Raw genomic sequence first — 125445 nt, forward strand, 5'->3', positions numbered from 1 at the left:
GTACATCGTTGTTTCTGATTGGGAGTCATACTTAGGTAGCCTGTTTTCACCTGTCCCTTTGTGGGAAGCTGTTGTTTGCATAGCTGTGTGTGTGTGTGTGTGTGTGTGTGTGTGTGTGTGTGTGTGTGTGTGTGTGTGTGTGTGTGTGGGTGTGGGTGTGGGTGTGGGTGTGGGTGTGGGTGTGGGTGTGGGCGTGGGCGTGGGCGTGGGCGCGGGCGCGGGCGCGGGCGCGGGCGCGGGCGCGGGCGCGGGCGCGGGCGTGCGCGTGCGCGTGTGTGGCCTGCAATCCTGTTTGTGCGATCGTTTTCGTGTTTTGTTTGTGTTCAATCAAAGTCACTATGAGCACTCAACCCGCTGCGCCTTGGTCCACTACGTACGATGACCGTTACACACAGTATATTTTTGTGTCTAATATAACAGAGGAATGCCCAGGCATTGGTGTGGTACTGGAAATGCAATACTTCTAATGCCTACAGACGTAGCTGCCTGCAAGGAGACATGCATTAAATCTATTTAATGGATTAGAATTTCCCTAACTATGCAGGCATGTATCTAGAAGCAGAGTGAATGTTGCACACATGATTAGTGAGTCTGTTTTGGGCTTATTCCTTATCAGTTGTCACCGAACATATGTGTGTTTTGAGTGTGAAATGACATCCATTCCAATCATTCACGTTGATGTGTAGTAGCTAATCTTCTAGGAATATTCTGCAGAAGGAGAAACTCGTATTTCTGTTAGTTTGAATCATGTCTGAAGCAAAAAGGGGAAGCTTTTACGATTAAAGCAACCTTTGCATGCTTAATGTCCTTCGAAGTTACAATGAATCAATTCAGATTCACTAGAGCCGATAAGTGATTCGGAAGATAACCTTTTTTTTCTGCCATAAGAAAACTTGATAAGACTCTTTAAAAAAAATGTGTGCCCATATCTGATATCTAGGAGACTCGAGCCCAGATCAGCATTATCACAAACAACACTGTAGGCCTCATGCAAGTTCTGAATAAATCTGGAATCTATGCCTTCTAGTGCCTTTTCAGCAAGCCCGACTTCCTTTCACCCTCTACATCTCAAAACATATCTCTCCATGGTTGCAGTTGCAAGCATAATTCAAAACACTTTTCTATTTCTAAGGCTTTTGTATGATTGAGCTTGGTGTAGACTTGCTGTGTTACACCGGGAATTGGTACACAATTCAAGTTAGAGAACAACATGTGACAAGAGGGTACAATCCTAAAGTGTTGCACACAGTGCAATGGCAAACTGCAAACTAATTTTGTAATTATTGTCATGTACTGTTGATTTAAAATGTAATGGTTACTTTGGGCACTGTCTTGGTGCTATTAGAAGTAGAAAATGTTGCCCAAGTTCACATCATTAGTTAGTTCCAATATTTTCTTTGTAAACATTCAGAGATGTTATATTGGGGAGCAATAGGCAGTAAGAATTTTTTATTTTTTTATTTCACCTTTATTTACCCAGGTAGGCTAGTTGAGAACAAGTTCTCATTTACAACTGCAACCTGGTCAAGATAAAGCAAAGCAGATTGACACATACAACAACACAGAGATACACATGGAATAAACAAACATACAGCCAATAATACAGTAGAAAAAAAGAAAAAAAAGAAAAAAGTCTATATACAGTGAGTGCAAATGAGGTAAGATAAGGCAATAAATAGGCCATGGTGGCGAAGTAATTACAATATTGCAATTAGACACTGGAATGGTAGATGTGCAGAAGATTAATGTACAAGTAGAGATACTGGGGTGCAAAGAAGCAAGATAAATAAATACAGTATGGGGATGAGGTAGTTGGATGGGCTGTTTACACATGGGCTATGTACAGGTGCAGTGATCTGTGAGCTGCTCTGACAGCTGGTGCTTAAAGCTAGTGAGGGAGATATGAGTCTCCAGCTTCAGTGATTTTTGCAGTTCGTTCCAGTCATTGGCAGCAGAGAACAGAGCAGAGAGCAGAGAATATAGGAAGACGTTCCATTCTGTGGTCTCCTCTTGCCATCGGCACAACTTCACAGACATGGTCCTTAACATCACTCCTCTTGACAAAAAGCTACAACCCTGCCAACCGCTTCTCTCTAGCTTGTCCTAGACTTGTGGAAGTAAAAAGAAGGAAGGGAGGGCTGAGAGGGATGAGTTGATGGCTGGAGCACATTGTTCCTGCTGTCAGAGGACCAAGGACAAGGGCAACAAACAAACCTTGACAGATTGGCAGCCATGCATTTAAAGTGCTCATTTTGGTGTGATACTCTCTCTGCCTGCTTTAAGGTGTCAGCACCTGAGAAAGTGTGTTTTTGATGCGTTTCATTACTGTATGTTTACGGAGTAAAGTTTTAAGGAGTTCCTCATTATAAAAGTTATGTTACCATTATGTGAGTAATTCATCAATGATGGCTGAAGAATATATTTGCTTAGAAATCCAAATACTTCAATACATTTGAACAGTACACATAATACATGAAATAAGATAATGGATGGAGTTCTGGTTGGAATATTTGATGTGGAGCTAACTTCATATTGCTTAGCTTTTGCATATTCGTTTGGAGCATCTATAGTGAATAAAAATATAAATGGAACATGCAACAATTTCAAAGATTTTACTGAGTTACAGTTCATATGAGGAAAACAGTCAATTGAAATAAATGCATTAGGCCCTAATCTATGGATTTCACATGACTGAGAATAGAGGTATGCATCTGTTGGTCACAGATACCCTTAAAAAAATTGCCTCAGGATCTCATCACAGTATTTCTGTGCATTCAAAAAGCCATCGATAAATGCAATTGTGTTTGTTGTCAGTAGCTTATGCCTGCCCATAGCATAACCCCACCGCCACCATGGGGCACTCTGTTCACAATGTTGACATCAGCAAACGGCTCACCCACATGATGCCAAGCACATGGTCTGCGGTTGTGAGGCCAGTTGGACGTAGTGCCAAATTCCCTAAAACAAAATTGGAGGCAGATTAGGAACATTAAATTCTCTGGTAACAGCTCTGGTGGACATTCCTGCAGTCAGCATGCCAACTGCATACTCCCTCAAAACTTGAGACATCTGTGGCATTGTGTTGCATGACAAAACTGCACATTTTAGAGCCTTTTATTGTCCCCAGCACAAGGTGCACCTGTGTAATGAGCATGCTGTTTAATCAGCTTCTTGATATGCCACACCTGTCAGGTGGATGGGTTACCTTGGCAAAGGAGGAATGCTCACTAACAGGGATGTAAACAAATTTGTGCACAAAATTTGAAATAAATAAGCTTTTGAGAGGAATGAACATTTCTGGGATCTTTTATTTCAGCTTATGAAACATGGGACCAACACTTTACATGTTGCATTTATATTTTTGTTCAGTGTAAATACTTTATATTTGGAGCATATCAAAACTACTTAGATGCTCCAAGCGAATATGCAAAAGCTAAGCTGTATGAGGTTAGCTCCACATCAAATATTCCCTCCAGAACTCCATCCAGGCAAGAAACTCAAGTGCCTGCACTGTTTATGCAGCTCATCCATTGTGGGTCCTGTGCCAGATAGCTTCTAGGTGTCACTTTGCAGATTCAGCTCATGGTGGAACTCAGGAGCTGTCAGTTTATGTTACGTCTAGAGTTGATGCTGGGCCCCTCAATAAAGCAGCGCTTTATCGGAACAGAACTAAGCTTCTGGCAACTGAATTTGGGGCTTTGTACCGCTCTGTCTCACGAGAGAGAGAGAGAGAGACAGAGACAGAGAGAGAGAGAGAGAGACAGAGAGACAGAGACAGAGAGAGAGACAGAGAGACAGAGACAGAGAGAGAGAGAGAGAGACAGAGACAGAGACAGAGAGACAGAGACAGAGACAGAGACAGAGACAGAGACAGAGACAGAGACAGAGAGAGGTGGGGGTTCCTTGCTTAATTGCACTGAGTGTTTGGGGTTCACAGCTCTCCAAGAAGTGATGGTTATCTCAATCATTTTTTGCCCCAAAAAGCTGTGGGGAAATTGCAATATTGGATTTTTCGGCATCTTCAACGGTCATAAAATGTTATTCCTTGCGACGCTTTTGGGTCAACTAAACAAACAGATTATTCAAGATAAATGATTCACAGTGTATAGGTTTACAATCCCACTCAACCAGTTCTCCACATATCAATTTTAACAAGTCCTCAAATTCACCATAAGCATAATAAACATATCTCCAAACATTCTGTATTTTTTGTTGTCATTTAAAAATAGTGAGAAACAGTCACTTTTCTCTAACTCTTTCTAAAGGACCCACATTGGAAGTGGAATGGGCTTAAAGCACACGCCTAATTAAGCCAATCATTTGAAAGGTTGTTTAATGTGATTTAGTGCTGCTCATATGTTAGCCTTTAACCATCTCTGCAGGACCCCTCGTTGGCAAGAAAAACACCTGTGGTCTCCTGTCAGAAAACATTGTTTCACACTAATTGGTTCAAGTGATCTGGTAATGTTAGTTGATATTATTGGATAGGTACAATGATCACAACCTATTAGATGGGGTAAGAATTAGCAGGCATGAGAGAGGACAATGAGCCAATCACATGCAGTATATTAGGCTTTGATGGGGCATTTATTAAGACTATATATGCATTAATATTAATTCATTGTTTACATTTAGGAAATATATACAGTAATAGTGATTGAGATTTTGGGAGGACTTGAAATTACAGACAATTCATCAAAAACTGAATGTGAGCAATAATGGATGCTCCTACAACTGGCAACTACAAAATGCATTTTTATATGTGCAATCAACTCAGTTACTTCATGGCCTTTCAAATGTGAGGTACTGCATACAAGGGAATTTCTTCCCCAGAACTTCCCCTTTCGAATTCCCTTTCATCTTTCTCCAAGGGAAAGGGTACATACTGTATTCTTTGTTTATTTTTAAGGTCTCCCAGGGCTTTGTAATTCTCCACTAATAAGACATGTCATTTTTGCCGTAATCATGTGAGTTAAGTGTGCTCAAGTTGTGTAACAGTAACTCCTAAGTGAACTTCTTTATTTGTGTGTTGTCCATAGCAGTATTAACTCTGCAATTCAAATGTTGATTTTGAACAATCTGCATGATCAGATCCCTCATGAGAGGATAATTAAAGATGATCATGATTTGACAATAAATAAGTATAAACTAAACTGTTTATTGTGCAACAACTGCACTTTTCCCCCAATTTAACAGAGTACTTGGAATAGCTTGTAAAGAAAAGATCATACAGGGCACAACGGAATGTAAGACCCTCACGTTACAAAACCAGCTTCTAAATAACATGACCATCTTCCAGAAGGCTGGTTGGATATTTGCAAATTGGAGTAAATGTCCGAGCATGACTAGGAATGACTATAAGCTTATCACCAAGCCATTACATTATATTCATTTTAACATTGATAAAAATGTTCAAAAATAATTCATGCTGGAAAAGCTAATGGTTTCTGACAATAACTTTAGACACCTTGACATATTCTACAATACTGTTGCATGAACTGAATGTAGATAATATTATTCCAGGCATAATCATTCTTAATCATCTTAAAATCCTTCCTCTTCAGCATATTGCAGAGTTCATTTCACTCAAGAATGGTTTCTCGTCTGGTTGAGTGGGTGTTGCTCCTCTAAGCCCAGCTGTGTATGGTGGTGTTAGCTGCGGAGGACTCCTATGGATTTAGAAAGGTCAGTAGCTTTGGGTCCCTCGTACTCCACACACGCACGCACGCACACACACACACACACACACACACACACACACACACACACACACACACACACACACACACACACACACACACACACACACACACACACACACTCTCTCTCTCTCTCTCTCTCTCTTCAGGCCCCAACTATTGTGATGATAAGAGGAAACCTGCATGTGGTAGAAAAATATGTTTTGTAGAAGAAAAAACAAGCATAGGGCTCTGGTAAGTAGCTACGCTGCTGGCTCAGAAAACCTATGAAAAGCTACCGTGCTACTGTAAGCACCAAGCAACAGTATCGCCGTTACGTAGATTCTGGCAGTTTAAAGTTACTTAGGGTACAAGTTCATAGATACCAGGGCTTAATACACGCCAGAACGGGTTCCAGCACCTCTCAATGTGGGACTGTTCATTTTCTGGAAACTATATGCATGGATCCGGCATATGATATTTACAGTTTTTTACAATCACTTTGGCACTAATTTCAGAACCTTGTGGTCATTTTTCAAAACTCTAGACACAAAACTCAAAACGGTCATCACTTGTAACACAGGCTGTCCAATGTTCAAAACATTGCATTGTGCATTCATATCTTTAAAGAAACCTTGCACTTGAAGAATCATCGGTTCAAATAACTCATTTATCATGAAATACCATAGGAACATTCATTTAGATCACCCACACACAAGATACCGATAGTTTCACTGTGTAGTTGTTCGTACAATCATTAAATATTGTAGTACAAAATATTTTACCTTCATTTAACTAGGCAAGTCAGTTAAGAACACTTTCTTATTTTCAATGACAGCCTAGGAACAGTGGGTTAACTGCCTTGTTCAGGGGCAGAACGACAGATTTGTACCTTGTCAGCTCGGGGATTCAAACTTGCAACTTTTCGGTTACTAGTCCAACGCTCTAACCACTAGGCTACGCTGCCTAGTGGTAAATAAATGTTTCATTATGCTACTACACGTAAATACATCACTGTAAAACGACTAGTAGAGAGAATACTACAGACACAGTGGAATCATTGAACAAAATATGAAATGTATTGATGAAATACAATAAAATCACAACATAGGTTTCTTTGAATCAAAGCAAAAATAATTAGCTACAAAAAAAAGAAAAAACAGTTAAAGGTCAACTGCAGTGTTCCTCACATGGCTTACTGTAAAAAGCAAAACAAAGGATTTATTACTGTACTTCTATATTTCCATCAACCCTGTCTTGTGGATTTGGCCACAGGTTCTCATCCACATCACAATTGATGTTTAATTAGCCAAACATCTTGGGAAGAATCTTCGGACATGGCGAATCCAGGCCTGACACTGGTCTGCCGTGATGTCATTGCATGCATCATCCATAGCCTGGAAAAGGGTGGCTTGTTCGTGAGGGTGCCTATCATATACCTTCCACCTCCATGTAGAGAAAAATTCCTCAATCGGGTTAAGGAAAGAAGAGTATGGGGGTAAGTACAGGGTGGTAAATTGTGGATGGGCCTGAAACCATGCTTGCACCATTTGAGCATAGTGGAACCTGACATTATCCCACACAATGACATAGGTCACGCCATCAGCTCTACAGACCTGATTTAGCTCATCAGGGAAGGTTACAAGGAGAGCTGCATTATATGATCCACTACGAGGTCTGCGTCCCACCACACCATCTTCCGATATAGCTGCACACATGGTGATGTTGGCCCCACGTTGTCCAGGTACTTGGATGGTTGCCCACTGGCCAATGAAATTCCGACCTCTCCTCCTTGTCTTCACCAGGTTGAAGCCTGCCTCATCCAAAAAGAGGAATTTGTGATGGTTTTTGTCAGCATCCAGCTCCATCACCCTCTAAAAATGCATTTTGGAACGAAAATTACTGACTACAATGATGTAGAATTTTGAGGGAATTTTTCACAACAGACATCTTGAAACTGAACATACCTGAACATGCTCAGTCCTCAGTTGCTTCACTCTGTCTACATTTCTTTCAAAAGGTACACGGTATAGCTGTTTTAGAGACACATGGTGCCTTTTCAGCATGCGTGCAATAGTCAGCAAACTTATGGCTTCCACATTGTTGAACATGTCGTCATTGTCCAAGATGTGCTGCCGAATTTCTGTAAGGTGAATATCATTTCGGGCCCGAACCAAATTGACCACAGCCCACTCTTGTTGGTCAGTCAGAATTTTGCCTCTGCCTCCCCTATTTGGCCAAGTCTCAATTCTGCGGGGAAAATTACAGTAAGAACACATTTAGTCACATCACCTACTCTGTGGTACACATTTGCATGCAGTGTACAGTCATTTGACAGTTGAGAGTAGCCTAATGTTTAGTGCATGCTGAAGACTTACCGGTTCTCATTGTGGAAAGTTCTGATGATTGAGGCCACGGTTGATCTTCTGAGGTTTGGTTGAATCATTGTAGCTGCCTCAGTCATTGTCATGCCATGATTTACAACATGGTCTACAACTATTGCTCAGATTTCATTGGACACTCTTTGCTGGTGCTGCCGCTGTCTTGGTCCGTGGCCTTGTCCTCTACCACGTTCCCCCACACCTCTCAAATGAGGCCCACGACTACCTCTCAGAAGGAGTGCTTGTCCCCTGCCATTCCTTTGACCACCACGTCTTCCTCGTCTTCCTCCTCCCACTGCTTGACCTCTATTGTGACCTGGATCACCTGCCGGCTCCATGTTATCGCTATGTTGTTGTAGGTGGATACCACTAATTTCAATATATACTCGTACCATAATGTGATATCAGTCATCAGTAACAAGTTGGCAGTATTGGAAAAGCAATTATAAGGGCCTGCATACATACACCACCATGGCCACTTTATTAGGTACACCTGCATGTTAACGCAAATATCCTGCTTCTTCGAACAGCGGTTCAAGTGGCTGCCTGCAACTCAATATATAGAGTATATAGAGTAGAGAGCTTTAGTTGTTGTTCGACCAAACATTAGAACGGGCAAGATGCGTAATCTAAGCAACTTTGACCGTGGTATGATTGTTGGTGCCACACATGGTGGTTCCAGCATCTCAGAAACAGCTGCCCTCCTGGGATTATACCTCACTACAGTCTCTAGAGTTTACAGAGAATGGTGCGATAAACAAAACACATTCAGTGAGCGGCAGTTCTGTGGGCAAAAACACCTTGTTAATGAGAGAGGTCGGAGGAGAACGCCAAGCTAACAAAAAGGCCACAAATACTCAAATAACAGCCGTTTAAAACAGTGGTGTGCAGAAGGGCATCTCTTAACGTACAACACCGTGACTAATTCAGGCTGCTGTGGAGGCAAAAGGGGGTCCTACCCAGTACTAGATAGGTGTACCTAATAAAGTGTACAGTCATGTCAAATCTGAAAACATGGTCTGGAAAAGTGGTACATGGAACCATAGAAACAGTTTCTGATAAAGAATGATGATGATATATTACATCCATAGATAATGTAGTCCAATTTGTTCCACGGTAATTGGTGTCAATGGATCTCGTTATCCTGAAACTTTCATGATCTAAACATGGAATATTGTTTGTCAGTTTCCATAAAACTATGCATTAAGAATAATGCAACAGTTACTTATCATTTTGAGCAGTTGTATCAGTTGATAGTTAGATCATTGTAATGAAATGAATAGACAGTCATCTCAGATGTAATGTGTGAATTGCATTTTGAAATGGTAATACTTTGATGTTGTGTCCTTTTGAACAGATGATTTTAGTTCAATGAACAAATGATCTTATCTTTATGTGTATTGTATCCAAGCAATTGGAAAAAGTGTTAGAGTTTTGAAAATTGTGCATTTTGATCATCGGTTGTGAGTTTTGTGTCTAGAGTTGTGAAAAATGACATCAAGGTTCTGAAATTAGTGCCAAAGTGATTGTAAAAAACTGTATTAGAACTCCCTTCTGAAATGTAGGTTGTTTTGTCTTGTGAAATACAGCAGGAGCTTCCACTGTCAACACAGAAGATTTAACTTAAATTGATGTAGGAGAACGGAGCTGGAAATTAGATTTAAATTATGCTAAGATATTTTGAGGTATAGGGTTTCATATGCAAACATGTCTAGTTGTCTGATTGTGGACTACAGGAAAGGAGGACCGAGCACGCCCCCATTCTCATCGACGGGGCTGTAGTGGAGCAGGTTGAGAGCTTCAAGTTCCTTGGTGTCCACATCAACAACAAACTAGAAAGGTACAAACACACCAAGACAGTCGTGAAGAGGGCACAACAAAGCCTATTCCCCCTCAGGAAACTAAAAAGATTTGGCATGGGTCCTGAGATCCTCAAAAGGTTCTACATCTGCAACATCGAGAGCATCCTGACTGGTTGCATCGCTTCCTGGTACAGCAATTGCTCGGCCTCTGACCGCAAGGCACTGCAGAGGGTAGTGCGTACGGCCCAGTACATCACTGGGGCTAAGCTGCCTGCCATCCAGGACCTCTACACCAGGCGGTGTCAGAGGAAGGCCCTAAAAATTGTCATAGACCACAGCCACCCCAGTCATAGACTGTTCTCTCTACTACCGCATGGCAAGCGGTACCGGAGTGCCAAGTCTTGGACAAAAAGGCTTCTCAACAGTTTTTACCCCCAAGCCATAAGACTCCTGAACAGGTAATCAAATGGCTACCCGGACTATTTGCATTGTGTGCCCCCCAACCCTCTTTTTACGCTGCTGCTACTCTCTGTTTATCATATTTGCATAGTCACTTTAACTATACATTCATGTACATACTACCTCAATTGGTCCGACCAACCAGTGCTCCCGCACATTGGCTAACCGGGCTATCAGCATTGTGTCCCGCCACCCACCACCCGCCAACCCCTCTTTTACGCTACTGCTACTCTCTGTTCATCATATATGCATAGTCACTTTAACCATATCTACATGTACATACTACTTCAATCAGCCCGACTAACCGGTGTCTGTATGTAGCCTCGCTACTTTTATAGCCTCGCTACTGTATATAGCCTGTCTTTTTACTGTTGTTTTATTTCTTTACTTACCTATTGTTCACCTAATACCTTTTTTGCACTATTGGTTAGAGCCTGTAAGTAAGCATTTCACTGTAAGGTCTACACCTGTTGTATTCAGCGCACGTGACAAATAAACTTTGATTTGATTTGCTAGGCTAACATTGATCCTAGTGTCTTTGAAAAGTGCAACAGATTCCCTGTGAGCAACAAAACAGAACTTGAGGGTGTACTCAGTGAACCATGTAGAGTTTTACAACTTATCAATCAACCATATTGTCTAGCATGTTAATATTTACACTAGACTTCAAAATAACAGCTGCCTCTGCATGGTTTATGAATTATGTATGTACGCATACATGTACAGTGTGTGTAGTAAAATACATTGCTTTTACAATTCGCATCAAGATTTGGCTCCTGAATGCATCCAAAGTAAACTATGTGGACACTTCCCCTATCTTTGTGAATAGTAGCATGCAGAGTTGCACACATATATTTGTCATTACAGCATCTCAGTGCCAACAACTGCATCTTCTTTTTCGGTGAAAAATACTTCTAAAGAATCATGTTACCGGTCCATAATGCACAGTTCCTTAAGTGAACACTTTATGTTTTTGTTGGCTTGTTTTCACCTTCATAAATGTCCTTCCTCAGGCTGGGTGTCTGATTCCCTACCCTCTCCTGACATGCTGACTCAAGTCCATATCCCCCAAGGAAGCCAGCATATGTGCATCTGCCTGACTGAAACACCATTACGGACATGCTCTGGAAATCTGTGAATGCGTTACTCTGAATTTTTTTCAGGAACAAATTGTTCTATTGCAAGAAACTAATGGGGACGCTGCAAAATCCTAAGCGATAAGTAACAGACGTTCTCTCCTGACATACAGAGAACCACTCCTTTTAATTCAAAGAGAAAAGTTGACAGGAAGTTGGTTGAGGTTTAACAAGCCACCAAACTTACAACAGGCTTTCGTGTCCCATTCATCAACTCAACCTCATTTGCTTGTCGACTACTAATGATCCTTTCGTGTCATACCTCATTCTTGCCCTCTTTCTTTGGTCATGAGCGAGTGGGTTATATATTACACGTTGGCTTTAAAAGATGGCGTCTATGCAACGCTATTCAAAACCCATTTTCCTTTGTCACAGGACTCACAGCAGACTGGGCTTCTGCAGTGTTATGATTAGATTTCCCCCCATGCTTGGGCTGCTCTGCACTGTCTACTCAGCGTGTGTGTGTGCGTGAGTGTGTGTGTGTTTTTCTTTTTATTTAACCTTTATTTAACTAGGCAAGTCAGTTAAGAACAAATTCTTATTTACAATGACGGCCTACCCGTGTGTGTGTGTGTGTGTGTGTGTAGTCAGATCAATGCTCATGGATACAGAGGTCCAATCCCCTTGTGCTAAAGACTGATGTTGACTGGCTGATTTGCCTTGCATGCTGAGTGAGTGTCTTGCGGCGCTAATCTGTGCGCTGCAGTCCCAGCTGAACAGGCAGATATTGACCAGAGACCATCTCTGTGAAAACTCGGCCATGCCACATTCTCTCTCTCTCTCTCTCTCAGTCCAACCTTGCTTTAATTTATTGTTAAGGACAAAATAATACCACATTGTTGTCCTTATGCATGGTAAACACAAGGTAGTTAACTGGGTGTTAATTTAATGACATTGGGAGTTAATCATGCATTATTTCTTGGAGCTGAGAACTTTCCCCCTAAAACAGTAGGATGTTTTTGTAGCATGGGAACTGTTTGCAGATGCAACTGTCTTTAAAAACATATATATATATATATATATATATATATATATATATATATATATATATTTGACACCCCTTTTCTCCCCAATCTTGTTTCATTGCTGCAACTGCCCAACGGCCTCGGAAGAGGCTAAGGTCGAGTCATGCGTCCTCCAAAACATGACCCACCAAACCGCGCTCCTTAACACCCGCCCGCTTAACCCGGAAGCCAGCTGCAACAATGTGTTGGAGGAAACACCTTTCAACTGACAACCGAAGTCAGCCTGCAGGCGCCCGGCCCGCCACAAGGACTCGCTAGAGGGCGTGGCGAGCCAAGTAAAGCCCCCCCGGCAAAACCCTCCCCTAACCCAGACGACACTGGGACAATTGTGCGCCACCCTATGGGACTCCCAGTCACGGCCACTTGTGACACAGCCTGGGATCAAACCCAGGTCTGTAGTGACGCCTCAAGCACTGTAGTGCAGTGCCTTAGACCGCTGCGCCACTCAGGAGGCCCCAACAGATGCATCTTTCAAGGAATTACAAGATGTTTTAGGCCTACATAGGAGGTTCATATTAATGGATGACTAGTCACACCAGTTCCGGAAACGTTAATTAAATAACTAGCAAAGACTTACCCCCTACAAAATTCTAAGTACTAGTTGGGAATAATTCATTAAGCTGAGCCATTGTGTTGGCTACAAAGCCATTTACACTTTGTCTCAACTACATGGTGGCATAAAAGAGGGAAGCTGAATGGAAAATGTATCTCTCAAAAGCAAAGGATTCCAGTAAATGAAAACTGAGCAATTATGGAAATCTTATTCTAAAGATGTATACTGTAGGTTTGAAACTGTGGCACTCGGTACTGAACCAAACTCGGTCAGCGACAGGACAAAAGGGTAGACTAATTAGCTTCAAATTCATTGATTTGAACAGTGTAATATTGAATATGATGTGGAAACACTACGGAATGTTTACATCAACTGGTGTGTGACACAACGTCATCCGACATTAGCTCCAACCTTTTGATGAACGGATGCACGGGTGGTCAATACATACCCATCCAGACGGTTGATTGCATCTTTCATAGTAGCCTAATTAAACTTGAAAGCCATGACAGTCTAATGAGATACGTTTTGACAGCAACTAATAAAGAAAAAACCCTAACCACAAAGCTATAAAATTATGAGAAAGTGAAAATACAAAAAGGTGAAAATATAAGATCCTCAATGAAGACCAAGGTGAAATATATCACCTGGCAAGGTATTATGTTTATACTGTATAAAGACAGCAGTAAATTATTCAAGCCCTTACTTCAGTGTTGACATTTGCGCTAATGGCAGCCGAGACTGATCTGGCCTAGTTAAAGTACTCATGGCAGCTGGCAGGCTTCAGGACTGACGGTCATTACCCCCAGTAGCAGTCTGATGACTGGGACCAAATGGAATCCCCCACTATAGCCTCAATACATCAAATGGCTCTATCAGAGGCCCTAATCTAAGGGCCCAAGAGCGCCAATCGAGGAGAAATGATGGGCCTCTGTGTGTCATCGCAAGAATGGGCTTTTAAGGACACACACTCCATTTGCTCATTGTTAGATCACCTCTTTATTTACATAAGAAATGTTGAAATGTTTTTAAAAGCAAGGTGTTCTCCCTGACTTTATTTACACAGTGTGTAGTAAAGCAATGTGTTCCCCCTGACTTCATTTACACGGTGTGTAGTAAAGCAATGTGTTCCCCCTGACTTTATTTACACGGTGTGTAGTAAAGCAATGTGTTCCCCCTGACTTTATTTACACGGTGTGTAGTAAAGCAATGTGTTCTCCCTGACTTTATTTACACAGTGTGTAGTAAAGCAATGTGTTCTCCCTGACTTTATTTACATGGTGTGTAGTAAAGCAATGTGTTCCCCCTGACTTTATTTACACGGTGTGTAGTAAAGCAATGTGTTCTCCCTGACTTTATTTACACGGTGTGTAGTAAAGCAATGTGTTCTCCCTGACTTTATTTACACGGTGTGTAGTAAAGCAAATTGGACTATGATCATCGAAGGGAAGTTAGGGAAATCTTTTCGAACACAGGTGTACATGGAATCTAAACAATATGCTCTTCAGATAGAGAGACGTGTTATTTAACTGTCCTGGAGGAGTTATTCTGGGTGAGTATCTCATATGCATTACAATAGTTTGACATTTGTGACACTTGTACCCTCATGACAGTTGATATCGGCTACAATACCACTCATGCCTCTTACAATCTGGTGAAAGTGTGAGTATACTAGAACTTGACCTGAGACATACTGAAAGCTTACACTAGCATTGGTGTCATTGTTCTCAGAGCCGTCAAAATTGCGACTGTATGAAAGCTGACAACTTGATGAATGCTGTTCAACAAAGACTACACAAACCTATAATTACATGGTCTCCCAATATATATAAAAAATGAAAACAGATTTGCAGATTTGAGTAGAAAACAAAGATGGAGAAGTCAGGATCCCGGCAAGGACACTTCAATGACAGACATGGTGTAGTAGTCCGTCTCGCTGCTTTGAGGATGCCAGGTCGCTGTCTGGTCCAGTAGGTGCGTGGAGCCGTTTGACATTGAGGAATGCGGATGGGATGGGAACCTGGGCCGTCGGTTCTGTGTGGTTTAGGACTGGCAGGAGGGTCCAGATATACTCCCAGTCCCAGCAACAAGAGCCACAGTGACAGTCTGACGACATGGCTACAGAGACACTGCATCGTCTGATCTGACTCTGCCCAGGCAGTAGAAGAAATGGTGGCGAACTACACTATATATACAAAATATGTTGATTTGGCTATTTCATCCACACCCGTTGCTGACAGGTGTATAAAATCAAGCACACAGCCATGCAATCTCCATAGACAAATGTTGGCAGTAGAATTGCCTTACTGAAGAGCTCAGTGACTTTCAACGTAGTACCGTCATAGGATGCCACCTTTTCAACAAGTCAGTTTGTCAAATGTATGCCATGCTAGAGCTGCCCCGGTCAACTGTAAGTGCTGTTATTGTGAAGTGGAAATGTCTAGGAGCAACAACAGCTCAGCCATGAAGTGATATGCCACAAAACAATGAGACCGCCGAGGGCTGAAGCACATAGCACGTAAAAATTGTCTGTCCTCGGTTGCAACACTCACTACCAACTTCCATATTGCCTCTGGAAGCAACGTCAGCACAAGAACTGTTCGTCGGAAGCGTCATGAAATGGGTTTCCATGGCCGAGCTGCCACACACAAGCCTAAGATCACCATGCACAATGCCAAGCGTCGGCTGGAGTGGAGTAAAGCTCCCCGCCATTGGACTCTGGAGCAGTGGAAACAAGTTCTCTGGCATGATGAATCACGTTTCACCATCTGGCCGTCCGACGGACAAATCTGGGTTTGGCGGATGCCAGGAGAACGCTACCTGACCCAATGCATAACACCAACTGTAAAGTTTGGTGGGGGAGGAATAATAGTCTGGGGCTGTTTTTCATGGTTCGGGCTAGGCCCCTTAGTTCCAGTGAAAGAAAATCTTAATGCTACAGCATACAATGACATTGTAGACGATTCTGTGCTTCCAACAACCAAAGATATATAAAATACAGCTTCCCAATAATAGCATAACAGCAATGACTACAATACTGGAAATCTGACCATATCTAATTCATTTGGATACACTTTGAAATGCTCCCTCGTTCTATAAGCTTGTAACTTAATATGTGACTGATAATAAATTAATCTATATTCAATGGCATGCTCAACTAAGGAGATCTATGAAGTGCCCTGGAAGCACAGAGGCCCCCAGTACAGAATCTAGATGTTATTTCAGCAGAGCTTGACAGTAGCTTAGTAGGGACACAAACCTTCCCACACCTCCCTGGCAGTGCAGACACAGTACATGTTATTAGTTAGTCTCTCTAGAGTCTAGAGTCTAGACAGACGGGTTGCCTCCCACAATGTATTAACCTTCGGCTTACAAGTCTCTATGGATACAACGTCAGTTTGGCATAGAGGAAAGGGCGAAGTTGGGACATCCAGCTTCAAGTCACTGCCTTATCTACTTGTTGCCCTAGTGTAAACATCTCCTAGACACAAAATAGTAGCTAGCAAGATGGAGCAACTTCCATCCAAAGCAGTTACAGTGACATTTCGATTTCAATTGATTTAGTTCTATTTTTGAAAGTGGAAACAGGGAAAGTCAAATATACTAAGTACTTGACTATAGTTGTATTAGGGAATAATTCCAGCACACAATGAAATCGTGTTCTTTAATGACCGGTATTTAACATAAGGCTAATAACATAATATTTAAAGAAAATATGTATTTTATTAAAATGAAATAACAAATATTGGAATGACTTGGATAACAGTGTGAATTTAGTTTCTAAAAAGCCTTCAGAACGGAGTATTGAAAAGACATGTTTTAACAGAGTTCCACATCCATAACCTTGTTAATATAGATGCCTTTAATGATGCCGGTCACATCTTCAGCTACACAACTTGGCAGCCATGAACTAGTGGTACCTGTTTTATCAAATCAAAACAAATGTTATTGGTCACATGCAGATGTTAATGCGAGTGTAGCGAAATGCTTCTGTTTCTAGTTTCAACAGCGCAGTAATATCTAACAAGTAATCTCACAAATTCACAACGACTACCTCATACACACAAATGTAAAAGGGATGAATAAGAATATGTAATTCAAAATATATGGATGAGTGATGGCCATGTGGCATAGGCAAGATGCAGTAGATGGTATAGAATGCAGTATGAGATGAGTAATGTAGGATATGTAGAAAAAATTTTAAGGTCCCGTTATTTAAAGTGACTAGTGATACCTTTATCAGATCCATTTATTAAATGTATTAAAGTGGCAAGAGATTTGAGTTTGTATTTTGGCAGCAGTGATGGCTGTTTATTAACAGTCTGATGGCCTTGAGATAGAAGCTGTTTTTCAGTCTCTCGGTCCCAGCTTTGATGCACCTGTACTGACCTCGCCTTCTGGATGATAGTGGGGTGAACAGGCAGTGGCTCGGGTGGTTGTTGTCCTTGATGATCTTTTTGGCCTTCCTGTGACATCGGGTGCTGTAGGTGTCCTGGAGGGCAGGTAGTTTGTCCCCGGTGATGCATTGTGGAGACCTCACTACCCTCTGGAGAGCCTTACGGTTGTGGGCGGAGCAGTTGCCGTACCAGGCGGTGATACAGCCCGACAGGATGCTCTCGATTTTGCATCTGTAAAAGTTTGTGAGTGTTTTAGGTGACAGGCCAAATTGCTTCAGCCTCCTGAGGTTGAAGAGGCGCTGTTGTGCCTTCTTCACCACGCTGTCTGTGTGCGTGGACCATTTCAGTTTGTCCGTGATGTGTACGCCGAGGAACTTAAAACTTTCCACCTTCTCCACTACTGTCCCGTCGATGTGGATGGGGGATGCTCCCTCTGCTGTTTCCTGAAGTCCACGATCATCTCCTTTGTTTTGCTGATGTTGAGTGAGAGGTTATTTCCCTGACACCACACTCCAAGGGCCCTCACCTCCTCCCTGTAGGCCGTCTCGTCATTGTTGGTAATCAAACCTACCACTGTAGTGTCATCTGCAAACTTGATGATTGAGTTGGAGGCATGGCCACACAGTCAGGAGAGGGCTGACAATGCACCCTTGTGGGGCCCCTGTGTTGAGGATCAGTGGGGTGGAGATGTTGTTTCCTACCCTCACCACCTGGGGGGCGGCCCGTCAGGATGTCCAGGACCCAGTTGCACAGGGTCTCCAACTTAATGACGAGTTTGGAGGGTACTATGGTGTTAAATGCTGAGCTGTAGTCAATGAACAGCCTTCTTACATAGGTATTCCTCTTGTCCAGATGGGTTAGGGCAGTGTGCAGTGTGATGGCGATAGCGTCATCTGTGGACCTATTGGGGCGGTAAGCAAATTGGAGTGGGTCAAGGGTATCAGATTGGGTGGAGGTGATATGATCCTTGACTAGTCTTTCAAAGCACTTCATGATGAAAGAAGTGAGTGCTATGGGGCAGTAGTAATTTAGTTCAGTTACCTTAGCTTTCTTGGGAACAGGAACAATGGGGGCCATCTTGAAGCATGTGGGGACAGCAGACTGGGATAGGAATTGATTGAATATGTCCGTAAACACACCAGCCAGCTGTTCAGCGCATGCTCTGAGGACGCGGCTAGGGATGCCGTCTGGGCCGGCAGCCTTGTGAGGGTTAACACGTTTAAATGTTTTACTCACGTTGGCCACTGTGAAGGAGGGCCCACAGGCTTTGGTAGCCGGCCGTGTCAGTGGCACTGTATTGTCCTCAAAGCGAACAAAGAAGTTGTTTAATCTGTCTGGGAGCAAGACATCGATGTCCGCGATGGGGCTGGTTTTCTTCTTTTAATCCATGATTGACTGTAGACCCTGCCACATACGTCTCATGTTTGAGCCGTTGAATTGCGACTACTTTGTCTCTATACTGACGCTTTGCTTGTTTGATTGCCTTGCGGAGGGAAAAGCTACACTGTTTGCATTCGGTCATGTAGATGCCTTTAATGATGCCAGTCACATCTTCAGCTACACAACTTGGCAGCCATGAACTAGTGGTACCTGTTTTACGAAGGTATTCAAAAGATTCTACCTGGTAAAAAGTATTTCTCTCTTAAGAAACCACACGACCACAATCCAAAATTACTTGCTTAAATCGCAAGCAAAATGGGTTGATCAAACGTGAATAAAAGATGACTCAATTGCAAGGCGGCCTTATCTTTTACAATTTTGAAATAAGATGCCAATTTACCAGCAAGCGAGATCTGCATTACCTTCTGAGAGGAACATTTTTTTTTTTTTTATGAACCAGCAGAGAGCAGTCATCCGTAGAGATTCCTGAGGCAACTTGTGATTATGATGTCAACATATATAGTCAAAAGCCATTATTTTATTGTTATACGGTACGGAATTACAAAGAAAAAGAAACTAGAAGATGCTCGTGACTTGTTTTCCTCTGGGATGACTTCACTTTGGGGAGATCAGATGCTTGAAAATACATCAAACTACTTTTGACACTAACAATGCAGACTTGTTTACCTTCTATGTTCCTGAGCCAGCAAAAAGGAGATGGGTATTTTTATGCTCAGTCACACAAAGTAGCTAAGAGCCCTTTTATGTCAGGGTATCGGTAATGATACTGAATGAATCTGCTGTTGCCATCAAGAGGATCTGTGGGGTATACAGTGCCTTCAGAAAGTATTCATACCCCTTAACTTATTCCACATTTGTTGTGTTACAGACTGAATTCAAAATGGATTAAATTTTAAAAAAATAACCACCTATCTACACAAACTACCCCATAATGACAAAGTGAAAACATGTTTATAGAAATGTTTGCAGATGTATTGAAAATAAAATAAAGAAATATCTCATTTACATTAGTATTCACACCCCTGAGTCAATACATTAGAATCACCTTTGGCAGTGATTAAAGCTGTGAGTCTTTCTGGGTAAATCTCTAAGAATTTTGCACACCTGGATTGTACAATATTTGCATGTTATTATTTTTACAATTCTTCAAGCTCTGTCAAGTTGGTTGTTGATCATTGCTAGACAGCCATTTCCAAGTCTTGCCATAGTCTTGCCATAGATTTTCAAGTAACTAGCCACTCGGGAAAATTCAATGTCATCTTGGTAAGCAACTCCAGTGTATATATATATGGCCTTGTGTTTAAGGTTATTGTCCTGCTGAAAGGTGAATTTGTCTCCCAGTGTCTGTTGGATAGCAGACTGAAACAGGTTTTCCTCTAGGATTTTGCCTGCGCTTAGCTCTATTCCATTTATTTTTATCCTAAAATTGCCAATGTCAAGCATACCCATAACATGATGTAGCCACCACCATGCTTGAAAATATGAAGAGTGGTACTCAGTGATGTGTTGTGTTGGATTTTCCCCAAATATAGTGCTTTGTATTCAGGACATAAAGTTAATTTCTTTGCCACATTTTTTGCAGTTTTACTTTAGTTTATTGTTGCAAACAGGATCCATGTTTTGGAATATTTTTTATTTTGTAGGGGCTGACTTCTTTTCACTCTGTAATTTAGGTTAGTATTGTGGAATAACTACAATGTTGTTGATCCATCCTCAATTTTCTCCTATCACAGCCATTAAACTCTGTAACTGTTAAATGTCACGATTGGCATCGTGGTGAAATCCCTGAGCGGATTCCTTCCTCCCCAGCCTTGGGTTAGGAAGGACAACTGTATCTTTGTAGTGATTGGGTGTATTGATATACCATCCAAAGTGTAATTAATAACTTCCCCATGCTCAAAGGGATATTCAATGTCTGCTTTTTTATTTTTACCCATCTACCAATAGGTGCCCTTCTCTGTAAGGCATTGGAAAATCTCCCTGGTCTGTGGTTGAATCTGTGTTTGAAATTCACTGCTCGACTGAGGGACCTTACAGATAATTGTATGTGTTGGGTACAGAGATGAAGTAGTCATTCATCTTAAACACTATTATTGCACACAGAGTTAGTCCATGAAACTTATTGTGAGACTTGTTAAGCAAATTTTGACTTCTGAATTTATTTAGGCTTGCCGTAACAAAGGGGTTCAATACTGACTCAAAACATTTCAGCTATTCCTTTTTAATTCATTTGTACAAATTCCTAAAAACATACTTCCACTTTGACATTATATAGGCCAGTGACACAACATTTGAATTTAATCCATTTTAAATTCAGGCTGTAACACAACAAAATGTGGAAAAAGTCAAGGGGTGTGAATACTTTCTGAAGGCACTGTATGACTGGTTCCTCCAGGGGCAGACTAACCATCTGGGATGGTCCATTTTTAGCCCAGCGGGCCGGTCTAACTAGTTTTTTTTGCACAAAATAATCATTATCTGGCTAATAATGTGGCCTCAAGGGAAGAAATGGGCTGTTGTGTTAGAAATGCCACGGCCAATTTCTTGTCCCAGTCCGTTTTCCACCACAGAACAGGTATAGACTGCAGTGTTGTGCTGCTGGTCATTAACTTTTATTTAACTATAATATGAAAGGCAATTCCTATACCACTGAAAATCTGTATATTTTCTGATGTTTTGGATTGACAAACTGTTGATTCATTTATTTTGGGATCCCATTGCAGTGCAGAACAAACCCTAACAGTTTAAGCGTCGGATAATTCTGTCTCCCATTGAGGGGATTGAGTGGGATTCTATGCTAACACTGATTGCAATCATTAATCTGGGAATCCCCTCACAGCACTCTCAGGGATGAAGCACCGAATTAAACCCATCAAAACACCATATTCCTGAGGGTGGCTATTGATTAAAACGTTATGTGTTGCTCTCTCATAACCTGCCGTCTCATAGGAGACAACTCCCAGTTCAGTAAGGCTTTCTTCATTGCTTCGAGACTGAAAGAAAGACAAGAGGGGAGAGGGAATCGGTGCAAGATTAGATGGCCTTTAATATCCTAGGAACATGTCCTGAAATTCCCCTTGTGTCACTTTAATTCTGTTTGTCATCTTCCTTCAGCCCTGTGGGACCCAGGCAGACTCCTTGAGACAGAGAAGAGAGTTTGATAGTCGATAAAAGAAGTGATTGGATAGTATCTCACCTGATGAAAACTAGAATAGGTCAGAATGTGCCATTATGACTTTTTTATTTGTTTTTGGTGAAAATATAAAAGGTGCAGTCTATATCACAAATCAGTTGTCTACACTTCGAGACTACAGCACAGGGCTGTTTCTAGGCATAAGCAATTTAAGCGGCTGCTTAGAAAGTCAGACAGGCTTTTTTTCAGGAAGTCAGTCGTGGTCTCAATTTACTGCTAGCTAGGATAGTAGAATACACAACAGCCATTTCGAAATTTGGTAGTGCATCAGTAGTTTTCCTCTTGTTATGTCAGTCACTCAATTAGCCATGTCAGTTAACATTTTATAGATAGCTGGCTAGAATCACTTACAGTACCCATCAATCTAAACCTTGTAGTAACGTTGGGGGAATTACTGACCGGTCACACAAGGCACGTGCCCAGGGGCTCTGACCTGCAGGAAATTCCCCCCCCCCCCCCCCCCCCCCGCTCCACCGTCAAGAGGGGGGCCACTAAAATGTTTTGCATGTGAGGTGGGGGAGGAGGAGCAACATTTTGCTTAGGGCCCCCAAACTGCTACGAACTGCCCTGCTACAGTAGCTGGATTATCCACATTACAAAAAGGATTCATACGCTTCCTTGGCTAGATATTCCCCATGTCATATAAATCCCTGGAAATACAACCTTAAAACACAGTGCCGGGCTCTATGTGAGATTAGCTCTTCAGCGTAAATGGCTAAACCACTGTGGGAAAACATATGACATTGCTAAGGCAGCCTGTTAGCATTGCAACCACACTGTAAAGGAGCTTGGGCCAGATGTATGATCCAGACTGGCTCCCAGAAAGTGATTATATCTTAATCTATTTCCTGTGTGATATAGTAAGGTCAGACAGGTGTGGGCCCCTAAGACCTGTAGCTCATTGCCTCCATCCTCATCTGGCGCTAGCGCCAAATCTCATTTTAGCCAATTAATTATTGATAGTGCTTCATCCCTCAAACGCTAAAGAGCAACTGACCTGTAAGAGTCAAATGGGCGATTCCACCCCAGCATGACTCAAAAATATTTTGGGTATCTCAGATTGTTCTGGCAATTCTCACATACAAACTTAATTGGGAGGAATGATATTTGATATGCTTTATACATTTGTATCACAAACCATTTGAGAAAATCATGATGAAAGTGACCATGTTAGGCCCCTTCTTCGACCCACAGATGTAACATCCTAATTTGATCACTTTTGTTGCTGAGAATTTTCCTGCACCGCAGGAAATGCAGATGAGCTTCGTGATTTACATAAATTCACTGAAAACCCACGCTAACACACAGTTATAAAACACTATTGCACTTTTCATGTAGACTACTTTTTAACAGCTAATAGCCTAACTACCGATCAAGCAACACTATGTACTAAACATTCAAATCCTGTTGTTGTAGTATTATTTTACAATATAAGTCAAATTAAGATCCAATATCTGTATACTTGACTCCTGACATGGGGCGGCAGGTAGCCAGGCGGGGAGGAGCATTGGGTCAGTAACCGAAAGGTTGCTGGATCGAATCCTAGAGCTGAGAAGGTAAAAATCTGTCATTCTGCCCCTGAGCAAGGCAGTTAACCCACACATTTCAGTTGAATGCATTCAGTTGTACAACTGACTAGGTATCCCCCCTTTCCCTGTAAGACCCTATGATCTGTGAACCATACTGTCACGTCCTGGCCAGTAAAAGGGTTAATTAGTATTGTAGTTTGGTAAGGATGTGGCAGAGGGTATTTGTTTTATGTGGTTCAGGGGGGTGTGTTTGTTTAAAGGGTGTTTGATTTAGTATTTCCGGGTTTTTGGTTGATGGTCTATGTTTATGTATTTCTATGTGTAGTCTAGTGAGTGTGTTTCTATGTTGTGTTAATTGGGGTGGACTTCCAATTGAAGGCAGCAGTTTGGTGTTGCCTTTGATTGGAAGTCCTATATTAGTTGGGTGGGTTTGTTTGTTTAATTGTGGGAGATTGTTCTGTGTTTAGCCTTGTGCCTTGCCAGACTGTTGGTCGTTCGTTCGTTCGTTCGTTCGTTCGTTCGTTCGTGTTTTGTTATTTTGGTATTCATTTTGGAAGTTAAATAAACGTCAAGATGAGCCTGCACATACCTGCTGCGTTTTGGTCCTCCTTCACCGACGACAACCGTGACACCAACATGGTAGAGACAACATCTTGGTGTAATTTTACTGCTAATGGTGTGCTCTAAAATATGAAGTATGTCAAGATTCTGAAGTACTATTTTTCATATACATTTATTCAACAGAAAATATTATTATTTTGCTTATTAGACATTGCTTGGAACAATATACTACCCTCTTCAAACACATACCATTTCCAGAGTGGACTCTCTGCTACTTTTGAAGAAATTATCAATTTTATACATATAAATTGGCATTATAGGTTACTAACCAATCATAGCCCTCCTGTATGATGGCACATTCAGCAAATCACCAGCAGAGGGAATTCCCTTTGAATCCATTTTCCCATTCACTGTGTTGGTGGCGCTCAAAAAATGTATTATAACTTTAAAAGTAGCAAAGTGTACACTCTGGAAATGTGATGTTCTTGTAGAGTATATTGTTTAAAACAATACGTCTCAAAATGAACAAAATCAAAAATGGTACTTTGGAGATATGAATAGTTTTAAGGTTGAATAAATACAATTGTATTTCAGAATATACAGTACCAGTCAACAGTTTGGACACACCTACTCATCGTGAAGACATCAAAACTATGAAATAACACATTTGGAATCATGTAGTAACCAAGAAAGTCTTAAACAAATCAAAATATATTTTACAATCGAGATTCTTCAAAGTACCCACCTTTTGCCTTCATGACAGCTTTACACACTCTTGGCATTGTCTCAACCAGCTTCATGAGGTAATCACCTGGAATGCATTTCAATTAACAGGTGTGCCTTAAAAGTTCATTGTGGTATTTCTTTCCTTCTTAATGCGTTTGAGCCAATCTGTTGTGTTGTGACAAGGTAGGGATGGTATACAGAAGATAGCCCTATTTGGGTAAAAGGCCAAGTCCATATTATGGCAAGAAAAGCTCAAATAAGCAAAGAGAAACAACAGTCCATCATTACTTTAAGACATGAAGGTGTGTCAATCCGGAATTTTCTTAAAGTGCAGTCACAAAAACCATCAAGAGCTATAGTGAAACTGGCTCTCATGAGGACCACCACAGGAAAGGAAGACCCAGAGTTAACTCTGCTGCAGAGGATAAGTTCATTAGAGTTACCAGCCTCAGAAATTAAAGCCCAAATAAAACGCTTCACAGAGTTCAAGTAACAGACACATCTCAACATCAACATCAACATCAACTGTTCAGAGGAGACTGCGTGAATCAGGCCTTCATGCTGAGAAGAGACTTGCTTGGGCCAAGAAACACGAGCAATGGACATTAGACTGGTTGAAATCGGTCCTTTGGTCTGATGAGTCCAAATTTGAGATTTTTGGTTCCAACCGTCTTGTCTTTGTGAGACACAGAGTAGGTGAACGGATGATCTCTGCATGTGCAGTTCCCACCGTGAAGCATGGAGGAGCAGGTGTGATGGTGTGGGGGTGCTTTGTTGGTGAGACTGTGATTTATTTAGAGTTCAAGGCACACTTAACCAGCATGGCTGCAGCGAAATGCCATTCAATTTGTTTTGCATTTAGAGGGACTATCATTTGTTAGTCAACAGGACAATGGCCCAACACACCTCCAGGCTGTGTAAGGGCTATTTGACCAAAAAGAAGAGTGATGGAGTGCTGCATCAGATGACCTGGCCTCTACAATCACCCGACCTCAACCAATTGAGATGGTTTGGGATGAGTTGGACCGCAGAGTGAAGGAAAAGCAGCCAACAATTACTCAGCATATGTGGGAACTCCTTTAAGACTGTTGGAAAAGCATTCCAGGTGAAGCTGGTTGAGAGAATGCCAAAAGTGTGCAAAGCTGTTATCAAGGCAAAGGGTGGCTACTTTGAAGAATCTCAAATATAAAATATATTTTGATTTGTTTAACACTTTTTTGGTTACTACATGATTCCATATGTGTTATTTCATAGTTTAGATGTCTTCACTATTATTCTACAATGTAGAAAATAGTAAAAAGAAAGAAAAACCCTTGAATGAGTAGGTGTGCCCAAACATTTGACTGGTACTGTTGATATAATTCAAATTTCAGAGCACAATATTAGGAAGCATGTATAGGTCTAAAATGGCCACTTTCATCATGATTTTTAAAAAAATGGTGTGTGTTAAAGCACAAGTGTAAAAAGCATATCAAACATTATTCCTCACAATTAAGTTTCTATGTGAAAATTGCCAGAACAATCTGAGATACCAAAGATATTTTCGGGGCCATACTGGCATGAAAGTCTTCCTAGCAAATGGGAAACGTTCCTCCATGTGCAATGTTGGAAGAATGCAGTGAAGCGATGATATTATTATATCAGTGTAAACAGAACATTTACCGGTATGTCATGTTGTACTTTGATAATTAAAGAAAAGTTTGAAGACATTGTTTGTGTTCCACACACACACCACACTGTTTATCCTTGAGCAGCACGGCCTGTGCTATTTTCCATGTCAGGTGAAATCCGTTCTGAGGAATGGAGATAAATGTTTTTGGCGGTGTCAGGAAGAACACATGTTGCTGCCTTCCCAGGTCTACGACAGCATTTTTATAAGTGCAGCAACCTAATTATCAACACTGTGATTTTCTGAACATACCAATTACAGTATCTCATGGTTTAGCTCAGTCAGTGTTTACCACAGCACGACCAAACTTGTGAAGTATAAACCACACATTGGCCTACTGTGGCTATAATGCACTTGGAAGACTAGCATACGTCAGAGGGAAACAACAGCAGCTACAGAAACATATCTGTATTCAGAAAAACATTTCCGTAAATGTATGTAATAAGGGTTTCAGAAGATTTCCATGACACAACCTCAAGGTATGGTGTTATAATGGTAGTATTTTACATAATATCCAGAGCCATTTTCCCCTGAAAAAGTGTGTGAATAGACACATTAGCAGAGTGAACTGTGGAGCTCCATGCTTGTGGAAGTCGATGGCCACGGCTAAACGATGTGTCCCATTGATTAATGTCAGGTTCCCGCAGGGGGAAGGAAATCACTGTGGCACGCTGGTAGAGTTGTAACAGTGCTGAGCTAGGACCAAGTTACCCTTTCTTTCTGTCTCTCCCTCTCCGTCTCCTGCTACACACACACTTGCTCCCAGTGGTGTAAAGTACTTAAGTAAAAATACTTTAAAGTACTACTTAAGTCATTTTTTAGGGTATCTGTACTTTACTATTTATATTTTTGACAACTTTTACTTCACTACATTCCTAAATAAAATAATGTACTTTTTACTCCATACATTTTCCCTAACACCCAAAAGTACTCGTTACATTTTGAGTGCTAAGCAGAACAGGAAAATGGTCCAATTTATGCACTTATCAAGAGAACATCCCTGGTCATCCCTACTGCCTCTGATCTGGCAGACTCACTAAACCCATGCATCGTTTGTAAATGATGTCTGTGTGTTGGAGCATACCCCTGGCTATCTGTAAATAAAAAAATAAAAATGATGCATCTGGTTTGCTTAATATAAGACATTTGTAATGATTTATACTTTTACTTTTGATACTTAAGTATATTTAAAACCAAATACTTTTAGACTTTTAATCAAGTAGTATTTTACTGGGTGACTTTCACTTTTACTTGAGTTATTTTCTATGAAGGTGTCACGACTTCCACCGAAGGTGGCTCCTCTCCCTGTTCGGGCGGCGCTCGGCGGTCTACTAGCTGCCACCGATCCCTTTTCCTTTTCGTTTGGTTTTGTCTGTCTTGTGTTTCACCTGTGTCTAGTTTAGGTTAATTAGTGTGGTATTTAATCTCGCCCTACCAGTTTGGTGTTGTGAGGGATTGTTTGTGTACATGTTCTGTTCTGTTCTGTTCTGTTCTGTTCTGTTCTGTTCTGTTCTGTTCTGTTCTGTTCTGTTCTGTTCTGTTCTGTTCTGTTCTGTTCTGTTCTGTTCTGTTCTACAGGTGTATTTTCTGGACGGTGTTCTGGATTATTTTAGTGGGCTGCTGTTGTGGTCCTGTGCCTGTTCTATGGATGGACTCTTTAATAAATGCCTTCTCTATATTATTACTCTCCTGCGCCTGACTTCACACCCACCTCTCCTAAGGAGCTGTTGACATAAGGTATCTTTACTTTACTCAAGTATGACAATTGGGTACTTTTTCCACCACTGCTTGCTCTCTCTCTTCCTAATCAATCCATATTATTTAGAATTATTTCTACCGCTTGTCTATCCTACCTCTTCTCTCATCTTGCTCTGTAATGCTTGTCACTGCTTGGCCAAGTGGCAGCTTAGTTCTGTACTGAGGACTTTGTACTGATGAGAAGTCAAGAAATCCCAGGTGATCGTATTGAACACGTGTTGTGCCCTGGGGGACGATCTCTTAAATTGAGACTACATGCAATGTTCAAAGAATGTTTTGAGAGCAACCAAGCTGATTGCAGGTCAGTTGTACGTGTCATGATGAATGATTATAGTCATTATACACTGACATGCTCCTCCTGGATCATAGCTTAAGACTGGGGTGGCACCAGAAACATTGGAGGGTGATATGAGATTACAGATTCATTTCAACCTTATTTGAGGAGAGGCTGGAGAGAATTCTAAGACTGTGTTGTCTACAGTGCAGCCACTTGTATTTTCCCTTTTCCCCTCACGTTGTGCTGATCAAGCAAGCACCAGACAGATGGACACACATCTTCCTCTTCACACCCCAGTCAACACGAGTGCGTGAGAGCAAAAGGAGCATTCAGTCACTGAAAGAGTGGAAAGTTCATTAATCTTTTGAGGGCTGCTTTCTTCCTGCAAATGAAGACATAGTGAATACGCTGTGTGTACCAAACACGAGGAACACTTCCTAATATTGAGTTGCTGCACCCCCCCCACCCTCCACCCCCTTTTGCCTTCAGAACAGCCTCAATTTGTCAGAGCATGGACTCAACAAGTTGATTAAAGCATTCCACAGGGATGCTGGCCCACAGTTGTGCCAAGTTGGCTGGATGTCCTTTGGGTGATGGACCCATTCTTGATACACACGGGAAACTGTTGTGTGAAAAACGTTGCAGTTATTAAAAGCGTTGCAGTTATTGACACAAACCGGTGCACCTGGCACCTCCTACAATACCTCATTCAAAGGCACTTGCATTTTTTGTCTAGCCCATTCACCCTCTGCACGGCACACATACACGATCCAGATCTCAATTGTCTCAAGGCTTAAAAATCATTTTTTAACCTGCCTCCTCCCCTTCATCTACATGGATTGAAGTGGATTTAACAATTGATTTCAATAAAGGATCATAACTTTCACCTGGTCAGTCAATGTCATGGAAAGAGCAGGTGTTCATAATGTTTTGTACACTCGGTGTAGAAATACTGTAGCACAACATATGGCTGATTCAGACGGGAAAGGTGGCCTTCCTTGTAGCTGGAAGATGTGCAAACATAGCTTTTCAACAGCTGCCTGGTAGGAAGTGTGAACTGTAGGTGGCATCTTTAGAGTATATATGACTGATAGGCTAGTTGTTACTGTCAGCCATTGGAACAGTCACACTTGCTTCTTTTGCAAGCAAATCAAATCAAATCAAATCAAATCAAATCAAATCAAATCAAATCAAATCAAATCAAATCAAATCAAATCAAATCAAAATCAAATCAAATCAAATTTATTTATATAGCCCTTCGTACATCAGCTGAAATCTCAAAGTGCTGTACAGAAACCCAGCCTAAAACCCCAAACAGCAAGCAATGCATGTGAAAGAAGCACAGTGGCTGGGAAAAACTCCCTAGGAAAAACTCCTGAGAAAGGCCAAAAACCTAGGAAGAAACCTAGAGAGGAACCAGGCTATGAGGGGTGGCCAGTCCTCTTCTGGCTGTGCCGGGTGGATATTATAACAGAACATGGTCAAGATGTTAAAATGTTCGTAAATGACCAGCATGGTCAAATAATAATAATCATAGTAATTGTCGAGGGTGCAACAAGCACGTCCGGTGAACAGGTCAGGGTTCCGTAGCCGCAGGCAGAACAGTTGAAACTGGAGCAGCAGCATGGCCAGGTGGACTGGGGACAGCAAGGAGTCATCATGCCAGGTAGTCCTAGGGCTCAGGTCCTCCGAGAGAAAGAGAGAAAGAAAGAGAGAATTAGAGAGAGCATATTTACATTCACACAGGACACTGGATAAGACAAGAGAATACTCCAGATGTAACAGACTGACCCTAGCCCCCCGACACATAAACTACTGCAGCATAAATACTGGAGGCTGAGACAGGAGGGATCAGAAGACACTGTGGCCCCATCCGATGATACCCCCGGACAGGGCCAAACAGGCAGGATATAACCCCACCCACTTTGCCAAAGCACAGCCCCCACACCACTAGAGGGATATCTACAACCACCAACTTACCGTCCGAAGACAAGGCCGAGTATAGCCCACAAAGATGTCTGCCACGGCACAACCCAAGGGGGGGGGCGCCAACCCAGACAGGAAGACCACGTCAGTGGCTCAACCTACTCAAGTGACGCACCCCTCCCATGGACGGCATGGAAGAACACCAGTAAGTCAGTGACTCAGCCCCTGTAAAAGGGTTAGAGGCAGAGAATCCCAGTGGGAAGAGGGGAACCGACAAGGCAGAGACAGCAAGGGCGGTTCGTTGCTCCAGCCTTTCCGTTCACCTTCACACTCCTGGGCCAGACTATACTTAATCATAGGACCTACTGAAGAGATAAGTCTTCAGTAAAGACTTAAAGGTTGAGACTGAGTCTGCGTCTCTCACATGGGTAGGCAGACCATTCCATAAAAATGGAGCTCTATAGGAGAAAGCCCTACCTCCAGCCGTTTGCTTAGAAATTCTAGGGACAATTAGGAGGCCTGCGTCTTGTGACCGTAGCGTACGTGTAGGTATGTACGGCAGGACCAAATCGGAAAGATAGGAAGGAGCAAGCCCATGTAATGCTTTGTAGGTTAGCAGTAAAACCTTGAAATCAGCCCTTGCCTTAACAGGAAGCCAGTGTAGGGAAGCTAGCACTGGAGTAATATGATCAAATTTTTTGGTTCTAGTCAGGATTCTAGCAGCCGTATTTAGCACTAACTGAAGTTTGTTTAGTGCTTTATCCGGGTAGCCGGAAAGTAGAGCATTGCAGTAGTCGAGCCTAGAAGTAACAAAAGCATGGATTAATTTTTCTGCGTCATTTTTGGACAGAAAGTTTCTGATTTTTGCAATGTTACGTAGATGGAAAAAAGCTGTCCTTGAAGCAGTCTTGATATGTTCTTCAAAAGAGAGATCAGGGTCCAGAGTAACGCCGAGGTCCTTCACAGTTTTATTTGAGACGACTGTACAACCATCCAGATTAATTGTCAGATTCAACAGAAGATCTCTTTGTTTCTTGGGACCTAGGACAAGCATCTCTGTTTTGTCCGAGTTTAAAAGTAGAAAATTTGCAGCCATCCACTTCCTTATGTCTGAAACACAGGCTTCTAGCGGGGGCAATTTTGGGGCTTCACCATGTTTCATTGAAATGTACAGCTGTGTGTCGTCCGCATAGCAGTGAAATTTAACATTATGTTTTCGAATGACATCCCCAAGAGGTAAAATATATAGCGAAAACAATAGTGGTCCTAGAACGGAACCTTGAGGAACACCGAAATTTACAATTGATTTGTCAGAGGACGAACCATTCACAGAGACAAACTGATATCTTTCCGACAGATAAGATCTAAACCAGGCCAGAACTTGTCCATGTAGACCAATTTGGGTTTCCAATCTCTCCAAAAGAATGTGGTGATCGATGGTATCAAAAGCGGCACTAAGATCTAGGAGCACGAGGACAGATGCAGAGCCTCGGTCTGACGTCATTAAAAGGTCATTTACCACCTTCACAAGTGCAGTCTCAGTGCTATGATGGGGTCTAAAACCAGACTGAAGCGTTTCGTATACATTGTTTGTCTTCAGGAAGGCAGTGAGTTGCTGCGCAACAACTTTTTCTAAAATTTTTGAGAGGAATGGAAGATTCGATATAGGCCGATAGTTTTTTATAATTTCTGGGTCAAGATTCGGCTTTTTCAAGAGAGGCTTTATTACTGCCATTTTTAGTGAGCTTGGTACACATCCGGTGGATAGAGAGCCGTTTATTATGTTCAACATAGGAGGGCCAAGCACAGGAAGCAGCTCTTTCAGTAGTTTAGTTGGAATAGGGTCCAGTATGCAGCTTGAGGGTTTGGAGGCCATGATTATTTTCATCATTGTGTCAAGAGATATAGTACTAAAACACTTTAGTATCTCCCTTGAGCCAGGGTCCTGGCAGAGTTGTGCAGACTCTGGACAATGAAGCCCTGGAGGAATACCCAGATTTAAAGATGAGTCCGTAATTTGCTTTCTAATGATCATGATCTTTTCCTCAAAAAAGTTCATAAATTTATTACTGCTGAAGTGAAAGCCATCCTCCATTTGCGAATGCTGCTTTTTAGTTAGCTTTGCGACAGTGTCAAAAAGAAATTTCGGATTGTTCTTATTTTCCTCAATTAAGTTGGAAAAATAGGATGATCGTGCAGCAGTGAGGGCTCTTCGATACTGCACGGTACTGTCTTTCCAAGCTAGTCGGAAGACTTCCAGTTTAGTGTGGCGCCATTTCCGTTCCAATTTTCTGGAAGCTTGCTTCAGAGCTCGTGTATTTTCTGTATACCAGGGAGCTAGTTTCTTATGACAGATGTTTTTAATTTTTAGGGGTGCAACTGCATCTAGGGTATTGCGCAAGGTTGAATTGAGTTCCTCGGTTAGGTGGTTAACTGATTCTTGTCCTCTGACGTCCTTGGGTAGGCAGAGGGAGTCTGGAAGGGCATCAAGGAATCTTTGGGTTGTCTGAGAATTTATAGCACGACTTTTAATCTTCCTTGGTTGGGGTCTGAGCAGATTATTTGTTGCAATTGTAAACGCAATAAAATGGTGGTCCGATAATCCAGGATTATGAGGAAAAACATTAAGATCCACAACATTTATTCCATGGGACAAAACTAGGTCCAGAGTATGACTGTGGCAGTGAGTAGGTCCAGAGACATGTTGGACAAAACCCACTGAGTCGATGATGGCTCCGAAAGCCTTTTGGAGTGGGTCTGTGGACTTTTCCATGTGAATGTTAAAGTCACCAAAAATTAGAATATTATCTGCTATGACTACAAGATCCGATAGGAATTCAGGGAACTCAGTAAGGAACACTGCATATGGCCCAGGAGGCCTGTAAACAGTAGCTATAAAAAGTGATTGAGTAGGCTGCATAGATTTCATGACTAGAAGCTCAAAAGACGAAAACGTCATTGTTTTTTTTTTTGTAAATTGAAATTTGCTATCGTAAATGTTAGCAACACCTCCGCCTTTGCCGGATGCACGGGGGGTTTGGTCACTAGTGTAACCAGGGGGTGAGGCCTCATTTAACACAGTAAATTCATCAGGCTTAAGCCATGTTTCAGTCAGGCCAATCACATCAAGATTATGATCAGTGATTAGTTCATTGACTATAACTGCCTTGGAAGTGAGGGATCTAACATTAAGTAACCCAATTTTGAGTTGTGAAGTATCACAATCTCTTTCAATAATGGCAGGAATGGAGGAGGTCTTTATACTAGTAAGATTACTGAAGCGAACACCGCCATTTTTAATTTTGCCCAACCAAGATCGAGGCACAGACACGGTCTCAATGGGGAAAGCTGAGCTGACTACGCTAACTGTGCTAGTGGCAGACTCCACTAAGCTGGCAGGCTGGCTAACAGCCTGCTGCCTGGCCTGCACCCTATTTCATTGTGGAGCTAGAGGAGTTAGAGCCCTGTCTATGTTCGTAGATAAGATGAGAGCACCCCTCCAGCTAGGATGGAGTCCGTCACTCCTCAGCAGGCCAGGCTTGGTCCTGTTTGTGGGTGAATCCCAGAAAGAGGGCCAGTTATCTACAAATTCTATCTTTTGGGAGGGGCAGAAAACAGTTTTCATCCAGCGATTGAGTTGTGAGACTCTGCTGTAGAGCTCATCACTCCCCCTAACTGGGAGGGGGCCAGAGACAATTACTCGATGCCGACACATCTTTCTAGCTGATTTACACGCTGAAGCTATATTGCGCTTGGTGACCTCTGACTGTTTCATCCTAACATCGTTGGTGCCGACGTGGATAACAATATCTCTATACTCTCTACACTCGCCAGTTTTAGCTTTAGCCAGCACCGTCTTTAGATTAGCCTTAACGTCGGTAGCCCTGCCCCCTGGTAAACAGTGTATGATCGCTGGATGATTAGTTTTAAGTCTAATACTGCGGGTAATGGAGTCGCCAATGACTAGGGTTTTCAATTTGTCAGAGCTAATGGTGGGAGCCGTCGGCGTCTCAGACCCCACAACGGGAGGAGCAGAGACCAGAGAAGTCTCGGCCTCCGACTCCGACTCGCTTAACGGGGAGAACCGGTTGAAAGTTTCTGTCGGCTGAATAAGCGACACCGGTTGAGCATTCCTACAGCGTTTCCCTCCAGACGCCATGAGAAAGATGTCCGGCTGCGGGGACCGTGCGAGGGGGTTTATACTAACGTTACTATCTGTACTTACTGGTGGCACAGACGCTGTTTCATCCTTTCCTACACTGAAATGACCCTTGCCTAACGATTGCGTCTGAAGCTGGGCTTGCAGCACAGCTATCCTTGCCGTAAGGCGATCGTTCTCCTGTATATTATGAGTACAACGACTGCAATTAGAAGGCATCATGTTAATGTTACTTAGCTTCGGCTGTTTGAAGTCCTGACGAACCATGTCCAGATAAAACCTCCGGGGTAGGAAAGTTGAATGAAAAAAAAGTTGAGTGAGGGAAAAAGTAAAAATATACGGTAATGAAAAAGTAAAAACCGTCAGGTAGCAAAGTAAAAACGGCAACAAAAACGCACAAAACGCACAACAGCGTAAACAAGTCTGCAAGTTGTGACCGGAAACAGCAGTCCACATTCAGATGAGAAATGGAGAGGGAGAATGACTTCTTCCTACATTTTAATATTTAATAACTAATTCTATATGCTAATGATAAATACTTCAAGGAAGTTGTGGCCATAATTAATGTGGAATCTTGAAATGGAACTTCGATATCCTGAGAAAAATGGCATTTAATTCTCATTATAGGGGTTTGACCTTTTCAAACTGGGTTTTGCTGTACTTTCAGTCATTTCCGACAGCCAGGCCAATTCCCATGGCGACAAACGCCACTCTCATTTCAAAAAGTATTATTATACAGAGGAGCACAATGGGTAGGTACAAGGCAGTGACATTTCAGTTTGTTTCCCTCTCAGCAGTCGCCCGAGAGAACCCACGAGCACTGTTGGGCCTGTTCTAATATTTGAAAATGACCCACACCAGTCCTACCTCTCTAGAACCCACTGCAAGGGGAAAGAGTGTTTCTTTTTGATGTTTACCTGACAACGACAGCTCTGTTTCACTTGAATGGAACATATTCATTAAAGCACAGATGAATTTGTCCTGTTACAATATCATCTCAGAATGCAAGTATCCCAAATGAGGTCAAGGCAGTGCATAATTATTTCCCAGCTGTTCACTTTAGCATGTTTTGAATTTGAAATAGCTAAATGGTGCTCATGGTAAGAGAATACATTCTCCATGATGTAACCCTTTTAAAATGTCTGAAAAATGGGTTCGCCTAAGGAGTAAATATCATTTACAGCAGTCCAAACAGAAGACGGGTTTAGTTATTCTCTGGACTCTGCACTGCAATAAGTAGATGCAGAGAACCAATAACTCATGAAGTGTATGTGTATTGTCGAAGCCAGAAACAAAAGGAAGAAAGGCAGTAGAGAGAGACATTCTACTTCCATCACTCTATCCTATCATTAAACAATTGCCTGGTAATTACAGCATTAATTGGGCTACCACAAATTATCTTTATTTTTCTTTTGTTTTATGCCTAACACCCTCACTCAAACTTGTTAAGCCTATCTGTTGTTTCAGTACGAACCAAGTCTGCATGTGTGTATGTAAATACCTTAAGCACAGAAATGACTGAATGCGCAGTATGTTCTGAGCCGTACTGTATGGAGTGTCACTGATGAAAATAAGCAAGGGTGATTTAACAATTACAAAACACTTCAACCACAGCCTCATCACTTCTTTGTGTTTCCAACGACAGATGGCGAGCACCCTGTCAGCAAGTCGACTGTAGTGTAGCGTAGACTGAATCTTTGTCCATTGTCCATTACATGATCTTATCAATTCATATGACTTAGTTTACTGTTACTTTTGTTATGACAAGGAGTATGCAGCATTTCTGGTCGCTTATTAAGTTCATTCAAATAAGCCTCGTAGTAAACTGTGATTCATTCCGTCATTCCCTTTTTCCAATAACAGAACTCTGTTAGAAATTTCAAATCACAGCCAATGCATCCTACCCCACAAAAGCATCCCTTTGATCAGCAATTGAACTGACAAGATACTGTCACATCCTGTAAAGCTTATACAGACCTCTTGTGCATTCTCAACAACAAAGGCCCCCCAAAAGCGGGACTTCTTCATCTTCTTTAAAAAAAAACTTGTACATGTCACACATTTACTTAAATCCGGGCAGCGGCCTTAGCCAAGTAGACAGCCCAGCGTCTGAAAAGACAAGCGCTAACACCATTCAAAACATCTGCTTGTGTCAGCACTTTGCTAGGTTTTTCATGTAAATACAATGTGATACAGCCCGGTAGCTTTTCTACTGAAGAGCGGTTTCTCTGTGGTGAGCTGTATGATACTCCATTTATTGTGTTCCAGGAAGAAGGATACCCCACTGCTGTGCATCTCTCCAAGCCAGGCTGTTCAGGGAGCTCCATGCATCTGTGCCTGTGTGTGCAGACACATTGCCTCGCAGGAACAATCACATTTTTACTGTAGCTTTTTCATCACCTTGATGTGCCATCATTAATTGTATTCTGATGCCAGCTGGTTTTGATATGAAAAAGCCCAATTGTGTTTTGTTTGCACTGTAGACTATGTGAATGTTACAGCCTTTTGAATAGGCTACAACTGTCTGGTTCACTATTCTCACTTATTTTCCTTTTCTCCTTCCTCAGCCTGGGAGACTCCAGGATCAATAACGGCTTATCAATGGAGAACTAGGACCCCAGGGAGAAGCTGCCTAGAAGGAAAATCGATCTAGCCAATTCCCACCCACCCCTGCTTCACCCTCAAGAGCCGACTAATGCGCACACCATTAGTGCACAGAAGTGAATAGCTTCTTGGGACAAATTAATCAGACCCCTATCAACAAGATAAAACAGGTGGTATTTTGTTTGTCTTACAAGGTCATGTATTTGATGTTATTAGGAGAAAGGCTCATCGTGTGTGGGGTCAAACAGCTCAGTGTTCCAACTGTATCATACACAGTGATTTATTTGCTGAACAATCATCCCAAATACTAACATTTAAGACCAAGTCTAATTAAAAATCAGGGAGGAAGCAATTACTCAGCTTTTACCAGAATATGTTCGCGTGTGCAATGCAATACTGTTGCAAACATATAGCTTTTTTTCTCTGCCAAAAGTGATTTAATACCAAGCCTGAGCAGCGTTGAGCCAATGTCCCCACAAACATACATGAAATGAACGACAAGCTGAACTGGTGCAGCACAGCACTGAACATCATAACCTTGAAAGACCTTCACTGGCAGAGAGGACTGATAAGACTATCCTCTCTATAAACGTGGAGCTCCCCCTGTTGAACAAATTTGGGAAAAGCAGAAAATGGCGTGAAAGTGCCATTGGCCATTCAAGGGATGTTGCCAGGGTGGTGTAGAGGGAGGTCTATTGGGAAGTTTAGAACAAGGTTATTTATTCATTCAATGTTTACTTTACCAGGGAATTTGAAGTTAAGGAAATATGATAACGCTCTTTGGATAGGTGTCAAACTCATTCCAAGGAGGGCAGAGTGTCTGCAGGCCTTCGCTCCTCCCTTGTACTTGATTGATGAATTAAGGTCACTGATGAGGAAGTGAGGAACTCTTCACCTGGTTGTCTAGGTCTTAATTGAAAGGAAAAAACAAAAACCAGCAGACACTAGACTATCTACTAACCCTAACCATAACCCTTACCCCTAATTTAACCCTAACCTTAGCAAGCAGTTGCTTATGAACAGATGGTCATACTATCAACAAACTATCTGTAGAGCACCTACAGATGGACTATCTGAACAATCAAAATAAAGTGTGACCGAAAGTATTTTATATACGAAACCTCGCAAGACATCAGCAACAAAAATAATTTTGTTTCCTGATTGACAGGGACACAAGTAGGCCTATGGTGAGCTTTGACATTGTATGAAGAAGTATTCAGAGACAAGACTGCAGAATAGGCCTACAGTCTATGGTGGTTTGATTTGAAGAGGAAGTGGGCTATGTTGATATGACTGCTAGCCTACTCAAATGAAACAGGTCTTCTCAAATGAAACAGGTCTTCTCAAGTGAAACAGGTCTTCTCAAATGAAACATGAATACCAATGACGACGGGCCCTGGAGGAGTGGTGCCAGGAAAACAAAATGAAGGAGCTGATCGTGAACTTCAGGAGACAACAGAGAGAGCACGTCCCCATCAACGGGCCGCAGTGGAGAAGGTGAAAAGCTTAAAGTTTGTCTGCACCACTGACAATCTGAAATAGTCCACCCACACAGACACTGCGGTGAAGTAGGTGCAACAGCGCCTCTTCAACATCAGGAGGCTGAAGTAATTTGGCTTGGCCCCTAAGACCCTCACAAACTTTTACAGATGTACTATTGAAAGCATCCTGTCTGGCTGTATGACCGCCTGGTACGGAAACTGCACCGTCTGCAACCGTGGACACACTGCCTGCCCTCCAGAAGGTGAGGTCAGTACAGGTGCATCAAAGTTGGGACCGAGAGAATTTAAAACAGCTTTTATCTCCAGGCCATCAGACTGTTAAATAGTCCCCACTAGCCAGCCTCTGCCCAGTACCCTGCCCTGAACTTTAGTCACTGTCACTAGCCTGGCTACCACCCGGTTACTATACCATGCACCTCAGAGGCTGCTGCCCTATGTGCATCATCAAGGATAACTGGTCACTTTAATAATGTTTACATACCGTTTACCCAGGTATATACTGTATTCTAGTCAAGGCCTATCCTATTTAATTATTGCTGTACATATACTATTCTTCAGATAAATTACATAAGTATGTATTTATACACACAAAAGTATGTGGACACCCCTTCAAATTAGTGGATTTGGCTCTTTCAGCCACACCCATTACTGACAGGTGTATAAAATCAAGCACACAGCCATGCATACTCCATAGACAAACATTGGCAGTAGAATGGTCTTACTTAAGAGCTCAGTGTCTTTCAATGTGGCAACGTCACAGGATGCCACCTTTCCAACAAGTCAGTTTGTCAACTTTGTGCCCTGCTAGAGCTGCCCAAGTCAACAGTAAGTGTTGTTATTGTGAAGTGGAAACATCTAGGAACAACAACGGCTCAGCCACGAAGTGGTAGGCCATACGGGACCGCCGAGTGCTGGCAGAAACCTCAGAGATCAATTGGTAAACTCTGATTTACCACCCCAAGACATCCCTGCACAATGTGTATTTGTGCCCCTACTGGATGGAAACTACAAATGTAATGGCTGTGCTCAATGCAATGGCACTTATAAATGTAGATCCTTCAAACACCCCCAAACAGGGAAACAGATCCCAATCAAAGGTGTTATCATGTTCTCCACTAAGGCAGTTATTTATCTTATAACTTGTCCTTGTGGTTAAAATGATGTGTGTAAAACAAATCGCAAATTAAAAATATGTATCTCGGAGCATCATAGCACCATTAGGTGCAAAACCTCAACTTACCCAGTTGTGGCCCACTTTTTGGAAGAAAACCACTCGATTTCGTCTCTACGTTATATTGGCATCGAACATGTCACCCTCCCTAGGAGAGGGGATGACCTCGACAATTTATTGTTAAAACGAGAGGCTGCCTAGATCTTTAAATTTAAAGACACTTGCTCGCTTCAGTCTCAACGTAGACTTTGATCTGAAGCCATTCTTGTGATGATTGTGATTTTGCTATTGTAAATGTTTGTAGGCTTATGTAGCCAAATTGTATCTATGATCGTACGCTATCCATTTATGTTTTCTGTATGCTATTTTAATATATGAGAATTAACAAATGATATCAGGCCACACCCGGCCATGATTACAGACACCTGTGTGTCTTTTGACACTATATAAATGAGTCATCCCGCAGTGTTTGTCATTATACCCTGAAGACAGCTTGTCTGTCAAAATGTTGGACATAAATATTTTTGCATCTGAGCTCCTAGAGTGTGCGGCTTTTCTTTATTTTTTTAAGTGTTCCACTCCCCTAGCCAGCACCTCGCCTAAATAGGTGTGTGTTTCTTTCGCCTCTAGAGCTGCCCAAGTCAACAGTAAGTGCTGTTATTGTGAAGTGGAAACATCTAGGAACAACAACGGCTCAGCCACGAAGTGGTAGACATACAAGAACAGGACCGCCCTGCGCTGAAGCGTGTAAAAAAAATTATAATAATAAATAAATAAATAAAAATTTTTTTAATTATAATAATAAAAATCACCTGGCCTCGGTTGCGACACTCACTACCGAGTTCCAAACTGCCTCTGGAAGCAACATCAGCAGTGTTTGTTGGGAGCTTCATGAAATGTAAACAAAAAGTTAAAAAAAAAATTATAATAATAATAATAATTTATGAAATGTATGCATTCACTACTGTAAGTCGCTCTGGATAAGAGCGTCTGCTAAAATGACTAAAATGTAAATGTAAATGTAAATGGGTTTCCATGGCAGAGCAGCCGCACACAAGCCTAAGATCAGCATGTGCAATGCCAAGCATCATCTGGAGTGGTGTAAAGCTCAATGCCATTGGATTCTGGAGCAGTGTAAACACGTTCTCTGGTGTGATGAATCACGTTTCAGCATCTGGCCCTCCGACGGATGAATCTGGGTTTGGCGGATGCCAGGAGAACGCCATCTGACCCAATGCATAGTGCCAACTGTAAAGTTTGGTGGGGGAGGAATAATGGTCTGGGGCTGTTTTTCATGTTTCGGGCTAGGCCCCTTAGTTCCAGTAAAGGGAAATCTTAACGCTACAGCATACAATGACATTCTAGATGATTCTGTGCTTCCAACTTTGTGGCAACAGTTTGGAGAAGGCCCTTTCCTGTTTCAGCATGACAATTCCCCCATGCACAAAGCGAAGTCCATACAGAAATGGTTTGCTGAGATCGGTGTGGAAGAACTTGACTGGCCTGCACAGAGCCCTTACCTCAACCCCATCGAACACATTTGGGATGAATTGGAACGCCGATTGCGAGCCAGGCCTAATCACCCAACATCAGTGCCCGACCTCACTAATGCTCGTGGCTGAATGGAAGCAAGTCCCAGCAGCTACTTTCCAACATCTAGTGGAAAGCCTTCCCAGAAGAGTGTTATTGCAGCAAAGGTGGGACCAACTCCATATTAATGCCAATGATTTTGGAATGAGATATCCGACGAGCAGGTGTCCACATACTTTGTATTTCTCTCTATATTTCTACCCGACTGAGTATTGTTATGCCCAGGAGGCCGTCCATGTTACGAAGAAAATGCAAGCACTGCTTCTTCTTCTTTTTTGAGATTTGGTTGGCGGATCGCATCCAATTGAAGGTGCATACACCGCCACCTACTGTACTGGAGTGTGAGGCCATTCACAGTCTACCTACATTAAATTCTTTGTGATATGATACTATAAAATGGGGGAAAAGGAAAACAAAAAAAGTTACCCTACCATCTATTAGCCCTCTCAACAACAAAACATATATTTTTTGTAAATACACCACCCCATTACACTATTTACCCTATCTAATTATATTCCAGACAAACGGTCTGGGAGGACAGAACACTACCTCTCAACAGCTCCTGCAACTGTTCTGCAGTAAAACCTCACACTCCCAAGTATTTCTCTGCCGCTGCCACCACAACCTCTATTTTCTGTGACTTTTGATCCATTTCTGCAGTACAAATGACAACCATAGCTATGAATGGCAAGAAACCTAACTTTCTAAAGCATATATTCTTTCCATCTCTCTCTATAGCATTGGACCAGTAACCGAAAGGTTGCTGGGTCAAATACCCGAGGTGACAAGGTAAAATTCTGTCGTTCTGCCCCTGAACAACTGTTCACTGTTCCCCGGTAGGCCGTCATTGTAAATAAGAATTTGTTCTTAACTGACTTGCCTAGTTAAATAAAGGTTAAATGAGTCTGTCTACTCAGAAGAATCCTCTCAGGATCCCTCCCCCTGTACCCATCTTCCTCTACCACACTCTTCACTGCTTCAGCGAAAGACACTTCCTGTACTACTCTGACCCTGGCAACGTCAACCTGCCTTTCTCTCACCGGACACCTCCGATCTCCAGCCCCATGGGCACCTCCACAACTAACAAACAACTTTTTCCAGCGAAACTACACATTCCTCATCTCATGCCCTCCTGCAAACTTCTCACATGTAGGACTCTCCCTCCTACATACTGCTGCAACATACCCATAAACCTGACACCTAAAACACAGAAGTATTTTAGGAACAAACGCTCTCACAGGATAACTTACACTTCCTAGTTTAACCTTATCTGGCAAGACAACATCTTCGGTCTCCCCATGCTCCCACTGGAACTGCATCGCACCAAATGGCGAGCGTCACAGACACTGGGAATCTTCAATTTCAATTGATCTTCCTCAACATTTAATGCCACCCACGTAATAACTCCTTTCAACGGTGCCCTGCTCCGGAGAGCAAAGCAAGTCACATTTCTTGTCCCTAATCGCGTGATCCGTAGCGCCAACTCCCTCTGGGCTGCAGAAACACAATAAATCATCACTCCTAGTTACTTTCACCAATTCAACAGTCACCAACCTCTTCTCCACCCAACCTACCACCACATATGGATCAGCCAAAATGCAAGGGTCGATTATCTCCACAAATCTTACTCTCACTGGGCCAGAATCATACTTTACATACTCAGACCGAGACCTGAACTCAGCGGTCCTCACTGCAGGAACTTCATCCACACTCTAGTCAGGTTCCATCTCTGAGCTACTGGAACACGTATCCATCTTTTTGCACCTGACGCAAACTTTCCTCACCACAACGCTTCCCTTTACACTCAACTTCTTCTCAACAGTCATCACTGCATCTGCCAGCACATCGAATTCATCCTCAATCTCGTCGCTCTCAATTCCCTCAAGATATTCCAAAGGTTCTGGGAAATCCCTCATTCCATATTCCCTCTTAAACATTAACTGTCCTTTTTTTCTTGTCCATCACCTTCTCCTTTGCCAAATCTTTCAGAAGGCCTGTGTGCTCCACTTTTTTTCCTTTTCCGACATATTTTTCAATTACTCCTACTCTCCAAACATTTCTCCCTGTGCAACCTCTCTGCAATCACTGCTAACCCATGCACCGGTTAATGAACCAGGGAACAAAACTAACGCACCACAGCACACAACATCATCAATTAGCCAATCACTGGGCACCCAAAACAAGCACAAATAACCTGACTGACCAGAATGAGTTAATTTACCAAAGAAGACACTTCAGTCGAGCCAACTCTCAAATAAATTCATAATACCATAGTAAGCCCTAACTATTCAGTCATCATTTAACTGTCTACATCCAAACTCCAAAAAAAGGAATTGGTTTTGACCATGGCCAGTGCAGGTAAGCCAGCTGTGTTTACACAGGCAGCCCACTCCTGATATTTTTTTCACTAATAGGTCTTTTAACCAATAAGATCAGCTCTGAAAAAGATCTGATGTGAAAAGAGTTGATGTGATTGGTCAAAAGACCAATTCATGGAAAAAAATATTAGAATTGGGCTGCCTGTGTAGATGCAGTAGCCTACCTGGGGTGCGTCCAATTTGATTGAACGTTTGCTATGTTGCATAATGGTTTGTACTGAACGACATGTTTCCTCAAAGCATTCTTCAATGTTCTTGAACAGACTTTGAGGTACATTTGACCCGTTTGGTGGGTGTGGCGGGGTGATCTCTGACGTCACCTACTAAGGAAATTACCTCTATAACAGGATTTTTGGCAGTTAAATGCAACTACAAAACACTATTTACAAAAAGTAATATATTCATGTTTTTTTGTTTACAAGCATGATAGCCATACTTTTAGTTCATGGTTGACGCAGCTTGTTGGCCATTAGCCAGTCTGCGTTTCTCAAGGAGTTCAAAGCACTTCAATGCATCCAACTGGTATTTACGACTTCACAACTGGTAATTACCACCTTCCCACTTGTTTATGAATGCAGCATCAAAGGGCAGCATGCATTTTGAACCCACAACCCAAGCCCCCCTCCCCCATTTAATTGAACGTTCCACTACGTTTTTTTCGTACTGAACACAGCCCTGAATGAACCGCCATAAGGGCCCTCCCTGGGCCTACATACAGGTCATGTTCCCCTGCTCAGATGTTGTGTCAACCAATGGTTGAGTTCCCCTGCTCAGACGTTGCATGCATGAACCAATTGTTGCGTGCAATGTTATCGACTGTGTCAACGACTGACAGGTTGTTATAACATATGATGTGGTTAGCATTGTAAAATGTAGCAGGCGTCATCAACGTTAGGCTAACCACATCAATCTGTCACTTGTGCATTCCTCTGCCCAGGCGTTGCCGCCGCCCTCCAGATCTCACAACACCTGGATAGGTATTTTACGTATCAGCTAACCACGTATGACATAGAAATCTGTCAGTCGATAGACGATGGCGTCACACACAAGCATTGGTTGATGCTTGCAGTCGACTTTAGACGGTATATACGTTAATCTACTTTTATTTTGAAAATATATTTGTAGTCTACTGCTGCTGGAAACTCCGCCCACTTCAACGACTGTTCGTTCCTTGTTTGCGTTTGCGCTGACTTCTCTACTCACAACGATCTACTTTTTGGTGATTTAGAAATGTCTTTGGAGGTGGAATCAGCAGAGTAAGTGTTATAGCTATTCACATTTGCACAACTGTAAATTGCTGAATGTTTTGTTTATGTATTATGGTTCACGTGGCAGCTCTAAACTCAGTTGAGGCCTACCTCAACCTGCAAGCAGCTTGTATCCAGTAAACGTTAGCTACCTAAGCTAACATAACTTGCCTGCTAGCTAGCTATGTTTCATTGTTTTTGTACCCACCAGTGATCTTTTTAATGTAGCTATATAGTCTTAGCTAACTAATACTAACGTTAGCCTGTCAGAACGCCTAAATTAGCTAACGTTAGCTAGCTAACTGGCTTGCAAGCGAACACGATTAGATAGAACTTGTCTTGCGTCAAAATATGACATGCCTTGATGGAGTATACCATGATTTTGCAGCGTGATTCGTCTGATAATGCAGTACCTGAAAGAAAACAATCTGCACCGGACATTGACCACCCTGCAGGAAGAGACCACGGTGTCTTTGAACACTGTGGACAGTATCGAGAGTTTCGTGGCAGACATCAACAGTGGCCATTGGGATACTGTGCTGCAAGCTATCCAGTCCCTCAAGCTCCCTGACAAGACTTTGATAGACTTGTATGAACAGGTAAAAAGTTGTCGTATTGTATTTGGAATTCGTATACACCAGAACGTTCTTTCCTAGCTAGCTCTGCTGCTATGTCATTATTTTTTTTGTAAAATGCGTTTGTGTGTCCCCCTAGGTGGTGTTGGAGCTCATTGAGTTGAGAGAGTTGGGAGCAGCCAGGTCTTTGCTAAGGCAAACAGACCCCATGATCATGCTGAAGCAGACGCAACCAGAGAGATACATTCACCTGGAGAACCTGCTGGCTCGCTCCTACTTTGACCCCAGAGAGGTGAGGTCACTCCATGTATAGGGGCGATATAACTCAGTATGAACTATTTCCAGGTTGTCTGGTTTTGTCTGTGCATCTATTGTATGCCTGAACTTTAATTGGACACCAAAAATAACCTTCACCCGTGTTCTCCTGAAATATAGCATTAATAAATGTCCTATAGAGTTTTGACTTTGGCAGTTGTCTATTTGTTCCATTGCCACTCAGAAATTACTGGTCTGTTTTGTTATGGGTGCTTCAGAGTTCCTGCGGTCTTGTGTTTGTGTCATTGCTCAGTGTCTGTGTGCTCTCCTCCCTCTGTGTCCTCCAGGCCTACCCAGATGGCAGCAGTAAGGAGAAACGACGGGTGGCCATCGCTCAGGCCCTGGCCGGGGAGGTCAGCGTGGTGCCCCCCTCACGTCTCATGGCCTTGCTGGGACAGGTGGGTGACATGTTTTTATACACCTGGAATATATGGTCTTTTCATGTTAATTCAGCACATAGTCTGATCTATGACCAGGCTAATATTATGCAGATTAGTATTTTAACCACCATCTCTGTCTCTCAGTCCCTAAAATGGCAACAGCACCAGGGTCTCCTGCCCCCAGGTATGACCATTGACTTGTTCAGGGGCAAGGCAGCCGTGAAGGATGTGGAGGAGGAGCGCTTCCCCACACAGCTCACTAGACACATCAAGGTACTGTATGTCCAGCTATGGTATTGCTAGTGTTTATTAGTAAGGATGGTTTTGATGCTTCCCCTTGGCCCTGTCTTTCAAGAGATTATTGTATCTCAATGGTACTGGCTTGGTTATGTAACATTTTAATTCAATTATGCATAAAAACACAATGCATGAATACAACAACAAGGAGTTCTGCTTGGGTGTCGTCATAATGCAGTCTTATTCTTACTAGTTTGGGCAGAAGTCCCACGTGGAGTGTTCCCGCTTCTCCCCTGATGGTCAGTACTTGGTCACAGGATCAGTGGATGGTTTTATCGAGGTCTGGAACTTCACCACTGGCAAAATCAGAAAGGTGCGTGTGCGATCTAACACCAATTGATACTCTGATTTGGGAGTTTTCAAAATACCCTTTTACTGCCTTGGTAGCATTTTTAATAAGATGACCTAATCAAATGTGTGTGTGATAGGATCTCAAGTACCAGGCGCAGGATAACTTCATGATGATGGACGATGCAGTGCTGTGTATGTGCTTCAGCAGGGACACAGAGATGCTGGCCACAGGGGCCCAGGACGGCAAAATAAAGGTCTCTACTGGCACTATAGGAATGTCACTTTTCCCTCAACTTTTAATGTTTAAACTCTTTCATTGGGTTGAGTGGATACTCACACTACCTTCCCTACCTCGTCTCCCCTCTGACAGGTGTGGAAGATCCAGAGTGGTCAGTGCTTGCGGCGCTTTGAGCGCGCCCACAGTAAAGGTGTCACCTGCCTCAGTTTCTGCAAGGACAGCAGCCAGCTGCTCAGTGCTTCCTTCGACCAGACCATCAGGTGACCTGCACACATGAAGCTCGCTTTCTCTCATGGTTTCTCCGTCTTTGTTTTTCCTACCTATAGAACAGTGGTCACCAAGGAACCATAACTGTTATGTTTTTGCGTTCCACAGGGTTCACGGATTGAAGTCGGGCAAGTCGCTGAAAGAGTTCCGAGGACACTCCTCATTTGTTAATGAAGCAACATTCACACCTGACGGCCACCATATCATCAGCGCTTCCTCTGACGGCACTGTGAAGGTATGAACCCCCACTCTGCAAAAGGCTGCTAGAAGCCAACAGTCCCATAATAAGTAAAAAGGGTATTTGCATCAGATACTGTATTTTGACTTGTCTCCACCCTTTACCAGATTGTCCAATTCATGGTATGTCCTGTGTACCTGCATTTCCAGCAGAATATATGTTAATGGATTTTGATTAACACTTGTGAATCTCCTGTCAGGTGTGGAACATGAAGACCACAGAATGCACTAACACCTTCAAGTCCCTGGGCACCTCGGCCGGCACCGACATCACAGTCAACAACGTCATCCTTCTGCCCAAGAACCCGGAGCACTTTGTGGTGTGCAACCGCTCCAACACTGTTGTCATCATGAACATGCAGGGCCAGGTCAGGACTTAGCCACTTACGGTCACCTTTCATTAAAAAAAAATGAATATGAAGTATTCATTTTGAATATTACAAATATTATATTGGTATGACCTTATTCCCCTTTTGTCCTCCAGATTGTGAGGAGTTTCAGCTCTGGTAAGAGGGAGGGAGGAGACTTTGTCTGCTGTACACTGTCTCCACGTGGCGAGTGGATCTACTGTGTAGGAGAGGACTTTGTGCTCTACTGCTTCAGCACAGTCACCGGCAAGCTGGAGAGAACCCTAACAGTATGTTTATTCCAAACCATGTGAATTAAAAACAATCGACACCAAGCCTGGTTAAAACTAATTTCTCAATGATAAAAATAGGAATTGTCAATTCACCTGAGAATTAATTGTGTAGACAATTTAGTCAGGATTATGCACCTAAATCAACATTTGTTAGTTTAATGTAAATGTGCCAGGATTGGCTATAGCCTAAAGCAGGAGTCGGCAACAGGCAGACCAGACGGGGTAAGTTTGCAGTGTACAGATTTTATTTCTGTTCCGGGATCCGACCATCTAGTTGTCTACCCCTGGCCTAACGTTTGTATTAGACTTTTGTCTCATTAGCTCTTGTCTCCCCCATCCCAGGTCCATGAGAAGGATGTGATTGGTATCGCCCACCACCCCCATCAGAACCTAATCTCCACGTACAGTGAGGATGGCCTACTCAAGCTCTGGAAACCCTGAGCTTAGACCTTAACCCCACAAGCCCCCTTCATCAGCATGCCAGCTGCTTTTCCCATGGGATGCTGCAGTGTTTCCTCTACTATCACTTTAGGTGGGCCAGGTAGTGACTCCCATCTAGCTCTTTTGTTCAGACTAAATAGTTTTGGGCCCCAATTGATTCAAATTGGCAGTATGTGTTGCTGTTTCAGGGCACCTGTGCCACGCCTAAGAGAAAGTCTAGCTAGGGGAAACACTGGGGTAATGGGAGTGCAGGCGTGGGCTTTAAACATACCTTTTTTAATACAAACTTTTCTTTATGTAAATATTTTTTTATAGGATTTTTTTTTCTTCTAATAACGTCCGGTTGGGTATTTTGCCTCATTTGTCAGTCAGGTCAACAATTGCTTTGTTACTGCACAGCAATAAATAGAAAGGGCTTTCATTTGTCTCTGGTGAATGACTCGTGTTGATTTTTGTATCCCTGATCTGAAATACCTTTTCATGTGTTGCTGTGTGTTCCTAGATGTGAAATGCATGGGTTATTGCTATTACGTATGGATTGTCAAATCCAGTGTCACTGGATTTGCATGTACTACTTCCTGTCTGTCCCATTAAAGATATTTGATCAGGTATTAGTGTTTGCTTGTCAGGAAACAATTATAAAGAGGCATTTGAACTTACTTTTGGTACTTGTTTTGTTCTGTACAGTTATTAAAACCAATACAAATGACCAAAAATCGGTACTTTGGGGTCAGTAGTCCATGTGGCAGTTTCGCAACTGTATCAGTCTCACAACTTGTAATTTACATGCAATCAACCTTTTTTTAATGATTATCAATAGAACTTCATACCATGATTCATGTCCTCAGATGGGATGTTTACTGCATGATTGCAATCTGTGCAGGGCCGGTTCTAGACATAAGCTTTCGCCAGGTGAAATTTGGTTGCGCATCAGCAGTTCTCTTATGTCACTCAATTAGCCATGTCAGCTAACAATGATTAGATTGGTAGTCTAGTAATCATGGCCAAATACCAAATGGGCATGCAGGGTATGTCCCCAGGGGCCCCATTGATTTTGTTATTCATTCTCACTCATATCAAGTCATTACAAAATGTGTAGAAATGCAGGAAATTTGTACAAAACTGCAAAAAGTTCTCTACACCACATGGCAAAACAGGTATAATTACAAATTATTTTGTAAAACTGAATTTTTCTTTGCCCTATGGCAAAGTGAGTAGAATTGCATAGTGTTTAAAAGCATAGGTTTGGTATGAAACTTAGCCATAACGCTGAGGGGCATTGGCATGCACTACTCTTGATGGGCACCGCCTGTTACTACAATCATCCTGGAAATTCTCAACTTTGCAAGGCATGTCACTACTCCCATATCTTCACATAGCCCACCACATGCATTGGAATAAAGTAGGCTACTGCAATTGAAGGCAAATTGTTGCTTACTGAAACTCCCAAAGGCATCCAATTGTTATATGATTGAAGCAATAGTCAACCCACGTGTGATCAACCGTTTCATGCTGCTTTGAGACAAGCGTGGGGTTTTGATAAATCAATGTCCGATTTTTCTTTTCACTGAATCTCTGTTTGCTATTGGTTAGGCTACAATCAGGCTGTAGAAATGTCATCTTGTCTCGTTGGCTCATTTATCAACACTGAACAGAACATTTTGCCAGCATGTTACGTAGTTTAAACAAGTGGATTATTTTGCTCATCACTTGCAGTCGTTCAGTAGCCTAGGCCCACTCCCAACCAAAAGCCTGTGACTTGTCTTAATGTGATATTGTTTGAATCTCCGTCTGTATAGTTGTTTAGATCTCTGGTTGGGCAAATAAGTGGAGGTGGTATAGTTCATCTGTTACTGATCAGAAACATTTAGCATGCAATAATGTAGCCTAAATTAAGTGTAGGCCTATTCTTTTTGCTGATCGCCGGCAACTCCACAAGCCTGTGGAGGTTGTCAAATATGAACACGAGACTAATGCTGTTGACAATATAGATGGCTATTATTTTCTATGGGTATCATGACGAAGATACTCTCAGTGTAAGACCCTACGCCTGCAGAGGCAGAGGGTAGAAAATAGATCAAACGTGGATCAAAAAAGCACGGGCTTTCCCTGGGCTCTGTTTCAAAATATCACGTTTTATATTTCGCATGTTGTGTGGGAAACATATTTGTATTTTATATTTCACATTCTTAGCGCACTATAACATAGGCCAACGTGTGTTGACAGACCAGTAACAAACTCAAAATATGCCATTCTATTCTTTTGAAAATACATTTTACTAGTTTTATAGCCTAAAATTTTTATTAGGACCTGCCTAAAACAAATGTATAACGGATTTCTTCGTGATGGTGTATAGTCAATTGATTTATTACACTTGCCAGCGTGTGCACGGGAGATATAAAAGGCTTATCCTGGCAAGAACATGGTAAAAATGGGACTGGCCTCTAAAAAAACATTCTGGGCTCTAGGCATGTCTTGTTTTGTACGCTTTGTACAAATAATAAAACACAGAACTACAGGATGTTTCTTAACATAACTCTTTATTAACTAGCTACAACTATATGTTCGCCTATCTCCAACCACGATCAACTGACGATGCCCTAACCGTCTGGGTGGTCTTAACCAATCACTGCACAGTAGGATACGGCGGTAAAATGCATCCAATTATAATTCAGTATGTATTCACATATGAATATTACATCCCCCTTCTTTTAAAACAAAATACAAATGTTTTACATATTCTAAGCTTTTCTTTTGAATACATGCTCTGTAGTTTGAACTCAAGGTAAGTAACCATTTATATTGCATACTACACCAACTGAATCAACATACTCTGAAACAATGATCCAACATACTGTTACTTTTCAAACAAGGGATTCTCAGCAACTCTCAGCTTTCACTGTAGAAATGACATCTTAACATTTCAAACAAATACAATACCAAAGCATGTCAAGTGAACTTTCAATAACAAGTTTACAGTCTGGAACTCTTTTAGGGCAGCGATCCGCCTACACCCTTTGACATTTCACAGGTCGAGGACAGCTCTGGGCTTGACCTCTCTTCCTGACCTTGTGCGATATGATGTTGAGCATGCTTCTGTGTCAGTCAACAGCTCTTGTGGTGTTGCAGGTAAGTGTGGTGTATGTTGTGCTGTGTGTGTGTTTAGTCCATCACGTTCTCTTTCAGGGGAACAGTTCATCTCATCAGTGTGTTGTTCTTTTGTGTTCAGTAAGTGACGACGATTGCGGCGGTACACTGCTCCTTCTGCTGTGCGGACGTGATATGAACGTTCAGTGTCAGCTGGCTGGATGACGACTGCTGGTTTCCAGAGGCCATGCTCCTGGATTCTAACTGACTCTCCGTCGATCAGTGGTGGCAGTGGTCTAGCTGACCTGTCGTAGTATCGCTTTTGTTGTTGTTGTCTCTGTGCACGTTTTCCATGCATTTCATTGTAGCTGACGACCTCAGGTTGCAGCTGCTGGTTGGTGCTGGGAAGGGTTGAGCGAAGTCTGCGGCTCATCAACAGCTGGGCTGGTGATTTGAAGTTGTCAACTGGAGTGTTGCGGTATTCAAGGAGACTGAGATAGGGGTCTCTCTTGTCTGCTTTTGCTTTGTCCATGAGTGATTTAGCAATCTGCACAGATTTTTCAGCAAGGCCATTACTTTGAGGGTAATGTGGGCTTGTGGTGACATGTGTGAACTCCCATGCTTTTGTGAAGGATTCAAACTCATTTGATTTGTAACAGGGCCCATTGTCAGATATTAAAGTCTCTACAATGCCATGCCTGGCAAAGGCTGCTTTTAGCTTGTGTATCACAGCTGCTGATGTGGTGCTGTGAAGCTTGTCGAGTTCGAAGTATCTGCTGTAGTAGTCCACTGTTACGATGTAGTCCTCGTTGTTCCAGGTGAACAGATCGGTTGCCACGACCTGCCAGGGTCGGTCTGGGATACAGTGAGGTAACATTGGCTCTTTGGTGTTTGAGGGGCGTCTTTCAAGACAGATGGTGCATCTACCAACAATGTCCTCTATTTGTTTGCACATTCCAGGCCAAAACATAATGTCCCGTGCTCTCTGTTTGCACTTTTCCATGCCCATGTGTCCAGCATGGATCTTTGTCAAAATCTCTTCTCTGAGACTGGTAGGAATAATGATTTTCTCTCCTTTGAAAATTATTCCGTTGATCTGTGATAGTTCATCACGATGGTTCCAGAATTCTGAGACGCTCTGAGGGCATTTTCTCCTCTCCTCAGGCCATCCATCCTGTATGACTTCCCTCAGCTGTGTGAGTTGAGAGTCCTTTCCTGTTTCTGCTTGGATCTCCTTCAGTTTTGTGTCACTAACTGGTAAGTTGCTGTACACAGTGTGTACTTGCATGTCCATGCCTTCACTGAGGCTGCTGTCCTTGTAGGTAAGAAACTTCCTGGAGAGTGTGTCTGCGACAGGGATGTCTTTGCCTGGACGGTGAGTAATTGTGAAGTCGTATTTTTGTAGTTGAAGGATCATTCTCTGTAACCTTGGCGGGGCTGCAGCTAGTGGTTTCCTCATGATTGACTCAAGGGGCTTGTGGTCGGATTCCACAATGACTTGTCGTCCATATACGTACTGATGGAAACGTTTACATCCGAATAGAATGGCATAGAGCTCCTTTTCAATTTGAGCGTAGTTGATTTCACAGTCTGTGAGAGATTTGGAAGCGTAGCCGATGGGCTTTCCTTCTTGCAGTAGCACTGCACCTAGTCCATACTTCGACGCGTCCACTTGGAGTCTGAGCTCTTTGTTGGGGTCGTAGTAGGCAAGGATTGGTCCTGGTTCTCTCGTGATCAAGTCTTTCACATTCTGGAAAGCAATGTCGTGTTGCTTGTCCCAAAGAAACTCACTGGACTGCTTTAGCAGTTGACGCAGGGGTGCATTAGCATTGGAGAGGCTGGGTGCGAACTTGGATAAGTAGTTGACCATGCCAAGCACTGTTTCCAGCTCTGCACGGTTTTTTGGTGGCTCCATTTCTTTTATGGCTGAGATCTTCTGTGGATCTGGCTTGATTCCATTCGCTGTGAGAAGATGTCCGAAGTAGCTGACCTCTGTAGCGCCGACTGTGCTCTTCTCTGGGTTGAGCCGGACTCCTCTCTCGCGGGATCTTTGCAGCATCGCGCGGAGGTTTCGGTCGTGCTCCTCTTTGGTTCGACCATAGACAAGGATGTCATCCACAATTGCCACAACTCCGTCGAGGCCTTCGTACACTTCGTCGATCTTTCGCTGAAACTCGTCTTGGGCTGAGATAATCCCAAAAGGCAGGCGACGGAACCTGTAGCGTCCAAACGGTGTGTTGAATGTTGTAAGCTTAGATGACTCTTCTGTGAGCTTGATAGCCCAGTAGCCTGATCTAGCGTCCATGACGCTGAAGTAGTGTGCTCCCGCTAGCTTGTGTGTGATGCCATCTAGCGTCGGTAAAGGGTAATGGGGCCGTTTGATAGCCTTGTTCAAGTCTCTTGGGTCGAGGCATACTCGGAGCTTGCCTGTGCGTGGTTTCTCCACCACCACTAACGCGTTTACCCAGTCGGTTGGTTCTGTAACCTTGGTGACTATGTCAGATTGTTCCATGCTCTCCAACTCTTTCTTCAGACGGGCACGGAGAGCAAGGGGAATCTTTCTCGGGGGGTAGACCACAGGGGTTGCGTCTGGGTCAAGGTGAATGGTACATTCTCCTGGGAATAATCCTATTCCTGTAAAGACATCAGCAAACTCCTCCAGTACATTTCCTGTCTCTACTGGTGCTGTTACTGATAAAACTAGCTTGATGAGGTCCATGTCTAAACATGCTTTAAGACCTAGCACTGCAGGTGCTCTAGTGTCAACAACGTAAAAGTCCAACATCATGTCACTTTCCTTGTATTTGCATTTGAAAGTGCATGTGCCTTTTACTGGGAGCTGTTCACCACCATAACCAGTCAGTCTGCGCATGGTGGGCTGTAGCTCACACTCAGATGTCAAGCTGCGGTACTTATTCAGAGGAATAATGTTTACTTGTGCACCAGTGTCTAGTTTGAACTTTAGCTTTGTGCCTTGTGTTCCTATCTCAATGTCAGCAAAGGCTTGCTCTGTCTCTGATATGTGACTTTTTCCTGTCACTGAATCAATAAACAGTTCATCATCATTTGACTCTTTGATTGACATTTCATCTTCACTCACTGTGTGTACTGTTTTTCCACGGTAAGCTCTGCACACTTTTGCAAAGTGATTCCATTTACCACATTTAGTACACTGTTTGCCTTTAGCTGGGCAATTTCCTTGTTCGCCATGCACTTTGTATCCACAATATCCACATGTTTTGGGGCGTTTTGAGTCTGTGTCGCTCTGTTTTGGAGTTATGTCTCTCTCCGTTCTGAAACGCGCTCTCTGGGCACCGGAGGTGTGCTTTGATGTCTGCCTGACTGCGTGCACTGCTTGTTCACGTGATGCGCTCGTGCTGCGGCGCGAAATGGTTTTCATCTGAGCCTGTGCTAGCTCGTGAGATCTGGCTATGTCGATAGCTTTGTCCAGCGTTAGCTCAGACCCAACATTCAAAAGTTTCTCTCTCACTCGCGGTGAGTGTATTCCAAATACAATACGGTCCCTGACCATCTCATCCTTGTTTGCATAATCACAGTCTTTCACAAGCAGACGCAGCCCAGTCACAAACGGTTCAAAAGACTCGCTAGCTCCCTGTACTTTCTCATGGAATTTGTACCTAGCGAAAATTGTATTAGTCTTCGGCACAACATATGCTTCAAAACGATCGTAGTATGTTTTCAGTACCTTTGATTCAGCTTCGGTAAGTGTCCATGTGTTGTAAATATCTCTCCCTTTTTCACCGATCCAGAGGAGCAGGTAGCTACATTTTTCCTCTTCTCCTCTTTCCTTCAGAGGACCCGTGAACATTAGCTCCACATGCTGTTTGTACTTACGCCATGCATCGGGTAAGTTTGTAGACTCCCAGTCCATTCGAGGTGAAGGAACTCCATAAAAATCCATATTTTAAGACCATTTACTCTGACACCATGTCTTGTTTTGTACGCTTTGTACAAATAATAAAACACAGAACTACAGGATGTTTCTTAACATAACTCTTTATTAACTAGCTACAACTATATGTTCGCCTATCTCCAACCACGATCAACTGACGATGCCCTAACCGTCTGGGTGGTCTTAACCAATCACTGCACAGTAGGATACGGCGGTAAAATGCATCCAATTATAATTCAGTATGTATTCACATATGAATATTACAGGCAACATACTGTAAAGTCAGTAAATGGTATTGCTGTGATTATTTTCAATGAAAAATGGTCAAAGAGAAACAAAAATAGATTCTTAGCCAAGAGCAATATTTCAAGCAAGAATTTTGCTAGGACTGTCTGGGAGTGAACTTGTTTGACTATTCACTAAAATCTCAGTAAAATCTGGGTTTATGATTGTAATTCAACTGCCATGGTTTGCTTAGCTAGATGCAGGTAGCCTATAGCACCAGCTAGGCCTAGCCTACATCTAATTTCAGTAGCCTATGCAAAATGAACGATCTAGCAGCTTGCTTAGTTCAAATTGACAGACTAATTTTTTCCACGTAAATAGTAAGTACTTGTGTTACCCAATAGCCTGCTGGAATAGGCTACTGATGGGGTCGTCATTTCAATCACTGAATCACATAATATGGATATGAACTGAACAACAGCCAGTGTGTTTTTTATTTTTTACCTGTAGCCTAATCTGACTGTTACCGTCAATCTAATGCATTTTAGCTGATCGTCAATTGCGATAGAGCTGTGACCATGATCACATTTCATGACTTCCAATTTAATTATCTAAACATGGCCCTCAATAATACCATAACAATAAACTGACGTTATATGCTATTTATTAAATCCGTTTGCGGCTCCAGGTAGTGGCGGTATTGATTTGCAACGACTCCAGTGATATTGTCATTTCAACATATTTATTGTATCAAATTAATATATAACTGCTGTTTCTGATCAACGAACATATAATTAATGTTGTTGCATTGTACTGTAATTAATGGCAAACTATAATTGAATTGGTTCAATTAAGGGAAAAAAATTAATAGGAATCTGAATGGGGTGACACAATTCTACCAAACCTATAGGATCCAATCTGATTACTTTTGATTCCCAATAGGAAAAAAAGTAGTCCAATGGGATTCTGACACCGGGGACACAAAACCCTATAGGACTATGAGAATCCTGGGATTGTGAGAATCCTATAGGATTCGATTGGAAAAAAATCGCTAATCCTATATGATTTTTTGACTAGGGCCTTGTTGTTCCATAACATTGTCATGGAAAAGATTCATGTTGTTTCCAACTACCAAACAGCAACTGCGCCGTAAATCCGGCTGCATATTGAACGTTTAGATTGCCAAAAGGCCAGTCTCTGGCAAGGGGTGGAATAGTAGCTAAAAAGACTGGTATCCAGACTAGCGATCTGCAGCTACTCTTCTCGTTTCTAACTGTTCCGTACATGTTCATTCCAAATTACGTTGTTGATTATTACTGCGATCAAGAACGTCACAAAGGTAACACACTGATTGAATGCGCATCACCCCGGCGCTTCAGAACTGTCGGGACACAGTTCGGGATATAGAGCTTTTGGTTTTTGCATGTTACAGCTATGGCCTACACCATGAAGTAAAAAGATGGATAACGACACTTTTGTGGATCCCATTCTTCCAAGTGAGGGTCCTGCAAAAGTCGCAAAGTTGATCAGAGTGAATGAAGGGAAAAGTCAGGAAAAGAAAAAGTCTTTCAAGTCAAAAAACACCTCTCCGGATAACCCTAAACTGAAGAAGTCATCCAAATCATCTAAACCGAAAACAGAGCTTGATGAAGAGGAGTCGAGTCCAAAGGCAAAGGGTATCGTGAAGTGCACCAAGGCGGTAGTCATCGATGTCGGTACAGGATACCTGAAAACCGGGTTTGCTGGGGCGGATGCGCCCTCCTGCGTAATTCCCAGTGTTGTAGGTTTGGCGCGCAAAGGCCCCTTGGATTACAAGCACGGCTATGTGGGGAGGGAAATTCTAGAAACACTAGACATATCCTACATCAGCCCGGTGCATAATGGCATAGTAACAGAATGGGATGCAATGGAGAGACTGTGGGAATACGCGTTCAAAACGCTGGGTATCCCAAGCGAGGAGCACGCCGTGCTTTTGTGTGACCCTCCTCTTAGTCCGACCACCAACAGAGAAAAACTCGCCGAAATCATGTTCGAGAGCTTCAGCACTCCAGCCATGTTTATTGAAAACCAGTCCGTTTTATCCATGTATTCCTATGGCAGAACTAGCGGACTGGTTTTGGAATGCGGGCATGGATGCTCTTACGCAGTTCCCATTGACGACGGCCACTACATGCCAAGTTACACCTGTCGTGCAGAATATGCAGGACGAAGCCTTGACCTTTACTTGCAGAAGTTACTGCAGGAGTCTGGAAAAGGGTTTTCTTTTGACAAATTAGGCCTAATGGATGACATCAAGGCAAAATGTTGCTATGTAGCCCCTGATATAGACATTGAATTAAGAGTTTGTGAAATGGTGCAATACAAACTTCCAGATGGGAATTATATCTCACTGGGAAATGAGCGTTCTCTTTGTCCAGAGGTGCTATTCCAGCCAAATCTGATTGGATCCCGTGAGCCAGGACTTCATATTATGGTCATGAACTGTATCAATAAATGTGACATCAGATTGAAGAGTGACATGCTACAGAATATCCTAATATGTGGCGGCTCCACAATGTTCAGTGGTCTTCCTGAACGGCTGCAGAGCGAGCTCAACCAGATAGCACCATGTGGTGGGACTACCATTGTGGCATCCCAGGAGCGTCAAAACACAGTGTGGCTTGGAGGTTCAATCCTTGCCTCCCTGTCCTCTTTCCAGTCACTTTGGATTCAGAGGAAAGACTATGAGGAGAAAGGGCCCTTTGCCATTTATCGAAAATGTTTCTGAAAGCTACTTATCAATGTGCCTTTAAGGTTGGCAAATAAAACAGTAAAGTAACTAAATTGAACTATGGACTGACTGCCTGCCGTTTCCATATCTCTGACAGTATTAATAACTCCATATCCATTACCGACATTATATTGTGAGAAAATTTGACAGCTCTGTTGATCATGCTTTAGTCATAAGAGTTACAAGAAAATCCAGTATGCATCTTTATTAATAGGTTACGTGATAAGATAGCTTTACAGTTAAAAGAAGAAACCAGTGATGACAAAAAGCTACTTCAAAATACTCAGCTTCCACTTGACACCATTTCTCATCTTTGGGGGTGGGGGAGTCTCTGAATCTGCAAAGAGGAAACGTGTATACTATATTAATAAACTAAAAAGCGAATAAGAACATTTGATTTTAGCACCTAATATTACTAAACAAATGAGTAAATTGTGTATGTTCAATAGTAATAAATAGGCTAATACTACTAAAACTGACCTTGGGTTGATGAGGGTCTTGGCTGTTGAAATGAAGCCATGATGCTGTTGGCTGTGGAGTTAGGACCGGTGATCTGGAGAACAAAAATAAAAACACAGGTTAAATTAACTCCTAAGAACAAGCCTCTGTGTGTGTGTGTGTGTGTGTGTGTGTGTGTGTGTGTGTGTGTGTGTCTGTCTCTCACCGGAGCCGGACTCTGCTGAAGACCCTCCTGCCACACCTCAGGAAGGGCCACCTCCATCATCTGGAGAGCCTCCCCATAGGCCTGTTGCAGCCTCCCCGCCTGTCCGTCAAACTGGAACAGCATCAGGCCCTTCAGCAGGCTGTGCACCTCCTCTGCAGGGGCAGAGCATAACACTGTCAATCACACAGGACCTGCCCACATGACTCTACCTTAGAAGAACCACTGTACAAAACCTGAATGTGACGATTAAAAACTATTACAGGCAAAAGGGATAAGAGATCGACAAGAATGTGCGTCTCCCACCTCTCATCTTGTCCACAGAGTGGATGATCTCTGCCAGGGCGTGCAGCAGGGCCATGTCCTCTAGGGGGGTCCCTTCCTTCAGACTCAGCTTCTTGCGCTCAGCCTTCCGGCGATTCTTAGACGACCTCCTAAGAGACAGAGGTTAGTTCCTATCTCATACTGAGACTACCGGCATCTTACTACCAAGTCCCAACCCCACATCCACCCCCACTAGGTATTTCATGTAATTCATACAGATGTGTAAAGGGCTGACTCACGAGGAGATGCGGGAGTTACTATGTGAGTACTTGGAGCCGGCACGGCTGCCGGACATCACACTACTGGCCTCTGAGTAGAGCTCTGCCTCTGGACAGTCTGGGACATCCTCATCTGGAATGAGAGAGGGAGACAGAATAAGGGAGAGAAAGGGAAAAACAGAGAGAGGGAGGCACGTCAGTATAACTTGGACAAGCCCATTCTCAAAGCCCCTTAACAAAAACGGTATTTGTGTAAGTAATGCTGGTTTACCCAGTAACTCCAGCCTGGCCTTTTCCTTAAGCTCCCGTACCACGGCCAGACGGGTTTTGTGACGAATGAACATCGCCCTCTGAGCTTCCAGGTAGGAGGTCTGAGAACTACATGCTTAAGAAAACAGTGTTCATAAAACCAATGTATATACATTTGGTGCCATAAAGATCACAAATAACAAATATATTGCACACTGAAACATCATTAACACTATCATGAAGAGCATTTAAATTCACCAATGAAAAATTGGGGTTTTACCTTCCAAGAGAGCTGGTTTGAGGTTTGTTTCAATGATGTCTTGTCTGTTGTACAAGTACACCTAGAACAGACAAAAGACAATGTCATTTTCTCTTGGGAGGTGTTTGTAAAGCATGTTGTACGATGGAGGCCATCTTCTTAACGCACCAGTCGAAGTGCTTCTTCCCAGACTGCACCTGTGATCAGAGCCGAGATGGCCTCCTCACAGTCCTTAGCATACTGCTCCAACAATATGGCCGCCTCCGTATATCTTCTGAGCTCTATCAGTTTCTCTGAAACAACAGGGGGAAATATGAAACCAAATGAGCAACACGTTTTGAATCGACAACACAACTTTAAGACTTCATGTGGTGGCGCTGAGTGCCAGGACGCGGGTAGGACAGTACCTGCCAGGTCCCTAGCCAGCAGTGCCAGCTGGTCAGGTGGAAGGGGGATCTGCTCTGCCACACAGAGGGCGTTCCTCCAGCTGGCACTGCCCACAAAGGCCTGGAGGGCGCGGACTGCCTCGCCACAGCGCCACAGCAACAACCCTGCCTGCTCCGCCTGCTGCTGCTCCACCAGGTACTCAGCGTAGGCACAGCTCAAGGCCTGGACAGAGGTCAGGGGTTAGAGGTCAGGGTTGGGAGGTCAGAGTCATAACAGTAGCACACAGTGTGGCTACTTACTTAGTAATGTGTGAGAATGCATTACCTTGTACTGAGGGCTGTCTGTTGGATAGAGCCCCAGGGCTTCACTATACAGCCTCTGGTCCTTCACCAGATTTAGGGCCTCTGTGAAGTGCTCCTCACCTGGTACAAAAAAAAACAAAAACAAAAAACCACACCCAGTCAAGGTCATTCATTTAAATTACGTAATTGTCCCTTTAATGAAATGCTGAGGGCTATTGCATGACACACTCACCACACTTGCTGAGGTGGTGCAGGGCCTTCCTGTATCTCTTCAGGTGTTTGTCGATGGTGTAGCGCTGGTAGTTGGGCTCTAGAGTCTTCAGCATATTCAGGAAGGGAAGGTACTCTTTGGGGTCCTTGAACATTTGGGAGGGCAACAGATGAATTATCTTCTTTAATACCCATGAAAATAAATTAAAGTAGCGGCCTTTCCTCCATTTGCGGTGAACGTCCATCAAAGATTCTGCCGCAAATGGCTTCATCAGGGTAACTATTAAGTACGGTTTACCTGCAGTACCATTCTTCTGTCACTGACCTTTTGGGACTTCTCAGCTACCATGAGGACCAAGTCAAAGTCGTAGGTGCCCAGAGAGTGTTCATACAGCTCGTTGACATTGACTAGGAACATCAGGTACTTCAGAGCCTCCTCCGCACTCACCGCGTTGGCTGCACCGGGTGGGTTCACTACAGATACACACACACACACACACACACACAAATACATGGATTTTCAGATATCTTGTTAACAATTTCATATTGCTCTTGCTGATCTGCTTGTGTCCGTTTTACCTCGAAGCTCGTGGACTTTCTGCAGGGCAACCTCCAGCTCAGGAACAGTCTTCTTCACATGTGACGTCAAGATAGACAGGCAGTACCTGTGGGTGATAATGACAATATTACACTCACAATGAAGCGTAAAATAAACACGATTTGAGTACAATGCTAGCTAAAATGTTCTGTAAATAGAGACTATACAAATCAAATTGTATTGGTTTTCATTGACAAAAATAATGACCTGTATCTAGAGCACTCACTTGTGTTGGTCCATAGATTCCATGGTGCAGCGTAGCGCATCACAAACAATGTCAACCTTCTTCCCACAAGCCCCAGGCGCTGACTGGCCTGTAGCGTTCGATGGGTATGGGTACATTGTCGTAGTGGTATCTTCCTCTCTATAAAAAAAATAAAATAATCAACTTCCACATTAGAATGTCCTATACATTACAAAATGGCCGTTGTTTGTCATTGTTGTACAATAAAAATGGTTCTTACTTGAGCTCTGTGAGGAAAAGGTTGATGTGGTTGATAGAGTCCAGCTGTCTCAGGAAGGTCTCCACGCTCTCTAAAAACACCTGCCAGAGAAGCACATCATATTGAAGTAAACTTGTAGTCACGCGATGATATGGTGTGTGGTCCTCCCACTACGACTCCGGAAAGCATGCAATTTATTACGCTACAGATGAAATAAATGATAATGAACTTCACAGGGTGGTGAAAGTGCAAGGTGATGAGCTTGATGCTCCTTACCATTAAATACTGAGGGTCTTAATTTGGTGGCATGATGATCGATGCTTGACTGCCATTTGACAAATAAAAATATCCATAATAACCTCATGTAGACTAGCCTACCCGCACTGTATCTGCAAACTGTTGGCTAGAGTAGACACATTTGATATTTAACACAACCGTTTTTGTGACATCTAGTTGTATGTGCCATTCCACACCAGAAGGTCAGACAGGTTAGGTGAAGGAGAAGTGACTTGGTGGCTTACTAACCTGGCTGGGTGGCTTACTAACCTGGCTGGGTGGCTTACTAACCTGGCTGGGTGGCTTACTAACCTGGCTGGGTGGCTTACTAACCTTGGGGTTGTGGTCGTAAATCAGGTTGAGGTTAATCCGCAGCTTCCTCATGCACTCAAAGGCCTCTCGGAACTTCTGACTGTCCAGACACTTTCTGAGCTGAGCCAATACCAGCGCTCGATGGTGGATGGTCTCCAGGTTACCGCGAGGCATCTGCAGACACGCATGTGACATGCTCACCATCAACACGACCAGGGATGCAGTGCCAAACAATATGGGTAATCGCAATGAGGTAAAATAATCTGGGATTGCAATCTGTTTTTTGACAGTCGGAATAGTTCAGACCTGTAGGATGAGCCTGGTGTCCTGGGGGACCACAGTGACGATTCTGGAGCCCCTCTCTACCCTGCGGAGAGTCTCGTCATTCTGATCATTCTGACCTCCGTCTGCAGCCAAGGCCACCTGCAGCCCTTTGACAGTGAGTGTGCTGAGTCGGAGGCAGCGGCATGTGTGTGAGTGTGTGGTGAGTAGCAGGAAGTCATCGTAGACCACGAAGGAGGAGACGTTGGAGGCCACCTGTGGAAGAAGAACAGAGGGAGGCAGTGACAATCAGGTTGGTCAATAAAGCTGACTGTTTCTAATTAATATGACCTGGCTTTGCATTACATGTGCAGGCCAAGCAGCTACGTTTAAGTAAGAAGTGAGTTTACATCAATCATAATGGTAACTCTGCCTTTGTGCTGAATCACCAAGGTAAAACAACAGATATACCTCTGTGTCGTCAACAAACAGGTGAGATCGGTCTGTAAGCCCCAGCAGATGCTCCTGTTGACATTACAAGAAATCCCCTAGATTTGAGACCAGGAGGTAGGTACTTTTGGCACAATCAATATTATCAAATCACCAAATAATAGTAAGTGATTTTCGGTGACAGCAGTATTCAGTTGGACTATACCCTTACCTTTTCTATCGTACAGAGGGCCGTCTGCACACAGGGATCTGGGAAGTTGATGCTGTAGCCTGTCGCGTCCTGCCAGCCCACCACACTAGGCTTCAGGGAGTCTGGGGACATACACAAGGCTGCTCATGCTGGAGGCATAGAAGACATCTCATGATAGCTGGCTCAATTCCACAAGCAAGTCTACAAGCAATATTCTCATATCCCAGGAAGTAGTTGTCACTTACCCCAGAGGAACTTCCTGATCCTGCCGTCCTCCAGCTGCAGGGCCACTGTGCCCGTATCGGAGCTGTGACACATGCTGATAACGTGACCTTCAAGCTCCACACGTGACCTGGGGATACAAACAGTTAGGGGGACCTTCTGACAGTACGTAAAATGCAGCGTTGTCGTAATTTATTGTTCTTTCTTACTTGATCTCCAGGGTTGACTGGGGGCTCTGGGCCTCCGAGGGTCCCAGGATAAGCAGCGTGCACTGGGACGGCCCCTCTGCACAGCCCCCCACCCCCAGGAACACATCCCCCCTCAGCCACAGCAGGAGACGGAGAGCAAGGGGCTCCTCCTGATCCAACAAAACCCTGCACGCAACACAGCCACAATGTTAGGGAGAGATACAACATTAGCGTGAGGGTCATAAAGGAAAAAGCTTTGGAATGACGGTCCAGATTGTACCTGTAGGTAGTCTTTAACTGAGGAGCGTGTGTGATAGATCGGAATCCTCCCACTCTGGCAGTAGGGTCACTCTGGTCCCCAGTACCTGAACAGACAACAGAATTAAACACAAAAGTAGCCAGGATTTATGTACCCAGTACCTGTCTCAACAATTAATTAACAGCACAGTGTGAGTGGGAAAAGAGATGGAAAGAAAGAGGACATAAAGATATACACTGAGTGTACAAAACATTAAGAACACCTGATCTTTCAATAACATACTGACCAGGTGAAAGCTATGATCCCTTATTGATGTCACCTGTTAAATCCACTTCAAATCAGTGTAGATGAAGGGGAGGAGACAAGTTAAAGAAGGATTTTTATGCCTTGAGACATGGATTGTGTATGTGTGCCATTCAGAGGGTGAATGGGCAAGACAAAAGATTTAAGTGCCTTTGAATGGGGTATGGTAGTAGGTTCGAGGCGCACAGCTTTGTGTCAAGAACTGCAATGCTGCTGGGTTTTTCATGCTCAACAGTTTCCCGTATTAATCAAGAATTGTCCACCACTCAAAGGACATCCAGCCAATTTGACACAACTGTGGGAAGAATTGGAGTCAACATTGGCCAGCATCCCTACGCTTTTGACACCTTGTAGAGTCCATGCCCCGACGAACTGAGGCTGTTCTAAGGGAAAAGGGGGGGGCAACTCAATATTAGGAAGGTGTTCCTAATGTTTGGTATACTCAGTGTATGCATCAAGAGAGTAGGGGTGAAGAGAGAGAGAGAAGAGTGATGGCTGATCAATTAGAAAGGAGAGGGCAGATGCTCAAAGCTTCTGGTGGCCCACCTTGACCGTAAACCAGGATGTGTCCGTCGGCAGTGAGTGCTGCCAGCTCATTGGTCCTCTGGGGCTGGCGGTGGAAGGTCACCAGGTTGACGGGGGCGGGCAGCTGGAGCTCGTAGGCACACATGGGTGGGGGCACCACACACTGACGAAATGTCGACACTAGGACCTTGTCTACAATGAGAAACAGTCACACAAACACTATACTTTGAAATACTTGATTAAGATTAGTGAAAGCAGTGGGAGGGGCAACCATATTTGAACCTATCTGCTCACTTATAAATCAGTGATCACCTCCATGAATGCAGACAGATAGGATGCATTTCAAAGTTATTGGAAGAAGGCCTCCGTCTGACTCACCTCCATCGATCACAGCCACGTTAGCGTTGTCCTGCCCGTCCACCCCGTGGCTGCGGTCAGTGCTCCAGCCCCAGTCGTAGGTCAGGCTAGCCCAGCCTCGGGTCACCAGGTGCAGCCTCAGGGGCCTCTCAGGATCCCAGCTCACGTCGGCTGGCGCCCTCTGGGGGTCGGTGCCAAAATATAGGCTCTGCTTCAGGTACCAGTGGTAGTTACCTACTGTCCACAGCTGAACTGAGGGAGTGAGGCGGATAGGGAGTGAGGCAGGGGTAAAAAAATATATATATGCTGGATGTCACTCCAGATCAGTTAAAGGGATACTTCAGGATTTTGGCAATGAGGCCCCTTATCTACTTCCCCAGAGTCAGATGAACTTGTGGATACCATTTGTATGTCTCTGCGTCCGGTATGAAGTAAGTTGCTAACTAGCGCAATTGTTAACGAGCATTAGCGCAATGACTGGAAGTCTATGGGTATCTGTTAGCATGCTAGTAGATAGACTTTCAGCCATTGCGCTATAGGTAACACTAGTTAGCATTGGCTCTCAAAACTACCTCAAACTTCCTTCATACTGGACACAGAGACATTTGGTATTTTATTAGGATACCCATTAGCTGTTGCAAAAGCAGCAGCTAATCTTCCTGGGGTCCACACAAAACATAATAACATGAAAATGGTATCTACGAGTTCATCTGACTCTGGGTAAGTAGATACATGGCCTCATTGCCAAAGTCCCAAAGTATTCTTTTACATTTAAAAAAAATCTGCTTGGTAAAAAGGCAACACATTGACTGAAAGATACTGATTAACCCATATTATAAATGTATGAAATAATGCTAGGAGTAATGGGAGATCTTACTGTATGTGTTGACTTGGCCCCCCTCTTCTCGTATCATGTCCTCTAGCCACACAGCCAACACAGTAGAGTCGCTGTTCCACAGCAGTGCCTTCACCTGAAACAGTCACACAGATCTAGGATTAGCTTCCCTCCCCAAATCCTAACCTGAACCATTCGGAGCAAAATGCTAGACTGATCCTACATCAGTGTGTTGAGTAGAGCTGGGACGATAAACTAAAATTCATCGACAACGACCACTTATTGCAGGCACTGCTGATATCGTTCATTACCACAGGTAGCCTATAGAGTATCACAGTATGAGTCATAATACCCATAAAACCTAGCGGTCAAACAGGGAAATGGGTCCAATAATTTTACCCCCATAAATGTTTCCCCTTAGGGGATTTTAGAAACACTTAAAATAAGGGCTGTGTTCTGTGTAGGGTTTACCCTAGCATGATGTTTTGATAACCACGTAAATCTCTCTCGGACAAGGTGACTTTTATCAATATATGTTGCCTGTATTTACCCCCCAAAAAATGAAAGGCTAATTAGCTGCTAATGTGACAGTCACAAAGAACTACAAATACCATGATTTTTTAAACATTTTAGTCATTTAGCAGACGCTCTTATCCAGAGCGACTTACAGTAGTGAATGCATACATTTCATTTCATGCATTTTTTTTTGTACTGGACCCCGTGGGAATCGAACCCACAACCCTGGCGTTGCACACACCATGCTGGCGTTGCAAACACCATGCTCTACCAACTGAGCCACAGGGAAGGCTCAGTTGATCTGGACGAGGCTGCCGAATCGAGGCAAAGGTAGTTAATCCAAAGATTCCTATCTAACGTTAGCTACATGTAGTAATGAATAAATTGGCTACATTTCTTAAAAATGGACAATTCTGTTAACTGTCTTCTGCAAGTTTTAAATTGACACAATACCTGTTAGCAAAGGTCTCACATAGAGATGACCTGCAGGAGCTTGCAGATTTTGTAGTTTTGCATGTTGTCTTACTTTGAGGCTAAATAGCATTTTCAAATCTGAGAGTAAATCGAGCCGAATATATTGAGAAAAGTCACTTTGTCCGAGAGAGATTTACATGGTTATCATAACATCATGCAAGGGTAAGCCTACACGAAACACAGCCCTTATTTTAAGTGTTTCTTAAATCCCCGATGGGAAAAATGAATGGTGGAAAAACGATTTGACCGCTAGGTTTTATGCATATTATGACATCACCGCTGTGGGGGTCTATACTAGTGAAATGTGAAGTTTGAAATGAAATAAGTTTGCTAATATGGTTAGTTGTTAAATGGGACAATTGAAAGCTACAACATTCAAAGCAGTAGCAGTAGTTTTAAGGGTAATATAAAAACAAAAAACTGTGGTGACCATTCATGTTATAAACTTATCGTTATATTTATCGTTATCGCATCAATTCAGGAAATGTATTGCAATATGGATTTTTGTCCATATCGCCCAGTTTTATGTATACGAAATGCTTCAGTCTGGTTTTAGACCCCATCATAGCACTGAGACTGCACTTGTGAAGGTGGTAAATGACCTTTTAATGACATCAGACCGAGGCTCTGCATCTGTCCTCGTGCTCCTAGATCTTAGTGCCGCTTTTGATACCATTGATCACCACATTCTTTTGGAGAGATTGGAAACCCAAATTGGTCTACATGGACAAGTTCTGGCCTGGTTTATATCTTATCTGTCGGAAAGATATCAGTTTGTCTCTGTGAATGGTTTGTCCTCTGACAAATCAATTGTAAATTTCGGTGTTCCTCAAGGTTCCGTTTTAGGACCACTATTGTTTTCACTATATATTTTACCTCTTGGGGATGTCATTCGAAAACATAATGTTAAATTTCACTGCTATGCGGACGACACACAGCTGTACATTTCAATGAAACATGGTGAAGCTCCAAAATTGCCCTCGCTAGAAGCCTGTGTTTCAGATATAAGGAAGTGGATGGCTGCAAACTTTCTACTTTTAAACTCGGACAAAACAGAGATGCTTGTTCTAGGTCCCAAGAAACAAAGAGATCTTCTGTTCAATCTGACAATTAATCTGGATGGCTGTACAGTCGTCTCAAATAAAACTGTGAAGGACCTCGGTGTTACTCTGGACCCTGATCTCTCTTTTGAAGAACATATCAAGACTGTTTCAAGGACAGCTTTTTTCCATCTACGTAACATTGCAAAAGTCAGAAACTTTCTGTCCAAAAATGACGCAGAAAAATTAATCCATGCTTTTGTTACTTCTAGGCTGGACTACTGCAATGCTCTACTTTCCGGCTACCCGGATAAAGCACTAAAACTTCAGTTAGTGCTAAATACGGCTGCTAGAATCCTGACTAGAACCAAAAAATTTGATCATATTACTCCAGTGCTAGCCTCCCTACACTGGCTTCCTGTTAAGGCAAGGGCTGATTTCAAGGTTTTACTGCTAACCTACAAAGCATTACATGGACTTGCTCCTACCTATCTTTCCGATTTGGTCCTGCCGTACATACCTATACGTACGCTACGGTCACAAGACGCAGGCCTCCTAATTGTCCCTAGAATTTCTAAGCAAACAGCTGGAGGTAGGGCTTTCTCCTATAGAGCTCCATGTTTATGGAATAGTCTGCCTACCCATGTGAGAGACGCAGACTCAGTCTCAACCTTTAAGTCTTTACTGAAGACTTATCTCTTCGGTAGGTCCTATGATTAAGTGTAGTCTGGCCCAGGAGTGTGAAGGTGAACGGAAAGGCTGGAGCAACGAATCGCCCTTGCTGTCTCTGCCTTGCCGGTTCCCCTCTTTCCACTGGGATTCTCTGCCTCTAACCCTATTACAGGGGCTGAGTCACTGACTTACTGGTGTTCTTCCATGCCGTCCATGGGAGGGGTGCGTCACTTGAGTGGGTTGAGTCACTGACGTGGTCTTCCTGTCTGGGTTGGCGCCCCCCCTTGGGTTATGCCATGGCGGAGATTTTTGTGGGCTATACTCGGCCTTGTCTTCGGACGGTAAGTTGGTGGTTGTAGACATCCCTCTAGTGGTGTGGGGGCTGTGCTTTGGCAAAGTGGGTGGGGTTATATCCTTCCTGTTTGGCCCTGTCCGGGGGTATCATCGGATGGGGCCACAGTGTCTTCTGATCCCTCCTGTCTCAGCCTCCAGTATTTATGCTGCAGTAGTTTATGTGCCGGGGGGCTAGGGTCAGTCTGTTTCATCTGGAGTATTCTCTTGTCTTATCCGGTGTCCTGTGTGAATTTAAATATGCTCTCTCTAATTCTCTCTTTCTTTCTTTCTCTCGGAGGACCTGAGCCCTAGGACCATGCCTCGGGACTACCTGGCATGATGACTCCTTGCTGTCCCCAGTCCACCTGGCCATGCTGCTGCTCCAGTTTCAACTGTTCTGCCTGCGGCTATGGAACCCTGACCTGCTCACCGGACGTGCTTGTTGCACCCTCGACAACTACAATGATTATTATTATTTGACCATGCTGGTCATTTATGAACATTTTAACATCTTGACCATGTTCTGTTATAATATCCACCCGGCACAGCCAGAAGAGGACTGGCCACCCCTCATAGCCTGGTTCCTCTCTAGGTTTCTTCCTAGGTTTTTGGCCTTTCTAGGGAGTTTTTCCTAGGGAGTTTTTTCTAGCCACCGTGCCTCTTTCACATGCATTGCTTGCTGTTTGGGGTTTTAGGCTGGGTTTCTATACAGCACTTTGAGATTTCAGCTGATATACGAAGGGCTATATAAATACATTTGATTTGATTTGATTTAGTGTAGAGTATTTGAGTGACCTACCTTGACCTGTTCTTTTCCAAAGGGCAGGGTGAAGTCCCCGTGTAGGAGGCCATTCTTCTCCATAAACACCACACTGTGCTTGTTAGGATGACGCTGTGTGGCTGCTATCAAACTACCTGACGGTCTGAAATAAGGAATTGGTTTCCAGAAAGTTTACATGCAAACCATGTTGTGGTATGCATTGTATTTAAGTTCCCAAAACCATAATACAACAAGGTGGTCAAAGATGTTGAATGATTCTCCACAGAGATCTTACTTCCAACACAGTGACTGCTCCAGACCGTTGACGGTTTCACTTGTCGACTGCAAGACACACTCTCTGTTCCACACTCTGACCTTCCTGGCACCTGAAACATCACACATACGCAATGCATGTGATACCAACACAACCTACAGCATTTATCTTTTTACAGTAATTGTTTCACTTCACTCAGAGTGTGAAGAACACTGATTCTCACCAGTCTGGGGGCAAACAGAGCTCACAGCGAAGAGCTGGCCATCTCCTCTCCACGTCACCCTCGGCCTGCGGTCGTCCCACGACATGGCTGGCTGCACCTCCTGTCACATAGACAGATGGGGAGAGACAGTGAGACATTCATTAAATAGTGTTCAACTGCTCTTAGGGTGAAAGGTGAATCATATTCCTTACTATGGTCTTCTTCTGGGCAGCGTGCTTGCCCTCTGAGCCATGGAACTGGGTCTCCTTCTTCCCCCAGCCCACTGTAATAAACTTCCCTAAACACATAAAAAGTATGTCAGTCAACCAAAGGCATAGTGTACATACACAGGAATATTTACATTATGATCCCATCTTCCAATTTGACATGCTTTTAGCACCCCCCAACTCTGGAACTCTCTCTCCATGTCAGAACCTCACAATCCATACACATATTCAAGTCCACACTAAAGACCCACCTCTTCACACAGGCTTACCCGGCTTTTATCCTCCGTCTAGTTCACTTCCCTGTTTAGTCTGTCATCATGTCTACTGTTCTCCCCTGGTTAGTCTGTCATCATGTCTAGTGCTCTCCCCTGGTTAGTCTGTCATCATGTCTAGTGTTCTCCCTGGTTAGTCTGTCATCATGTTTAGTGTTCTCCCTGGTTAGTCTGTCTTCATGTTTAGTGTTCTCCCTGGTTAGTCTGTCTTCATGTTTAGTGTTCTCCCTGGTTAGTCTGTCTTCATGTTTAGTGTTCTCCCTGGTTAGTCTGTCTTCATGTTTAGTGTTCTCCCTGGTTAGTCTGTCTTCATGTTTAGTGTTCTCCCTGGTTAGTCTGTCTTCATGTTTAGCGTTCTCCCTGGTTAGTCTGTCTTCATGTTTAGCGTTCTCCCTGGTTAGTCTGTCTTCATGTTTAGCGTTCTCCCTGGTTAGTCTGTCATCATGTTTAGTGTTCTCCCTGGTTAGTCTGTCTTCATGTTTAGTGTTCTCCCTGGTTAGTCTGTCATCATGTTTAGTGTTCTCCCTGGTTAGTCTGTCTTCATGTTTAGTGCTCTCCCTGGTTAGTCTGTCATCATGTTTAGTGTTCTCCCTGGTTAGTCTGTCTTCATGTTTAGTGTTCTCCCTGGTTAGTCTGTCTTCATGTTTAGCGTTCTCCCTGGTTAGTCTGTCATCATGTTTGGTGTACTTTTATAGGTTTTTATCCTGCTGATTATCTTGTGTATGTAAAGAAACTTTGGGTGTCTTGAAAAAAAAACCATCTGTCCTACCCTCTCCAAAGTCATCCTGATGGATCCCAACCTCTATGATGGGCTCAAAGTTTTTGGTCATCATGATAATGGTGTCCTGACCTGAAAAGTATCAAGAAAATCAAAGGAAAGAAAAGGAAGGAAAGATCATTACTTCTGATAGCTCATGATAGACCCCTTGAACAATAGACCATAAGTGAATGTGGTTGATATACTGACCAGTGGTGAGAGTGACCAGCTCCTGGTCCGGGCTCCAGCTCATGGCTGATAGACCACTGTTTACACTGCCCACACACTCCAACTAAAATGGACACACACACACACACACACACACACACACACACACACACACACACACACACACACACACACACACACACACACACACACACACACACACACACACACACGCAGTACAGCCCTGTTATGAGTAACAGTTTTCATCTTTTGTCATTTCAATAAACAGGGTTACTCCTACAGTGTTGATACCTGACTGGTGCTGAGGTTGTAGAGGATGACATCACCAGTGGCTGTAGCAACACACACAGACTCCTGGTCTGGTAAGTCCTGGATACCAACAACTGTCCCACTGCCATCCTCTGGAAGGTAGCGCTCAGCTGTCAACGACACCTCATTCATCACCTGAACATGATAGGGAGAGGAATAGTTGAATTCAGTGTGTTAGTGATGGGCTGGAACAAAAAACCTTTACCCGGTGGGTCTCCAGGACCATGATTTTAGAACACTGCAATGTGTAAAGTACCTGGCCAGCTCGTGGGTCCAACTCGGTGACGGAGTATTCCGAAGCGATGAGCACCGTACCGGTGTCTGTCCGAACAGAGAAACATTGCGGCGTGCCCGGGCCCTGCAGCTCCGAGCAACGAAGGCTCTTCAGCAACCTCAAGTTCCGCATCACACCCTTTAGCTACCTACCTAACAGTAAGCACAGATGCCGACAAGGCGTATTGGTTAGCATCTGTACTAGCAAGCTAGCCGATATGGTAAGGTAACGTTTACTAGCTGTGCGTGGAGAGACAAGTAATGTTATTCAATAGCATATTTATATTTGTATCATCAATAAAAGCTACATGATGTGACACATAAGTAACTTACCTTTGCGTGGCTTCAATAATATTTACAAACGCTGCTACAGCGGCGCTTTCAATTTGTTCACCTTTCAACCCGGACGTAAAATGCTGAAATGAGTAGACCCTTATTGCAACGTCTCCCTCTTCCTGTACGGGGGAAATGGCATGACTTTGACGACTGACTCCGAAAATAGGCTAAAGTGGAGCAGGCAGTGAGAGAAAAATGCATATATATTGTAACGACCCTTGGTTTATAAGCGCGGATATCGACTCTGCCGCTCGAGCATGGTTTTGCGGCACAGTCGATAGCGCGCTGGACTTTGGACTAGAAGGTTGAGGGTTCGAGACCTGCTCCCTGTTGTTTCATTACAATATATACAGTGGCGATTTTAAAGGTGGGATGCATGCCAGCAAAGCCCCTTACACAACAATACACGAATTGCACTACAACGGTGACCACAAAGCTGTCCCAACACCTTACCACTGCTAAACCTGGCTTTCAGCGGAGCCTCGTCTGGCAGCGAAACATTTTATTCAGCCTCATTTACTGCCTTTTTAAAAAACATATCTGATATGACAGACTTGCTTAAACATATGTGGTTTCTACTGACAATTTTGATCTACAAATGATGGCATAAGGGGACGACAAGCGGATAAGAGGCTATCAGTAATTTTGTTTAAAACATTAATGAGCAAGCAACTACGGAGTAGTCAATATAACTAGTTGTTCAGCACTTTTGAAATGTACAGCGATAGAATTCAGGACATGGGCGGTTCTAGCTGTACTCCCTGTACCAGTCAGAACCATAGGATAAATACATGGGGCATATAAACAGAAAATGAAACATCTTAAAATATTCGATGATTACATTTCTCTGAAACAGGTTATATGCTATTTGTGCACCACCAAGTGAGAACAGTAGGTGAAATTAAGAGGTGAAAATAGACCAAATGATTAGGGTCAGGCACATTGAACGCCGTTCGGGTCTTTGCGTGTCAAAAAAGATACACGTCATATAACACTATTTGACGCATTAAATAAGCTTTTAATTTAACACGTCAAATAACACAATTCTATTATAGAATGTTCTGTGTGCTGAATTTGCATGTGTAAGCCAAGCACCACAACTACTGACGTTATGTGTTTACAATACAGCGTTGTTGAAAATAGACCACATGATTAGGGTGAGGCACATGGGCTACTAACAGCTTACTACACAACATACACTTAGCCAGTCTATATAATATATATATATAGACATACATATTATTATTATTTTGTATTTATTTTTTACTTTGCGAGAAGCAAATAATTTTGCATTCATTGCACTGACTCATCTGTGAAATGGATGAATATGTGTGTTCGATATGTTACATATGACTCTCCTACATGCGAGCAAATTGTATTGTTTTTCATGGCAGCAACCGATGTTTAGCTGTGAATATGTTTTTACCTTGTAACATGCATGGGAAAAGTGAACCAACCACAATTGGAATTGAATGTACCACCACTATTGAGACGCAAGTGCGTCGACGCGAATGCCTTCAGTATCCTATGTTATTGAACAAAAATCTCCAACAGTGTTCAAGACTGGGAACTCATGAAAAACGAGCTCCGACTGAGAAAATGTGTATTGAACAGTCAACCTACTCCGAATTCCAAGTCGGAAAATCGTGCGGCGTTCCTGTACAAGTCGGAACTAAGAACTCGGCAATGTCCGACATGCTAACTGGTTGTAAGTTATACGCCGCGTTCAGCAAGTGGGACATTTCATAATTTCCTAGTTCCGACTATAATATCAACGCGGCATCGGGCAACTTTCCAGAGCTCCGACTTTTCGACCTGAAGATCACTGGTGTCATGATTTGACCTCGTTTTGCCGATTTCCCAGTTGTCTTCAAAGCATCAATATTTAGACACAACTGGAGAGAGACGTTTTTTGCCAGTGAAATTGCCACTGCCAGTAAAGAGCGCCGACGTGCAAGCCAAAGGTATGTAAGCTAGTACACACCTCTGTTCCTATATTGTCAAAATGTTTCGGAAGGGAACGAACGTTACTAGCTTATGTTTTAAGTCTAAAATAAGCAAACTCAAGCAAGCATTAACTGCAAGTAATACATTGTGTAATGTATTGAAAATGGTTCGGCGCGCGCCACCGCCCTATTCCAAGAAGCTCTCGATTGGCGTTGGTGTCTATCGCGCCTGGATCATACTGTAGGTCCTTGGAACTAATTTTGTTGCTGACTTTCCTTTTTCGGGATCCAGTGAGCATTCCATGGCATGTTATTACTTGGAGAAGGAGTTTAAAACGAGTAGGTAAATATTTCATTTACTGTAGTTTTTACATGTGACTGTGACATTATGGTATAAAGACGGCTATATGTTAGAAATTTCAAGATGGTTTTCAAATGTGGTCATATTTCAAGTGTGTGTGTTAAGATTTTGAAGTGTGTAGATCTACGATTTATGACCTCGGTGCTTTCAAGACAACTGGGAACTCGGGGGAAAAAACGAGGTAAAATCATGATATCACTTATCTTCAGGTCAGAGCTCTAGAAAGATGCCTGTTTCCAACTGGGAATTCTAATTTGGATGACAGATTTTTCAGTCTGAGCTCGTTTTTGACCTAGTTCCCAGTTGTCTTGAACACAATGGGGCTACAGAGTGGCGCTGCGGTGTCACATGTTGACCACACTGTTGCAAAATAAATGTACACATGCATGTTATTCAATCATTGCACCCACACTGCTCGTGAGTGTCTGTGTGGCCAGGCGCTAAAATATAAATTGTTTTTTTAGGAGCATATACCCACCTGCCATCTCCTCATTGGGTTTTAGAACCATATGCCCACGTGGGTGATTGAAAGATGAATTTAGGTCCACACTCCGGTGGGTTGTAGTAATGCTGTAAAGTTGGTTGCCAACCGCCATATAATATTCTTCTTTGGACTTTAGTCCAAAGAAGAAAAAGAAGCCTGAAGGAAGGAGGAGAGATGCCGAGAAACATTCGGTTTATCGTTTTATCTGTGGATTAATTGTTGGAATAGAGGACCTTGTGCATTTCAGGTAAAATAACAACCCAATGTTTATATACCAGGACAAATTAGCTAGCAATAACAAGCTAGCTAGCTAAATTTCCATAAATGTTTAATACTTTTTGACCTGTCCCCAAATTAATATAATTGGTTCAGAGTTTGTTTTGATATTTCAACCTGCGTGTCCTGATCACTTCCGGTGTGGGTGAACAAAAACAACTTGCCGTGATGGCACTCGCAGACGTGCGGTTTGGTCAGCTTGTAAGGCACTACAGAGGCGCCACTACAGACCCTGGTTCGATTCCAGGCTGTATCACAACCGGCTGTGATTATGGTTTGGCCGGGGTAGGCTGTCATTGTAAATAAGAATTTGCTCTTAACTGACTTGCCTAGTTAAACAAAGGTTAAATAAAAAAAATTCAGTCAGAAGTCTGAGATTTAAAATCAGATCACATTTTAGTTATCACATGCTTCGTAAAGAACAGGTGTAGACTAACAGTGAAATGCTTACTTAGGGGCCCTTCCCAACAATGCAGACAAAGTAAATAGAGAAATAATAGAAAACTAAAAAGTTTAATACACAATGAGTAACGATAACTTGGCTATACACACGGAGTGCCAGTACGAGTCGATGTGCAGGGGTACGAGGTAATTGAGGTAGATATGTACATGTAACTAGGAATAAAGTGACAGATGATAAACAATACCAGCAGCGTATGCTATGAGTAAAATAAGTTTGTGCACAAAGCGTCAATGCAGATAGTCCGTGTAGCTATTTAACTATTTATCAGTCTTATTTCTAGGGTAGAAGCTGTTCAGGGTCCTGTTGGTTCCAGACTTGTTGCATCGGTACTGCTTGCTGTGCGGGAGCAGAGATAAATCTATGACTTGGGTGGCTGGAGTCTTTGACCATTTATAGGGCCTTCCTCTGACACCACCTTGTATAGAAATCCTGGATGTCAGGGATCGCGGCCCCAGTGATGTACTGGGCCATACGCACTACCCTCTGTAGCGTCTTGCTGTTGGATGCCAAGCAGTTGCCATACCAATTGGTGATGCAGCCAGTCAAGATGCTCTCAATGGTGCAGCTGTAGAACTTTCTTCACGACTTGGCGTGTGTGGACCATGGTAGATCCTTAGTGATGTAGACAATGAGGAACTTGGAGATCTCGACCCGCTCCACTACAGCCCTGTCAGTGTGAATTATTATACCTTTATTTCAACAAGGAACACAGACTGATATCAAGGTCTCTTTTACAGCTGGGCCCTGCGTATACATGTTTACACATACAGTTTAGATACAATGATTAAGAAACTACACAAGACAAACAAAACGATCACAGATAACACAAAAAATACAGCAGCAGATTGTTACATTTACACATTGAATGGGGGCGTGCACAGCCCTCTGTTTCCTGTAGTCTACGATCAGCTGCTTTGTTTTGCTGACAGTGAGGGAGATGTTGTCCTGGTCTCTGCCCTCCACCCTATAGGCTGTCTCATCGTCGTCAGTGATCAGGATTAATTGTTGGTGAGGGTAGGCAACAACACATCCACCACATTGACCCTCAACACAGGGGCCCCTCAGGGGTGTGTGCTTAGTCCCCTCCTGTACTCCCTGTTCACCCATGACTGAGTGATCGCGCACGACTCCAACACCATCGTTAAGTTTGTAGATGAGTACAGGAGGGGACCAAGCACACACCCCTGAGGGGCCCCTGTGTTGAGGGTCAATGTGGTGGATGTGTTGTTGCCTACCCTCACCACCTGGGGGCAGTCCATCAGGAAGTCCAGGATCCAGTTGCAGAGGGATGTGTTCAGTCCCAGGGTCCTTAGCCTAGTAATGAGCTTGGAGGACACAATGGTGTTGAACTCTGAGCTGTAGTCAATGAAAAACATTCTCACATAGGTGCTCCTCATGTCCAGGTGGGAAAGGGCAGTGTGAAGTGCATTGGAGATTGCGTCATCTGTGAATCTGTTGGAGCAGTATGCGAATTGGAGTGGGTCCAGGGTGTCTGGGATGATGGTGTTGATATGAGCTATGACCAGCCTTTCAAAGTATTTCATGGCTACATATGTGAGTGCTACGGGGTGATAGTCATTTAGACAGGTTACCTTGGCGTTCTTGGGCACAGGGACTATAGTGGTCTACTTGAAACATGTAGGTATTAGACTGGGTGAGGGAGAGGGTGAAATGTCAGTGAAGACACTTGCCAGCTGTTCAGCGCATGCCCTAAGTACGCGGCCTGATAATCCATCTGGCACTGCGGCTTTGTGAATATTACTTACTCACATCGGCTATGGAGAGCGTGATCGCACAGTCATCAGGAACAGCTGGTGCCGTCATGCATGGTTCAGTGTTGCTTGCCTTGAAGGCTAAGTATTGGCAATCGGCTTTGCTACTTTGATACAAATCGCTGAAGTCTTAGTTTTGTACAGTGCCCCTCGTCACCACAAATTACTTCAATGATGGCAGCCTCAGACTAAAGTATGTAGCGAACGACAGAGCAGTGGAAGAATTTAGTGAGAGTCGTTAGACTACTTGACAGACAGAATAGCAACACCAGTAGAGCTACACCACCCCTCATTCTGAAATGACACCTTTTCAGAAATGATATAGTCTAGTATGCTCAGTCCCCTTTATATTCACACAACCAATGACAGGTGCATGAGTATTTATTATGGTGTGTGTGATACCCAGGCCCTGTCCAGACACAACCTCTAGCCCCTACTCTCAGACACTTGTGGAGATCTGAGATGCATTGATAGGTGGTGATAGGTGGTGACATGGTGATAGCTCCACCCTCTAACAGACTTGGTATACTTTTTGCCATATTGCTTACACCTGTCCAATCCTCTCAGATCTCCACAAGTGCCGAGGATGTATGAGCTAGTGGTTGTTTCTGGACAGACCCCACAACCCTATGGGTTTGTGGTGGACGTTCAGCACGTCACTTGAGGCATTGGTTGGATGTTTCATTCCATTGCTGGACACACCCAATCAGGCCAATCACCCTAACCAGGCAGTTCTGGTTCTTCCTCAGAGTATGGTTGTGAAAAGTTGATCTGCTGTAAACAGTGAAAGGATATTTACATGTCTACTATTCACACACTTGCTTCGCTCCAGATAATTAGATGTGGAACCGTTGACTGACTATGGCTAGGGCCATATCTCTAGTCGAGCAATATATACAGTGAGGGAAAAAAGTATTTGATCCCCTGCTGATTTTCTATGTTTGCCCACTGACAAAGAAATGATCAGTCTATAATTTTAATGGTAGGTTTATTTGAACAGTGAGAGACAGAATAACAACAAAAAAATCCAGAAAAATACATGTAAAAAATGTTATAAATTGATTTGCATTTTAATGAGGGAAATAAGTATTTGACCCCTCTGCAAAACATGACTTAGTACTTGGTGGCAAAACCCTTGTTGGCTATCACAGAGGTCAGACGTTTCTTGTAGTTGGCCACCAGGTTTGCACACATCTCAGGAGGGATTTTGTCCCACTCCTCTTTGCAGATCTTCTCCAAGTCATTAAGGTTTCGAGGCTGACGTTTGGCAACTCGAACCTTCAGCTCCCTCCACAGATTTTCTATGGGATTAAGGTCTGGAGACTGGCTAGGCCACTCCAGGACCTTAATGTTCTTCTTCTTGAGCCACTTCTTTGTTGCCTTGGCCGTGTGTTTTAGGTCATTGTCATGCTGGAATACCCATTCACGACCCATTTTCAATGCCCTGGCTGAGGGAAGGAGGTTCTCACCCAAGATTTGAAGGTACATTGCCCGTCCATCGTCCCTTTGATGCGGTGAAGTTGTCCTGTCCCCTTAGCAGAAAAACACCCCCAAAGCATAATGTTTCCATCTCCATGTTTGACGGTGGGGATGGTGTTCTTGGGGTCATAGGCAGCATTCCTCCTCCTCCAAACACGGCGAGTTGAGTTGATGCCAAAGAGCTCCATTTTGGTCTCATCTGACCACAACACTTTCACCCAGTTGTCCTCTGAATCATTCAGATGTTCATTGGCAAACTTCAGACTGGCATGTATATGTGCTTTCTTTAGCAGGGGGACATTGCGGGCGCTGCAGGATTTCAGTCCTTCACGGCGTAGTGTGTTACCAATTGTTTTCTTGGTGACTGGTCCCAGCTGCCTTGAGATCATTGACAATATCCTCCCATGTAGTTCTGGGCTGATTCCTCACCGTTCTCATGATCATTGCAACTCCACGAGGTGAGATCTTGCATGGAGCCCCAGGCCGAGGGAGATTGACAGTTAATTTGTGTTTCTTCCATTTGAGAATAATCGCACCAACTGTTGTCAACTTCTCACCAAGCTGCTTGGCGATGGTCTTGTAGCCCATTCCAGCCTTGTGAAGGTCTACAATCTTGTCCCTGACATCCTTGGAGAGCTCTTTGGTCTTGGCCATGGTGGATAGTTTGGAATCTGATTGATTGATTGCTTCTGTGGACAGGTGTCTTTTATACAGGTAACAAACTGAGATTAGGAGCACTCCCTTTAAGAGTGTGCTCCTAATCTCAGCTCGTTACCTGTATAAAAGACACCTGGGATCCAGAAATCTTTCTGATTGAGATGGGGTCAAATACTTATTTCCCTCATTAAAATGCAAGTCATTTTATAACATTTTTGACATGTGTTTTTTTTGTTGTTATTCTGTCTCTCACTGTTCAAATAAACCTACCATTAAAATTATAGACTGATCCTTTCTTTGTCAGTGGGCAAACGTACAAAATCAGGGGATCAAATACTTTTTTCCCTCACTGTAAATTAGACAGTCACAGAGGATTTTCTTCTGAATAACTGATCAGGGCATTGCACATTCAGGCAACTTTGATGTAAGGCTTGATCACACCCGTAGTGACGACTTCTATCCGTCACACCCATTGTTGCTTATCCATTGTTCACTAGATATATCAATGTAGTTACAGAATGCTTCACACCACTAGATCACATAACTAGACGTGAGCTGGACGTGATCCCAACGCTGCCACCAATGTAGCAAAAGAAAGTGAAAGCTGCGACAGGGACTCTAACCAGGGCTGTGAGCTCTAACGGCTGTTGCCTTGAAAGTTGAGTAGGCCTCTGGGCAGAGGCAGTAGGCCTACAATGCTGGCATTTTCCTTGTTACAGTAGCCTAAGTATAAAACATGATTGACACGACTGTAATAATCATCATGAAATGGCCTTGGAAGTGCCATAAGTGTAAGCCAACATAATTCATTATTTTACATGAACCTGTTTAACTGCATTGGTATGGCTTAATTGATCATAGTCCGGACTCGTTATAGTTGCAAATACCATACAGTTGCACCAGGGGAATTTAAACATTTTTTTTTTGCAGGTCTTCTGTTTCCCAACATTAATTGATTAATTGATTTCCCATCATGAAAATGGATCCCCATCCCCAATAAAATACCTTTTTATCGATACCACAAAAATTAACAGACAAATCCAACTTTTTACACCATTGGCAACCCTCATAAAATCCGATATAGCACCAGTATGACCGTTATAAATAACGTTGTAAAGAGTTATACAAGGAAAAACATGGCAAAAAGATTAGAGACAAAGTGTAACACTTTTATAAGCCAGTCATATTAGATTACAAATGGAGATGAAAAATAAAATATTACACATTGAACAGATTTAGATGTGTTCATGCTGACCCCATTGTCAAACCCTCACTATAATGTCAAGTCTCCAAGTGGAGCAGAGTGACCTCTCCATTGTAGGCTACCAAGTCATTGTTTGCTTTGTTTTTTAGTTGAGCTTGTTTTCAACTCCCTCTTGGTCTCTCAGTGTGATGGAGGGAGAGGACCCAAAAGGAAATCCCAGCACTGCCTCGTCTCACTCACTTCCTCCCCAAGCAGAGGCGGTAAGCCCAGCGGATGAGGATGATTGTATCACAACACGGAGGAACTCTGAAGAGACCGCTACACACACAAACAGCATGGGCCAGCCGAGTCAGGACCACCAGAGTGAAGGGGTCCCAGCTAAGACTGCTGCCACAGACAACAACCAGAGTCAGTCTGCCACCACCATGGACAACCAAGCCCAGCAACAACCCACGGAAAGCCTGTCTAACACTAAACTATGTGGGTATCTCCTTAAACAAGGAGGTCCCCTGAAGTCGTGGAAGTGGCGCTGGTTCACGTACGAGGAGAAGAAGAGCCAGTTGTTTTACTACAGGACCGCGCAGGATGTGACCTCTTTGGGGAGGATTGAGCTGTGCAGCGCCACGTTCGGTTACCCCCTCCATGGAGAGCAGGGCACCTTTCACATCCAGACCCCCGAACGGACCTTCGTCCTCAAGGTAATGTTTATTTAATCTATACTATATCAGGGGTGGTCAAATCTGAATCTCGAGGTTGGCCGTTCTGCCTGTTTTCTTTTCTTCCTGGTAGTTAATTGATTATTAATGTCATTGGTTGGCCAAAGTTCCTGATTAGAGGGGATTCACTTCTGGGGCCTTCACAAGTTCAACTGGTATCCCCAGGGTTTTTCCAAAACGTAGGACTTTGCTCCGAATGTGTGTCATCGATGTTTCTGAAATGTCATTGGTTTTTGTGGCGGGATGGAGAAGACTGCTAAAAGGATAAATGAGGCAGTGAAACAGTGGTGCTCTTGTGTCTGAATAACGGTCACATGGTAACCCAGACATTTGGGACACACATCTATTCCTTTCAATAAGAAACCAACAGGTCATTTTTGTCAGAGATTAATCATGGAAGCTAAATGGGAATGATTAGTAATTACAAAATGAAGGCATCTCTCTTTCTGTTGTGTTGTTTTGTCCATGTTTGATATACAGGAAGATAAATACATATTCATACATTGCATTATAATACTTTATCTTGATCCACAATGGAACATTGTGATTTAAAAATAACTCAAACATTTTAGAAGTCATGCATTACAGATATTCTGACTCGGGCACACATGTACAGTAGGCTAACAATATATATTCTGTCTGTTTCAGGCAGATAACCAGGAAGCCATGATGTACTGGCTACAACAGCTGCAGCTGAAGAGATTGCAGCACCGAGAACAGCTGACAGGAGAATCCACACGTCACTGCACTGATCACCAGAGACCAGAGGGGCAGGGGGAACTACCCACCAGGCCAGGTACAGAAAGACGGGAGGTAGTGGAATGAAGTGGCCCCAGACACTGATCAAGATTATGTCTGGCATGACAATGATTGACAGAAGGTTGTTCATGTAGAAACAGGTCTGGCAACCAGACTAAGAATAACAGCTCAAAACCATCATATACCATGCCTGCTTAGTGAAGCGTTAAAAGATGTGAGAGAAATGTAATACTTCAAGTTAGTATGACAATGAAAGTAGAAGCCATCAGAAACAGTCAAGTTAACAGTGACTGGTATGTCAATGACCCAGGCTGTATCACATCCGGCCGTGATTAGGAGTCTCCTAGGGCGACACACAACTGGCCCAGCGTCGTACGGGTTTGGCCGGGGTAGGCCGTCATTGTAAAATAAGAATTTGTTCTTGACTGACTTGCCCAGTTAAATAAAGGTTAAAAAATAATAATAATTATGTAACCAGTGTGATCGTGTTATCTGAGGAAATGTTTTGTTTAAAGTTGATATCATACTAAATTGTACTATGAATACCTTTAGGAGATTGGTGTCATTCTATCAAAGGGGTTTGTCTCAAGTTATTCCGCTCCCAATTGACACATGCTAGTTTAGAGGTAATTTCTAATATGTACAAGATCCTACACACAGATACAGAACACCCTATGACACCGTTTGATTACAATTGGCAGACTAGAGGTGAAAAACAAAACTAGGTGTATTGAACACGATGGGAGACAGAGAGCTGGTTTCAAGAGCAGAGCGCAGCAGGTGTTTATTGGTAAAGGACCACAGGAGGAGGCAGGTAGCTGGGTCCAGGGGCAAGCAGAAGGTCTTACACAGGGGGTCCAAAAAGGCAACAGTACAGGCAGGGAGATCAGGCAATAGGTTGATAACAGGAAATCCGATAGGCTAAAGTACAGGCACGGAATAGGCGTCAGTTTTTGCCTGCCTTATTATCATACACGGGAGGATTAAATTACGGGATAAACAGAGCTCCAAATAGAAGTGTGTCACAAAACAAACAATATCTCACAATGATGGGGTGCAAGGAACTGAACTAAATAGTGTGTGCTAATGACATACAGGTGTGTGAACAGGTGATCAGAATTCAGCTTATTGGGATCTGGAGAGTGAGCTGCGTTCAGTGGATCTATGTGTTTGAGAGTGTGAGCTGGAAAGTGAGCTGCGTTCAGGGGATCTACGTGTTTGAGAGTGTGAGTTGGAAGCAGATGTTACATTAGGCAACAAATTAAGTTAGTTGAATTGAACGTTATCATTTTTAACTAACCATTAGTAATAACTCACAATGTCCAAACAACAAATGTATGTCAATGCACTGGAGTGTGATGTCAATATTTACCACGCTCGTCCCTTGGCTACATAGTCGCTTCATGAATCATCAGCAGTCGACTTTGTCAGCCTCTCCCTGGCTGGTAAGTGGCCTCACTAGGGATTTCTAAATTCTCCCACTGAGACCTAGCTTCCTGAAAACCTTTTACTCTGGCAGCACACCCACTTCCTTTCAGTGATTCAGCAAATCTAGTGTGGCCATCAAGTGTAGCCAGCCAATCAAAGACTTAAACAGAACTTTGGGTAAGTTATTCATCTTATACTCTCAAATAGGCTTTCATACAAACATTCTGTCAAAAAAACGAGTTTACATACAAAAATGTTAGTAACAACTGACGTCACTTTAATTTGACAGTATTCTTGTTAGAAAAGTGCGACAAGTATTGTAACTGATCATTTTTACACTCGAGGGTTACACTGAGGACGCTGTATTCAGGTAATTGAAACACTCTGAACTTTCCAGATAGAAATACTATGAGTAGCGCTGACTCTGCTGATATGATTCCCTATTCTACATGACAGACGGTCATAACTGTTCTAAACAATACATTTCTATAGGAACGTTCTATAATGTTGCAGCCTTCGGAACAGGCCCTAGTGTTGTTGAACAGAATGCATGATTGGAGCCATTCCAACGTTTTAAAATGCACGGAGGATTAACAGGCTTCTTCCATGTTCCTCCGGCAGGCCAGTCAGCTGATGTCTGGGGAAACAACTAGCCTATTTGGTCTCTAGTGTTTTAGAACGGAGACCTGTGTTTACAAATAATAAGGAAGCTGTCTTTGCTGCTCATTTCCATCATGTAAATTACAGTATTTCCATGAGTTAAATCAGGCATTTCTATATAAATATATATATTCAGTATGTGCACTACTTAGATATATTGGCAAATGACTGGCCCTGGCAGATAAAAGTTATCTGTTGCAATAGTTTGTTTGCAATAGCCCACTAGAATATTCATTCTTTGCCAACATTCATGTCTCTACCCTGTAAACCTGTATTGCTGTCTTAAATGTACAGTACCTGACTAACAGATGAAGGGTTGACTTCCCTTTTCCAGGTAGCCTAGCAGTTAAGAGCGTTGGGCCAGTGACCAAAAGGTCGCTGATTTGAATCCCTGAGCCGACTAGGTGAAAAATCTGTCTGTGCCCTCGAGCAAGGCAATTATTGCTCATGTACGTCGCTCTGGATAAGAGCGTCTGCTAAATAACGTAAAATGTAGATAGACTGGGGAGGGGAACGCAAGAACAATCAAAATCCCTCTGGTAGCTATTCATGGACTTTTAGGGTCATGGCATTTTCATGAAACAGATGAAAGGTTATTTTCACCTACACGGGCCTTTTATCATTGCAAATAAATAATTAATCTTTCCAGTGTTGAATGATATATTATTTTTATGCCCCATGGGGGGCCTGCCTGGCCAAGGTTGAGATTGGTAGGTGGGGTTCAGGACAGGAAACAACGTTAATCAGATGTGCTTAGATCTTTCTCTGCACCGTCTACAAATTGCAGACAAATGCTCGCTCTAGATGCGAGACTTGATACCAGTAAACCACTTATCTACTGTTAGTATTGTAACTGATCATTTTTACACTGTATTCGGGTAATTGAAATCAAATGTATTTATAAAGCCCTTCTTACATCAGCTGATGTCACAAAGTGCTGTACAGAAACCCAGCGTAAAACCCCAAACCGGGGGGGGGGGGGGGACCAGGCTGAGACAGGAGGGGTCAGGAGAGACTGGCCCCGTCCGACGGACAGGGCCAAACAGGCACGATATAACCCCACCCACTTTGCCAAAGCACAGGCCCCGCACCACTAGAGTGATATCTTCAACCACCAACTTACTATCCTGAGACAAGGCCGAGTATAGCCCACAAAGATCTCCGTCACGGCACAACCCAAGGGGGGGGGGGGCGCCAACCCGGACAGGAAGATCACGTCAGTGACTCAACCCACTCAAGTGACGCACCCCTCCTAGGGACGAGCTGAGAGACATGTTTGTTCTACGTAAAATATTTCTATCTTAGAGTTCCATAATGTTTGCCTACTGAATGTGTCCCAGGTGATTCCAGTGTGCCCTGTTCTTTGACCCCTGGGGAATCTGTGTAATGAATATTTAAGCAACAGCTCCACTGACAGCTGCAGGAGGTAATTCTGCATGGCCCAGACAGAGAGAGAGAGAGAGAGGGGAAGTGCCCGTCTGACACACTGCTGAACCAGGAGCCTTAGTTACAGCACCCCATGGCTACACTACACATACTACAGGCTATTCTGGTCCAATAAATCAACACAAATCCATATGTTATTTTGAAGCTTAAACGGCTTGTATAAGTGAGAAATTCAACTGTTCAAGTCGTAGCTGTCTTGAATATGCATCAATGAACAATGTAAAAGGGATGTTATTGCTAGTTCCCTGTTTTGACTTTGCCCAACGCAATTGAGTTTGCTCCTGTTGTAGACACAACCTTTCCTACCATTTGGTTTGTGAACTGTGAGGTATTTCATGCTTGTCCTGACATGCCCAGAATGTTTCACGAAGGAACAGAACAGTATGCTTTGACCGTAGTACTCCCTTGAATATTCCCACGGTCGCCATTGTAGTTGTATCTAGCGTGCACAACTTGATTGCCCAAAAGATATCAGGACTTTGGTCAGTTAATAAAAATATATGAATCTTTTTGACTTTTCAATGGGTCTCACCCCATGGTGTCATAACTTTCTGTTCATAGCAGTACAGTAAGAGCAAACAACTTCATCTCAAGACCAAGTGGCCAGATAGTCATGATCTTTATTCTCTGTATTACAACCCATAATATCACTCATTGTCTTTAGCCAGAAGGTTTCTGCTTGTTACATGAGTAGCTGTGTCCTTTGTGTGCCCTGGCTCCAGAAGGCGTGATCCACTGACATTGTTCTTTCCTGTTACTTCCTGTAACGTAGATGACTTCCTGCCCACCGTGAAGACCCCGCCAGGCCTCTTGGGCGAGGAGGCTGCCAATCTGCCCGCGCCGCAACAACGGGCCCCCCTAAGCAACTTCTCTCTTAAACATCCTCTGATAGAGATTCAGTAGGTGAATTTATTTATTTATTATTTTTTTCCACCCATCTTTACAATTCATTTGGCATTGAGGCATATGGCTGGACCTGTACAACAGATGGTATGGGATACTAGGGCTGGGAATTGCCAGGTACCTTCACGATACAATATTATCATGATACTTAGGCGCTGATACGATATGTATTGCGATACTCAAGATTCTATCTGTATTGCGATTCGATACTGTGATTTTATTACGATTCAATGTTCCAAGCATATTGCTCACGATATGTCTGCTGCAGAGGGACGAGAGAGAGCCATGAGAAAACAATCAGTCATGCAAATAAAAGTGCTGAAAACAAAAAGAAGATGGAGAACAACCTATGAAGGGAAAAATACTGGGGTTTTGGTGCAGGTACAGCCAACTAGCGCAAAAGTAACATTGTGATATGGTCAAAACGATATGATGTCGTATCTTCAAAAATAATATCCCGATATGTAACCGTTTAGATTTTTTTCTCCATCACTTTGGGATACGTTGTAGTAGCTGACGATGGACTTGATATTCATTGAAGTTATTGATCGTAGACATTAGAACTGTTTGTGGCTATGTGACTACAGGTGCTTGTCCTCTGCCAATCTAACATGTCAAGATTGACTTCATAGTGAAAGTGACTTTGAGATTAATGTTTTTTGGGGGGACTTGTACCTTAATCGCTTCATAATAAAGGGATTGTTCTAGTAGTAGGTTTACACTAAGGCTGGCACTTGGGGGTGGAGGTGTTGGCGTGCATGCTTACGTTTGTGTGTGTTCTCACACGTGCGTGCTGCTCCTACAGGAACTCGGTGCACAGTCTTTTTTACAAGCGGTCCTCCCAGGAACTGAGTCGGAGTGTGTTCCATTTGGAGGCGCCTCCTCCCTGGACCCCACTGAACCCTTCAACGACCCCTTCAACGACCCCCTACCAGACAGCCCAGGACAGGCTTGGTATGTCCCACACACACCCTAGCCTCTGGAGATGTTCTCTAATATACTGGCATCCTTCTGCCCTCTGTTGGCAGCTGATTGAAATCATACAGAAGTATCAGGTTTTCTCATTGTCTGATAGCATAATGTCATCATTGCTCTAGTAACATTTGTCATTTTTTTCTTGTCTAAACAAAGAAACATTTTATTTCACAAGTAGGTGATCTCACAGTCCATAATAACCACAGAGCCATAGCTAACCTCCATGCCTTCCTACAGACCCTAGGACTCCCGTTGACCCCCCGACTCCTACCGCCCCGCTGCTGTTGGCGGACCCTGCGGGTGAGCGCTCCCCTGGGAAGGGCAGGTCGTTCCCATGCCCGTCCCCGAGGATCAGGAGGAAGACGAGGGGCAGCTCTTCCACCATGCCCGCTGCACTACGGGAAGCTGCTTCAGACAAGACGACCCGCCTTCAGCAGGAGAAACACATGCTGGCTGAGGAGGTCAAGGCCCAGAAGGTTAGAGCTAAGACCAAAGCTGTGCCAGATCTAATAAACCTCCAATATCTTACAAAGCAATGCTTGATTTCCACCCTGCCCTTATCCACTTATCCTCTGACGTCTAGAATATGGTGTATGATTGGTTTGATAGGCCAACAAGTATCTTGAAATTCAATGTATTCCTTCTCATTTCAATCTGTGCCAGACTAGATGGACTAAACTCACTATTCACCTCCCACCCTGCCCCTGGCTCTACCCTATCCTCTTCCTCCTCCCCTTCCCCCATCCAGGAGCTGGTGTGGCTTCTCCACAAGGCCCTGGAGGCGGCTCAGCTGGAGAAGCGGACCTGCACCGAGTTCCTGGCAGCCGAGTGTGAGCAGGAGCGTCTGGAGCTGTTGAGGCACCGCGAGCGCCAAGCCGCTGACCTGCAGGGTCGTCTGGAGGAGCTGAAGGCCGAGGCGGAGGGTCTGAGGGCGAGTTTGGCCCAAAGGGACGCCCACGTGGCCGAGCTGCAGGAAAACATCACCCTGATGATGGCGAAGAACCACTCCAAACAGGAGGTGAAACCCATTTTTGGGGTCTGGTCCCGTATTCACAAAGAGTCTCATAGAAGGAGTGCTGATACAGGATCAGTTTAGCCTTATCGAGCACAATGATTATGTGGACAGTGGGGACCTGGTCCTGGATCAGCACTCCTACTCCGAGATGCCTTTTGAATATGGGCCCGAGTACTATTTGGCTCCAAGTGTATACACTTCATGATATGATAATGTATGGCATCACTGCCTAATAATATCATATTTTCTGACGTTATCCCAGGTGATCCTGAAGCTGTCAGAGCAGGTGGCAGCCTGCATGGCCGACCCTAGACGCACCATGTCCACCACTAATGGCCTGGAGGCCCTGACCTTCCACCAGCTGCAGGAGGACACTGAGAACCTCAAGGTTGGTTTGTAGTTGGTAGGTAGTAGGTCAGTCCAACACCAGAGATGGAATCAAGACTGTAGCCCAGCCTCGACACCAAGACCAGGAGCCTAATTTATAAACGTTGCATACTCACAAAATATGCCCCAAAACATGTGCGTGCGAGTTTTTACGTAAAAGTTGGCATTTATAAAAACTGAACTTGATGTGAGAATGTACTTATCCTCCCACAAACTTTAGACCATGTATACGCACAGTTTCCAGTGGTTGAAGTATTGCATTGCAAGTAGGCAAAGTAGCCTATTAGCCTAGTGCAAATGGGGAATATATACTGAATGTACGAAACATGTCTTTCCATGACATAGCTTTCACCTGGATTCACCTGGTCAGTCTATGACCCCTTATTGATGTCACTTGTTGAATCTACTTCAGTGGAGGAGACAGGTTAAAGAAGGATTTTTAAGCCTTGAGACAATTGAGGCCACATGGATTGTGTATATGTGCCAATCCGAGGGTGAATGGGCAAGACAAAATATTTAAGTGCCTAACAGGGTATGGTAGTAGGTGTTTGGCCCACCAGTTTGTGTTAAGAACTGCAACGCTTCTGGGTTTTTCATGCTCAACAGTTTCCCGTGTGTATCAAGAATGGCCCACCACCCAAAGGACATCCAGCCAACTTGACACAACTGTGGGAAGCATTGGAGTCAACATGGTGACTTATTTATAACAACAACAAAAAACAGGTAGCTAAATATAATAACTAGATGCTATCATTATCTTTGCATTCTAAAATAATTAGAAAGCTATTTCTATGCATAATACATTCCTCATCTTTTGTGACTGATGGTTTCATACTCACGAAATAGCCTATAGGCCTACAATAAGTTAGGATAGGCTACTGTTCGTTCCGTCTCTCATTATTGGGACCCACTTCACAGTAGTAAATTGATTGGCTACTGGTATTTAAAGTATTTTGCTCTATGCGATCCGATCGAAGCGTCACGGTAGAACAGTACGGTTCACCTTTTCCATTGACGTTTGTGGGCTACGTCTGACTATTCTCGATTAGCCTGGACAATATTTAATTTCTAAACATAATACATATATCATAACCATTGTACCTTTTCTGGCCATGATGAGTTCATATTCCCAAAGTAGCCATACAACAAATTACCATGCGCATCTCTCATTTAATTTGGCCTATTAGATAGGCTATTATAATTTCAAGTTTTTGCTCTATGCATCCAAAAGGGAGCGCGGTTAATAACATACAGGTGAACAGACAGTGTATATTTTGCATTGAAGTGTATCGGCTACCACTGGTACAGCCTACTGTGGTTTAGATTTTTTTCAGAATGGACAATGTTTCCGAATTTTTGCACATTTAGGTTCAGGACAAAGTAAATGCAAAACACTATTGAATTCAAACGATATGTTTATAGGTCCACAACAATTTGCAATTGTTTTTGTGTTTCAGAAACGGTCAAATGCCAAAGAAAACAACATTCTGCCAACACCTCCAAAGATATTTGAAGTTCGCTATTGATATTTCCTTTAGATATACCGTGTTGGCCTAATTCCAATACTTCCAAAGTATACAGCAAATAAGGGTGTTATTGTCACTATAAAAGGTGAATGACGGGCGCTATTCAAGTGGCGTTATGATGCTCGTTCATGTGCGAACAGGTTTCCGACAGATCTGATTTATAACCAGAAACATGCGTATGCCGCGCGCCACGTTTATAAATCTACATTTTTGTGCTTGGCAGTCTTTTCCAAAAAAATCACACGCACTTATTTAGTGTCAAATTTACGCAACGGTTATAAATGAGGCGCCAGAACATTTGAGTCTTTGGAATAGATTTTAGATATCTATTCACTGGTCCAAAAAAAGTAGTTGTAGTACAAATATAAATCATATTTCTTTGCTACTTTAAATGGCCTTCACCCTGCCCTTCCTCTCACTATTAATAATTCTCACACAGGATGACATTGAGGCCTACAAGATCCAGAACAAGTTCCTGAACTCTGAGATCTACCAGCTGACCAAGCTATGGCGCAACAGTTCAGAGCAGGAGAAAAGCCTTATGGTAAAGGTGGGTCTGCCTAGTGACTATGGATGCTATTCAGTGCCAAATACATCTGCTTGTGCTGTCGAGGTTGAAGTGGGTTGTGGTTAAGTGAAACACTGAAGGCCACTACAGTTGATTGAATTGGGACCTCAGTCTCGGTCTTAGGGAGTGCTTATTTTGTGTTGCAGTGTGCCTACCTGGAGGCCCGTAACTGTCAGATAGAGAGTCGTTACCTGGGTGTACTGAGGAAGCTGCAGGAGAGCAATGCACTAGAACCGGGCCAGCGGGAGGCTGTGAGGAACCTCATAGAAGACGCACTGAAAGGAGACCTGAACGACGTCCTCGAACTCAACCCTGTCAGGTAACGGGCCCTGGCTCAATACTCTTAACTGGCATCCTTTCCTTGTCTTTTTGTCTCGCCTCTGCTTTACAACACTGATAAATGACAGGACCAACTTCTTTTATTTATTTGTATTCTTTATTCATACAGACGTTCCTTTTAAGATGGACAACAGTCTCTTAAGGGGCCACCTTGTTATAAGAACACATTAAATCACCAATGCAGTCCCACAATGAACAAATGAGATGATTATCAATAGTCAATGAAGGCTTAAATTATCTAAAAACAGTGAATGAACACTGATCTCCATTCCTCAGGGAGCACGATGAGTACGGCTTCAAGATCATCCCGGACTACGAGGTGGAGGACATGAAGCTGCTGGCCAAGATCCAGGCCCTGGAGATCCGCTCCCACAACCTGCTGAGGCAGGAGGCCGGGGTCAGACCCCTGTTGGACCGCTGGGCTCAGTACATGGGCGGCCGCCCGGCCGACGACCTCTGCCCCTCCCCGGAGCTCAAATTCCTGCTGCGGTGTGGCGTGCCACGGGAGTACCGCCCACGGGTGTGGCGATGGGTGGTGAGGGCCCGCACACGCTCGCTGAGGGAGCGCCACCCGGATCGCTATGAGCAGGTGGGTGCTAGTGGATCAGGCTCGTTCACTTCCTTACAATGCATCTCTCAATTTCAGAATCTTTCTCCATCTGTCCATCAGTCTTTCCATTCATCTACATGAAATCCATCCATTACTGTTTCAGCTGTGCCAGAAGAGCCTTACGTCACCCCACCAAGCCTCCAGACAGATCCAGTTGGACCTGCACCGCACGCTCACCACCAATCAGCGCTTTTCCTCGCCCTCCAGCCCCACTCTGCAGCAGCTCCAACGAATTCTGCTAGCTTTCTCCTGGCAAAACCCCACCATCGGCTACTGCCAGGGCCTCAACAGGTACTTAAGACTCCCTATATCAGTCAGCAGTGTGCTCAATAAATATTACATCTAGAGAAATACTGCCACCTAATGTACAAAGCTGTAAACTGATATAAAGTGCGGACTCCAAAACAATATCAAATCAAATGTTATTTGTCACATGCGCCGAATACAACAGGTGTAAACCTTACAGTGAAATGCTTACTTACAAGCCCTTAACCAACAATGCTTTAAGAAGTTAAGAAAAAAGTGTTAAGTAAAAATATAAAATAAAAGTAACAAATAATTAAACAGCAGCAGTAAAATAACAGTAGTGAGGCTATATACAGGGGATATCGGTTAGTCAAGGTAATTGAGGTAATATGTACATGTAGGTCGAGTTAAAGTGACTATGCGTACATAATAAACGGAGAATAGTAGCAGCGTAAAGGGGGGGGGGTGCAAACAGTCTGGGTAGCCCTTTAATTAGCTGTTCGGGAGTCTTATGGCTTGGGGGTAGAAGCTGCTAAGAAGCCTTTTGGACCTAGACTTGGCGCTCCGGGACCGCTTGCCGTGCGGTAGCAGAGAGAAAAGTCTATGACTAGGTTGGCTGGAGTCTTTGACAATTTTTAGGGCCTTCCTCTGACACTGCCTGGTATAGAGGTCCTGGATGACAGGAAGCTTGGCTCCAGTGATGTAGTGCCTTGCAGTCGGAGGCCGAGCAGTTGCCATACCAGGCAGTGATGCAACCAGTCAGGATGCTACCAACTCAATCAACACAATCTTCTCAATTTAGGGAAGCCTGATTATAACAATTTAGATTTTTTTTGTGAAAATCTATGATTAGTCTAAAAACATGCATTTTCCTGGATCTGGCTACTCAGACTAGCGGTCGACCGATTATGATTTTTCAACGCCGATACCGATTATTGGAGGACCCCCCCCCCCCAAAAAGATACCGATTTAATCGCCCGATTTTGTTTTTCTTTCTTTCTTTACTGTAATAATGACAATTACAACAATACTGAATGAACACTTATTTTAACTTAATATAATACATCAATAAAATCAATTTAGCCTCAAATAAATAATGAAACATGTTCAATTTGATTTAAATAATGCAAAAACTAAGTGTTGGAGAAGAAAGTAAAAGTACAATGTGTGCCATGTAAAAAAGCTAACGTTTAAGTTCCTTGCTCAGAACATGAGAACATATGAAAGCTGGTGGTTCCTTTTAACATGAGTCTTCAATATTCCCAGGTAAGATGTTTTAGGTTGTAGTTATTATAGGACTATTTCTCTCTATACGATTTGTATTTCATATACCTTTGACTATTGGATGTTCTTATAGGCACTTTAGTATTGCCAGTGTAACAGTATAGCTTCCGTCCTTCTCCTCGCTCCTACCTGGGCTCAAACCAGGAACACATCGACAACAGCCACCCTCGAAGCAGCGTTGCCCATGTAGAGCAAGGGGAACAACTACTCCAAGTCTCAGAGCGAGTGACGTTTGAAACACTATTAGCGCGCACCTGCTAACTAGCTAGCCATTTCACATCGGTTACACCAGCCTAATCTTGGGAGCTGATAGGCTTGAAGTCATAAACAGCACAATGCATTGCGAAGGGCTGCTGGCAAAACACACGAAAGTGCTATTTTGAATGAATGCTTACGAGCGTGCTGCTGCCTACCATCGCTCAGACTGCTCTATCAAATCATAGACTTAATTATAACATAATAACACACAGAAACACGAGCCTTAGGTCATTAATATGGTCGAATCCGGAAACTATCATCTCGAAAACAAAACGTTATTCCTGTTACATTGCACAACCTTCAGTGTTATGTCATAATTACGTAAAATTCTGACAAATTACCCAAAGTGTTGCATATACCCTGACTGCGTACAATGAACGCAAAATGACACATTTTCACCTGGTTAATATTGCCTGCTAACCTGGATTTCATTTAGCTAAATATGCAGGTTTAGAAATATATACTTCTGTGTATTGATTTTAAGAAAGGCATTGATGTTTATGGTTAGGTACAGTCGTGCAACGATTGTGCTTTTTTCGCAAATGCGCTTTTGTTAAATCATCCCCATTTGGCGAAGTCGGCTGTCTTTGTTAGGAAGAAATAATCTTCACAGTTCGCAACCAGCCAGGTGGCCCAAACTGCTGCATATACCCTGACTCTGTTTGCAAGAGAAGTGACACATTTTCCCTAGTTAAAAGAAATTCATGTTAGCAGGCAATATTAACTAAATATGCAGGTTTAAAAATATATACTTGTGTATTGATTTTAAGAAAGGCATTGATGTTTATGGTTGGAGCAACGTGTACCTAAGCGATTCTATGCAACGCAGGACAGGCTAGATAAACTAGTAATATCATCAACCATGTGTAGTTAACTAGTGATTATGATTGATTGATTGTTTTTTATAAGATAAGTTTAATGCTAGCTAGCAACTTACCTTGGCTTCTTACTGCATTCGCGTAACCTCGTGGAGTGCAATGTAAAGCAGGTGGTTAGAGCGTTGGACTAGTTAACCGTAAGGTCGCAAGATTGAATCCCTGAGCTGACAAGGTAAAAATCTGTCGTTCTGCCCCTGAACAAGGCAGTTAACCCACCGTTCCTAGGCCGTCATTGAAAATAAGAATATGTTCTTAACTGACTTGCCTAGTTAAATAAAGGTCAACATTTTTTTTAAATCGGTCAAATCGGCGTTCAAAAATACCGATTTCCGATTGTTATGAAAACTTTAAATCGGACCTAATTAATCGGCCATTCCGATTAATCTGTCGACCTCTAACTCAGACTAGGCTTTAGATATACCGTACAAGCTTTGACTTCAAAACAATCTTGACAGGATATCCCAGGGCAACTATGATATTGGCCTGTCCCTCCCCTTTCAGGTTGGCAGCCATAGTTCTCCTGGTGCTGGAGAGTGAGGAGGATGCCTTCTGGTGTCTAGTAGCTGTGGTGGAGACCATCATGCCTCAGGACTACTACACCAAAACACTCATAGCCTCGCAGGTAATGATCTGGCTCGAAGGAGCAAAATATGTGATTTGAAACAACTGGATAGATATGTAAAATAATTGTATCTACAGTTCTCTGTAATAAAAATCTAATCCATTTTAGTTCTGCATCTGTTCCAAAACATGGACCTGAAACTTTTAAATTGCGCATATGTTTCATGAACAACGTAATGAATTCAACGACATTGCTCATATCATGCCAATATCTGTTGTCATCTGCTGATGTGACTCAATGTGACATGGCGTATGGGTGGATGTTGCAGGTGGACCAGCGTGTGCTGAAGGACTTCATGGCGGAGAAAATGCCCCGACTGACAGCCCACTTTGAGGAGCATAGTGTGGACGTGTCCCTCATCACCTTCAGCTGGTTCCTGGTGGTGTTCGTTGAGAGCCTGCCCAGCGACATCCTCCTGCGGGTGTGGGACGCCTTCCTCTACGAGGGCACCAAGGTACCACGCTTAAGAGAGACTAGCGCCTGGGCCGAAAGAAAAACAGAAACTCCTAGCTCATGGGTATTCAAATGTGGGTCCTGTCTGCAGTATGACTGGTTGTTAACTGATTGACAAAATGTTATTGATTGTCCAGAGTCTACGCACCTGGTGTTAGATTTTTGTTGTTGTTGCGGCAGTTCTAATGTAAACGTACATGCATGGTTTTGATCCAGGTGATATTTCGGTATGCCCTGGCTCTGTTCAAGTACAAAGAGGAGGACATCTTGAACATCCATGACAACGTGGAGATCTACCAATACCTGCGCTTCTTCACCAAGACCATCTCTGACGGCAGGTGAGAGATCATTTAAAGGTCATCTAAGTTCAAACTATGGAGGCTGTGTTCTTAAAAAAATGACACTATATTAATGTGTTTCTCTAGTGGGATAAGAACCACTATAGTAGAGGTCTTAAATTCCTGGGGGGCTGGTGTGCATGTTTTTGTTACAGCCCAGTACTTGCACACCTGATTCACCCCTAAGTGGTTTGTGAATGATTCCACTAAATCACATTTAGCTTGTCCTTTTGTAACCGGTTCAATTGTTGTATTATCTATATGGTTTGTGCTTTTTTCCCTGTACCTACTGAGCCCATTCTTTATCTGCTGCTCTGTTTAGTCGGAGTGTTGCTGGCAGAGCAGACGGAATAGCTATTTGCTGTAGGCTGAGACAGATGCTCTCACCATATATAAGTCCGATATCTCTGTTGTCGCTGCTATGGGCTCAACACATGGGAGAAAACGAGGCTATACAGCCAGAGGAGTGCATTGAGGGCAGCATTCACAGCAGTCTCATATCTCCAAACAAAGAGCAGATACGATTCTCTGTCCAATGCATGCAAGTAAAATGTGTGAGAGGGCTAAGTCTGGTGTTAGGGCCATACAGCTTATGTAGTATTTTGTGACTATGCTGCTTAGAGTTCAATTGTTTTTTTTTTGTATAGAAATAAGCAGGCTGAGTAATATTGGGCTTGTGTCTGTCTCCTGCCTCACTTTACTCTGTTCCCTCCAACAGGAAACTGACCAACATAGCCTTCAGCGACATGAACCCGTTCCCCATGAAGCTGTTGAAGAACCGGCGTGCGCTGCATCTGGAGCGCCTGCAGGGGGAGCTCAGAGAGCTGGAGGCCCAGCAGAGGGAGTTTGTCACAGAGAGCGCAGAGCGTAAGGACAAGGACCTGGACACTATACTAGTCAGCGAGGACGATGAGGACCTGTAGAGACTCTGGACAGAGGGATGGATCCTGTGGAACTAATGGTTTGGAGTTCTAGACTATACAGCCATCTGATTAAGAATGGCCCTGCTGGTACAGATGACCCACCTAAAGCTCTGGTCCAAGATCTGTTTTACTGTATGTTAGTTTATTTGTAAATTAGTACCAGGGTTATGGTCAAGAACACTACCTGACCAACCTCATTCTCTCTAGATCGTCTAATATAATATAGCGTACATGCACTGCCATAGGAATTAATGCAAAATACACAATGTACACATTTGCGCACTTAATTTAACTACAGTATGTATTTCAACGATCATATGTCATGTAGATTCTTATTTGACATGTTTCACTCACTTGCCAAAATGCGCACTCCAGATTTTAGGTTGCAGCATATTTTGTCCAAATGCAGGATACTTGTGTGTTACTGTTTTGCATTTAGTTTCCTTTCATTTGTCTATCATAACGATGCGAACTTTATGTATAATGTACAACTACGACAGCCAATGACAAGTTTACTTTTTCCAATTTATTACCTTGAAAAAAAGAACGAATATACATAAGAAATAATAAATATAAAAATCAAACAAAACATTGCCCAATGTTAAACCTTACTGCAGACATTTCTAAAAGCTAGTGTTACACCAGACAGTTACACTGATGTGTTGCCTATCCAGAACAGTATCTCCCATTCCTGTGTGACAATAGACGCGCAGTTTGTTTCCAAGAGCGAAGAGGTCGACCAACATCTCGAAAAACAGTGGCTTTGTTGCTGAGTAAAGCTATTGTTCTATCAGTTAAGTCACGTGGAGCTAATGCCGTAATATTCACACCCTACAAAGATGGCTCGCCCTGAGGAGCGAGGGGGGAAAAAAACCCGGACGGAAAACATGCAAGTCGTCTGGTCCATCGTTTTGAGTATAGGTACTGGCTTTTACAATTCTGGCTCTTGCTTCTAAGTAGTACAGCATTCTGTCCGCGCTAATAGAAGCTGACAAATCAGGTCTTGCGTCTCAGCTATTCGCAGAGCAGTTTGCTTTACTGTTGTGTAAAGAAACCAGAACACCGTCTCTGTGTGGTTCAGGGTCTGATTTTTCCCGCTGTGTGCATCAACTGGTAACGTTAGAGTTCGGCAAACAGAACACTGTGGGTTATGACTGGTTGTGTTCAATGTACAAATCAGACAAGGCTAAGAGAAACAGTCCCTCAGTCATAGTCTTGATCTTTTATGATGGACACATACCCATGAATGACATGTCGTTTAGTTATCAGTAGTCTGTCCTGTGCCTTAAGTGGATTCCTTGATTGCACTGGGCAGGTTCTCTCACTTGGAAAGTTCCATCCTCTGAAACATCTCTACATTGTACTTACTGACAGAGCTAGTCATTCAACTATAAATATTTTACAGATACTTTAAATTGATCAGTGTTTAAATTAATACCATCTTAGTGCAATTCTTAACATGCTTTGCGCAATAGGGTTCTGCTGCAATGTTAATTCAGCTTGACTTTTTTTTTTTTTTTAAATACATGCTCTTTAATATTTCATAGGTACATCAGTGTACGGTCTAGTAGTGTATTCCCGGAGAAAAGCGCACCAACAGACTTGTTTTCCTGTTTTGAAACATTAACGATGGTGTTGTGAAGGATGGCTGGCGCTTGTCTCACACGAGAAGCTGAAAATGAAAAGGTTATGTGAACAGTCACAGCCATCTCTCCCTTCAACATATCCACCAGGATCACTTCACAATATCAGAATACTATTCAGTCTTATCAACACATTATTAAACTCATTACAAAATAACTGCATAAATCATGTGCAATTCATACTGTTCTGAAACCCTTCACATCAACAAAAAAGGTAGCATTTTTCTCACCTAGATCAATAAAAGCAACAACAACAAAAAAGGGGGGGGCAAAGTTGTTCTTCAGTCGCTCCAATGGATTCAGTACTCTGGTATCAAATACAAACCTACAGCAAAAACAAGAGGGGATTTAAGGCTTACAGCACTTCTACCACCCCACCCCCACGTTAAACTGGGGAGTCCTGTCACTAACCAATAAGATGGGGGGGCGCAGCCTACGCAACCGGTTAAGGCAAAGTGAGTGTGTGTCCACCTCCACTCCCCCCCACCTAACATCAGATGATAGCTCTACGCCAGGAACCTTTTGTCTTTAAAAGCTGTAGTGCAAGTAGGAAGACTTTTGTAACGGTAAATACTAAATGGCGTTGCGTTATTGCTTGAGGGCTGCAAAGTCTGAGTTCACTTCCTACTGAGACTTCAGTGGAAGAGGACTCGTTACACCTCACCTGATTAGGTCAAATGTACATTGTCCATCAATGACTGACTGGTTTGATAAATGAACCAAGTGAGTCAAACTAGGTGACAATTGGTTGAGTAAGAAAAGCAACAGACTTTGCAGCCCTCTGGATATTTCTCTGTAAATGTCATGCCCAGTTCATAATGAACTCTTAGTCCCTACCCCTAAACTCCTCATGGTCCCTTGTAGATCTAAGTGCCTAGGTGTAGGGGGGGGTAGACTTCCAAATCGCATTAACTTTGTCTCTGTGTCCCTCCAAACCATGGGAACTACAAGTTGTCTTCCTCCTGCTGTAACACACAGTTGTATGATCACATCCTGTTTCTGCACATCCCAAAAATTGTGCTGCAAAAAAAAATCCCCTACACTCACTCGTAAAAAAATACATCTCCTTTCAAAACAAAAGAACACTCTTCCATGATGCAGATAGACTCACATTTGCATTTGAATTCAAACTTAAGTTTGTGGTTGATTAAAAACACATCGAAGTGCTATCATTGCATGACGAATAAGTATCACGCTGATCGAGAAGTCCAACCAAAAGGCAAACTTGTTATGCAAAACGTTGACAACCCAAAGTGATTCAATACATTTTAGTACTGTGTTCGACTAGATGGCAATTCTGTCTTATAAAAAGGACATCACTACGAAAAATGCATCAGCCTTTTAAAATATGCAGCGCTTCAATATAAAGTGCTTCATTGTTATTTTTTTTACAGTTTCTTATTAAAATATTGTATCCCTGGAGTGAAACCATAGTAAACATGTTACACATTGGTAAAAATAAACATTTTGGAATGTCTTTAAAAAAAAGTCCCATTAGGTGATTTTGGTCAAGCTGAACTTGTTCCTGGAGCCTGGAAAGCAAAGTTATTCAAGTCTTATTACTCCATTCACAGTATCACATGCAGTCATTGAAAAAAGTATTTGGATGGTAAAAGAATGAATGGGTGAAAAAAGGGTTAGATAAAAAAAAAAAATGTAATAACAGCTTGGAAATGTATGGATGAGAAAAATGGTACGGGAAAGAAAATGGAAGCCATGCAGTGGAGTGGTGATGTTAAGATCCATCTTGACCTGAAAGCTGGGCATTCAGGAGGGCTACGACTGTATATCCTTGGGCCAAAGCTGACTTGCTGTTATCAACAATAAAATAATAAGCTGTGTGTAAAACTACTGGGGGAGATACTTCTACCTCTTAACTACCAAGTTACAAGAATAACTTGACCCATAATGCTCTCTGAGTATCTAGGAGATAAGAAAAGGCCAAATCTACAAGTAAACATAGTTGCCAACTTCAGTAGCGCCTAACAGCGCTTTAAATAATTCCAGCAGTACATGGAAACCCAGCAGCACCATACAATAGACAGGCAAAAAAAAGTCTTATATCCATCTTCCCATTGGTTCCTTTTTAGCAATGCATCAGCAGTCTGGCATTGTTGTTGCTCACTGCTGTTTACTTTGGGGGGGGGGGGGGGTGGACAATTAATTGCGTACTGTTTCTTTGTGTTCATCCCCCCCACCATCTTTCTAAGCTGACAGAAGATTATCTGCGCTACCAGACATGCCCCTATTTACCAAAAAGCACCATGGTGATAAGGCAAAAAAAACTAACTAATTTACACTTCAGTTTAAAGATGGCCAGGAGATGACAGGCGAGCAAAACAAAAAAAAGAGTAAAAGAAAAAAGAGGGATGGAATAGTTTGGTGAGAAGAGTTAGATGGTGAGCAAGATGCTGTTGTGGTACGTTAGCATGCGTTAGCTAGCATGCGAAGACGACGATTTAGATGGCGACGGCGTCTGTGCCTTTGGATGTGGCTGAGGCACGACGACGGGGGAGGGTTTCTGGAGCAGCGTGGCAAAGAGCACGAGTGTGGAGGTGGGCAGGTAGACGCAGAAGAAGAGGACCACGTCCTCGGTCAGGCAGAGGATCAAGGAGACCATGGTACACTGCTCCCCCAGGGCCCAGTCCACCAGCACCCCTACCAGGAGGTAGTACACATGGAACTCCTGCAGCTCCTCCCACTCTCCCCCGCCTCCGTCCAAGCCCCAGCCCACCTCAGAGTCGCCGCCCCCTCCATTGTCACTCACCATGGGCTTCATCTCTGGCCCCTCCACCGACACAGTGGGGCGGCTCCGCCCTCGCTCCACCACCCGTTCCAGCTTCCTGCTGTTTTCCACGAACTCCTGCAGGGAGAGATGGAAAGGAGTGTCATACCATGTGCTGAAACGCACCAGTGTCGGTTAATATAAACTTAATATATCATGTGACTCAGTTGGTAGAGCATGGCACTTGCAACTCCAGGGTTGTGGGTTCGATTCCCATGGGGCACCAGTATGAAAGAAAAGTATAAAACTGTATGCACTCACTACTGTAAGTCTGCTAAAATGAAAACAAATTCATGTAAATGAATGCATTACCTTCGTCATTAAACCACAGAATCCTTAGCTTTAGTGTACCAAAACAAAAACCTAGACTGAACAAAACGTGAAATGTTTGTCCTGTATTTCATGAGCTGAAATAAAAGATCCCATAAATGTTCCATACGTTCAAAAACGGTATTTCTCTTCAATTATGTGCACAAATGTGTTTTACATACCTGTTAGTGAGCATTTCTCTTTTGCCAAGAAAATCCATCCACCTGATAGATGTGGCATATCAAGAAGCTGATTAAACAGCATGATCATTACACAGGTGCACTTTGTGCTGGGGACAATAAAAGGCCAATAAATGTGCAGCTTTGTCACAACACAATGGCACAGATGTCTCAAGTTGAGGGAGCGTGACATGCCACACCTGTCAGGTGGATGGATTATCTTGGCAAAGGAGAAATGCTCACTAACAGGGATGTAAACAAATTAGTGCACAACATTTGAGCTAAATAAGCTTTTTGTGCATATGGAACATTTCAGGGATCTTTTATTTCAGCTCATGAAACACGGGACCAACACTTTACATGTTGCATTTATATTTTTGTCCAGTATAGATACACATTTAATTTCCCATTTCAACAAAATCCCACCAGTATACCATATCTTCACGTAGATTACCATCAGGGCTTTGTCCATGTAGAACTCCTTGCCCGGTGTACCGTCGTTGTATTTGGTGTCGATGGCGAAGCAGAGGAAGAGCACGTCCACCACGATCTCGAAGATGGACAGGAAGCAGTGGGCCACCAGGAAGGCAAAGAGGCAGACGATGATGAGGGGGAGGACCCACTCTGCGTAGTCCCGCTGGTAGTTCAGCAGCAGTACACCGGCGAACGCTGTGGACGTCACGATCAGGATCTGACCACACACACACACACACAGTCATTCAAATTTTTACTCCTCAAATTCAGGCAATTGAACAGTCAACGCCACAGGAGGTTGGTGGCTCCTTAATTGGGGAGGACGGGCCCGTGGTAATGGCAGGAACAGAATTAGTGAAATGGTATCAAATGCATGGTTTCCAGGTGTTTGATGCCATTCCATTTACTCTGTTCTGGCCATTATTATGAGCCGTTCTCTCCTCAACAGCCTCCTGTGAGTCCACGCAATCAGGCCCACACTCAAGGTAACGGCTGCCCTTAACCACAGATCTAGGAACAGATTACCCTACCCCCATTCTAACCTTAATCATCAAGGGGTTGAAAAGTAGATCTGATCCTGTAACAGTGAATAGGGACTACTCTGAAGCCCTCAAGTATCCCAGCTGCCCCCCTCACCTTGCCCAGGAAGAGGACAAAGTCTCCCACGGCGTTGATGGCGGCCACCCTCAGAGCGTTCTCCACCAGAATCACAAAGGCGTCGCGCGCCGACGTACAGAAACTGGTGCTGTTGATGGCTGTCGCCGCGTACGCATTCTAACGACAGAGAGAAGACTGTAGTCACTAAAGCAGACCAGCAGGACACGAACCAACTTACACCTGTTATCTATCCTTTATTTATATAAAATAAATATCCAATTAGGGGGAAGGAAAGCACTCCTACCTGATTCAAATAGTTGAGGCACTTCTCCAAACACCACAGGCAGCAGATACAGGTCTTCAACATGCAGCGAGCACATGCATTTTCCTGAGTGAGAGAGAGAGATGGGGAAAGGCATCTGAGATGCACTACTTTTCAAAAATAGATACAATAGTTTTCAAAACTGTTCCCCTGCAGAGCTCCAGAACTTAGTGTTCTCACATCTCCATGCTAAACCAAAAGATAGTGGAAACTGAAAGCAGCAGGCAGTCAGATTGCTGTAGGCCAGCCCAACATCGTGGGACAGGTCAGAGCATTAGTCAGCTGAAGTTACCTCCACTCTCAGAACTCTGGAGCGCTAATGCCAATTTATCCCTTCAATTCATTATGCTGCAAGGTGTCTCTCCATAGATCAAGTCAAGCAGCAACACTTGGGACATGACAACAAACAGTAAGTTAAGGACAACAGACACTAACTCACATTACCCTCCAAGGAGAATAAAGAAAAATACATGATAATATAGTAACATGGTTTACCATATGTTTATCCAAAATGAGTTGGAAATACAGTCATTATATGTCCCATTTATTAACCAACACCCCTAATGTTACCAGCACCGTGTCAAACCCAAACAGCCATCTGAACATAAACCTAAAATAAATCCTCTCTTCTCTAAATACTGTCTTAAACAGAGCAACAGAAGATGGCAGGTGTCATGTCACAACAATGTTGACATTGACAGCAATGTAGATATACTGGCGAAGGGCGAACAAGCTAGCCTTGATTAGCTTGTACAGCACATCACTGTATGTAACATGCAGTATTTTATTATTCTCCATACAATGAATGTCAGAGAGAGAGAGAGATAGTAAACAGCGTGCGTTACCTTGCCCTTGAGCTGGTTGTGGACGTACATGAGGAAGAGGCGTGGGATCTTGACCAGGGTGATAATGAAGGAGCCCTTGGCCACCGTGCCCAGGTGGTACCTCATCAGCCTCAGCACTGACGACAGGATGGGCGTCACTGGCAGCCTGGTCTTGTCCCTGAGACGGAGGAAGGGATCGAGGGAAATAGAATGGTGGTCAAATAAATGAAGAGACAGAAGTTTAAATTGACATTCTTGTTCTCCTCGCTGTAATTCCTAGAACTCTGCGGGAACAGATTACCCATAAATTCCTCGATTTTTGTTTTAGCAGAACACATTTCTGTGACAGACAAAATCGAATGTTATTATTAATCTTATAGCCTATATCCTATAAAATAAACATTTCAAATCATTGTATTTGTCACATGCTCCGAATACAACAGGTGTAGACCTTAGTGAAATGCTTACTTAAAAGCCCTTAACTTCTTAAAGCATTGTTGGTTAAGTAAAAAAAAAAAGAAAATAAAAGTAACAAATAATTAAAGAGCAGCAGTAAAATAACAATAGCGAGGCTATATACAGGGGGTACCAGTACAGAGTCAATGTGCTGGGGCACCAGTTAGTCGAGGTAATATGTACATGTAGGTAGAGTTTGTACAGAAACAAATCATGAAAACATAATTTCAGAGTCAGACCTTGTGTAGTAGTACGTTACCACAGCCCCAGCGACAGTCATCTGCTGGCAGGCCAGGATGAACTCACTGATCCAGATGAGGCCCACAGCGTGGTACCACGTCATGTACTGCAGAGGCCCAGTCAGACGGAACTCTGTCAGACCTGTCTCCTCGTTCTGGACCGGGTTCCCTGAGGTGGACATCTCAGTCTCAGTCTAGTGGTCGGGACTAGTTTGGACAAGTTCCTGAATAAGGCCAATACAGTAAACTGAACTAAACCGTACTAGTGCAGTGTGCTGTTGTGTTGGAATTCATCACTTACCATTTGTAAAGGTTCTCTCTCTCTCTCACTCACTTTCGCTTCCAGCACATCCAGAAGAGGAGAACTACTGCCTCCCTCTCTCTCTCCCTCCCTCCCTCCCTCCCTCCCTCCCTCCCTCCCTCCCTCTCCCTCTCTCGCCAACCTCCCTCCCCCTCTCACCGGTGGTCCCGAGGAAGAGCAGCACCAGGCCCCAGTACATCCAGAAGAGGAGCAGGGCCAGGAAGGTGCAGAAGGGCTGCAGGGTGAGCAGCGGCAGGTGGATAAACACCTTGCCAGCCACGTGGAACAGGGCGATGGTCAGGGCCACTCGCTTCCTCATGAACAGCATCAGCAGGAGAAGGATCACCTGAAGGGGGAGAGAGAGGAAGGGAAAATCAAACAGAAAAAGAGAGAAGGGTATAGGAAGAGAGGGATGAGAGAAATTGGGATCGATTAGGAGGGAGGGGGATATAAATTAGTGGAGAAGAGAACAACGGGTCAAGAGAAGGTGGAAGGGACATAGGAAGACAAAAACAGACAGGAAGACAAGGGGTAATAGAGAATGATGAAACAAATGGAAGATGGTCAACAGGAGAGGGAGAGAGCGAGAGGAAGGTTAAAGAGGGAGAGGAGGGGGGAGTAAAAAAGTAGGGAGGTGCCAGGAGTCAAGAGTTTGAGATTTCAAAACAGCGCCAGGCATTCAATCTGAAATGTCACACACACCCCACCCACAATTTACAAGGCTTGGTTGCCCAGTCTCCCTTTCATTCCAAACACAAACACTAACTGTACTCACTGTGAATACGGTGGCAGCGATGGCATACACCAGAAGCACCTGGGCTTTGTCCCTTGTCATCCCTGCTTCCTCCTTAGCATCTTTAGTCTCCGTAGTCTCTGCAGTCTCTTTAGATAAGGTCTTGTTGGCAGTTAACCGGCGGTCTATGTACATCCACCACAGAATGCTTGTGCCCGCTACAGAAAAATGGAGACACTTTTTATGATAGATTGAACACCTGCACACTGCTAAATGCAAAGAGGACTGTCCCAAAAATGATCATAGAATGACTGTTAGGTGCAAAACTATGTCACGGTTTTCAGTTGTTATTTTGATTGATCAAAACACTGCACAGGAAGTAAGGCCAGGAGACAGGTAATGAGCTCACCCAGGGAGCCCAGGACCACCATGGCAGTGAGGATCCAGACCAGCACAGCAGAGATGTAGCGGATGATCACCATTAGGATCATGGAGAGCACTGTAGCACAACACAGATCTAGGATCAGCGAACCCTGCTCTCGGCCTCAACCCTAACCTCAACCATTTGGAATCAAAAACCAAAACTGACCACGAATCAGAACTCAAGAGAACCAGTTCACCAAGTGAACTTACTCTAACCCACATGTACTCTGAGCATTAACTCCCAAATGTACAAGTTCATGGCTCCCATGTCATGCCCTTTCCCTGAGAGCTTTCTTCCTCTCATTCCAAAGAGTGCAGTCTCGGGGGGGACTCAAAGATGTGATGACTTTGCCGCATTTTCACTGAGCACTGTGTTTCTCCGCTGTTGATGTCTGACCTACAGTAACTGCTTATGTACTGACACTTCATACTGATATGGAGAAATCAGCAGAATGCACTAGAGCAGGACAGATGTTCCCTATGCAGGTCTATTCTTTACTGGCTCACATTAGGGAAGGCTCAGAGACTAGTGGGCCCCAGAAATACAATGAAGATTTAGTCATTGACTCTCACAAGACCAATCCCTCCCACTGAGTTTAGAGACTAAGGCCCTGTCCAGAAACAACCCTTAGCCCCTTCCCCTGGTTCTTCATGTAGATCTGAAACAATTGGATTGGCATGGAAGTAGTTCCACCTTGTTCCCCAATGGGTGCAGATTTTGCCATATTGCTTATACCTATCCAGCATCCCCCTGAGATACCGCTGATAACAAACACATGCTGATGAGGTCATCACCTAGAGCCAGCAGGCAGAGGCCCACGATGATCTCCTTGCTGGCCATCACGCCACCGATCAGCCTGTGCAGCACGCTGTTGTCGCTCACAAACATCACCACAGCCTCTGCGAACTTGGCATAGCAGGAGATGTCCACCGGTGTGCAGCGGTTGAACACCGGGAGAGATTTGCTGTGGGATGGAACGAAGCAGAGGTCAAACGTCAGGGGTCACATTACCTGGGAGGTTCTCTAAAACATGACTGGTTTGAATACTTTAAAAAAATACATATATAAATATGTAACCCCCCCTTTCTTGAGGTAATATCTAATCTATATGAGTGGTTAAGTGAAAGTCCTTTAATGGTTCTGAATGAAAATAAGCAATCTAAGCCTATTGAAATGCAGCCCTAATGTTAGGACTTCCTACCTTGGTGGAACTGGAAGTTTGGGACATTTGTCAAACCTCTCTGGAAGGCCGGGGTATTTGTGACCGGCTAGTTCGTATGAACACAGCTCCGACCCTGAGTGAAATACAAAGACATTGAACACAAGAAAGTGAAACCATATACATACCTAGAACCATAAGGACGATTGATTTAAATTCAGTCTCTCCAGAAGTGATCAGTTATAGCTCAATATGTTGTCTAAACCAACATATGCTGATCCATATTTCATCCTTTTCCCTTCATGCAACTGAGCACGTTACACAATCTTGTTCTTAACTGTGTTACGCTCACTGCCACAGGAATTCAGAATCAGAACACAAGACCTCTGGAGAAGGCAAAGTAACATAACCCCAGCCCAGTCTATCATGAGGCATACACGGAGTGTGTGTGTCACAATAAGGATATACAGTACTGACAGTAGACACACAAGCCTGGCTGAAGGACGGGCTAGGATAGCACAAACAACAGTACCCATACAGCAAGGGGTGGCAATGGCCTTAATGGTGCCTTTGTTCATCTAGTCCACTCTCCACATGTGCCAAGGTGCCTGCTGTGCCAGAGTGTGTGTGTGTGTGTGTTGAATGAAAGGACAGTATTAAGGGAAGATGGCACGCGGGATCACGGTCATGTCAGTGTTTGTAGAAAGTGTTTGTCGTTCCAAAGGATGGCAGTGATTCACTGTCAATGACGTGATGGATGGCTGCTGGAACGATGACCTAGTAGCCTTCTGTTTATGGGGGGGGGGGGGGGGAGAAACACCTGCTCCTCATAGCACTCTTTGCTAACGGAACGATCTTTTGCAAAAAAAGAAATGTAATGCCGCTCATCTAAAACTTTGTGGTGATTCTTTTTTTTCTTCTCCTTCATGGATATGATGTGAGATTGTGAAGAATAAAATGCAAGAGCTTCCTTTCAAAACAATTCATGACATGACCACTATCGACAAGCAGATTTTCTAATCAATAACTTATGTGCTGGGGTCCACAGCATTATCAGTAGAGAGTTACTGAGAGGAATAGAGAATCCGTCAATGATTCAATATGCTGTCAGCGTTGTGCTTGTGTGTGCTTTGATGGCAGAAAAGCTTATAGCTGACAGCAGTGGCGACCTGTCATTCAGGGCAGGTGGGGCTGAGCCCCACATTTTTTGTAAAAATGATACACACTTTATGTCCATTAAAATATCAAATTCATCAGAAATACAGTGAAGAAATTGTTAATGTTGTAAATGACTATTGTAGCTGGAAACAGCTGATTTTTTAAAATGGAATATCAACATAGGCGTACAGAGGCCCATTATCAGCAACCATCACTCCTGTGTTCCAATGGCACATTGTGTTAGCTAATCCAAGTTTATCATTTTAAAAAGGCTAATGAATCATTAGAAAACCCTTTTGCAATTATGATAGAACAGCTGAAAACTGTTGTTCTGATTAAAGAAGCAATAAAACTGGTTTCTTTAGACTAGTTGAGTATCTGGAGCATCAGCATTTGTGGGTTCGATTACAGGTTCAAAATGGCCAGAAACAAAGACCTTTCTTCTGAAACTCGTCAGTCTGCTCTTGTTCTGAGAAATGAAGGCTATTCCATGCGAGAAATTGCCAAGAAACTGAAGATCTCGTCCAACGATGTGTACTACTCCCTTCACAGAACAGCGCAAACTGGCTCTAACCAGAATAGAAAGAGGAGTGGGAGGCCCTGGTGCACAACTGAGCAAGAAGACAAGTACATTAGAGTGTCTAGTTTGAGAAACAGACACCTCACAAGTCCTCAAATGGCAGCTTCATTAAATAGTACCCGCAAAACACCAGTCTCACCATCTACAGTGAAGAGGTGACTCCGGGATGCTGGCCTTCTAGGCAGTGTTCAATATCTGTTCTTTTGCCCATCTTAATATCTTTTATTTTTATTGGCCAGTCAGATATTACTTTTTCTTTGCAACTCTGCCTAGAAGGCCAGCATCCCGGAGTCGCCTCCTCACTGTTGACGTTGAGACTGGTGTTTTGCCGGTACTATTTAATGAAGCTGCCAGTTGAGGACTTGCGAGGCGTCTGTTTCTCAAACTAGACACTAATGTACTTGTCCTCTTGCTCAGTTGTGCACCAGGGCCTGTATAGTTAAAATGACTATGCATATATGATAAACAGCGAGTAGCAGCAGCGTAAAAGAGGGGTTGGGGGGGCACACAATGCAAATAGTCCGGGTAGCCATTTGATTACCTGTTCAGGAGTCTTATGGCTTGGGGGTAAAACCTGTTGAGAAGCCTTTTTGTCCAAGACTTGGCACTCTGGTACCGCTTGCCATGCGGTAGTAGAGAGAACAGTCTATGATTGGGGTGGCTGGGGTCTTTGACAATTTTTAGGGCCTTCCTCTGACAGCGCCTGGTGTAGAGGTCCTGGGTGGCAGGCAGCTTAGCCCCAGTGATGTACTGGTGATGATGTACTACTACCCTCTGCAGTGCCTTGCGGTCAGAGGCCGAGCAATTGCTGTACCAGGCAGTGATGCAACCAGTCAGGATGCTCTCGGTGTTGCTGCTGTAGAAGCTTTTGAGGAGATTTGACCCATGCCAGATCTTTTTAGTTTCCTGAGGGAGAATAGGCTTTGTCGTGCCCTCTTTATGACTGTCTTGGTGTGTTTGGACCATTCTAGTTTGTTGGTGATGTGGACACCAAGAAACTTGAAGCTCTCAACCTGCTCCACAACAGCCCCGTCGATGAGAATGGAGGCGTGCTCGGTCCTCCTTTTCCTGTAGTCCACAATCATCTCCTTAGTCTTGGTTACGTTGAGGGATAGGTTGTTATTCTGGCACTACCCGGCCAGGTCTCTGACCTCCTCCCTATAGGCTGTCTCGTCATTGTGTCGTCTGCAAACTTAATGATGGTCTTGGAGTCATGCCTGGCCATGCAGTCGTGGGTGAACAGGGAGTACAGGAGGGGACTGAGCACGCACCCCTGGGGGGCTACAGTGTTGAGGATTAGCGTGGCAGATGTGTTGCTACCTACCCTCACCACCTGGGGGCGGCCCGTCAGGAACTCCAGGATCCAGTTGCAGAGGGAGGTGTTTAGTCCTAGGATCCTTAGCTTCGTGATGAGTTTTGAGGGTACTATGGTGTTGAACGCTGAGCTGTAGTCAATGAATAGCATTCTCACATAAGTGTTCCTTTTGTCCAGGTGGGAAAGGGCAGTGTGGAGTGCAATAGAGATTGCATCATCTGTGGATCTCTTTGGGCGGTATGCAAATTGGAGTGGGTCTAAGGTTTCTGGGATAATGGTTATACTGACTACGTCCGTCCTAGCTCGCTCATTAATGTCTTAATCGAAATTACGGATTGCCTCTTATCCGCTTGTCGTCCCCTTATGCCATAGTTTGTACATCTAAATTGTCAGTAGAAACCACATTTGTTTAAGCAAGTCAGCCATATCAGCTATGTTTTTTTTAAAAGGCAGTAAATGAGGCTGAATTAACTGTTTCGCTGCCAGACAAGTCTCCACTGATAGCCAGGTGTAGCAGTGGTAAGATGTTGGGACTGCTGTTGGGACAGCTTTATGTAGGCCCTAACAGTTTGTGGGCACCGTTTGTCACTGTTATAGTGCATTTAATATATTGTTTAGTGTTGTGGATTTGCTGGTAGTGCATTACACATAATTTTTTTTTGCCCCACCAAGATTTACATGCTGAAATCGCCACTGGCTGACAGTGTCCACTCTGTTTCACTAGGGCCCCTACTCACTCACCATTGTGCATGGCGAATCTCTTGAGGTCCTGGTACGTCTTCAGCTCTTCATCAGGACACAGGGACACACACAGGGCCATGGACTTGATCTTCCTCTCCACTATGTCAATGTTACATGGGTCCAGGAAGAACACATACCTGCAGACAAATCAGACAACAAAAGATATGTTCTTTATCAATAACACCTACATAAGGGATGGGTAACAAGGAACGTGAGAATTGTCAGCAATTTGTTTATCAGTTTTTTATCAATAAAATCTGTTTCCCATCACCAATATGAGGAATGAGTCACGAGATGTGAAATTGTGGGAACGTGATTCTGAGAGAGGAAAACAAAGTACCAAAATGACCGGAAAAATCCAGAAGCCTACACCTCCCCTCAATGTCCTGTTCATTTTGGGGACAAAGCAAACCCACTGCCTCAACAATACCTTATTCACTGAGATATGATAGAATGTCGCGAGATAGAGAGCCTTTGGCTGCTGCTGCTGGAACTGGTCCATGGGACTTGGCAGTGGAACGGAGAGTGAAAGGAACAAGGACATGTTAATAAGAGAATCCTTCACTGTGGTCCATCTGCCTGGTGCTTTTATACACTAGGGGGTGGGCACCTCGCCCACACACACACACACACACACACACGCACACACAGGAGGGTCATTTCATGTCATTTCAGCAGCAATGACACCCACCATCTCAGATTGTTCTGAACTCGCTTCTGTAGTTAGAAACAGATCCGATTAGCATTCCTGCAACATTATTTTGTTGAAATATAATTTGACCTCAGAAATTGATTGCACCTAAATTGGACATTAAATTTATAGGATTCATAGAATATTCAATAAATATAGTACCCAACATCCGATTTGGACCAAAAGTGTTTTCTACTAACAATGATTAAGAATCCAAAGAAATTGTCAGAAGCCACCCACGGACCCCTCACACCAATCCCTCCCCAACAACCAGAATCAGTTCTCTATGTCTGACAACACAGGCGGTTCTGGCACCTTAACTGGGGCGGACGGGCTCATAGTAATGGCTGGAATAGAATACATGGAACGGTATCTGACTCAAACACATGGTTTCCATGTGGTTGATACCATTCCATTCACTCCGTTCCAGCCATTATTATGTGTCTGACAAGTAATATGAAGCTGCAGCTCTGAGTACTGATTCTTCATACTATGTATTGTATTCTCAGTGAATTTGGTGATTTCTCCTGTTCAGAGAAATGACTCACTGAAGTTGTTCATTTTATGTCCCATCCAACATTCCTGATATAAGCAGGTTCTGACCACTAGATGGTGCCGTTCCTGCTATTAGGTCAACAAAGTTTGAAGTACCCCCCTCTAAAATGTTAAAGGGATAGTTCACCCATATTACAAAATGACATTGTTTCCGTACCCTGTAAGCAGTATATGGACAAGGTTTGAATTTCTGGTGATTCATAAGCTGGCACAGTGGTTTGCACTGCACACATGCTTGTTGAAAGGAAGATGGATATGAAAATCAAGTCACACTGGATTTATCAGAATATTTGAGGGCAGTTTGACTTTCTCTAAAGTCAGTTCTTCCTAACAGCTGAGGTTAGGATCAGACTTGGATAGACTGATCCTGGATCAACCAGCTGACGTGGCCAGAACAATACGCCTACGGCGCTGTACTGTTTACATTTGGCCCCTGCCTTGTGAATGAGGAGCTGCTTAACTGTACTTGCCAAATAAACCCTGACCAGCTATCCCTTAAGCTCTGACTTTGTTGTCACTGATTGCATTGTGTGACACCAGCCTATACCTCACAAAGGTAGGTCACTTAAAGGTTGCTGAGGGCAGGACTGAATACAGCATTGAACATAACCTCAACTTGGCCTACGTTGCTAAAATTACATTAGCCACCCCAGCAATGCTAGACTTTTTCGCACACAGAATGGCAAAAATAGACACTTTCGGACAAACAATGTGAGTACCACCAAGAAAGATCACAGCTGTGTTATTGTTATTTCCGCGTTCAAAACAACTGGGAACTGGGCAATCTCCGACATCCGACTTCAGTGCATTCAAGACAACTCAGAACTCTGAAAAAAACAAAGTTCCAAAAGGGACAAATCCAACTTGTAATTCCAAGTCAGGAACTCTGGCATTTTTCTAGCGCTCTGACTTTCTGACATTCCGGCCTGAAAATCACACACGTCATGATTAGTCTTGAAAGCACCACAAGTCTAATGACATGAAGAGAAGATATACCAAGAGAGAAGGAAGTGAGGAGGAGAATCAGAGAGAGAGAGAGAGATTGAGACAGAAACAGGATTGACAGCTGTGTAGTCCTTAATTGAATTCCGTGACAGCTGCCTTCTCAATTGAGTTCAGCATCAGGTGGTTGCGTTCGCACCGAGGCCTGTCAGTCAAGCCTCACACCAAACTCTTCTACACACACAGACACTGTCGCTGGGGCCAGCATTAATCCAGGGATCTCAGTCTACAGCGCTAGTCTGTCTGTGTGGTGTGTGTGTGTGTGTGTGTGTGTGTGTGTGTGTGTGTGTGTGTGTGTATCAGTCACATCAATAGCCCAATCCTGGGAAGGGCCCGTCAAGGTGCTTTAATGAAGCATATAATTGCTAGCTAATGTGATGATTATGGACCGGAGAAGCTAACCAGTGAGCCTGAAAAAGGTTCTCAAGGGCAGAAGCCATTTCATTTAAAATAGTTCTGTCGATAAAACCGCCATCTATACATTTGCATGTGCCTGTCAATAAACATACACCCACACCTTTGACACCCATGTCAGACTATTACCCAGGACTAGAGGCTTGGGGATTATTTCAGACTGGGCACGCTAGTCACTGTGGGATCAATCAACACAATAGCCATGTACAACCAAGGGTCCAATATCCCTATAGCTATTCATTTAAATAGCCTTACCCACAGGTGTGTCTTTACACAACACAACCCTACCACAAGCATCAACAGCACACTATAACTGAAATCAGTTTACTCATTGTAGGTACAACTGTCCACTCTAAAATGGGACTGAAGACACCATTCAGGAGACAAATTAAAAGGGTGGGTGTTATGTGCAACACAGCCAGTTTGTGGTTGTTCAAAGGAAGAGTGAGAGAGACGAGGCAGCGTCTGCACCACCCAACAGACAGAGAGAGACGAGGCAGCGTCTGCACCACCCAACAGACAGAGAGAGACGAGGCAGCGTCTGCACCACCCAACAGACAGAGAGAGACGAGGCAGCGTCTGCACCACCCAACAGACAGAGAGAGACGAGGCAGCGTCTGCACCACCCAACAGACAGAGAGAGACGAGGCAGCGTCTGCACCACCCAACAGACAGAGAGAGACGAGGCAGCGTCTGCACCACCCAACAGACAGAGAGAGACGAGGCAGCGTCTGCACCACCCAACAGACAGAGACACAAGGTAGTGTCTGCACCACCCAACAGACAGAGACAAGGCAGTGTCTGCACCACCCAACAGACAGAGACAAGGCAGTGTCTGCACCACCCAACAGACAGAGACAAGGCAGTGTCTGCACCACCCAACAGACAGAGACAAGGCAGTGTCTGCACCACCCAACAGACAGAGACAAGGCAGTGTCTGCACCACCCAACAGTGCAGAAACAAAAGGAGTAAACGATGTATGGAAAGAAAGAGAAGAGAAACCTACAGAGACAGAAAGAAAAATAAAGCAAAAATAAAAAGAGTGAGCGAGAAAGAAAGAGAGAAATATAAAAAGAGACTGCCAGCCAGTGACATCTGAGTTTTCTTCACAACAATTTGGGTGACAGGGTCCTCCTGGTGTGAGCCAGCACCCTCTCAAGAAAAAAAGTCTTCCTCCGTTCACTTACATAGTCACTGACTGATACCAAGCTACTTTCTCCCCATTCCCTATGATTAGCTATATCTTATGTCTGTAAATATTGGCAGCAGGGCAATACATACCATTTCTACACACATTAACACAATAGATGAATTCTATGTTCAATAGGAAGAAACTAGCATCATTATTTTAAACAATGAAAAATGACATGTTCCATTGTTTCATCAGCAGTCTGGCCAAACGGTAAGAGGAGAAACGTCAAGCAGAGCGAATTCAAACCCATTAATATCTCTTCACTGACACTCCGGCAAAACCCCAAAAAAATGAATTACCCTGTGCTGATGACCCACAGGTCTGTACCACAGGAGGTATTCTAATTCCTAATTCGATGGTACCCCTAGCCAATCATTAAGCACACAGTCAATCCAAAGAGGTGAAGTAATCAGCATGCAATGCAAATGAAGTGGGCTGAAATACCGGTGTTCCCAGAGGGTGTTGCAGGCAGTAAGTACAGTTGACCGTGACAGAACGTCCTACTCCTAAGGCCTCTGCATATTTATTCAAGGTTTTATTTATGCCAGTTTCCCATAGACCACGGTTAAAATGACTGCAATTTGACATTTCTATTGAGCCATTGAGCAACGGGACAAAGCTATTTCTTAATATTTCTCAATGATGGGCTAATTCGCCCTACCATTTGTGTTTGTAAACATAGGGGTGAGTTTTGGCAAATGTCACTGCCACTTTAAGATATAAGTGTGTGTAGTGGGTGAGAGACTCACTTTTTGTCCGTCTGATCCAGTCCACTCAGCCTGACCCCTTCAATCTGCTCATTGCGTTGGCCGCAGGTGTTCCCGTAGCTGTCATACCCAAAGACCAGGCGGCCTGCGCCCCCCGTGGCGATGGTGAACCCACAGATACTCCCCTGAGAGAAGCATTACCAAGCATTAGCATCCAATGCTACAAATGCAATGCACTCGTGTATGAATTTGTATCAATTCCAGGAAATTGAAAAGTACTTAATTTGTTCTCTCTCTCTCTAGTAGCCATCTACTAAGTCTAGTTGCCAGTTTGATTCCCACTTTTTCATTGCCTGGTCTGAGAGTAGAATATCTATTCAGATCGGTTTGTTTGTTTCATACATTTTAGCCACAATGTCAACCATTCTGAAAAGTCTGAGCACACTTGAAGTTTAAACTTCAGGAGATGTTGTTAATTGTGTGCATGCTTGGAGACAATTGGCTGAGCAAAGGTGGTGGGTGTGGTAACCTGACACAGGTGCCACTAGCCAGGCAGTCAATCAGCTGGGCATTTATAAAGTGTGTCATGAGGCGGTGAACGACTTTCATAGAGGTGAGCCTTGTATTTAGTATTCAAATGTGGTTTAACATATTTATGGTATTACATTGTTCTTCGTTTTCAATTGTAAAACGAATTGGCATATATACTTACCATTCCAACACAGAATACAGTAAATAAAAGGAACCACGGCAAATCCGTGCAACTTCGATCCTCCAAGGGTTTCCATTCTCTCTTTGTCCTCTGGAAAACAAAATATCAACACATCGTCGGTGCCACATTAGCAAATAGGATACAGTCTATATGCGTCTTTGTCAATTCAAAGGTGACACTGTTGGCTACACATGCTATTTCACACACAAAAAATGTACAATGGCAGGCAATTTCATTGACATTTTATTTTCGTAGAGACTGTGGCCGAATGTAGTGAAACATTACTTTGCTTTAAACAATCACATTTAACGATATTCTGCTATTCTTCATTGTCAAGGCGCTGTTCAATAGTGTAAAAATCTCGCACGTTGCGCGAGGAGAGGTGAGGTTTGTTTACAAAGCTAACGGTGCTCACGAGCTATTTATGGTATGCAAAGCTGCTTTCAAGCGGTAGCCTATGCAAAATGTCGGTGGTAATGAACTAAACTATTAAACCATTATTGTCGCAAGTTATAGCTCGATATTTCCTCGGCTTCAATAATAGGATTACCACTAGTCTTCCCCGATGAATATAGCCTAGGTTTATCTAATCTGACCACGGTGGTGAGAATTGTCATTGGATGCCAGCGGTCGCAACAATATAAGCAGTGCAATCGCCGTTGCATGCATGATGTTTAAGGTGCAATTAAATGAATGCAACATGGGGATGGAGGAAACCGTTAGCTTACCTCTGTGCTACCGCAGCATCCCATTGCAGTCAAGGGTTAGATTTGAGAAGAGCTAAATGCTACAGCACAAAAACCCAAACTTGCAGGGAGTTAAGGGTATTATGTTTACCCTGCATGAATTGCAACACACCGATTTGTAGATTAGAAAGGCGACACAAATGGTATATTCCATCCAAAATGCATACTAATATCTATCTCCTTCCTCCAGGTATAAGGGATTAATAGTTTAGGATTTATCGCACCACACTTCCTGGTGGATCGTGCAGATGCAGCCGGAAAAGCAACGTAGCATCCATTCATGAGACTGCGCATTTGTTACCCGACTATAACCGGAGGATGGCGGGACTTTGGCGGAGCGCGCGACTTCTAAAAGCACGGCTTTATCTTTGTATCCTAATGTCCATTTACTCTAACCACACAATATGACGCACTCGTCCATGATAAACTATCAGACATAAAAACAAAACTGGAGGTGTTGTGGGCCTAAGAAAACAACCCTAATGCACATCAATTTAAAAATGAATAGGCCAGCTAAGGGGGCATGATATGTTACAATTAATTTGTATTGTCAGCGCTTCCATTATCAAATTAACATAACGGGATGACCATTTCCGTTCATCTAAATCCAAATTGTTCATCACAGAGGTTAATGCAAATTTTATCAACCAATAGATTATGCTATATAGCCTAGGCTACTTGATCAATATTCTAGCAACTACCTATAATTTATTTGTTTTTGAAAGATTTGTTCGTAAACCAATCATCTTAATCAAATGTATACTGTATGATAATGTATGAACAGCATACACATTTTAAGCTGGGGGAAAAAGAATCACACAACTTTTCACAATACGAAAATATATATTAACGCTTTTCTCACTCTCAAACGGTATCCAGGATTTTTCTGCACGCTGTATTCTGTCCCCAAATAAGGGTTGTCCACTGTTTTCCTGGGCCTTCCTTGCTGGGAACCGCTTGTCGAACTTCTCTGTTCCATCTTCTTGGCTGTGTGGGGCACAGCACTGGCAGGGAGATGCCAGTCTGAAGGCAAAAAGAGGGGCCTTTGTTGCATTGTGTTCTGTTGTACCAGGGAGAGAGTGCGCTGTGGGTGTGTGTTTGTGCGCGTGAATGTGTGTGTGATGTTTTTATTTGTAAGGCTGTAATGAGTGAGTGCATTATCAACCTGTGGCACGCCTTTTTAAAATATAGGGATTGGAGCGATACAATATGTGTCCAAAGTACTAAATTAGTAGTTAGTTTTTCTTGTCCTTTTCGATTATCATCCCTGTTTTTACCATCAACTGTAGGGCTACAATTTAGACAAAACATTTCTAAACAAATTCAGTCTTCTCTGTATTTGTTTTGATGTAATTGTACATGCCGACATGTACATGATTATAATGGATTAATTGGCAACATTTGATGAGATCATTCCGTATGTGATTTCTCTTTGTACAATACAAATGTCTTGCCATTTTGGTTTCAGCCACTAGAGGGAAGTCACACCTTGTGTAAAATAATTTGGAGGAATCGGCAGTAAGTGGACCCAACAGCAAAAGATGATACGGATGGAGTTGCCAAAGATTCAGGGCGCGTCTAAACTGGCTACCACCACTCATCACCTTGACTACATCTGCATTATACACTGATCTAAAAACGAATCTCACAGCTCACTCAGATCACTACAGTTGAAGGAAAGGAAGTAATGAAAGCGGACGTCTTTGAACTATTTAGCTGCATTAGTGTCTCACTTACGAGAAGATCGACATAGTATATGGAGCAAAAACTACAACAATTGTCACTGTTTGCACTCCTATCTGTGAGCTACTAGGATATGTCTAGGCAGTCCAATAAAACATAGCGAATCAGGTTTTGAGAAACGTCTATGTATAAACCAGACTAAATAACACAGAGTTCATCTTGTTTTAGGGAGTGGATCTCATGACTATCTGAATGACTAAATGTAACAACACACTTCCAACTAAATGTGCCATCCTCACTTGTCGTGCTTTTTTTGGACAATATCTGCTGAGTCGACCATTGTTTTGTTTTTTTGTCCCTATATGTGTGTGGTGGGCCTTCAAATCTGTAGCCCTAACCTTTCACTTCCATTTGTTACCTAATATGTAGCATATTATTTACCAGTCTTTTTGCAGTAGTGGGCAGTTTCTTGTTTTTGTTGGCCTAGTGTTTAATGAGGCAGTGGTTGGTCATTCAGACCCTGTGTAATGGGTCTGATTCTCTACGCTCTGGTAGTTTTTAATAGACTCCATTGTTACCAGGGTACCCTCAGAAAAACAAGATGAAATTCACAACTTTCATTCATCTGCTTGCTCTGCCCTCATAGCCTCAAATTGAAGTGTTTTACCATTTTCTTTGCAGGACTACCAGGGCTACAAGTTGAACACGAAACAATTTGACATATACAGTTGCATTCATTAGTTTTATTGATAAATGTCAATCAAAAGAATGTCTGCCAAAGAAACAACCTGATAAAAAAGACTAAGAATTCTGTAAGAACCGTTTGTTTGCTCAGTGGGAAATTAATATCAAACTAGACAGTGACAACTGTGGAGTTTGTGACAGCAACTATGTGACCTTATTACAGTATAGACACTGGGATTTCCTATGATCTTCTATGTACTGTAGAAGAACCCCTTACCTTCTAACGACACTTGTGTGGCTTGTGAGCGTCTAAGAGCAAAACAAGTTACAGTGAGGGGAAAAAAGTATTTGATCCCTTTGCTGATTTTGTACGTTTGCCCACTGACAAAGAAATGATCAGTCTATAATTTTAATGGTAGGTTTATTTGAACAGTTAGAAGTCCAAAACACGGCGGTATTACCGTGGTACTCAATATTTAATAGACCAGGGTATTTTATTAAAGCAAGACGGTTTATAGTGTGACTATATCAGCAATGTTTTAATGGCACCATGGGTTAAGAGCAAGTGTTAAATGTGCCTACAGTAGTAACCTTAGATGGTTGTGTAAAATATTATCTCAGATTACAGTCTCACTTACAGTTTATGGTTTGATGTATGTCCCAGTAAAAACTCCTGGCTCTAATCAAAAACCTATTTGGAAGATTAAGTCAGTTTATTTTTTTTTCATCACACATATGAAACCTATTAATGTAGTGTAACATATGAGAAAAGTAAAGTTCTTAATTTGTCTTATTGTCATGTTAACCCTGTAGTCCTCCCGTTGTGGTGTTGGTCGACTCTTATTTCCTATTCATCTGACGTCTCCATGTTGACAGCTCAGAATAGACCCAGTGTTCCTCTGGGCTAGGGGGTATACTGTGGACATACTGCTGAGGTGTGCCGCACTTCCTCAGGTTACATAATACCTACTGTTAATTCCTCCTGGGGCCCGCACACTCAATGTGGAATGGGTCATGAGTCTGCATTGACAAGGGGGGCCTCTGTGTTTACAAGTTTCAGACAAAATGGCAACAGTTCTCTGCAGAAAATGTTCTCTTGAATCACAATCTATGGTAATGTACACTCGAGAAGAATAAGGTTGAGTAATTTTGACTAAATCCACTCACTTGAATCTTACATTTTACATTCTTGATAGGAATTGCTCATATAGCGCAAATCTTTCACTATGAGCCTAAAACATCTCCAAACATAGATAAGGTCCATAAAGTTTCACGTTTCAACTTTTAATGTGACATGCACAAGTACATGCCTTTTTTGCAAACTCAAAACCCAACAATGAAATAATAAATGTAATACAAGAAAAAAAACATGAGAAACGAGAAGAAATATGAAAAACAATAAGTGAGCAAGCATGCTATGTACAGGGTCAGTTCCAATACCATATTTACAATGTGCAGGGATACTGGAGCAATGGAGGTAGATATGTATAGGGGTAAGGTGACTAGGCATCAGGATATACTGTATAATAAACAGAGTAGCAGCAGCTTGCATGTGAGTGTAGAGTCAGTATAAATGTATGTGCATATTATGTGTGAGAGCAGTCGATGGAGTGAGTGTTTGTGTGTGTGTAGGGCCCTGTGAGTGTGCATAGAGACAGTGCAACAATACAAATAAAAGGTCAATAAAGATACAAGGTTAACTCATAGTCCGTGTAACTATTTTGTTAGCAATTTATCAGTCTTATTGCTTGGGGATAGAAGCTGTTCAAGAGCCTGTTGTTAGAAGCTATTCAAGAGCCTAACGTATATATTTAACGGCTTTTCTGATTAGATAAGTCTTTTCTATACTGTCTAAACTTTTTGCTGACTCATCACTTGCTATTACATAAGTTTAGTCACTTTGAGCTGGAACATCTGGGTGGGGGCAATTGCAGCCAGGGTCAGATAACATCAGTTCACCTTTCACCTACTTTCACTGAGCAGGGGCCAGGTTACTATATTATGTCTGAAACATCCTGTGAAAAAGGCCGAAAATGAGTTGAGAACAAGTTCTCATTTACAACTGCGACCTGGCCAAGATAAAGCAAAGCAGTGCGACAAAAACAACAACACAGAGTTACACATTGGATAAACAAACGTACAGTCAATTACACAATAGAAAAATCTATGTACAGTGTGTGCAAATGTAGTAAGGTTAGGGAGGTAAGGCAATAAATAGGCCATAGTGGCGAAATAATTACAATTTAGCATTAACACTGGAGTGATATATGTGCAAGTAGAGATACTGGGGTGCAAAACAGCAACAAAAATAAATAACAGTATGGGGATGAGGTAGTTGGGTGTGCTATTTACAGATGGGCTGTGTACAGGTACAGTGATCGGTAAGCTGCTCTGACAGCTGATGCTTAGTGAGGGAGATATGTCTCCAGCTTCAGTAATTCTTGCAATTCGTTTCAGTCATTGGCAGCAGAGAACTGGAAGGAAAGGCGGCCAAAGTAGGTGTTGGCTTTGGGGATGACCAGTGAAATATACCTGCTGGAGCGCGTGCTACGGGTGGGTGTTGCTATGGTGATCAGTAAGCTGAGATAAGGCGGTGCTTTACCTACCAAAGACTTATAGATGACCTGGAGCCAGTGGGTTTGGCGACGAATATGTAGCGAGGGCCAGCCAACGAGAGCATACAGGTCGCAGTGTTGGGTATTATATGGGGCTTTGGTGACAAAACGGATGGCACTGTGATAGACTACATCCAATTTGCTGAGAAGAGTGTTGGAGGCTATTTTGTAAATGACATTGCCGAAGTCAAGGATCGGTAGGATAGTCAGTTTATCGAGGGTATGTTTGGCACCATGAGTGAAGGAGGCTTTGTTGCGAAATAGGAAGCCAATTCTAGATTTAATTTTGGATTGGAGATGCTTAATGTGAGTCTGGAAGGAGAGTTTACAGTCTAACCAGACACCTAGGTATTTGTAGTTGTCCACATATTCTAAGTCAGAACCGTCCAGAGTAGTGATGCTAGGCGGGCGGGCAGGTGCGGGCAGCAATCGGTTGAAGAGCATGCATTTAGTTTTACTAGCATTTAAGACCAGTTGGAGGCCACGGAAGGAGTGTTGTATGGCATTGAAGCTCGTTTGGAGGTTTGTTAACACAGTGTCCAAGGAAGGGCCAGATGTACTGTATCCAGAATGGTGTCGTCTGCGTAGAGGTGGATCAGAGAATCACCAGCAGCAAGAGCGACATCATTGATGTATACAGAGAAAAGAGTCGGCCCGAGAATTGAACCCTGTGGCACCCCCATAGAAACTGCCAGACACACTGAACTCTATCTGAGAAGTAGTTGGTGAACCAAGCGAGGCAGTAATTTGAGAAACCGAAGCTACTGAGTCTACCGATAAGAATGCAGTGATTGACAGAGTCGAAAGCCTTGGCCAGGTCGATGAAAACAGATGAATACCATAAAATGTTTTCTACTGTTATTTCCCAGTACTAGGCTTCTGCAAATATTACTAATACATTGTTCCCATATTTTGAGGCCTGCACTGCAGATTTCTCCTATTGACTAGAATGGGATGACATCAGCTTGACTTCAGACCACTTGAGGTAAGAAAACGTCTGGCAAACTTTGAACTGTTCCTTTTCTGATTAGAGTGTTGGAGATGGTATTCTGAGAATATGCTCTGCCTACAGCTATAAATCCTACTGTGTTGATAAGTTATTGAGCTTTGAGCAGTTGAACTTTGAACCGGCTGAGTTTCCCATTCAGATTGGCAGAATGAAAAGGTCATAATTGATATAATTAAAAAGAGCTACAATGATTGGTTTCATGAATATGCATAACCTATAGTGTAATTATTTAACTATTTCATGGGCTTTATAATTTCCATCTGTCAACATATTAATTTGCACTAATCCAATTCATAGGTGAGAGGCTACGCCATTTCGGGGGAGCAAATTACTGTATTGTCATCAAGGGTAACTTGCTGATTGCAAATCTCTTCAAATCTTTCCTTTCAATAACATTTGTGTTTTTGTCATTGTCACATTGCTTTGGGGAAAAGTTTTCAGTCTTTTACAAAGAACACCCCCTCGGCTGAACTCATTGTTGTTTCCCAAGTGATGAGTCATGAATCATTAGCCTATTTCACAGACAGTGTGGTGAGGAAGGTGCTACAGGAGGCTGAATAAGTTGGGCTTGTTCCTGAAACCCTCACAAACTATTACAGGTGCACAATTGAGAGCATCTTGTCAGGCTTTATCACCATCTGGTACGGCAACTGCACCGCATGCAACCACAGGGCTCTCCAGAGGATGGTGCGGTCTGCCCAACGCATCACCGTGGGCAAACTACCTGCCCTCCAGGACACCGACAGCACCTGATGTCACAGGAAGGCCAAAGAAATCATCAAGGACATCAACCACCCGAGCCATGGCCTGTTCACCCAACTATAATGCAGAAGGCGAGGCCAGTACAGGTGCATCAAAGCTGGGACCGAGAGACTGAAAAACAGCTTCTATCTCAAGGCCATCGGACTGTTAAACAGCCATCACTAACCTGCTTCCACCCGGTTATGCAACCCTGCACCTT

The 125445-nt window shown here is 43.3% G+C and overlaps 5 protein-coding genes across 13 annotated transcripts; 3 read left to right on the forward strand and 2 right to left on the reverse strand.

Moving 5' to 3' along the window:
* The first annotated feature begins 44991 nt into the window (after window positions 1-44991).
* Window positions 44992-49507, forward strand: smu1a (SMU1 DNA replication regulator and spliceosomal factor a). The gene is made up of 12 exons (XM_029728318.1): window positions 44992-45128; window positions 45508-45718; window positions 45834-45986; window positions 46297-46407; window positions 46534-46662; window positions 46880-46999; window positions 47115-47231; window positions 47348-47475; window positions 47591-47717; window positions 47920-48087; window positions 48204-48356; window positions 48702-49507. The coding sequence occupies exons 1-12, from the start codon at window positions 45103-45105 to the stop codon at window positions 48798-48800; spliced, it is 1542 nt and encodes a 513-aa protein (XP_029584178.1). The 5' UTR covers window positions 44992-45102; the 3' UTR covers window positions 48801-49507.
* Window positions 49508-57166: 7659 nt separating this feature from the next.
* On the forward strand, window positions 57167-58799 carry LOC115171521 (actin-3-like). Its single transcript, XM_029728446.1, has one exon. It carries the CDS (start codon window positions 57485-57487, stop codon window positions 58790-58792), a length of 1308 nt encoding a protein of 435 aa, XP_029584306.1. The 5' UTR covers window positions 57167-57484; the 3' UTR covers window positions 58793-58799.
* Window positions 58800-59006: 207 nt separating this feature from the next.
* LOC115171483 (elongator complex protein 1) lies at window positions 59007-74917 on the reverse strand. Of its 2 annotated transcripts, XM_029728329.1 has the most exons (35): window positions 74685-74917; window positions 73256-73377; window positions 72906-73075; window positions 72632-72784; window positions 72362-72443; window positions 72164-72244; window positions 71108-71193; window positions 70917-71016; window positions 70715-70805; window positions 70459-70582; window positions 66667-66760; window positions 65811-66041; window positions 65454-65624; window positions 64626-64710; window positions 64367-64531; window positions 64181-64287; window positions 63957-64057; window positions 63767-63820; window positions 63341-63571; window positions 63056-63208; window positions 62468-62547; window positions 62230-62367; window positions 61985-62070; window positions 61731-61879; window positions 61428-61551; window positions 61218-61315; window positions 60914-61115; window positions 60675-60799; window positions 60528-60588; window positions 60270-60383; window positions 60020-60131; window positions 59763-59890; window positions 59460-59611; window positions 59276-59348; window positions 59007-59132 (listed from the first exon to the last, which is right to left on the reverse strand). In XM_029728329.1, exons 3-35 carry the CDS (start codon window positions 73053-73055, stop codon window positions 59065-59067), a joined length of 3969 nt encoding a protein of 1322 aa, XP_029584189.1. In that variant the 5' UTR covers window positions 73056-73075; window positions 73256-73377; window positions 74685-74917; the 3' UTR covers window positions 59007-59064. The 2 variants fall into 2 exon arrangements, with proteins under 2 accessions (XP_029584189.1, XP_029584199.1); XM_029728339.1 differs by lacking the exon at window positions 73256-73377.
* Window positions 74918-75002: 85 nt separating this feature from the next.
* Window positions 75003-98823, forward strand: tbc1d2 (TBC1 domain family, member 2). 7 transcript variants are annotated; one of them, XM_029728365.1, is made up of 17 exons: window positions 75003-75222; window positions 75497-75547; window positions 82085-82598; window positions 83265-83412; window positions 87682-87808; window positions 88618-88766; window positions 89025-89263; window positions 89536-89805; window positions 90065-90190; window positions 92155-92265; window positions 92430-92602; window positions 92899-93211; window positions 93336-93523; window positions 96400-96520; window positions 96789-96974; window positions 97190-97311; window positions 98030-98823. In XM_029728365.1, the coding sequence occupies exons 2-17, from the start codon at window positions 75507-75509 to the stop codon at window positions 98232-98234; spliced, it is 3033 nt and encodes a 1010-aa protein (XP_029584225.1). In that variant the 5' UTR covers window positions 75003-75222; window positions 75497-75506; the 3' UTR covers window positions 98235-98823. The 7 variants fall into 7 exon arrangements, with proteins under 7 accessions (XP_029584225.1, XP_029584215.1, XP_029584255.1 ...); XM_029728355.1 differs by having other exon boundaries at window positions 75003-75547; XM_029728395.1 differs by having other exon boundaries at window positions 75004-75543; window positions 82156-82598.
* A 932-nt stretch (window positions 98824-99755) lies between these two features.
* LOC115171509 (choline transporter-like protein 1) lies at window positions 99756-119489 on the reverse strand. 2 transcript variants are annotated; one of them, XM_029728427.1, is made up of 16 exons: window positions 119356-119489; window positions 117748-117837; window positions 117078-117220; window positions 112474-112610; window positions 108722-108815; window positions 108315-108484; window positions 107506-107595; window positions 107139-107314; window positions 106523-106709; window positions 106063-106231; window positions 105389-105545; window positions 104526-104609; window positions 104261-104398; window positions 103605-103841; window positions 102645-102740; window positions 99756-101409 (listed from the first exon to the last, which is right to left on the reverse strand). In XM_029728427.1, the coding sequence occupies exons 1-16, from the start codon at window positions 119470-119472 to the stop codon at window positions 101386-101388; spliced, it is 2109 nt and encodes a 702-aa protein (XP_029584287.1). In that variant the 5' UTR covers window positions 119473-119489; the 3' UTR covers window positions 99756-101385. The 2 variants fall into 2 exon arrangements, with proteins under 2 accessions (XP_029584287.1, XP_029584294.1); XM_029728434.1 differs by lacking the exon at window positions 119356-119489 and adding an exon at window positions 118476-118796.
* Between the last annotated feature and the right edge of the window lie 5956 nt (window positions 119490-125445).

This window comes from Salmo trutta, chromosome 3 (assembly GCF_901001165.1).
Source record: "Salmo trutta chromosome 3, fSalTru1.1, whole genome shotgun sequence".
Lineage (NCBI taxonomy): Eukaryota > Metazoa > Chordata > Actinopteri > Salmoniformes > Salmonidae > Salmo > Salmo trutta.

Coding starts and splice junctions, on each gene's coding strand:
- smu1a (XM_029728318.1), top strand. CDS start 45,103: ATGTCTTTGGAGGTGGAATCAGCAGA. Junction 45,719..45,833: donor TGATAGACTTGTATGAACAG/GTAAAAAGTTGT, acceptor GTGTCCCCCTAG/GTGGTGTTGGAGCTCATTGA. Junction 47,718..47,919: donor CCTCTGACGGCACTGTGAAG/GTATGAACCCCC, acceptor ATCTCCTGTCAG/GTGTGGAACATGAAGACCAC.
- LOC115171483 (XM_029728339.1), bottom strand. CDS start 73,055: ATGCGGAACTTGAGGTTGCTGAAGAGCCTTCGTTGCTCGGAGCTGCAG. Junction 70,806..70,916: donor CTCTGTTTGCCCCCAGACTG/GTGAGAATCAGT, acceptor GTGATGTTTCAG/GTGCCAGGAAGGTCAGAGTG. Junction 64,288..64,366: donor CAGTCAACCCTGGAGATCAA/GTAAGAAAGAAC, acceptor TTGTATCCCCAG/GTCACGTGTGGAGCTTGAAG.
- tbc1d2 (XM_029728355.1), top strand. CDS start 75,507: ATGGCATGTTATTACTTGGAGAAGGAGTTTAAAACGAGTAG. Junction 75,548..82,084: donor AAGGAGTTTAAAACGAGTAG/GTAAATATTTCA, acceptor TTGGTCTCTCAG/TGTGATGGAGGGAGAGGACC. Junction 93,212..93,335: donor ACCCGGATCGCTATGAGCAG/GTGGGTGCTAGT, acceptor TTACTGTTTCAG/CTGTGCCAGAAGAGCCTTAC.
- LOC115171509 (XM_029728427.1), bottom strand. CDS start 119,472: ATGGAACAGAGAAGTTCGACAAGCGGTTCCCAGCAAGGAAGGCCCAGG. Junction 112,611..117,077: donor CTGGATCAGACGGACAAAAA/GTGAGTCTCTCA, acceptor ATTTGTCTGCAG/GTATGTGTTCTTCCTGGACC. Junction 102,741..103,604: donor ACATGGACAAAGCCCTGATG/GTAATCTACGTG, acceptor CTCTCCCTGCAG/GAGTTCGTGGAAAACAGCAG.
- LOC115171521 (XM_029728446.1), top strand. CDS start 57,485: ATGGATAACGACACTTTTGTGGATCCCATTCTTCCAAGTGAGGGTCCT.